Source organism: Dermacentor variabilis, chromosome 6 (genome assembly GCF_050947875.1).
Source record: "Dermacentor variabilis isolate Ectoservices chromosome 6, ASM5094787v1, whole genome shotgun sequence".
Lineage (NCBI taxonomy): Eukaryota > Metazoa > Arthropoda > Arachnida > Ixodida > Ixodidae > Dermacentor > Dermacentor variabilis.
Window position 1 is genome coordinate 121,634,571 of NC_134573.1, and position 130,921 is coordinate 121,765,491.

The 130,921-nt window shown below is 45.5% G+C and overlaps 2 protein-coding genes, 2 long non-coding RNA genes and 1 pseudogene across 5 annotated transcripts; 3 read left to right on the plus strand and 2 right to left on the minus strand.

Moving 5' to 3' along the window:
* Positions 1–21,395: 21,395 nt before the first annotated feature.
* On the minus strand, positions 21,396–27,784 carry LOC142585142 (uncharacterized). Its single transcript, XM_075695668.1, has 4 exons — positions 27,630–27,784; positions 22,216–27,058; positions 21,644–21,710; positions 21,396–21,527 (listed from the first exon to the last, which is right to left on the minus strand). The coding sequence occupies exons 1-3, from the start codon at positions 27,673–27,675 to the stop codon at positions 21,689–21,691; spliced, it is 4,911 nt and encodes a 1,636-aa protein (XP_075551783.1). The 5' UTR covers positions 27,676–27,784; the 3' UTR covers positions 21,396–21,527; positions 21,644–21,688.
* A 569-nt stretch (positions 27,785–28,353) lies between these two features.
* Positions 28,354–101,503, plus strand: LOC142585147 (uncharacterized). The gene is made up of 3 exons (XR_012829039.1): positions 28,354–28,553; positions 41,762–41,902; positions 100,016–101,503. It is a non-coding gene; the product is annotated as an uncharacterized LOC142585147 (long non-coding RNA).
* On the minus strand, positions 39,768–67,420 carry LOC142585145 (uncharacterized). Of its 2 annotated transcripts, none has more exons than XM_075695670.1 (4): positions 67,263–67,420; positions 46,935–47,203; positions 41,800–41,881; positions 39,768–39,868 (listed from the first exon to the last, which is right to left on the minus strand). In XM_075695670.1, the coding sequence occupies exons 1-4, from the start codon at positions 67,300–67,302 to the stop codon at positions 39,858–39,860; spliced, it is 402 nt and encodes a 133-aa protein (XP_075551785.1). In that variant the 5' UTR covers positions 67,303–67,420; the 3' UTR covers positions 39,768–39,857. The 2 variants fall into 2 exon arrangements, with proteins under 2 accessions (XP_075551785.1, XP_075551784.1); XM_075695669.1 differs by lacking the exon at positions 67,263–67,420 and adding an exon at positions 51,347–51,486.
* On the plus strand, positions 51,163–60,806 carry LOC142585146 (uncharacterized). The gene is made up of 3 exons (XR_012829038.1): positions 51,163–51,443; positions 51,943–52,128; positions 60,504–60,806. It is a non-coding gene; the product is annotated as an uncharacterized LOC142585146 (long non-coding RNA).
* Positions 94,152–96,145, plus strand: LOC142585144 (hexokinase-2 pseudogene; annotated as a pseudogene).
* Positions 101,504–130,921: the final 29,418 nt, after the last annotated feature.

A 130,921-nucleotide genomic window follows, 5' to 3' on the forward strand; every position in this document is an offset into this window, starting at 1 on the left:
GGTTCTCCTGCATTTTACAGACCGTAGTTTTTCTTTGGCCCAACTTTTAGGGATTAAGATAATATGAGTCTTGGTAAATGATCGTGGTAGGAAATTTTCATCAAAACTAGCAGCAAATACTTTAAGTAAAACAGGCCTAAATATAAACTTAATGGCTTCGTAAAATTTTCCGCGCTTTCCATCAGAGCCTGGTGTTTTCGAAAGCGGTAACTAATCAAAGGCAAGTTATATTTCTCGTTAGGCAAATGGTCCATTAATAGCAGTATCATCATCCTCTGAGAAAGGGTTCACTAGGGAGACAGAAAGTGTCAGAACATCAGGAATTCGCGTCTAAGTAGAACTGAACAGTGTCGTATAATATCTTAGAAATTCGATGTTTCTGACACGCGCACCATTAGAATAGGTCCCTGTGATATGCTTTGAACTTGCATTTCGATGCTCGTCAAGTAGCGCCTCTAGCGTTTTTTCTTCAGAGTGCAAGGCACGGGTGCTACATGAGCAAATACGAGCACCTCTGTAGCTTTCAGCATCGTGCTTTCGAAGATGGCTTTTAACAAGGGTGATTGCGTTTATATTGTCACGTGGTAGTGACGGTTAAGAACGCGGCAGAACTGTGGTTAACGAAACGAGCGTTTTATTGGGCGAACTTGTGCCCTAAAAAACAGGCTACACTCAAACAACTACGGTAGCGGTGAACACGCTCGGCGATCGTCGAAAATCTGATCAGCGGCTCAAGCGCGTCGGCTTTTATACAGCAGTCGTCGAATGTTCCAGACTAATCGTTGAGACCCACGTGCCTTCCACAAAATTTTACACCATTCGCGCCAGGCGATGAAATCAGAGAACACAAGGTTCGGCGAGAACAGACAGCGGATAGAAGCATCAATAACTTTCCAGAAACTTCGGATACATGCAGGCGCGTCCCGCGCTGTGCGATAACATTTGTTAGGCGACAAAACATGGTCGCCCGATAAAGATAAGTACACGTGTCAATATATATACCAGGCGTTTCTGATTCGAGCTCATGAAGGTTATAAATACTTTCCTGCAAAATGTTTTCTTCGCACTGCTTGAAATACGACCGTATTGCACTAATATCCATTGCTATGTCTCGAATTCGAGTTTCAGCTATTCGCAACTTGCAAGTGAGTGTAAATTTTAGAAACGCTAGATGCTAGCAATGAACGCACTCAAGATAATAATCCTTTATCACTAGTTAGATTTACATTATGCAAACACAGTGGACATGTGCATAGTGCATAGTGCCACCTAAGCGGACTATCACCATGCAGTGATGAGAGAATGAAATAGGCTTTACTTCCCATGCAATCTGGCTATTTAAGACTGCTGAATAAACATATATACGATCCAGACGATCATGGCAACATACCTAAATATGTGCGTAGGAATACTAAACCATAGCACACGACGAGGCATCAATAAGGCCAGGGTTATCAGTGAGGCCCCCCTCTCCTGTCATCCATAGCTTCAAATAACTTAATTCGGTTAGCTTCATCATTGAAATAATAAACATTAACTACACAACGCAGTACACCATGCAACTGAAAATCGCAAGTTATGAAGCCGCCTTGGCTGTCGACATTATATGATCAGAAAAAGGGACATTTCTCTTCACAAATAAAAGAACAGCCTTCGGAAAGGCCAATTGAGTGCGATACGCTGTCAAAATAATTTGTGAGGAAAGGCTGCAGGGCATTGTCGGTCATCTCATCGCTGTCTAACTTTGTCTCTTGAATGGCCACAAAGTCAAAGCGGCCACTAGATTTTAATCCGCGCAGCTGTACTGGCCTTTTGTTGAGATCTCAGCCCTCGTACATTAAAATTGAAAAGCTTAGTTGCTTTTACAGTGCTATAGTGACCTGCAATTATTTTAAGCATGTTGCGTTGAGGTTGGTGAGGCCTCTCAAGAGGTGACACCTGGGCTTCTTCACCTTCATCGTCGACATTCTACCGTCTTCTCAGATGCTTTACGATGACATCCTCGCAAGTAAGGGTCACTGTCTTCCGTCTTCTCCCCAGACCTTGCCTAGCACAATTGCACGGAACTTTGCTACCGCACCAGCACCAGGCGCACCTGCAGCAGGCTGCTCGCTAGGCTGTCGCCCAGTGCCATGCAGAACAAGCGCTGGCAAGCTAGAGGTACGCAAATTGCAAGTTTGATGTGGCGCGAGCGATGACATGGTTGAAGCATTCATTGCCTACATCTTGCTGAGGACGATGGGGAGGCTCCGGTGGTTCTTGCAGTTGACAAGACTCCTATTGCATCCATGGCTTGCGTCGCGACCATGAGATGTGCTTGGATCATCTCATCAGGGGGACGCGTGCCGTGCGAGAACTTGTCAGCATATGTCAGAGCACATTCACCAGCTGAGTGTCCAAATCGTCGACAGTGAACGCAAGGAGGCGTACGATGTTGACGGAGTATGTCCCACTTTATTACACCGAAAACAAAGTTGTGGTCTTCCAGGGATTAAAAGAAGACATTGTAAGCCATGTAATGTCAAAAGATGTGGGACATCGCTGACAGAGACATCATCATTCAATGACAGCACGACGTCCCGCATTGAAGTCCGTATGGGGCTATACTAATCCAGGCACAGCCTAATTGGGAAGACCCGCTAAGCTTCAAGAAAAGACACTCCCTCCCCAGAACAGGAATTGACCTCCCTGGTGCAGTATTCGGCCACTCGCTCCCAAATGACTCATTCGATCAACCAATCGCCCTCAGTCCCCAGCAGCTGTGGAGCACCTGACCAAGGTGGCGGTGGGAGCCGTAACGTAGTAGAGGGTGGTAAGATTCTCTGGAACCAGACGGGCCACCAATGGAAGCTAACCCTTGCGACGTTTCGCACCCAAGCTCTCTCGAGGAAAGCTAGCTTAGCACAACTCTTTGAGGAATTATTAGGCATTTTGGGGGATATGATTGGCCTTATTCAAGGTAGAAGAACAGTGATGACTAACGGCCACGTCCTCTGCTATAGAAGACTCCTAGAAATGAAGCAATACGAGGTAGGATTTCTAATCCATAAGAACATAGCGGCCAACATTAATGAATTCTACAGCATCAATGAGAGGGTAGCAGAAGTCGGAATAAAAATTAATCAGATGTATAAAATCAAGGTAGTACAAGTCAAAGCGCCAACGTCCACTCATGATGATGATCAAACAAATCAGTTTTATGACGCTGTTGAATTAGCGATGAGAAAACTGCAAACTCAGCATGCTGTTGTAATGGGCCACTTCAATGCAAAAGTGGGGAAAACGCAGGCTGGCGAACAAACCTTTCGCAACTATGGCGTCGATTCTAAAAACGCCAAGAGGAGAGTTGCTGGTAAAATTCGCGCAAAGGATTAAGCTGTGAATAATGAACATCAGCTTAAGGAAGCGTCGCAAAAGGAAGTAGACCTGGAAAAGCCCTAATGGTGGTACAATAAATTAAGTAGATTTCATGCTTTCTGTCGATCCCAGCATAGTGCAGGGCGTAGAAGTGTTAGGTAGGGTAAAGTGCAGTGATCATAAGTTAGTGAGGTCTAGGATTCACCTCAATTTGGAGACAGAAAGAATTAATTGGTCAGGGAGAAAGAGACCAATCTAGACGCAGCAAGGGTAAAAGCAGACCAATTCTGGCTGGTACTTCCAAACAAATATGCAGATTTAGAGCAGAGAGTTGAATATGACATACAGGTAATGAATGAAACGGTATCTATGCTGGCTTCAGAAGCAGCAATTGAAGCGCGAGGAAAGGCAACAAGGCAACCAGTAGGTAAGAGAGAGAGAGAGAGAAGCTTAGTATGAAATGCAGAGGGGTCGGCCTTAGGTATATTCCTCTAGCCAGCTACTCGGCGTTGGTAGAAGGACCAGAGGGAAAGCAAGAGAGAAGAAAGAAGCACATGATTGGTGACGATGACGAGAGAAGCAGGATGTAAAGCATATGGTAAGCAATTTGGCATGCTCAAAGCCTACAGTCCAGGCCCCTACTTCTTAAAAAAGTGAAGTAACGTCTGGATGGCCTTCGAACTCGATTGAGCGCCTGGCCAAGCGCCTAAAATAACGTCATCCGACAACGGTGGGCTGTCGAGACGCGTAAGGTCATTGTTCAGCTTTTGACGCTCTTCCACGTACTTAAGGCAGTCGCAAAGCACATGACCTATAGTCTCATTCACATTGCGCAACTCCCAGTCTGGAGACTCGGTGTGTCGCATGGGGTGCACGTATCCGCGCGTAAACGCTACCCCCAGCGTTTGTCTGTGCAGAAGACTGGCACAGCTGAGTTGAATTTTCGGTGGTAGCCTAAATTTCGTGGTAGGGTCCAATGTCTGGAGTCATCTGTGGCGATTATCCGGATTGACCCAATGCTTTTCTGTGGATTTTCGGATGACACTGGAAAGGAGGCAGTTGACGTCCGCTCTTGAAAAAGGAATTGCAAGCAGTGACTCTGTTTCTTCGAGTGCTTTCTTCACTTCGGCATCAGCTAGTTTGTTGCCGTGTATACCACAGTGACTGGGAATCCAGTGAAATGTGATGTGGTGGCCGTTGTCTTGCGCTAAAGTGTAGAGCTCGGCAGTTTGAAGAGCGAACACTCGTAAGCGCTTTCATTCAACACCACTCTAAGTATTTGCAGAGCCGATTTTGCGTCACTGAAGACTGTCCATACTTGAGGAGGCTGTCGCGAAATGTATTGACTGGCCTCTCTGATTGCCACTAGTTTCGAAGATGTAGTAGTCGTCTTGTTAAATAGACAAACCATCGAACGCCTTGATGCGCAGGGACGATGAAAGCCGCACCAGACGCATACGACGAGACCGATCCGTCTGTATACACACTCACCGAGGTGTCATATTCTTGCGACATATGTTAAAATGGTAAATGTCTGAGGCCGACGGTAGGTATTCGCGATTTTTTATAATTTCCGGGAATAGATAGACGTACCCCGTATCTTGGACATTACCCATGGAGGCGTAAGCGGAAGGTCACCAGGTGCAAAGTATGATGGTGTGGCCTATTCTTGGCATTTAATGGCTCTTGAAAAAGTGGAGTCCGGCCGTATGTCGGGAAGTGTCGATAAGGAATGGCGACCATGACGGCACAGCAGTCGCATGAATACTCGAAGAGATTCGCATTGTAGATAGACAGGTAAAGGGGTGACGCGAGCCTCCTCAATTGTTCCGTAGGTTGGGGTGCAACGTGGAACACCGAGACATGTTTTCAGCATCTGTGCCTGGGCACTTTCCAGCGTACGCAAACATGACCGGCTGGTACTAGATAAAATCGGCAGGCTATACCGACTGCAGCCGACGTAGAGAGCCTGGTACAGCCGGAGTAGCGAATGCTCAGATGGACCCCAAGTAACAAAGGACATAATAAAGAAACGACAAAGAATGAAAGTCTCCGACTCAATAGATGAGATATAATTCGCGGAACTTTCAGAACTGATCAGCAAGGAGAAAATAAGGGAAATTCAAAAATATAAAGTGAGATGGCTGAGGAAGCAGTAAAAAATGGAGGCAACATGAAATCATGGTGAAGGAAATTTGGCATACAATAAACCAAGATCTGGGCACTGAAAGATAAGCAGGGTAATTCGATAAGCAATCTCGAAGATACAGTAAAATGAGCGGAAGAATTCGATACTGACCTGTACAGTACCCAGAGGAGCCACGATACCTCCGTTCGAAGTAGTAATGAACATGTTACAGAGGCTCCTTCTTTAAATATCGATGAAAAAGGCATTGCAATACATGAAATGGGGAAAAACGGCAGGAGCAGATAGAATAACAGTCGATTTTATCAAAGATGGAGGAGACTTATGCGTGAAAAACTACCGGCTCTTTACACGAACTGTCTCATTACTTCAAGGGTCCCAGAGAACTGGAAGAATGCCAACATCATGCTAACGTCAACCAATTGCAAAATTGCAGGACCATAAGCTTACTTCCAGTATTATATAAAATATTCACCAAGATAATTTCCAATAGAATAGGGCCAACACTGGACTTCAATCAATGAACAGAACAGGCTGGCTTCATGAAGGGATGCTCTATAATAGATCACATCCATGTCATCAATCAGGTAATCCAGAAATCTTCAAAGTACAATCAACCTCTCTATATGGCTCTCATAGATTACCGAAAGGCATTTGATTTAGTAGAGATACCAGCATTCATAACTGGATTACGTAATTAAAGAGTATAGGATGCTTATGTATATACCTTGTGAAATAGCGACAGAGATTACACAGCTACCCTAATTATTCACAGGAAAAGTAGGAAGATACCTATAAAGAAAGGGGTCCAAGGAGGAGACACAATCTCTGTAAGGCTATTCCCTGCATATTTGAAAGAAGTATTCAGGTTATTAAACTTGGAAGGCTCAGGAGCAGGGATCTACAGCGAATATCTCAGCAACTTTCGGTTTGCAGATGACATTGTTTTCTTCAGCAACATTGGGGACGAGTTACAATGCATGATTGAGGACATTAACAAAGAGAGTGTAAGAGTAGGGTTGAAGATTAACATGCAGATGACAAAGATAATTATCAATAACCAGGTAAGGGAACAGGAACAAATACGTTTACCTAGGTCAATTACGCACAGGGGACGATGATCATGAGAAGAAAACTTACAGAAGAATAAAAATGGGTTGGAGCACATACAGCAGTCATTCTCAGACCCTGAATGGAAGCTTACCATCATCAATGAAAAGAAAGACGACGATGACGATGATGAAATCTTACATATCTGGGATTACAATTTTCAACATTGATGGACGTAACTTTCTCATAACGCTGAAGAGCTTCTCTTACATAGCCATCTTGTGTCTAAGACGCCGAAGGGCTTCATTTTCGTGGCTTTTCCGCCGATGTTTAACTAAGAGCTATCTAGAGCTTCCAAGATGTGTTTTTGCCATAGTTGTTTTGCATGGCACCGTCCAAACATGTGACATTTGAAACTGCCCGATAGAGCTGATCTCTTTAAGGTCAGTGGTGTTACGTAGAGCGTGTCCGAAATCTTAGACAAGGTACGAACGTCCAGCAAGGCCGACATGAAGAAATACGGAATTTAGAACAAGCTTACCTCCTAGGTAGGCGGGGGAGAACGTTCCAACATATTATAGAAATATGTTATTATTATTATCATCATTATTATTACGCTATTATAACATTATCATAACCTTCATATGGTTCAGATATATTCATCTGCAAACGTGGGTGCTTAGCTGCCAGCTACCGATCGATGCAACCGATCTCTGAGGGCTTATGCGCTTCCCGTCAAGCAACATACACAGGTAAGCAGTCAATGAGTTCATGAAAAGGATAAGGAGTGATGAGGGGTTAGTGAGTCTCACCACGGTTGATAATTGTTCGACACGGATTGATAAGGTTCTAAGGAGCGGTAAAGGCTTCTAATGGTCGGAACAATTCTTATAAGATTAATAAGCACCGATAAAGGTTCATAAGGGTCAGGTCAAGTCCGATAATGTTGATAAGGACAGATACGGGTTGATAATCATTGGATAGATTGCGATAATGTTGATACTGACTTATAAGGGTTGATAATGCCCGAATCGAGTCCGATGACGTTGATAACAACCGATAAGGGCTGATAAAGGACGGATCTGATCCGATAAGGTTGTTAATGACCAATAATGATTCATAATTCTTTATACTAGTCGGATCAAATTTCATATGATTGATAATGACACCGGGGCAGCATGTATATGAACAAGAGGCAGAACGCTTACCCACACACAACTCCCAGAGAAGTTCCTGCCTGATTTTTTTCATAAATTTGGAAGTATACCCCCACAATGTGTCCGAAATGCCTTGGATTACAGTCGGCTGAGCCAATCATATGTGAAAGATTGCCTCATTACGTAAGCATAAGGCAGCGCGAAGAATGGAGAATGGAATGCACCGGAGACAGAGACGCACTCCACGCGGGCACTCCCACAGCGGACGCTAGGAACGAAGGACCAGAGTAAAAATCTTTCTAGCGTACGGCGTGCTCTCTGTTTGTCTACAGTGACGCACTCTACAAAAAGGCAGCTGAAGGCGGCCCAGCCGTAAGCACAGTCCTCGTGGGACACCGCTATCGTGGGTACGTCCTGCAGACAGCGAATGCCATCCATACTTCCCTTACCATGGATCGCTGCCCCAGAACAGCATCCACCTCTGGGATGTCAAGAGAGGCCGTACACGCTTCTTTGGCCATAGATATCGCTAACGTGAATAGCGGATCTGCCGTATTCTCCGCGTACGCCGGCTGGGGCTCTTCGTGAGGCTCACAGGCAGCCTCAGGGATGACATGCGAACCGCCTCGTTTTTCCTGCCGTGCTTTGCCAAGTCCAACTCGACATCGTCTCGTTAACTTCAGGGTTCTAGCCTGCAGTTTTACCATTGTCAGCTGTTCGGAGATTGCCGCAGTTCCATGGCTCCCAGGGTGGTGCCATAGTTCGGGTGGAAACAGTGAACGCGCTCGGCGCTTGCCATTCTTGGCTGGATAACGACAAATGGGTGGTTGCAGTAAACCGACTTTTGCGGTGGCGCCAAGGCATGACACGAGTACTGAGGCATCAGGTACTGGCAGTCGCCTGAATGGAGCGGAGCTTTGGTGCATGCTTTCGGCCCACTCCCCTATTCCTGCGATGACTGCAACCAGCAATGTTCAGTGGTTGCGGCTCGCGAAATTGACCGCCTTGACGCGCCCGATTTCCATCCACAGCAGTGAGCGACACCGCCTACAAGCTCTCCATCAGCCGCTTGTGCACATGGAAGCGCCGATTCATCAGGTGACACGGTAGGCTTCAATCCAGCCGGTGGGAATTACCCGGGAAACCGCTGCTCCTGCTGTGAGCGACCGTCAGGCGGAGTCCGAGCTCAGGCTTTCCGGAAGCTTTGCTCAGCCCATAACAACAGTTTGTAGAAACAAAGTCTGACTTCACGAGCGAGGGCCGTCTATGCCTTTGAACATTGTGGGTTCGTCGATTTGCGATGACGGATAGCTGCCGCTCCGCAACCATGATCTGTCTACAGATTTCGCAAACGATATACTTCTGAGCCCGTCGGAGCAAAGGTCGGGATTTCGACGCAGTGATTAGAAGAACGGGCAGCCATTCGCCCTGCATTGACTGAGGTAGCACTAAAGGAAGCCAAGACGGCTAGCATAGCTGAGGCCGTCATTATCGAAGACCTTATCGTACCGCCCAACGCTCCTTATCACACGGACAAGAGTCCACATACTCAGGCGCATATCCAGCTGTTCACTGGTTCGATCCCGGAAAGTATCGCGGCTTCTGACCAGGCATCGCTTTTGACTGCACCATTGGATATAGACGACTCGACAGCAGTCGGCATTTTGTCAAGCTCGGCGGAATCAAGAGCACGGCGAGCCTTGATTTGTCACCGGCAACGTTGCGAAAAGGCACGCTATTGTCGAGGAGAAGATTTCGCTGTTTGCACGACTCGTAAGTGCGGCCAGCTGCTGTTCAGTGCACAAGATTTCCTGCCGTGCTTTGCCAAGTCCAACGAGATAATCGTCTGCAACCATTCGAACCTTCCCGAACCAGATAATCCCGTCCGCCAGAGCCTTCTTCGGAGACAGCACTGGCCATGAAGTCACAGCAGAAAGTAAACTTGCAGTGTGGCCAAGCGTAAGAATTGGCATGATTAGGCAAGCAGTACGCAGCGCGAGCTATGGAGAATGAAGGGTACCGAAGGTAAAAAGACGCGATCGGCCGTGGGCGCTAAGAAGGTGGAACCAGGGCAAAGCAGACGTTCTGGCATATGGTTGGCTCTCTGTTTCTCTACATAGCAAATGTCGGCATTTCGAGATATTCAGAGCTGCTCCTAAGGTGTCATTATACTAAACGAAAAGACGACGTCTGTGCGACGAGCTATCTTCATGGGTGAGATATAATGTGACATCGTCGGCGAAGGCTGTTACTTTCACAACGTTGCTGCCAGGCCGCGCATGTCCCCGCACGCTAAGCTGTTCTTCTAAAACGCACAAGAACGACTCAAGACGGAGTGCTGCTGGTGCTGTCTTGCCGATTCGTGCAAACAGAAGACAGCGATCCTATGAAGAATTGGCTTACATTTGCTCCAGCGGCACTGCTACATATGTGCTGGTAGCAGGTCGCCTTCTCTACAATATTAACCAATGAAACTAAATCAGTGCCTATATATCCTCACTGTAACAAACTTACGCCTTCAAGCGCGCAATTACATTATTGAAGAGCTTTCTATGCCTGCTTTCTCGTGGTTTGGCATGCCTTCTATTCCAGCGCCCGTTTCTCACCCAATAAAGTCGAGCGACCCTGGAGACAGTGGACAGATAGTAAAGTGCGCTTATCCAGGAGTAAATTTAATCCACGGTCGCTTCCATGGTGTGGTGGGGTCGCTACTTCGTGCCGCCATAACTTGGCACGTAACTGGTATGCTACAAGATGCTGTGGAAAAGACTAAAATTTATATAGGATTTGATTATCTGGTTCACGAAAGCTTCGTTTGACATAGATTCGAATACTTGTGTTGGATTTGCCACAGTAAAAGCGTTGGATTGCTAAAGTGTGCCGCATTTTAAGCTTCCTGTTCCCGTACATGTGTTCAGACGTAGCCTGCAGACTTCATCGGCCGAATGAAACAATGTATCTAATGTCGTCATAACTGCGCGTCCTCGTAGTCCTCGTTATCTTATTGAAAAAAAAAGGCGCAAAGCTCAAGTTATACGCGAGTTGCAAAACATTCGTCACTTATGATCAGAAAACACGTATCGCTGCAAAACAACGAAGATGGCAAGTCCCTAAAGCTATTTGGCAGCATATGAAAACCAGTAAGAACTTTAGGAAGGCCCTCTAATCTTCAAGAAAGACAATTCGTTACTGCAACAAGAACTGACCTCCCCGGTACGGTATTCGGCCACTACCTCCGTCATTACTTTTGCGCTTGACCCGTGGCCCTCACTTTCCAGCGGCTGCAGAGCACCTGAATAGGCAGATGGTGGTCAGACCTGCGATGTCGTGGAGGGTGCTAAGAATTTCTTGATCTGAGCAGACGCTACTGGAAACTGAACCTGGCAACATTTGACACGCGGACCTCCGCGAGTGAGACTAGCTTGGCTAGCTTTGAAGCATTGTTAGGCACAGGCTGGGACGACATTGGCCTCAGTGGGTTTAAAACGGGGGACGCTTATACAGTGACCACGTCTTCTGCTACAGAAGTCTTCCAAATAGGAAACAATGCGCTGTAGGATTTCTAATTCATAAATACATAACTGGCAACATTGATTAATTCTACAGCAATAATGAGAGGGTAGAGCACGCCATAATAAAGCTAAGCCGGAGACATAAATTAATGGTGGTAAAAGTCTACGCCGCAACCGCTATTCATGATTATGTGATATGCAATAGCTTTATGAACTCCATCTCGTACGGGTTACCAATCTGTGGGAGACGGCCCGAAGACGTAGTCACCGTAGCCACGGTTTATTAAGACCGGCCAGCCATGGTGCAGCGGGATCTCGGGAGCGGCCGACGACGTGGCCGCTCAAGTCGTGTGCGTTAGCATGCTCTATTCTCCTGCTACCTGCACGGGAGCCCATCGTCTTCGCCTGCTTTGGAGGTGATAGTCGCGCCGTTACCCTATCAATTGGATGACACAACGAGAAAAATTAATTAAGAATAAATAGGCCAAGCTAGATGTTGTAAGGGTAAAAGCAGAACAATTCAGGCTGGTACTCGCAAGGATATATGCAGCTTTAGAACAGAAAGATAAAGAAAACACAGAGGTAATGAATGAAACCCTGACTACACGGATTTCAGATGCAGCAACTAAAGTGGGAGGTAGCGAACCAAGGCAACCAGTACTTCAGTTCACCCAAGTAACAAAGGACCTAAAAAGAAACGAGATATCATGAAAGTGTCCTACTCCAGAAATCAGATAATATTAGCTGAACTCTCAAAACTGATCAACAAGAAGAAAGTAAGGCATATTAGAAATTGTAATGTAGGAAAGATTGAGGATGCAATAAAAATGCAGGTAGCATAAAATCAGTGAGAAGAATACTTGGCCTGGGACAGAGCAAGATGTACGCCGTGAAATATAAGTAGAGAAATATCAGTAATTTCGATGACATGATGAAATTGGCAAAATTCTATACTGGCCTTTCCAGTACCCAGATAAACCACGCAACCTTCATTAGAAGTTGTTATGAACAGGATAGAGAGGTTCCTTCTATAGCTTGCCGATAGGTTAGAAAGGTCTTGCAAGAAATGACCCCGGGAAAAGCGACAGGACCAGATGTAATGAAAGTAGATTTGATCAAAGATGGGAAGTATATTATCCTTGAAATATTATGGCGCGTTAAACGTAATGCCTCAGGACTTTAAGTGTACCAGAAAAATGTGAAAGTGTAAATATTATGTTAATCAGTAATAAGGGATTGGTTGAAGAATTCAGGAATTACGAGCCCATTAGCTTTCTTTCAATACTATATTAAGTATTTACCATTATAATTTCCAATAGAATCAGGGCAACACTTCATTCAATTAATAGAACAGGCTGCCTTAGGCTACGTTCACACTTGCTCTCGGAGCTGGCGTAAGCGCAAAAAACTTGAAAAAATCCGCCCGCCTAGGCGGAAAAGCGGGCGGAAAACCGGGCGGCGAAAAAATCGGTCTCGGACCGATGTTTTCGCCACGGCGAAGCGAAAAGCAGTTCCGCTTCACCGGAAGCTGCATTAGCATGTAAACATCCAGTCGTAAAATTTAGCACTTTCCGTTGTTCATTGTCTCTATTTAGGAAAAGCAACTGGTCAAAACTATCGAAACTACGTCCTGTTTATCTTCCATGGTAGACGAAAGTTAAAAACGACAGGCGCAGTTGCGTGAAATGATAGCTTTCAGTACCTGATGGATCAATGAATGAACGTATGTCTTGAAATAGTGTGATGAATAGCGCCACCACGTGGACAAACGTACGCAAAGTAGATGGATGTGGGCGAAAGCGGCAGTGGTTTCCGCTGCAGTGGCGAAACAAATGGGAACGTCTTGTACATGCGCGGAAACATTTTCCGGCCGCTTCGGCTTTTCCGCCCGCTTGCCGTTTCCCACGTGTGAACGTAGCCTTAAGGAGGCCATATTGTACAATGGACCACATTCATGCCATCAAACAGGTAATTAAGAAAGCTGCCGAGTACAATCACACTCTCTATGTGGCATCCACAGAAGAGGAAAAGGCAATTGATCAGTGTAAAGATGTCAGCACTCATAGAGGCCGTGCATAATCAAGGAGTACAGGAGGCATGAGTGAATAGCCCATCAAGCTATATATCTATTAAGGCTCCACAGCTACCTTAATTATACGCAAGAAAAGCGGAAAAATTTCAATCCAGAAAGGGCTCATGCAAGGAGACACAATCACTCTAATGCTATTTACTGCATGCCTTAGGGTTGGTAATATGGATGCACGATTAATCGGAATAAAAGTATCCTGCAAAGCGATGATACGTCATCGTTTTGCTCCTTTAATTTATTCGACTTATTCTATTAGGGTGTTCGATTAATCGTTTACTAGAGTTTCACAGGAGTGGCGTGAAAATTTTGAAATCGCACTAGAATGGCGGATCATAAGCCGTGAATGTGCCGCTGTGGCAAACCGACTGTCGACTGTTTTTCTGACTTTCTAGTGATGCCTAGTCGAGCGCTTCTTCTCTCTTCCCTTACACGTCACCACGCCGCCTGTAGCCGGAAGCTTGAAAAGTCCTCTCAATTCATGGCATACTATAGAAATCGAAATCGAAATGTGGTGCAGCATTCACTCCCGTTTGGAGCATGTGTTCGACATAACGATAGCGTTCATGTCGATTCCGAGCGTCAATTCTCGCATGCTGATTCTGTGGTCATTCAAAGAAGGTGTCGATTTTGCCCAAAGTGCGCAGACAATTGACATTCCTTCGCTCTATTGAGAAGAGCGTGCGGCTTAAAATTCTAAATCAGCAATTTTGTTTTCACCGTGTGAACATTGCAATTTCTTGCATGTTTTAGGTGGAGTTCAGCTTTCACTTTTGCCGTTTCTATTATTTCTTCTTTAACTGTACACTACAGGTATGCACTATTGCCATCTCTCTTGTTTAATTCTGCTCTAAATTCCAGTCTATCAAATCTATTTTTTCTCTTCTGAAACGCCACTTGTGCCAACTCCATTTAGTCTTTAAGAAATTAAATGTTGTTTATCAAGCTTTATACACGTGTATTCCCAATTTGGTTCCACCTCAGAAACATTAAAGTTGGTTCCTACAAAAGTACATAACCATGTTTCAACCTTTTTAATGTGCCCGGCAAAAATTTTGATTAATTAATTATTTGATGAGAAACCCTACATCGAAAGCGATTAATATAATAAAGGCTGAAACGATGAATGATTAATGGTTAATCGAATAAAAAATTATGCAATCATCTCTAGCTTGCTTACAAGAAGTACTCATGCTATTATACTGGGAAGGCTTAGCAGGGACGATCAACGGCAAATACCTCAGCAACGTTCGGTTTGCAGATGACACTGTCCTGGTCAGCAACACCGGGGCCGAATTACAACAAATCACTGAAGGCCTTAACCGAGAATGTGTAAGAGTTAAGTTAAACATTAATATGCAGAAGCCAAATATGATGTAAGGGAACAAGAATTCAGGATCGCCGCTCAGCTTCTAGAGTGTGTAAAGGAGTAACATTATCTTAGTCACTTACTGAAAGGGTACCCTGATGATGAGGAGGAAATTTCCTGATTAATAAAAAGGGGTCGGAGTGCATACTGCAGACATGAAGAAATCCTGAGTGGGAGCTTACCAGATGGAAGAAAAAGAAGCCTAGTGCGGTCGTGCAAACATCGGCTTCCACTTCGATCAATGTTTTTGCGCCGAATTTTTGTGCCACCCCTGAGAACCTGGTGTCGATCGACGCGTCCTGTCACAAGGATTACGTGGATGCCCATTTTTGCCGGTGGGTCTATTTTTCGTCTCTTTGCAAACTGCTTTCTGCGTGCCACGCAGAAAAGGTGTCAGACCCTAACTCGCGCTGTAGGCCTACGCCTCAAGCGCACGACGGAGTGTATGCATGACCTCCGGCTTAGCTGTTGAAGACATGGAGATCACCTCGGAGGAAGATATCGGATGGATGACAGCCATCACTCGCCGAAGGAGACATGCATTAGCCGCTGGCGGAAAATCCGTGGCTATAAAGGATACCAACCATGGTGGGAAAGGTAGTCGCCGCACGGCCACCTTGCAGAACGTGCTTAAGCGCGTCGCTACAGCCTCTAGGATCCCGATGCTACCGAGGGATCACATCAAGATAATTGCCCGCCCACGTGGCGGCCTCAACGTTAAAAAGTTCAGCCTGGTACATTTCTCCAGAACGGTGGCCATGGCGGCAGCCTTAGCGCCGGAAGACACGACGTAGGACACGTACTGTCCGAACGGCTGTCAAAACATTTTGGTGGTATCGACTCCGCGGGAAGAAAACGCGAGAGCTTACGCCAAGGTACGCAAGATCCATACGAGGGGTGGACCCTTCGAAGTGACGGCCTTTACCGCAGCAGGAGAAGATACATGCAAGGGTGTTGGTTGCGGTATCGACCTGGACATTAGTGACGCGGTACTGAAAACCCTTTTCGTCAATCAGCGAAATCCGGGCCACGTCGAGGTACGTCAGATCAAGCAAACTACAACGGTGGTGGTACTTTTTGAAGGACAAAGAGTGCTAAACCACGTTATTTGTGGTAACGTACTCATGTCCTGTAATCTATGCCGACGCAGATAGATGTGTGCTACGGCTGTGGTGTAATCGGACATAGATCCCACGTGTGTCCCAATCCGGCAAGTGTTAGAAAGTGTAGGGGCTGTGGAATCACTTCCCCCACATGAAGATCATTACTGTGATCCCAAGTGCGCTATTTGCGGTGGCGCACACCCAACTGGGGACTCAAAATGCAGTCGAAGGCTCCAGATGCCTCATATTGTGAGACAAAGGCGTCGAAGGCGCCAACGACATCAAGCGCACTATACACAGGTGGCCTACGACATTGAAGACAGCGACGATTCTCAGCGCAAAGGGGTCATGCAAGAAAATGACGCCAACTTGCGCTCTCGCACGAGAGGGCGCTCCAGCTCACGAGGGCACTCCCGCTCCAGGGGGTGTTCTCGATCCAGAGGACAACCCGGCTCCAGAGAATCTTCTGGTGTCGACCCGCAACCCCGAGGACCTGGGGCGAGATCGAGGTCCCGTTCACAGTCGACCCGAAGAGCAACCTGGGCCGATCGAGTAAAGAACGGAGGCTTTGGGAAACCAGGACAACCGACAAGGGCAAGGTCTAGGAGTACTAATGGTAGGGCACAGCTGGAACGTGAGTCAAATCCCCGAATATTGGCATTAGAATAAGAAAATCGGAAATTAAGGTAAGAACTGTCTGAGCTCAGGGAGGCTTTCAAATCCTTTAAAGAAGGGTCCGAAACACCCCGTAGTCAGGTGGAGACAACGGCTCCAAAACCCTTGGCCGGCAAACTTAAACGTAAAACCCCCCAGCCCGTTCCCATTAGCGAAACAGAGGAGGAAGATTTAGAAACCTCTGAGGCAGAGGAGATGGGAGAGAGTGAGGCACCCCCCAAACACAAGAAAGTCAGAATAGCCGCAAGGTTAGCAACAATAGACAGGACTCTGGCAAAAATCATGGAGGTCATCACTAATCTAGATGCTCGAGTGGGTCAACTAGAATGGCCCAAAGTCAAGGCAAAGGCAAGTGCAGCGGTTGTATCGGCAGTCCACGGAGGCACAAACTGTAGCCCGAGCGCAGACTCTATGGGTTTGGGTAGTCAACCAATGGTATCATAATGGCTTCAAACGCCAACAATAACATTAAAATATGGCAGTGGAATTGCGCGAGTTTCAGAAGGCGCAAGGCTCCCCTGCAGCAGCTCATTAGATCGACCAAAGTTAAGCCGCACGTTATTTTTTTACAGGAAACAATAGCTAAGGAGGATATCTCTCTACCGGGTTACGACTCCGAAACCTTGACCATTCCAGGGGGTCGGGGAATAGCGACTTCGGTTCGAAAGGGTACCTCCTATGAAACTCACGAGCTTCCCAAGTACAAGGTTGGTCTAGAAGCACAAATGATGGAACTCATCCTGAAGAACAAAAAAGCAGCTAACGTGTATATAGCTAACGTTTATAGCTCTCCGCAAGATAGGAAAAGGGATATTAAGACCCGCTTGGGCCGCATTTCCAGTAAGGCAGATACAGCCCCACTCGTAGTGGCTGGTGACTTCAACGCTCCGAACAAAGAATGGGGCTATGGTCATCAGAGCGTCAAATGTACTAATTTAGCAACCACGGCAAGTGAATTTAAATTTGCTCTTATTACAGATGCTAACTTCCCCACAAGAACTGGTACCTCCACTACTAGACATACAACCCCGGATCTAAAATTCCTTCGTGGAATTGAAGGCTCGTGGGACAAACTGCAGGACAATTTAGGAAGCGATAATTACATAATTGAAGTCATCTTACAGACGCAAGCACCACCACTGAGGAAATATGAGTACGTGGACTGGGATCTCTTTCGTAAGTTGCGTAAGGAAACCAGCATAGATGACGAGTCTTATGAGGAGCTTTTAGATCAATTAAAGGCAACGATTAAGAAAGCTACTAAAGCAGTTTCAACAGAAATCGAAGTCCCAAAAATGGACTCCAAGCTAGCTCACATGCTGGAAGCGAAAACTTTCCTTCTAACCAGATGGAAGAGTCACAGACTTAATAGAAGACTTAGAGGCAAGATCGGCAAAATTAATAATAATATCGAAACATACGTGGCTCAACTTTCACGTCAACAATTGGACGAAACTTGCTCAGAAACAGACGGCAGATTGTGCAGAGGAGGCAAATGGAATCTATTGAAGAGCCTACTTAATGACAAGCTCTCCAGAGGTACTACAAACCTCGCCATAAACAGACTCGTCAATAAACAGATAACTATACGGCGGACAGCAAGAGAGGTCACAAACGGCCTCGCATACATGTACCTGTCACTTAAAACTGAATATGAAAACGAAGAACAAATAAGCGAACCTTACTCCGGAATACCTTAACCGGACTTGGACAGTGACTTCACTGCAGCTGAGATAAGGCATGCACTCTTTAATTTAAATGGGAGATCTGCCCCGGGTCCGGATGGTATCACAAATAAACTTTTGCGAAACCTGGACGATGATGTCATAGACATAATGATGGTCAAAATTAATAGTCACTGGAGATCCGGCACTGTCCCACCGCAATGGAGGCAGGCCAAGATGACGTTTATACCGAAACCCGGCAAACCACTAACAAAGGAGAACCTCAGACCCATATCACTTACATCCTGTATTGGCAAAGTAGCCGAACATGCTATTCATAACAGGATAATAGAACACATAGAAAACCAGGAGCTTTTCAGGCACAATCTCATAGGCTTTCGGAAGGCATTATCCACACAGGACGCCATGCTCATGATCAAACGGGCTATTATTGACGACCCTAGCAGGGACGTAAAGGGCCTGCTAGGTCTGGATCTTATCAAAGCATTTGATACGGTTGCACATAAACATATCCTACATGAAATCTCAACCTTGAACCTGGGAAGCAATTTTTACAATTATGTGAGGTCCTTTCTAGCTAATCGGACAGCTCGGGTCAAACTCGGATGGTCACAGGCGGTCCATACAATTTAGGCAACAACGACGCACCACAAGCTTAAGTATTGTCCCCACTCCTCTTTAACATTGCCATGCACAGGCTCTCGGAGGAATTGTCCAAAATCCCGAGCTTGGGGCACGTCGTAAATGGGGACGATATACCAGTGTGGGTCCCAAAGGGGTCACTCGCAGCACTAGAGCAGACACTACAGGCAGCGGTAGACACCACAGAATTCTTCTTTAAGGGCACCGGACTCAGGCTATCACCTAGTAAATCTGAGCTACTGCTCTTTAGACAGGGGAGACAAGGTGTTAGAAACCTTCCGCCTTTAGAAACTCTGCCAATTAAAATCACGGAAACACAGGACGGGTCATACCCAGAGTAGAGAAAATTAAAATTCTGGGTCTTCTCATTGACGCAAGGAGCTGTAAATGCTACGGCCTTGAACCGTCTCACAGGTCAGGCCAACAGTACTTTAAAGCTCCTGGGCAGGGTCTCAAACCACAATGAAAGCCTCAAGGAGGACAACCTCATCATAGCATATCATGCATTTTTCATTAGTCATGTGACGTACATTGAATTGCATCATACCTGAACTGGGCGAAAGGAGAGAAGGCTAAGCTAAACGCACTTATACGCTCCGGACTCAAAAGGGCTCTAGGACTCCCGCACGGACCGAGTACCGAACTCCTCAACAAGTTAGGACTTCATAACACTATAGACGAGCTCATTGAGGCACATTCAATGTCACAAATTGCAAGACTCTCCAACACTAAGCCAGGGTGCAAAATTCTAGATGATGTCGGAATACTGCCTCGAGGAGGAGACGTCTCTAAGTTCAAAATACCCAAAGAACTGGAGACACAATTACTTGTAGACCCCATACCTAGAAATATTCATCCTGTGTACAAGGGCAGAAGGGACGCCAGGACGAAATGCATTCTGGGTACACTGCACCAACAACAAAGCTCAGCTCTTTTTGTCGATGCAACTAGTTATGGATCGGGCAACCGCTACGCTATTGCCGTGGTCGATGAGAACAGTAAATTAATAAGCGCAGCGTCACTAAGAACGAGCTCCATTCATGCCGCCGAAGAAGCAAGCATAGCACTTGCAATTACAATGAGGTGAGATTCCACGATTTTCTCCGATTTCCGTATAGCTATTAGGAATTACTCAGCCGGCTTCGTCTCAATGGAAGCACACAAGTTACTTATACACAATATTAATACTCATAATTACGACCAACTGGATAGCTCACACCAAATCTGGTTTCCGGCTCATCAGGGCCACTCGGTCAGCCCCAATGGCTGCAATCCTAACGAGCAAGCTCAATCTGCTGCGCGAGATCTCACATGCCGCGCATCAGATCAGGAACTGCTCCAGAATGGATGCGGCTCCTACAAAGACCCACTTACTACTTTTGACGAGATCACCTCACACTATAGGGACGGCAGGAGGTTTTTTCCTCCCCCTCATCAGAAGCTCAACCGACCTCAGACAGTCACGTTAAGAATGATTCAAACTAAATCTTATCCCACGCTTCTTGTGCTTAACAAAATTGACCATGATTTTCCCGCGGAATGTAAAAGTTGTGGACACACTCCGTGTATAGTAGATCATATGTTCTGGCGGTGCCCCAACCAAAGGGCTTCAGATCTCAACAGTTAGGAGGACTGGACATCGGGAAAGCCTTTGGCCTACCGGTGCCAGCGTCGGCGGAGCCACCGACTTAGCCTGGGGGCTTGTGCCCTCGGACCCTAGTTTCTCTGGACTAAAAATAAAGTTCTTGCCATGCCATGCCATGGGAGCTTACCACTGTTGAAAAGAAAATCGTACAGTCATTCCATTCTACCAGTGCTACCATATGGTGCATAAACTTGGAGGTTAACAAAGAAGCTCGAGACCAGCTTCAGGACCGCGTAAAGAGCGATGGAACGAAAAATGTTAGACGGAACGTTAAGAGACAGGAAGAGAGCCTTGTGGATTTGTGAACAAACTGGGGCAGCCGACAGTCTAGTGGACATTTAGAGAAAAAAACTGGAGCTGGGTCGCTCATGTAATGCGTAGGTTAGATAACCGGTGGGTGGTTAGGGTTACCGAAAGGGTGCCATGCGAATGGAAGCGCCATCTTTGAGAGCAGAAAATGAGGTGGGCTGATGAAATGAGGAAATTTTTAGTTGCAAGTTAGAATCAGCTAGCACAAGACATGAGTAATTAGAGATAGCGAGAGAGTTTCGTCCTGCAGATTGCCTAAACTGGGCTGAAGAAGAAGAAGAACAAGAAGAAAATCAACAGGTTTAATGAGTTTTCTAATAAGCACATGTTCCGCAGACATTTTTCAGGCGTCATTGACTTCTGTGAGCATGAAAATGACTGCGGATAGCGTTGGGAAAGTTTTGAGCTCATAATGGTTCGGTTGCGTACCTATTTAAGTATACCTAAATATCCTTAAGTAGTGAATTTTCATCTGGAGTACAATTGACATGAAGACCGAAAACCAGCGAGGCTAGATAATCGTTTCGGGTTCCACGCCTGCTTTTAACAGGTGGGATGGGATGAACATTATCATTCATCCGTCCGCAACCAAGCCTAATCAATATGACTACGCGAAAGAAAGATACAAATGCAGTAATAGGAATCATTAGACGACGATGTGCGATATGAGCTGTTTATTTTTTAAAAACAACCTAGGAAGTCTTTACACCATCATTGCTGCGCTGGAGGCGCCCGTATATATTCGAGAGCGTCCACTGTATTTGATAATTGCGCGAAGTGTAACTTGGGATCTGAAAAAGAAAAAAAAAGATTTATGTAGCGTTTAAGTATGTTATTTACGGTGTCATGTTCTTAACGAAACAGAACAAATATAGTAACTTGTTATGAATGAATATATGCAACGTACGTGATTGCGACATCGCCAACAGTTTTTGTTGCGCTTGCCGAGATTTCAGCCTGCTAGGGTCTTGATCCTGCGAAGAATATAAAGCCGTTCAAATTCCACATTTGGTTGAAATAATTATCTTGATATTCTCGACCCCATACTTGTCAATTCTAGTCTTAATCCCCACAGTAGATTCTGCAAGTATACAAAGCGGCAAGAAAGCAAGTAGTTCTTGCATATTGGACACAAATAAGATGCTCTTGTGAAGAAGCCCATCGGGTACATCGGCCTTCATCCTAATACGGGCCTTTAACTCAGCTTCTTGTTATCAAGAGCACCGTATGAGGCCTTTATGCTGATTCAATTTCAACAACTTTAACAATAGTGGCTGGACAAATAGCCACGTAGTATGCTGTTAAGTTTCGTAGCTTAGAGGCCACTGAGGTATTTTGATAATAAACTAAAATTTAGGTGTATGCTCACGCATACATAAACTGCAGTGGCATTTCTATATAATTTTTCTGCCAGTTCACGTGATACACCTAGTGTGCATTTTCAAGGCTACATAAAAGCGCGGGAATTGCAGTACATACCCCTTTGAACCAGTTGCAACACTAACGGGTAGTGTAGGGAGGCCTTCAGGTGTGACTAGAGTTGTAGCTGGTTTGACAGTCTCAGGCACAACAGTGTTGATGACAGATGGTCCTTGGGAAGTAGGGACGACAGTTGAAGTGGTCGTTCCTAAGGGGCCGGGAAACGTTTGGCCTAAGGAACCAAACGTTTTTCCGTAGGGACCATACGGGCCGTAATAGCCGCCGAAGGGTCCACCATAACCGAAAGGACCAAATGGACCGAATCCACTACTGTATGCTCCAGGGTACCCAAGGGAGCTGCCAAAAGGACCATACCCTCCGAATGGACCATAGCCGTATGCACCTAAAGGACCCACTCCGTTACCGTAGAATCCAGGGTAGCCCCAAGAAGACCCATATGGACCATAATTCCCGAATGCACCAAAGCCTCGTGCATAAAGGCCAGGATATCCGAATGGGCCAACTGAACTTCCATAGCCGTATGGGCTTAGGCCGCTACCGTATGGATATCCCCACACGCCGTTCACACCTCCATAGGTAGATGGGTACCTCCAGGAAGGGTAACCACTAAGGAGTGCAGACAAACTTCCGAGGCCTGGGTAACTTCCGTAGAGGCCTGACAGACCAGGGTAGCTTCCGTACAATCCAGACAGACCGGGATAACGTCCAAGAACTCCTAGAGGGCCTCTAAATCCACCATAAGGTCCTCCCAAATAACTTGGGTAGCCATAAGATCCAAGGGTTCTCCCATATGAGGTTCCCCATGGGCTGGTAAGTCCAAGAAGTCCCGAGGAACGGCTCAAATAGCTACCGTAGCTTGGGTAGCCTCCGTATGAACTAGCGAGGCCGTAGTATCCCGAATCGCCTCCAAGCAAGCCTGAAAGACCTGTGAGGCGTGAATATCCTCCATACAACCCAGAAAGTCCGTTTAGACCCGAGTAGCCTCCTAGCAAACCAGAAAGACCAGGGTAACGTCCGAACAGTCCCAGTGGTCCTGTAAGGCCACTAAGACCTCCCAGAGCGCTTGGGTATCCACCGTATAAACCCGATAGTCCTGTCAAGCCAGGGTAACCAAGAAGTCCCGACAGACCAAGGGAACTACCGTACAGCCCGGAGAGCCCTGGATAACGTCCAAGAAGCCCTCCATAACGTCCTGTCAGATAACTTGGGTACCCATAAGCTGCAAGGGTGCTGCCATATGAAGTTCCCCATGGGCTGTCGAGTCCGAAAAGTCCGGATGAGTGGCTCAAATAGCTGCCATATCCTGGGTAGCCTCCATACAATCTAGAAAGGCCGGAGTAACCTGAATAGCCCCCGAGCAAACCTGGTAGACCAGTGAGACTCGAATATCCTCCATACAATCCAGATAGACCATTAAGACCTGACAAGCCTCCGAGCAATCCTGAGAGTCCTGGGTAACGTGCAAGACGACCTAGTGGTCCTCCAAGAACTCCTCCTACAGATCCTGGGTAGCCTAGTGAACCAAAGCCGCTTGCGTGAGAATATCCCCATGGGCTAGAAAGGCCAAGAAGACCCGAGGAGCGGGAAAAGTAACTGCTGGAGCCGGGATAGCTTCCGTATGCTGCCGAAAGGGTGGAGTAACCAGGGAAACCTCCAAGCACACCTGAGAGGCCAGTAAGACCTGGGTATCCTCCATACAGTCCAGACAAGCCACTAAGTCCAGGATACAATCCTGAAAGCCCTGGGTAACGCCCAAGTAGTCCTAGAGGTCCGGAAAGCCCGCTTAGGCTTCCCAAGGAACCTGGATATCCACTATACAAGCCAGAAAGTCCTGCCAAACCAGGGTATCCTCCCAGAAGTCCAGACAAGCGTCCGAGGCCTGGGTAACTGCCAGAGAGACCCGAAAGAGCAAGTGAGCTTCCGTAAAGGCCAGAAAGTCCTGGGTAACGTCCAAGAAGACCTAGGGGTCCTCCAAGTCCTCCGAGAACTCCTACAGAACCTGGGTAGCCTAGTGAACCAAAACCACTTGTGTGAGAGTATCCCCATGGGCTAGAAAGGCCTAGAAGACCCGAGGAGCGGGAAAAGTAACTGCTGGAGCCAGGATAGCTTCCGTATGCGGCCGAAAGGGCGGAGTAACCAGGGAAACCTCCAAGCACACCAGTGAGGCCGGTAAGACCTGGGTATCCTCCATACAATCCGGACAAGCCACTAAGTCCAGGATACAATCCTGAAAGCCCTGGGTAACGCCCAAGTAGTCCTAGAGGTCCGGAAAGCCCACTCAGGCTTCCCAAGGAACCTGGGTATCCACTATACAAGCCAGAAAGTCCTGTCAAACCAGGGTATCCTCCGAGAAGTCCTGACAGGCGTCCGAAGCCTGGGTAACTTCCAGAGAGACCTGAAAGAGCAAGTGAGCTTCCGTAAAGGCCGGAAAGTCCTGGGTAACGTCCAAGAAGTCCTAGGGGTCCTCCAAGTCCTCCGAGAGCTCCTACAGATCCTGGGTAGCCTAGTGAACCAAAACCACTTGTGTGGGAGTATCCCCATGGGCTAGAAAGGCCAAGAAGACCCGAGGAGCGGGAAAAGTAACTGCTAGAGCCGGGATAGCTTCCGTATGCGGCCGAAAGGGCGGAGTAACCAGGGAAACCTCCAAGCACACCAGTGAGGCCGGTAAGACCTGGGTATCCTCCATACAATCCGGACAAGCCACTAAGTCCAGGATACAATCCTGAAAGCCCTGGGTAACGCCCAAGTAGTCCTAGAGGTCCGGAAAGCCCACTCAGGCTTCCCAAGGAACCTGGGTATCCACTATACAAGCCAGAAAGTCCTGTCAAACCAGGGTATCCTCCGAGAAGTCCAGACAGGCGTCCGAAGCCTGGGTAACTTCCAGAGAGACCTGAAAGAGCAAGTGAGCTTCCGTAAAGGCCGGAAAGTCCTGGGTAACGTCCAAGAAGTCCTAGGGGTCCTCCAAGTCCTCCGAGAGCTCCTACAGATCCTGGGTAGCCTAGTGAACCAAAACCACTTGTGTGGGAGTATCCCCATGGGCTAGTAAGGCCAAGAAGACTCGAGCGGGAAAAGTAACTGCTGGAGCCGGGATAGCTTCCGTATGCAGCAGAAAGGGCGGAGTAACCAGGGAAACCTCCAAGCACACTTGAGAGGCCGGTAAGACCTGGGTATCCTCCATACAATCCGGACAAGCCACTAAGTCCAGGGTACAAACCTGAAAGCCCTGGGTAACGCGCAAGAAGTCCTAGAGGTCCGGAAAGCCCACTCAGGCTTCCCAAGGAACCTGGGTATCCATTATACAAGCCAGAAAGTCCTGTCAAACCAGGGTATCCTCCGAGAAGTCCAGACAGGCGTCCGAGGCCTGGGTAACTTCCAGAGAGACCTGAAAGAGCAAGTGAGCTTCCGTAAAGGCCGGAAAGTCCTGGGTAACGTCCAAGAAGTCCTAGAGGTCCTCCAAGTCCTCCGAGAGCTCCTACAGATCCTGGGTAGCCTAGTGAACCAAAACCACTTGAGTGGGAGTATCCCCATGGGCTGGAAAGGCCAAGAAGACCCGAGCGGGAAAAGTAACTGCTGGAGCCGGGATAGCTTCCGTATGCAGCCGAAAGGGCGGAGTAACCAGGGAAACCTCCAAGCACACCTGAGAGGCCGGTAAGACCTGGGTATCCTCCATACAATCCGGACAAGCCACTAAGTCCAGGATACAATCCTGAAAGCCCTGGGTAACGCCCAAGTAGTCCTAGAGGTCCGGAAAGCCCACTCAGGCTTCCCAAGTAACCTGGGTGTCCATTATACAAGCCAGAAAGTCCGGTCAAACCAGGGTACCCTCCTAGAAGTCCAGACAAGCGTCCGAGGCCTGGGTAACTTCCGGAGAGACCTGAAAGAGCAAGCGAGCTTCCGTAAAGGCCGGAAAGTCCTGGGTAACGTCCAAGAAGGCCTAGGGGTCCTCCAAGTCCTCCGAGAACACCTCCTAGAGATCCTGGGTAGCCATGTGAACCGAAACTGCTTCCATATGAATATCCCCATGGGCTAGAAGCTCCAAGAACACCCGATGAGCGGGAGAAGTAACTGCTGTAACCGGGATAGCTTCCGTACAGTGTCGAGAGGCCCGAGTAGCCGGGGTAACCGGCAAGCACTCCGGAAAGACCTGTGAGACCTGGGTATCCTCCATACAAGCTAGAGAGACCATTAAGGCCAGGATAGCTTCCTAACAATCCTGAAAGCCCTGGATAACGTCCGAGTAGTCCTAGTGGTCCGGAAAACCCGCTCAGGGTTCCCAAGTAACCTGGGTATCCGCCATAGAAACTTGAAAGTCCCGTCAGACCTGGGTAACTTCCCAGAACTCCAGACAGGCGTCCCCATCCTGGGTATGTTCCGTACAGGCCTGAAAGACCGAGTGGGCTTCCATACACTCCCGAAAGGCCTGGATAACCTCCCAAAACTCCAAGATTTCCGCGATATCCTCCGAGAAGTCCATTTAGAGCACCAGGGTAGCCTAGAGAACTATAACTGCTACCATACGGGTATCCCCATGGGTTGGAAGGACCGAAAAGCCCGGATGAACGAGACAGATAACTTCCAAAAGCAGGGTAGCCTCCGTAGTAGCCCCCATGAAGGTTTGAAAAACCACCAAAACCTGGATAGCCACTCCAAGAACTATACGGGAAGCCAGCAGCTCCCCATGGTGTTCCTATAGCACCGGTGGTGACGTAACCTCCAGCCACACCAGGAGCAACGCTTGATGTGGCGCTGGTGACGCCGCCTAATGCTCCGCCTGAAAGGCTAGTGACATCATTTGCCGTAACCCCTGCGACTGTTGCTGGTTCCAAGGTGAGACTGACATGCTCTTGTTGCTGCCCTAATTCAACAGCTCTGGCTGAAATGGCTGTAAATAGAAAAACGAAAATATTCATAAGTCGTCTTGTTGAATCTTCTCATTTGTATCTTAAACTTGAATTGCAATTTTGTACACACCGAAAACGTATGACCGGTGCTGTTATCTCATTACATTAAACTCATGATCATATTCTAAACTGAGTTCTACAAATAATAAATGGAATTCGTGCATAAATGCAATTGCTTGCATATTTCACTGAGAACGGTTATTTGATGCTCCTAGTGGCAACATTATTGCTAGACATGGCACGAACTTCTCTTGAGGTAGCCATCTATCTACGGACTAACTTTTGCAGGAATCTTCAGTGCTTGCCGCAATGCGTACTGAGTAAGGTATAACTTTTTTAAAAAGCGTCGTATTCTTTTACGATACATTTTTCAAAGCCATATGCAGCCATACGAGGGTATTCACGCTGTAAACTATACTATGCTCAATAGTGCGTATTCGGCAGGCTAAGTTGAGTTTTGGGCCATTTATGAGCCTCCTCGTAGTGACAACATAGAGAAAAATGAGAGTGCGGTTCATCTTGAGAGATATTTTCCAAGCGTGAAACACTCACCAGAGCCTAGGATGCAGAACACGATGGCCAGAACTTTTCCCCGCATGGTGGAAAAGCCTGTTCAGCCCCTTCTCAACGCTAACCAGCTGAGCGCAGTGCGTAAGTGGTCGTTTCGCGCAATATATATCCTACTCTTGGCTGCTAACGCAGAGCTCCTTTCTAGTCACGTGACGCTTTCCGTAGGAGTTCTCATTGTTCATGCGTGCGCTTACGAAGTGCTTTTTTTCTGCTGGTAAAATAAAGAAAAAATCTCACTTATCATTTGAGATCTGACATTGCTCTGCAGCCTAGTAACAGTCATTCCGCAGATAGGCATTGTCTATTATGCGCTTTGTTTTTGTTTCCCACATTATGAACTCGGCGATTCAGAAATAACTAAAAGCGAGAAGTGTCTCACCATGGAAGCAAGCAACAATTCTGAAGGAAATTTTACCCAATTCATTGCAACTTCTCCGTTCTCCTTTTTTTCTTACCCGTATTCGACAATATGAGCCCGCCCCTCCACGCTTGAGAAAGGGTCCGTTTTGAAATAGGTCGGCAAATTTTGTTGTTTAAGCGAAGCATGTGACAGGGTGAGATTCGATTCGACGCAAGAGCGAACACAGTGACGCTGTTAGTTTTCTTGTCATTCTCTGATAGAATATTTTGAGTTTTATTTTGTACAATAGACCATTGTTTCGGTTCGCGCTGCTGAAACTTCTGCACTTATCTACGTGTAGACAGAAATGTGCTGTGTGAAAAATTCAGGCTCGGTGAAACCAACGGATATTTGTTCTATACTGGAACAGTTTCCTTTTATTGTTATTGCGGGAGGTTAGTTGCGTAACCAAATAAACTGCTACAGCGGGTCTCTGATGAGAGTGCCAACAGTGTGGCCGTGCTGAAAGTCGGTGTACCTCTCACCCACATCCGAATGATGAGACGGTAAATACTTCTCCTCTTACTGAACACTTATGACTTGCGTCTCTGGGCATCCTATCCTCCTCCCTGAAAGAAAGCGAGATGTTGAGACAAAAAAATGCAATCTCCCGTTGTTGCTATGGCCCTGAATTTGTTTACTTCGGCAACAGTAAGCTCTCGCGACGGGGACCGCCATCTTCTCAACAAATAATATGTTTATCACGATACACTCAATGTCGTTCTCATTCTCTATAGCGTTACGCATCGTAGACTCCCAAATACATGTGAATACGCAACTGCATGTGCGACGCAAAGGTCGGCGCAGTTACCCGCCATGGTATCTCAGCGGCTATAGCATTCTGCTTGTGATCTCGAGGGTTTGGCTTATGACTGCTGTGGACCTATATCGGTGGAGGCGTAACGCAAAAAACGCTCGTGTAGGCGGATTTAGGTGAGGCGACAGATCGCCATGTGGTCAAGAATTAATCCGGATGCCTTGCCATGGCGCTTCTCAAACCCCGAGTTACTTAGCCCCATTATTCAATCGACCACTCAATAAATTCATCAAACCTTGGAGAAAGTGCCAGGCGCCGAGGCACGGGTTTGCACACGCCGACCAGAGAACGCACATTGCCGCAGCAACATCGGAAGGAATCTCAGCAGCGCGGCAAAGTTTCGTTTTATTTTTTCCGCCCTGTGTCGAGCATGCAAGTGGGGATGAGGACGACGACGACACGACAACTGCGACTTCCTTACAATGGCCACGATGGCCATCGTCAGCGTAACAGAAAGCACGGAATGACTGACACAGCGAACCCAGTTTCGATTGCTTTGCCGTTATCACAGTTTAATAAGAGACCTGTGCCTGATCGGCGGAATAGTCGGAACCGTTCGGCCACCGCTTGCGCGAAACGCTGTCGACTGGCACACACTTTGTAGCGTCATTATTGTAGCACCTTTTATTCCTGTTTTCCCTCGTTATGTCGTAGGTACAGCACGTTTATTTGTTCTAATCTAATATCCACAAGGCGCGCATTACTCTGTTGAGGTGAACTTTATTTGACAAATAAGTTTCTAAAGCAGCAGTGACTGTTGCCAGTCACTGCGTATAAAAACGTTATTAACTAAGGGCTGTTATTTTTCCTGAACCTACGTAGGCGTTGGAGTTAAGTGTTTCTTACCAGCTCAGCGTTGCCGCACACGTTGTTCAACGCCATTCGATGGCCTAATTAGTGACTGTGGTGTAATAAATATTTTTATTGAGGTAGCCGATTTGTGTCCGAACTACAGAATGAAGCAACCACGACATAAACACGAAAAATACACGTACAACACAGTCTTGTGGCTTCGTTTACTGTTCAATACCGGTTTATTAGGTCTATTGTCTTGTAGTTCTTCTATTGCGCAGACAAGATCCGAAGAGCAATTTCAATTTCATTCTATAACCAGTTAAATGATGCACCATTTCATACTCTCCAAAAATAAACGCGAAAAAAAGTCAACTGAAGTTTGCAGCCAATGAAAACATGCTCCCTAACTTAGCCGGGGAAGACGACGCTACAGTGCTTGAGCAGCATACCATAACTTTCGCTGTGCCATTCCTTATATTGTGGTGGGCAGTTCGTTTTTGCCGTAAAGGCAATTATAGGGGCAATTCAGGCACTATTCCGCGGGTATAGTTACCGTCGCCATGATGTTCCGTATAACATCTTTGCTATCAGTGTCCACATTTGTGGGCACCTTTTCTGAAGCCAAGTGCTCCTGAGGGAGAAGTCCCAAGGCACCACATTTACGCGGGTTTGTCAGTCTGGATCTTCGTTTACTCAAACTTGAAAGGAAAAGAACTATATCTTGACTGATGCGGTTATTAAAAAATAAGATGACTGAGAGCGTTTTCGTAAATCTTCCTGTTTGCAATTTACGAAAACAACCTCAGCCTGTGGACACTTTTTCTAAAGCCAGGTAGGCGTCCGCGAAACGTTCTGAGGCATCGAAATCAGGCGAATTTGTCAGCCTGCATCATCCTTTACCCTGCCTCCAAAGGAGAGCATACATCAGCTAAGGCATCAGTAAAAAAAGGAAAGAGAGAGATAGATAGAGAGAGAAAATACCTGCGTGCAGCTCATGTAATGCTTTCACAACGTGTGTCCACATGTGCGGACATGGTTTTTTTTTAGAAAATGTTTTTACGTCACCATTCTTTTGTCCCGTAACCTCCTTAAGTAGTTTGAAATGAAGTTCTAAAGACAGTTTTTCAGTTTTCTGCCAATGTTACATGTGGTAGTGAACATAATTATTTTAGTTCTTGGGCTTTACGTTCGAAAGCCACCCTATTATAAGAGGCACACCGCGAGGGGGGACTCCTCGCGAGGAGGGACTCCGGGTTAATTCGGACCACCTAGGCTTAACATGCGCCCGATGCATGGTACACTGACGTTTTTGCATTTAGCCCCCATCGATATGCGGCCGCCCCGGCCCGGATTCCATCCATCAACCTAGGGCTTGGCAACGCAACGCCAAAGCCAATACGCCACCAGTGCGGTTTAGTCAAGAGGATAACGTCCAAGTGTGGTTAGATTCACTCGAGCCCCGTGAGCCGTATACTGTAGATGAGGGTGAACCGAAAATAATAGTGTCTTGATGCACGTTTCCTTCCCCTTCCTCCAGTGCCGTTCACGCAAGTTGTGGGGGAAGAGGTGACAGAATGCTAAGGGGTAGAGAAAGGGGTAGAAATCAGCCCGATCGTTGCAGTGCATGAAGCGACTAACCCTCTTCCCCCACTCCCTTCATCTTGGGGGTAATCTGCGTGGTCTCAAAGTCGAGGAGAGCCAAGATGGCTGCTGTCTACGTAGGCGGTGTGTTCTCGCACGTCTAGTTTTAGAGATCGAGTAATTTAATGTTTCGCAGAGGTCTTCAAGCTATACAGGCGGCACGAAGTGTTCTATCATCGCTGCTGCCGCTCTTCATCATGCCAGAGCTGTGATAGCCAGTGTCTAAGTTCATCCAGTCCGATATGCTCCTTTTTGGCTGGCCGCGTGAGACACCATTCTTGTTTATTTAAGTGATAAACGAATGTTTGTTGCAATTTGTACTTGACACACACACACACACACGCACGCACGCACGCACGCACACGCACACACACACACACACACACACACACACACACACACACACACACACACACACACACACACACACACACACACACACACACACATGCACGCACTAAAGTTCTGTACATATGTACACTCGAATTTGAATACCGGTCACAGCACAAAAATTTATTTCCTTCGCATCTGTTTGCTATAATATAGCGCTGTATTAACAGAGAAACATGGGCTAATTGATTACCTTCGACATTAAACAAACTCGCAAAATCAGACGAGGACTATGTAAGGCACATGCACTAGCGTTGATTCTCAACTTGTTTAGTGGTAATAAAACACATATATTGAAATTGAAATCGAATGAAGGAAATAAATGAAATATATGATTCGGGCTTCTCATTTTTCGTTGCCAAGCTACAGGTTTGGTATCTTTCTGGAATGGTACTGAAAGTTCGTACGTGCACATAACTTTTTGTAGTGTGTTTACGTTGTGTTGGTATTTGTTGTTCATTTTTGCACCCATAAACTGGTATCTGTGCGCTAAAGTTCTTCTGTACACCTTACCTGGTACTCGTCGGACCTTTTCCAACGTGTAGAACTGTATTCAATGAAATTTGAGAGGAAACTAAGGAGCACGCAACAAAGCACGAATGTGATAATGATGCATTTAACGTGACAAGACATGGCTTTTTTTAGTCATTAACAACATCCGGTGCAACTCAGGCCCAGTAACCCGTGGGTGTATAAGGGCGAGTTTGTTATACTATTAGATTAGGTGGGGAGTCAGAGGCAACCTAAAATAGTGTGTTGGGATGATGACATCCGCAAACCTATCAGCATAGAGTGGGCTCTTTTTAAGAACTAGGGCAGTTGAAGATTTCCTGAAAGCCAACTTCGTCTCGCGGCGGACTTAATTATTCTTATGTTAATGATGAGGCCATGTTCTAGAAGGCCGTTTAGCTATTGTATTACAGTATAAGCTGTTATGGGTTTATTCCAACAGCCGTTTCTGGTGGTGATGATGTCCCCCGCCGGTGTCCAGTGCCCATAGCAGCTATCGCCGGGAATGAGGGAAAAAAAAAAAGACCCAGTTCCCGCGGGCATTGTACCCGCGTGCGCTGCGTGAAACTCAGGTACTCTACCACTGAGCCACACCAGATTTCTTTTTTTTTTCGTTATAGGCTCGCTTGACACAGAGTATATGAGCTCAGAAGAAGAGCATAGCAAGATCATAGTATGGAGAAGCGTCAGCTGTTTGCTGACTACAAGTCAACAGTATTTCGGCATGTGCAACAACATTTACAATCTTGGAACCCACTCCGGTACATACGTCTGCACATTGTGCACTTCGACCAAATGGGGCATAGATTTGCAAAAATATTCGCGAACGGGTCTGCGTTGTGTATGACAGTCCGAGTTTGCCATATACTGTGCAGGCCCAGGAGCATATTAAAATCAAAACGCACACCACCGTCGTTTTCGACCGTGAGATGACGGATTCCACGCGGACTTAATGGCAGCTCTTTCTTCAAAGTTCTTAGTAAGGTATCCCAGGAAAAACACCCAACCCCAGCAATCTAAGTACACGTGCTCAGTTGTTTCTCTTTTCTTTTGCATAATAAACAATAAGTACCCCTTAAAACGTGCTTAGAAGATAGGGGTTTATTTGTTCACTGATCCACGTTAGCGATTGCTAGCATGTAGCAGAAAAATGCCCTAGAAACGCGTCATAATGTGCGACGAGACACGCAATGTCGCATGCGCGCCGTGTAGCGTCGATACGTGCACATTTTGCAGTGCACTTGCATGTTATTACAGCAGGTAGAATACCATGCAGCATGATGCACATGTAGCGGTACAAGGCAATTAAAGAAGGGTTGAGGAAAAGGAAGTTAAGGGGGACGTATACAAGAAGGCTAGAAAAATATGCATTGTGTCCTTTATTAATTCAAACTAGCTAGGTGGCTATGTCACCGCCGCTTTTCAAAGGGGATGCCAATAAATCATGATCATCTTTAGCATCGTACCGTGCCACTTGCCTTGCAATGTGAGATTTGCGCCGCTTAGCGTCTGTACATGCGCCCTTGGTATTGCAGTTGTATATTATTGCACCAGGTGGCACGCCACGTAGCAGCTGCATAGGTAGCAATGGAGATAGAAAGGTCTTGAGGAGGGAAAAGAAGGTTATGGAGATGTATAAATATTGACGTAATGAAAAACATGTACGGTATACTTGATAATTTCAAGCACTCTAGGTGACGGTTTATCACCGTCCCGTTTCGAATGAAATGTAATTACCTCACCATCATCATCATTACCATTGTAATGTGCGATTTTACATGCGCGCTGCGTAGCTACAATACGTAAAAACTTTGCATCATTGCAGTTCCGTTATATTCCACAACGTGTCCTGACATGTAACAGCTGCATATAGCAGTCGCATGCTGCATGTAGCTGACCATGGATGTAGCAGGCTATGTAACAATTTGTCGCCATAACGTTTCGAAAGGGACGCCACCACTATCATCACCATCCTCAAGAAAAACCTAGTGTTCCAGGGGTCAAATCATGTGACATGTGCGCCACATAGTCTCGATACCTGTGTTTACTCTTCGGCACACGTTATGGCGCCTCCTCGCAAGAGACAAACCTGAAGAAGTGATTCGTAGAGCTACATGCGCCGTTGCAACCAGCCAACGTTGCGTTCAGCCAGCCACTGTACAGAGAACAGGACAAGCCGCAGCTAGCCGTTAACTTCGGGTGAACAGTTAAGATCGTTCTCGCAAAAAACGACGCGAAGATACTTCGCCGCGAAGACCTGTAGTGCGTGGTGCCGAAAATGGAGCTCCAATGTAGCCGCTCCTCCAGTTTGCGCTGTCACTGCGCTGTGTGTGCCGCACGGGTTTGTGACTTTTTTGTGAACAGAAATTTTCGTTCGGGTTTTCTTTTCTGAAAATGTTCATTAAGTTAACTTTTTTATATATAGTCGAATGTGTGTCCTATCATGCACCAAGGTTTAAATAAATTGGTAGACACTTAAGCTTCTCTTTCAAGAGTGGAACGTGATAGCATTCAAAGATCCGTGACTGCAATTTGCGCCTAGGTAACCGTAATGTTCACCGGGAAACGCTGGCCGCGAACGCTGTACACGAAGGCGGGCTTTCTGGTAGAAACGCGGCCTCTTGGATGGGCCGCGGTGCGGTGGAGGCGAGCGCCGTCTGGAGGTATTGCAAGGAACCGGGCGCGCCGCTGTGTGGCCTCCAAGATCCTCGTATGCCGGCACGCAAATGACGGACGCCGTGACTGGTCTATGGATGGTAGAAACGATGGAAAACGGCTTCTTTGAGTTTTCGCTTAACAAAATGTTTTCTCGTATAGTCAAACTACAGCCCGACGCTATCATGTCTGTAGGTCGTGTGCAAGTCGTACTTTACGATTTCTCTACGTATTTTAGCTTGAGAAATTCCACTAGTCTACTAACATGCTTGTGCCACATGGAAGGCCTGGGCATGGGTGGTTCAAGATAGCTTTAGCCGGAATGACGTGCGACGCTGGACGCCAGATGCCTATGCGGGACGCCTACACCGAATTTTTTGCAGCACGGAACACTTAACGCTACCGCGTTAATATGCAAATGCTATGTAGCTGAACAGAACCAAGGTAATGTTATTTGCCGTCACTTGGATAGGCTCAGATTATTTTTTTGCATTTCGCCTGATTAAATAATTCGTCTTAATTGTTGAAACTGCCTATGTGGCTTTCTGTTGTTCAATACCTGCCAACTAAAAGAGTTTTTCCGAGCGCGAGAAAAAAAAAAACGCCATACGCGCAAAGTGCCTCGAGCGGCCAGTCGCGGCGCAGAGAAGTTTTTTTGTAGCGCGTATTGAGCGACAGAACGCTGTATCGGGAGTTTTTCATGTGGCTCTACTATTTTCTTACCTACACTATTCAAGTAACTATAGTATTTTAGAAGTTGAATAATTAACTATTACTAATTATCTAGTTAGACGATATGTAAAGTAATATTTTGAGCATTTTGAAGCGGCGGGAAACAACATTAAGTTGGTTCTGTGCAGCTACGTGGCATTCGCATATTTTGAAATCTTGGTGCATGATAGTTGGGACACCCTCTATGGGAATTTAGGCCATGGACCATCGCACAAATTATTTGGGGGTGTTGTACTAAATTTCTGCAGATGCATTCGTACCTCTTATCAAACTAAGTTTGCAGTGTGTTTAAGCCTTTAGCGTTCTTCATTCCTTGCTTCAGGATAGCACCGAGGTCGGCACCTATTTCTGCTAAAATCGTGGAAGTACCAAAAATGATACCTAAGTAAAGTGCGCTTTCGACGGAATTTTGCGTACTGTGAAATCTCGTTTTGTTCCATTTTTTTGTATACACTCCATTCAATTGACGCCAAGAAATAACTGGGCCCCGCGTCCCTTGAAGTATGTACAATGAACGTAATTTCTCGGATATGCTCATAGTTTCTTTGAAAGAGCCTCGAAAATATGTTGATATCATAACGCACAGAACGCCTGAAGTCTGTGCCGCCGTCATTTCTTTTCTTTCACGAAGTAAATTAAATGGCATCATTGTGTTCTTCGTAGGACGCGATTTAGGCTAAGGTATACTTGTAATCGTTTTTTAGAACGTCTGAAATCTAAAAAAATTGGGCTAGAGCTTTGTTTTTCTTTGTCTGGCTATGAGCACAATGACTGCAAAAAATTCAATACGCTCCCTATGAACCTCGCACTGGAAGGGTAGTTAGATGTGGTTAGTATTAAAAAAATACAAGTTTCCTAGAAAATCAATGGAGCTGTCGACATCTGCTGAATATGCAGTCAACTAACAACACCTGGAAGCTAACCACTTTTCTTGCTGCCTTTTTTTGTCAGCCTCGCAGCTGCGCTTTGCGAAAACAACGCACCGGCAGCTTTTTTCTGTCCTAACATTGTTTTGCTTCTGACCTTACTACTAGTAAGTTAGCTATTTTCAGATAGTGCTGAACGATAGTTTTTTCGTTGATTACTGCTGTAACCTGAGCGAAAATTTCAATAGCGAGTTTAAGTTGGCGTTTCCTTACTACCAACATTATTCTCATTGTACTCCTGAGAAGTGACAGATGTCCTTGTATAAAGGCTTGCACACGGTACCATGTGCGGCCGGCTTACAAAAACCATAGGCCGTTACCGCGTGGAGGGTTCAGCGAGAGGTAATTGTAACCTATTAAACCTTTTCCAATTTCTGAGTGAAATACTTCGGAAATGAGAACGTGATGCACCATAAAACTTACGCTATAACAAATTTATCATTATCATCCCAGTTATGCCCACTGCAGGACGAAGGCCCCTAATGTTAACCTTCAATCTCTAACTTTCAATAGGGTTTGTTAGCCGCACTACTAATCACAAACGCTACAGCGCCATTGCTGACAATTTTTTCTTTATGAAATGTAGCATGTGCGTTAGTGCGTTTGGTGTGGGCACAAACTGACTTTAGAGATACGAAAATTTCTATAAAAGCATCTCAAGTGACCAAGGTGATTGGAGAATACATGACCACGTATGTCCCATTGCAAAAGTGACTTGTTTCAATAATGTTTCAATAATAAAGGTGTGCTTTAGACAGACGGTGGCACAGAACACAACGAATTACACTGTTCATAGAAAACTGGCTTTGAGCTGTTGTACCCTGGCGTGTGTCTGGCCATACTCTCCTTGTGTTTCGCTTGAAATTTATGTTTCTCTTTATTTCACTCCGGCCTTCGTTATTGTAGCGAAATATGGGGGTCGACGTACATTGCTTACCTAACACCTTTACACTAGTCTCACCAGTCTGCCTTAGCAATAATTACGTTTGCCTATGTTCATCACTAGAGCAATATTCCCTTCAACGATCTTTGCACACTCTTTTGCAGTTTTGATAAATAATAAACAATAAACAATATAAACAACAAAAAACTAATCTACACATATTTCTGCTTTCGCAACATCGTATTCCCACGCGCAAACCTAAGGCAAGCAAGTAACGGTAACTTCCGTCCTTTTTATTGCAACACGCTATACGCTGAATGATTATTAGAGTTCTTTGGCAAGGAAATCTCGAACGCTGTGCCTGTGTAAATAAATGCCCATAGAAACTTCCACCTTTCTCATGAGCGCTTTTATTTGTCCAATCAAGTGACATAACTCATTTCGAGCCAGTTAATACTTGTTCATTTAAACGATGTTCTCTTTCATAGAGCGAATACGTGCAAGGTTATTCAATGTGTAATTTACTGTATTGAACCGCGTACTAGCCACACAGACTATTTGTTCCAACTTTCTTGCAGGAATTCCTGGGGCTGTGTAAATTAAACCCAGTCTTGATTGATTGATTGATTGACTGATCGAATAATTAATTCATTGATTCATTCTGCAATGTACGATAACTCAGAGTGCAGGGACCACTGATTGTATGTGCGGGGCACCTCTCGAAACCTTGCCAAAACGCACCGCTTGAGTAAAAAAGTTGCAGTTTTGTCCAAAAGGCGAAACATCAATTGAGATAGCAAATTAGTAGACAACAATACAAAGAATAACAGTTTTACTGCTCGTATGACGTAGTAAACACTCGTTTCCAAACTAAATTAACTAGCATAGTGAACCTGAACACATCTCACTCGATGACCGCGGAAACTCTCCGTCAAAACGGCAGCGTGCGGAAGCACGGCAGCAGCGGAGAGGGAATTGACCTTCGTGATGCATCTCGCTTCAACACGAACTAAGAGTCGAGAACACAGCGCATACGAAGATTTGAGCGGCGACATGTTATCGCCGTTGGATTTTATGCAGAACGTCACGGCGACGGCGACGGAAGAAATGTGCCTGGAGTGTAGATATACTTTCTATCTTAATAGGAAGCATGTCCTTGTGCTGTATTTCATAGTAACTATAAGTGGCGTCATGTTACAATCTGAATGGTCATATTTCTTTTCAACCTGATAGTGCCAAAGAAATGTGCCTTGTATTATGCGAGAACACCCTGCTTCGAGACTTAAAATTGTCATCGTTAGTTTGCGAAGGTCTCCGGGCTGAGAAACTAGCGTAGCGACGCCGCCTCAAGAATTTACACTTTCGAACTCCCGGTTTCCTGCTATTTGTACTTCCTAGCAAGTAGCTCTTTTTTTTAGCGACAGAAATTTCCCGATCCACTCTTCCTGTAAGGCATTCAACTGCCGCATTCTAATGTGACTGCGTGATTATGTGGTGCAATTTAGCACTTATTCGAGCAAAAAGCAGCGTGGAAGATTTCTTTCTTGTCAAATTGGGATAATCTTGAAAGAAAGGGGTGTATACCCGCTGTGAGCTTGCACTAGGAACCTAGCTAGTGTTCGGACAGAGTGCTAGTTTCATGCACTAAATGCACTTTTTAAGAGGCACCTTCACGACAGTTATTGTCGTGGGAGGCAAGGCTTGGAGCTGACACTATGCAGATTATTGATTTTTCTTCAACGTCAATGCTCCGATTCACGATGAATACATGGCTGCAAACAATCAGAATTCTTCAAGAAAAAAACTGAGAGATAATAACTTGGATCCCCGTGGGGGGGGGGGGGGCACTTTCGAAATCTCTTGTTACATTGGCAATGTCAAGTGAAATTGATTCCACTGTTAATGGTGCTTGCGTAAATACACGAAAGAAAACCGAAAGCGCAACGAGAACAAATTTATTATGCTTTCTTCGGCCAGCCCCAAATTCCTTTCTTTCTAAAGCTGCTTTGGAGGGAAATCCTTACGAAAAGCAGATGCATATGCCTTGATGAACAAATCGATTATTGGCAATAACTGTGTCACCTTGCATCTATATACCAATTAGCGTACGACACTCAATCAGGCTTGTGGTCTTAGAGTACAGATTCAGGCGCTTGCGGCACCAATCAGTGCTCGATCAACTCCGGATTCGCTACCAGAAGTCTGCCAGCGGCTACTCTATTCACCTAGCGTTATATGGCCAACAGTCAGAATAAACCACACTTCAGGTGAACAAAGAAACGTTACCTTCAGCCGTTTACTGCATGCCAACCTGACGTCGTCGGAAGTCAAATGAACAGTTCAGCATAAGGTGTAATTACGAGTCGAACCGTAGCCAGAACTTCCTTTTATTTAACATGTTTCGGGAATTGTTTGTAGATATCAGGTTTCTGGAGTCTTGACGTGCATAATGGTGCATCTCCTAGGAGACACCTGAAAAGGAATGACGACGAGTTACTTCTGGGGGTCAGTGCGCACTGTTCAAGAATTATCACATAGAAATTCGGAAAAAAATGTAATACTACTCAGTGCGGCGCTCGCGACTGCATTCTTGTTTTCTTCTGCCATACAAATGATAGACAACAAACACTTCAGCATGCTATACTTGGTACGAAATTCACACTCGTACCTGTAAGTAACAAATGATTGCTACACTTACAGGTAATGCTTATAAAAACTAGTTGCTTTGCGATTTTCGAAATTGCGTGATGATGACGGTTTCTTATTTTCATGGCCATGAGAGACAGTCCACATTAACAACGTGTTACGAATTCCATGCCTATAACGCCGCATAAAACATACCCCTTACTGCAATCATCATGAAGCTACTTTCCAGCGCTTGACGCGGCTTCGGTGCGACTAAGTGAGCTCTATAATAGAAATTATTTTGCGTATCTTTCATGTGAGTATCAAAGCAATCCCACGACTTTTACATTGTCTACAACAGCAATCTTACATTCATTAAATAATCAAAGTGCCTTAGAAAGCGCGAAACAGCCTAAAACCAATTACATTTTTTGTATGACAAAGAAAGTCAGTGCGCTCTTGATTACAGAAAACCTTCAGTGCAAGGAAGCCAGGGTTCCAGATTTGAAAATCATGCTAGAGAAAAAATGGAATCAAAGGACACTATTTCGTTGATAACCACGGAAAGAATTACTTGGACAGCGAAATGCCATAAGTCGGATCGTTAGGAATTTTTTATCTTAGATGTATTTCTTCGGCAGAAAGACAAAGCACAATTCTAGCCCGAATAACTAGAGGCGCTCGTACATAAAATTCCGAATACGAATCTAATACGAATGAAATACAACGGTATGTATTCGATATCCAATCGAATAGACAAATTTAGACGCATATATTCATTGCATAAATACTTATTTTGCTTTGATTAGGTACCATGCTTTTACTGACTAGTGAAAAAGAAAGCAAGCCGAATATCATGCTATATTAGAATCAGTTTTAAACACAAGATCAATGATTATCACTAAAACAACTGCAGGAATAGCCTCTCAACATCTATGGAGGCTGATTGCAAAGAAGCTTTGCAAACAAAGAATGAATGGATGCTGTATGACGAGTTTTGCAGAAACGCAAAGTAATAGCTTTTAAAATATCATAAGTTGTTTCAAAAGAAAAGAAATAAAAAGCTTCTGAAGGACTTGTGTGCCGTAGACAAAACACAATTCTAGAGGCACTCGTACATAAAATTTCTCGAATACGAATGAAATACGAAGGTATGTACTGAATATCGTATCGAATAGTCAAATTTAGACGCATATATCAGAGGTTGTAATGTAAAAAAGAAAACTGCTACACGACAGCACTGCATGAAGCACTGAATTACGGACTACAAGCAAGATAATCGGAGGTTTTCATGTAAGCGTCCACCGCGAAAGCGAAAACAAAGATTTGATTAGCCATTTTGTTTCTGAATTGTTTCAAAAACATTTGTCCTCGTTTTACTTCGGATAATTTTTGACTTGTTTAACCTTGTGTAACTGACGAAGAACAGTACCCGACTTTACCTGGCGGTTGCTGTCAAATAATTGGTTAGTTTCGATGTTTGAAAATACCGAATGATTAATTTTTAATGAAAATACTGTTGTGTAATATTCGATTCATATTGGAAACTTCGAATATTCAACCACCCCTACCAATAAATTCATATAAATTAGTCGCTTGTTGTCCTTCGCGAAATTCAATTCAAGGAGGGGTGACTACTTTTGTTAACTGAATCTTTTTTTCACCATAAGCAAATACAGTTGTGTCTTTTTCTATCTACTGCGCAGAAGCTGTGTTGGTATAGCTCTCTTGTGTTTTCAGTATAAGCAGAAGTAACAGTAAACAGAGCATCCCCTCACAAGTTCGGATAGGCTTGCACGGCTGTCGCACACAACCAGCTTGGTGCACCACGCAACGAGTTCCAATGGGGCAGATGCGATCCTGAAAGGCAACGTAACAAAAGTAAGTTGTTTGGCTTTCCCATCAAGAGGGCACTGAGGCATTTTAATATGGCCTATAAGCTACATGTGGCACCTTCAAATCTCGCTTCGTAATTTCCACATGCAAGGAAACTCAGCTAACGCATTACACAGACTATTCAAAGTTAGGATACTCTAACATTAATTTTATCAAACCATATAAACCAGTTATCAAAAATTGGCTTGCACGAACAGTTTGGGCGCTTTGGTGGACACAAGTTTTGCGAAAAATTAATTTCACTAAATACATCATTACCAAAAACATATTTATATTTTGAATTCGCAAGATTAAAGTAGTGTTCATCTTTGAAAAGGAAAGACAATTGTATTTGAAGGCAGCTGCAATTCGATTCTATTGTAGTGCTTTGTTCCGGGTTAATAACAAATTTAACGGTCAATCAGCTAGCTAGTTTCGCTTTCACGGGCGTGCAAGGATATTTAATGTTTTTGTTAATCATGTGTTTGATGACTCTAATATTGTTCGCGAAAAGTGTGTAAAGCAAAGCGCATAAACGACCTCTGAAAGTAGACTATGAAAGCAGCAGAAGCAATTCGCAGCCAGCAACGTAGCAACTATTCCTACTGCAGCAATCAATAACACAGTGTATATACGCAAAGAGTATTGCATGCCAATTCAGACACCTTAACCTATGTCCGTTGCCCTCAAAGGTTGCCACTTCTTTTTCAGACTGATGAGCTATGTATTTGAAGCGCCTGTTCCCTCCTATTGTGGTGGTTCTGCACTCTTTGTACTTTAGCATGCCTCACTTCGGCTTCAGTTCGGTTAGCCCTCACAATTAACATCACTTCCTCGCGCTTACTGCTCAAATGCAGCAGCTACTCAAAAAAATATTATGACACTACTTTCTTGCATTTTTAGTTCTTCTGGCTTTAAAATTAAACATTGTTTCACAACTATTTGTGCTTTGGAGTGGCTGCATCTTGGGTGGGTGACTAACTTGGCAGCTATATTTGTTGATATAAGTACAAAAGTTATGTGGCATGATTGTGGATTGTAGATTGATATGATTAAGCGGATCGTGTAACCCTTGTATTCTGACAGAGTATGCACCCCCTCTGCTCGTTGTAAAAGAAAGTAACTTCGTACATGAAACTTGGACACCTAATGTCGCTTCCCAGATATCTATAAAGCCATCCAATTTGTTATATAATGGGGAATTTTAGCAGACAGCGTTATTAATTTACTTCACTTTCTTTGATGTTGCCATTCGGAATGTGCCACTGAATGTATGTCCGTTCTTGCCCATTTGGCATGTCATATTGCGACACAAAAGGTACAGAATCCCCAAGCATTGGTTGATACGTATTGTACTTATATGTGCATACAGCTGTCATCACCTTTCTTCGCTCGACAAGCATCATAAATTGCCTTCGTCTTTATGACGTTGCTGCGTATACATCTCACTATTTCTCTGCGTATACATCTCACAGCTGATTTGGAATTTGCATTAGGGCATAGCTTGTGAAACATGCAGTGCATAGACTTAAAAATACGTGACAACAAAGTTGTGACCTTTGTCGGGGATAAACATTGACGTTCGATGAAATTACACGCTGCATAAGACGAAGGTAAAAAAAATTGTATGCATGACCATTAGTTTTGAAACGTTTAATTAACCACTTTACTTAAGCTTGGCTTCACGTAGAATCCACCATGGTCGTGGAATCGGCATATTTGTTTTTCATAATGGTGCATAACACCGCAATATCACTCAAGGGCCGTGAAAAAAAGCCGGGGTATGGAACTTGTTACGCCACTTAAGTTTCTCTAACGTGCAGAAAAAACACAGTACACTGACGTTTTTTTTTTGCATTTTGCCCCGTTAATTCAAGAACGTTTAATCAACCGTTGTACACAAGTTTCGATTCACGTATATTTCACCACGTGCGTTGGGTATGGTCCCCGACAGGGTCCTGCCTTTCTCAAGGTAAGGGAGAGGTTTTATTTGGCATGTTACGAAATATCCTTGTAGAATGATGTCAGTGTTGCAATAACGTCGAAAATGTCGAGACCAGGCAAGACCAGATCTATCAGTGCTTATTCTAGTTTTTCGCACTTTCATTACAGCGTAGAACTCGAACAAAGTAGCCCAAATCGATGCACACTTGCAGATTACGTGGTGAGCACTGTGTCATAATGCAGTGTATTTTTTTCAGTATTGCTTTGGAAAGAAAATCCTCCGCCATAAAATGTTGGCCATCGAGGAAAACCTCAGGCCGTAGCCTACGCTTCGACAAATGAACTGGTCTTCATCCGGTAGAAGTCACCTTGCCGAAACGTACGCTACTGTATGTGGCTTCGCGTGTTCCCACAATAATGATCACTTCATGTTTTGGAGATGCTGAACTTTTTCATTGTTTTGCTTTATTTTTCATTCTTCTTAACGAGTGAATCCGAACCACCGCAAAAGGCTATCATTTTTGGAGCAATTCCTTTCGCGAAACAAGCGTATATGTGCGACTAACTTAATTTCGTGGTTTTTCTTTGCCTGTTGAGTTGTTTGCTCAAAATTATGAAAACTCCATTATATTTCGCCAACTTTGGCTTGAATGCTTCAAATTTCTGGGGGGTGGGGGGGGGGGGCTAAACCAAGCACATTTCTGCAACAGCTTATGCCTAGCACGGGCAGTAAGATTTCAACTTCAAAGAGCTGCATCTGCGACACGCTCACACTGCATGCAGCAAAAGGCACTCAAAGAAGGGCCTTTGTCAAGCGTTATTCTTCAGCAGAAAGAACGGCTTTCGGATTCTGCTCTCAAATCAGTGAGCTAGTTGATGAACGAAGGCTCACTACATGAAGCAAGAGAAGGATGACTTCCTCATGCTGCGCTTATATGCGAAGACACGCTTAAGACTAACACAGAAAAGAAGATAAAGCAGGTTCCGTGTTTTGCGAAGTAAGTGTACAGGCGTCCACATATCTTTCCAGAGCGCCGTAGCACTGCAGATGAAATAGGGTAAGGCAAAATGAGCGCTGAGGTGACGATTACCGGGCTGAGTTGCTTGTTTCTCCAGTAATCAGTAATTCTGAGGCTGCCGCTACAGGCAACAGTTACCTATTGAGCCAACCGGCAACCTAAACAGTTTTCTTCGTTTCGGTGCGCGCAGGTCAGCTGGGCTGATCAAGAAACATTGGTTCTTTTACATCATGCTTTGTGGTCACTGCTTTATGACTATTTTAGTTTGTTGTTTTTTTTTCTCCTCTATCTCTTAGATGATCTGTTTAGCGCAGCTACTCATGTGCTTGCCTAGACGCTTTTGACTGATACTTCATGTAGCACGTGCACACGCTGCTCTGTGGTGAAGGAAGACGTGTTTTTTTTCATTATGTTCAACTATCAAAAAGAAGGTCATGACTGGCACTGCTGCGCGCGTGGCATACAAGAAGCGGTTCAACACTGTAAAAAGAAAGAAGCTCTTGAAATTTCTATTCGCCTTCCACGGTGCGTAGCGAAATTGCATGCTCGATGTTATACTTCTCTATGTTTTTATTTAAAGAGAGATAGCCGATTCTTATAACTTCCTGAGATGAAAAAAGAAAGCTTAGCGACACAATGTCTATTAAAGTCTGTTCTTACTGTCAAGGGATCACTAAGGAACCTAAAAATGCCTATTGCACGATGAAATGGTACCGGCGTATAAATGCATAGGCACCTCCATATGCGCGGGTAAAGTGACCGCATCTCAAATTTGTACATGTGAAAAAAAAACTTGTTGAGTTCAAGAAGTCGGCAAGGCTAATTGTATGACGTGTCATTCTGTTGATTCAGTGGGCGACGAACGCACTGTAGCTGTAGCAGTGCGTTCGTCGCTCTCTGCTGCAATGGCTTATGAGATCACTAATTATCGCATAAGCCTTCCATCACGCTTCTCTGCCATACCTGAGGCATCAATTGTTGATTGATATCTGGTTCGACACAGAGCACACGTTACCTTACCAGGAATTCGAAAGAAAATCTGAACAGTCAACACATAGCTGATTAAATCATTGATATACGGCGTCACATGCATGCGTTTAGCATGAAGTTTGACCTCAGTCTTTAAAGTAACCCTTAAGGCTCAGTTTCGAAAAAATTAAACAGCAATTCCGTCTGGATGAACATGAGGTCTCAGGTGCTTAAATGAGAGCAAAGAATACACAGTAATGCAACACAGCTTCTGCCTAAGTATAGGCAACATGTCTTTAGTCCTACGTGAAAGAATTTTTAGTGAAGATACACGGATAATCATTCGGGCGCTCCGCCGCTGATGCAAGGAGCGAGAAAAGCGTCGTTTGTTCAAGAGAAATCATAAAGCCAGTGCAAATCTGAATATAAAAGCCATAGCTTTGTGTAGCTGTGAATTTGCAGCGCAGGTGATAGCGGTGACGGCCAAAGCCTTTTAGAAGATCCACTCGGCCTCTGCTTGTGCTAGGGCTTAAGTGGGTTGCAAAGCGTTGTGAAAAGGTTGTCCCAGTTACGGCTTTATATTCATCTGCGGTTCTCGTCGAAGAACGTGTGTTAAACATTTGGGAAAGAGACTTCACTTTATTGAATGAGAGAGACTATACCAAAAGACAAAAAACGTCTGCGCTGCTATAGGCAGGGCTCGATACTTCAGATACTGGTAATTGACCAATACCATCTATATAAAAAATCAAATTTGAAACTGACGTTAGTAAGGGAATTAAACGGAGGCGTAAGAGAATAACAACCCTCTTTAACGTAAAGGGGATTTTTCCAGTACATCGTTGAATTCATGGGCGATAAAATGTAGAAATTTTGAATCGACGTCGACAAAAGGCTACACGTTACTTTAGGTAGCCGCGCCTTATCCTCAAAACCATCGCAGACGGTTTACTGACAGTCGATCTAACACCAGCGGTGCTGGTGCATTCATAATTCCTGTATGTAAGCAATAAAGCACTAGCACGCGTTGCTCTAAACTTCGTTGGCTCTCTTGCACACTTTCTCTATCTTTAAATGCTTTCCCTTGAAATTATTCGATCACTCACTCCGCAAAGTGTCGGGTTAGTTCCTCCCGGGAAGCCTCCTGGGTAGACATCCCGACCTGGAAATCTTCCCGGCCTCCTGCCGGGATAGCTTCCCGATACGGCTTCTGGAAACCTTTCAGGACCTCGCTCGGGATAGCCGCCCGGAAAGCCACCGGCTACCTCTCCGCCGAAGCCGCCTCCAGGTAGCAGTCCACCGGGCCGACCCTCCGAGAAGTCTCCGGGTACCCGTCGAATGCCCCCTCCGTACGACTGGGCGTTGACTGCGAATGCTGCGCAGACAGCAGGCAAGTGAGTAGGAGCGGACGGCTACTAAATGCACATTTTGTTGCATTGCAGCCAGCCTAGATAGAGCAAAAACCTTGGCCAGCATATTTAAGGCTTCTTTTCTTCCTTTACCCTTCATTCGTTCATCATTACTCCAGCCAACTGGTTGATCATCGCGATAAGGGGTGCACTGCTCTACTCGAATCAGTAAGAAATGGCAAAAACGGAGAACGGACAATAGAAATAATCGCTGTAAAGCACGACACTCAATTCCTGTTACCGTTACGGGAACCGTAAGAGGTGTCAGAATGTGCGAAAGAGAAGCATCGAGAGTTCGTCATCTACTTACACTATCGCAGCACGCCTGATTTCTGCTATAAATCTTTATACCATAATGCCTCTTTAAATTAGCTTTGTGCAATATTTATTTGATATATTATCGAGGTACGTATAAAAGGTCTTTGTACGCTTTGCGTACCCGCTAATCACAGAAGCTGTGGAAAAGAGGGATTAAGGGGAGGTCCTTGACTATCCGGAGGCAGTGTCCACCTGCAGATGTATGACCATCAGTGCAACCTTTGCTGGGCCAGTCTTATCATCATCGTCAATTATCCATCTTACGTGCACTACAGGACTGCAGGGAAAAAGCACCTTGTAGTAATTCGCAATTATCCTGTTTGGAATAAAATAGCGTTAAGATATGCTGGCAAAGTTTCTGATCTGATAAACCGCCTTTTCGTTCGCTCTCCTTCACGCCATTTTCTGTCCTTTACTGGCACCATTTCTATAGCTCTAATATATCATTCGTTATTTTTACTTTTTTTTTTAACTCCGAAGGATTAGCCAATGCACAAAGAAAAAATACCTTCGGGTTATACAACGTCTCCTGCAACATTTATTCCTCTGAATTGCAACTACAGAAATTAGTTACAACGTCTTCTCTCTTCATCCCCAACGGCCATCTTCCTGTCGCTTGAGTTGCGCCACGAAACCACCAAGATATATCACTCGCATCAAACAATGTAACTGAATTTAAAAGTAAATAACGAAGTATTATTGTTGTTATTATTATTATGTTGCGCTGTTTACTAAACTGACTCTCATTTAGCTTTAGAACAGACAGTATACTACAGAAATACTAATGAGTGACAACATTAAAGCAGTGACAATGCACGAATGCAAACAAGTGCCTAAATGCGTGGCACAAAACAGCAACCTTTCGTCTTATTTTCCAGAATAGCAAACCTTATATTTCCAGTTATCTATAACTGTTCTTGACAGGGGAAACACCATTGAGAAATATTTTGATGCAGATTTTTCGAAAAATGACTTGAAGGCTACTAACACAGAACCTTTTACGTATATCTGTACCTATTGAAGCGAATGCATTGGAATGATGGAGAGTTCTTTAGTTAGTATATTTTTTCGATTAAATATCCTCCGTCTTCAGGGAGTTGGGAGCTACAGATCACATGCTTGTGTATTCAGCCGAATACACACCAAATCACTTGTGCTTCAGAGAAAATGTATTGTAGTCTGAAAAATAACAAACATAGTATCCCTACCTATGTCCGTATTCCCCGGGTTCAGGGACTCGTAGGCCCTAACGAGTGACTTATTTATTTTTATTTGTTTAAGCAAATACCATGAAACCCTTAATGATGGACATGATGATGAGGGGTGAAGCAGAGAATACATTTCAAGAAAGTATGTGCATATACGTACATGGACAAACTAATTGTAGGAAAGGCAGAATAAACATGCAAAGACAGGCTGAAGAAGGCTGAAAAAGTTGAATGAAATAAAACCTAAAAAGTAATAGTAAATGAAAAGTTTTTTTCTGGCTGACACGTTTCGACGCCCTTGGGCAGCTTGTTGCATACTTTATTGGATCTCCGCAATTTTAAATCCTTGCTCGACAGTTTCGTGTAAAGACGGAGCTAAGAAATGGCTCGTTTCGTAATTAATAATAATAATATTTGGGGTTTTACGTGCCAAAACCACTTTCTGATTATGAGGCACGCCGTAGTGGAGGACTCCGGAAATTTTGACCACCTGGGGTTCTTTAACGTGCACCTAAATCTAAGCACACGGGTGTTTTCGCATTTCGCCCCCATCGAAATGCGGCCGCCGTGGCCGGGATTCGATCCCGCGACCTCGTGCTCAGCAGCCCAACACCATAGCCACTGAGCAACCACGGCGGGTTATTTCGTAATTCTAGACTGAGTACAGAAAATTCACTAGAGTGACAGTATTTATACATTTTCTCTTGTTTTCTAAAGTCACACCCTCTTATAGCTAGTTGTAATTTCCTACAGAAGGGCACGAAGTGGCTCTACTCTACTTATGCTGTAAAGCGACAGATAAAGTACTTGAACGGGGGATCCTACACTACAAAAACGTTACTCGAGTACGGGTCTATATGTAAGGTATGAAAGATTTCTCAGTCTTCGCTTGGCGTGTTGTTAAAATTGCGCCTCGCCAAAGTGTAGAGTTGTAGGTGCTATGGAAGTTTCATGATCCATATGCTTACACAATGTCATATTCTAGATGGGAAACACATATACCAAGGCACTTTGGGTGGGTAGGCTTTCCTTATAGGAACATCTTTACTAAAGTACGTGGGCGTGATGCCGGATGAACCAAAGAATCTGTGTCTACGAAAGAAGTGGACACTTGTTGCAATTCAGACACATTTTTCACTTTGAACACAAACTATGTATACCTCAAGCTCATTGTCGCAGGGAAGAGAAATTAAATACATCTCTGGCAGTCACATTTATCACGACACGGTCACCTGCGTTCAATTGCAAAGTGTCTTGGATGCCGCAAATAATATCATAATAATATCAGAACAACGGACTGTAAAGAGATGACCCCTGCGGAATATCAGAATATAAGTTTACGCTATAAGATCTAGCACCATGGGTTGTGTTCATCCCAGGAGGTAGTCCCATACAGCCTACTGCTGTGGAGAGTATTCCAGGAAAAGATGTCTTATGCAGTAAGCTGTTGGCGTGAACGGCGTGAATTTTTTTTTCAAATCAAGAAATACCCCGTAAGCTTGTTCACTAATGTTGAATAAGTGAAAAAGACCAGTTTAAACTCGACTAGTCGTGTGAGGCAGGATACACTAACTCTGAAATCGTGTATAATATCGCAAAATACTCATTTTCTTCTAAGTTTGTCACTACCGCACTATAATTCCATGGTAGTCATCGACAAAAATTACGAGGAGAGTTAAAAAATGCCAGCTCACCAAAAAAAGAAAATTGTTACGAGCCATCATCATCACCATCGTAATATTTTATACCGACTGTTGAACTGAAGGCCTACCTTTCTCGGCACTCTCCAATTACCCATTCCTTGTGCCGGCAGGCACCATCCCATATGGACGGAAACTTTTCTGACTTCATCGCACCATCTAGTTTTCTGCTATCTTAGACTGTGCATTCATGTGATGCAAGACGACGATAAAACAGAATCCGCTTCCTTCGCATGCGTTCCTGAAGAGCTAGACAAATAGCGCCTAGCTTGTTCGTAGCAGTTGAAACAGCACCAAAGTTATATCTGGAGACTACTCTGTTTACATGATGCGAAAGCCGCTGAATATGCGTTATTACCGCATACTTATTTTAATTCTCGACTCTGGTGCGCACTCCGCTCCTACCTTGATGGCCTTGAGGCACTTCAAGCTGGCTGTTGTGATAACAGCCTGAGGGTAGCGTGAGGCTGTTATCAGCCAGCTTGAAGTGCCTCAAGGCCATCAAGGTAGGAGGGGAGTGCGCACCAACGGAAAGTGTTGGGAGCGTGCTTGCGCAGTGCTGTATTGTGCTTATGATCAGTGTCGGCAAATCAATACGCGTGATTTTCTGAGAGTAATCTTTAGCTTGAAGATGGCGCTCGTCCTGTCAGGTCTTCCTTTCATCTGTCCCCGTGTTTCTTCTTTTTTGCGTTTCAAGTATGAAGAATCACCTCGGAAAGGAACACATGACTCCTGTCGCTGAGTAATTCGCGTGGTGCACCATGTCGAAGAACGAAGTTCAGCGAAATGAAAAGTGTGACTTCGCGCGCTGTGGTGGCTGGAAGTTCTGCAGTCTCGGCGTACGCCGTGAAGCGACCGACAAGAACAATTGTCCTCCATTTACCCGTGGAGCGGCAGAGAAGCTCTCCGAAGAGGCCAGCGCTGACGCGATCAAAGGGGCGAGTTGGGCCGGACAGCCGCTGCAGTTCGCCAGCAGGACGGTAACGGATTTTGCGTCGTTGGCATGCCAGTGCAAGCATGGACCTACGGGCAAACGAAGTGATACATTCCGCGTCAGCAGAAATGCTGGCGTAGGTGGGTACACGTTTTCAGCACGGCGGCATGAAATCTTTGAGGAGCTATGCGAAAATATGTGCAGATGTCAGAACACATGTGGCGTGGTTTCACAAGGAGCCCGTTATTACCGCCGGGCATATATTTCCTACGGTAAAGTATGTGGTGGCGCACAGCGAAGTAGGCGGCTTCACGGCGAAGTATTTCAGAAGAGGCAGTGACGGATAGACCGTCGGGGAAATTCATGGTTGAAAGTGAGGCATCCTTATTGTACTCGCCAGCATATAGGCAATTCTGATAGGTGACGTAATGGTGGAGAGCGTCGATAGGTAAGTTACGTCGGGAGGCATCGGCGATCTGGAAAGCGCATCGGTGTCAGTTCCTGCGGCGGATCGATAGATAACGTATATGTCGTTTTCTTTTCAGCGAATCGCTCAACGGCCGAGGCCACGTCACGGATTTTTCAACGGAGACACTCAGCAAAGTGCATGGTGGTTCATGACAACATCGAAAGGGAGAACATAGGGGTATGGAAGAAACTTGTCAAGAACCCAAATGATGGCTAAACACTATTGCTCTGTGGAGCAATAGTATGCCTCTGCCTTAATCACGGTACGACTCGCCTACACGACGGCGTATTCATCGTAACCGGCTTTATACCAGAACAGCACCAAGTACGATACCGCTAAAGCGCCTTGTGCAACACTGCTCGCACAGTGGAGTTGAAATGCAAAAACATCGGTGGGGAAGTCGGTAGGCGTCGTAGTTGTGCGAGCGCTTCTTCTCACGCGGACCACCAGGGGGAGATGCCGCTTCTGGTGGTAAGCAAGTTGGTCAGTAGTGCGGTAATGGTTGAAAATTAAGTACAAGAGGGTGCAAATGACAGCAGGGGTAAATGAAGCTGCGCAGAGCGTTAGGAGATGTGGGCTATGGAAACTCTGCTACCGCACGAAGATTAACGGGGCTACGAAGCAAGCGTCCTTCGATACAGCGTACCTTTATATTCCTAGCTTGTGGGCAACAAACCATTGCGTATTAATGTTGAGTTCAAGGTTGGCCCAGGTGAGGTAGGTCATAATATCGCGCAAGCGAACGAGGTGTGTTGGTAGATTCGACGAACATATGACAATGTCCTCAAGGTTGCACAGAAAGGTGCTCCCCTTGTAGGAATGAAGAATTATGCACATCATGCACTGAAAAGTAGCGGGCACCTTATATAGCACGAATGGCATTGCGGCAAATTGCGGCAATCCAACGGGCGTGACGAAAGCGGTTTTCTCGAAGATATCCTCAGCTATCTGTGCTTTCTAGTGGCCGGAGCCGACGTCCACGGAAGCGAAGTACTGTGCGCCTTACGATAACTCTTTCAATGAGCGAATTCGATGACACAGACGACGGCGTCAATGACCACCCTGGCTCTGCACGCAGCCAGCGGTGCTATGTATCGCGTACTCTTTAGAATATCAGACCATGGATTTTGACCTTGTGAAGTTTACTAGCCTAGTCCATGACAGAAACGGCAGCCCAGTATCAATAAAAACGTGCGGCGGTTCCTTCAATGGTAGCGCCCAAATAATTGTTTGGGGACTGTGCAGTCGTTGTAGAGATCGCGAGCAGTTCGTGCCTGCCGGCCTGCAGCAACTAGTTTCCCGGGATAGGTAAGGGCCGACGACGTCAGGGAGAAAGCGAGCTACTACCTCGTGACGGGGAACGATGGTTGCTGAGATGACGGCGAGGAGTGTATATATATATATATATATATATATATATATACACATATATGTCGACATCCTTCCAGGGGAAGGATATTCGTTCCGGTGTTTTCTACTCAGCGGACTTTAACTGAGCTTTACATCTTTAGTAACTTTCATAAAAAGAGCTCATTGAAAAACCGTTTACTCTCTCTGGCTTAACAAATTCACAACGAAAGGGTATAGATGTTTCGCCACCTACGCAGGGGGCATCTTCAGTATGGACTGACACGAATGAGGGGACGTCCAGTCTACTCGTCCCACACGCCCTTGTAAACCTCCGGCTAACCTCCGGTTAGTGTTGCACGCCGAGTTGTCACGACAGATGGACCAGGATTTCAGGAGCTTTACCGCAGTTTGGCTCTCGGGCTAGCGTCGTCGCATTGTCAAAGGCGAAGCTATGCCACGTCGTGCAGTAGTGTCTGACAAGTTCAGTTTTATAACGAGTTGCATTGGTGCCTTGGAAACATCTCCCTTCTGTTCATTCAATCTCGTTGCCCTTTTTCTGGCCGTTTCACCAATATAAGTCGCGTCACAATCCCCGCATTGGATTGTAGATGACGCCCCCCCCCCCCCTTATCGTCCACTGCGGTGCGATCGAGAGTGTATACCGTCATTTGTTGAGGGTTCATCCCGTCATGAGGGGGGTGTTAAAACAAATTGATTCGGTCTGTTTCTGCTCAACGTCACCGATATTGGCAAGCCTAATTTGGCCGCGTTTTCGGTGCAGTGGTGCATCGTCAGCTGTACACTGCATCCTGAAAGCTCAGACGCCTAGTTATTCTTTGCACTCGATCAGTGTCATTTCATAATGAACGCCAGATCGCTTTTTCGTGCGTGACCTCGGCGAAAACAGTACTCAAATGCTCCGACATCGTGCGGTCTTCAAGTAATCAGGCCCAAATCATCCCGAGAAATTGTGCGATACAATCGTGACTAAGAATGTTGGCCCTTTCCTAAATAACCTTTCCTTGAAGGTAACGGACAAGACCGACATCGCCAGAATGTGCATTAAAGCCACTCTCGCGGATGGGGTACAAGCTGCACCTGAAGATAACAGCATTACTTGTGTTTGTGGGGCACTTTTAAAACTTTATATTGCTCTTTGTTGTGGCTAGCGTGCAATATAGCTTCAATAGGTGCGAAGAAGCATCTTACACTATATGAGGCTATTCTCGTAGGCGCGCTCGTTTCTTGTACTCATTTTCATGCGAGTGTCTGTTTGTACCAGTGTATGTGTTACTAGGGCTTGGAGGTTCCGTAATGTTATATTAGCTGCGTAGAAAAAAGACGTGCTTTTGCGGGCGCCGCGCTACAGCATCGTTTTCTGTATTCTGGGCTTGTGTCGCTGACTGGCGGCGAGCGCCGGAACCGGATGCGACAGCAGGCGCTCTGCCATCTGCCCTTTTGGCGCCCATGGATCGGCAGTAAAGTATACAGGACGCTATCGGCGAGCACTTTCTATATATCACAAAACGCCGGCCCCTCGAATTACAACGTCACAAATGATTTACTTACTTCTTGGTAACTTTGGCAAGAGGGAAGAAGGTTAGGATGTCATAAGTTCTCGTAAGCATAAGGTTTGCCTGAGTGTCGTCACAACTCTTACTTTGCTGAGTCCTGCGCTGCCAATGTTCTTGCACCCACCAGGAGCCAATATAACATAGACTTTCTAAGGCTTCATCGCTTCCATTCGCTACGCCACATAGGCGAACTGGTTGTGTGATTGCAAAGCGACGTAAGGTAAAACCAATGACAAAACGACACTGCTCGCACTTCTCAATTCAATTTAATTTCGTGCGCTGTTAGTCCATCATGCGAAGTAATAAATGTGAAAATACAAAGACCTCGTTATCCTCGATACTATTCACAAACGTAACCTAGCGCGCTTGCTGTGATGACTGGAGATAATGTGCATTTGCAGTTCTGACCATGCATGATACAACGTGATTTTCGTGGGCCGGCAGCAAAAGGTGAAATAGCATGCGCCTGACTGGCCTACTAGAGCAACTAGTACAACGACCAAGAGCAAAAAAACATGCAGTTTACACGAAATTTTAGCGTTCTGTGTAAGGACGATTTCGGTCAGAAAATATTGGGCAAGGGAAGGAAAATGAAATCTACAAGTAAACAAATAAAGAAACTAAAATGGCGCAATACGTGGAATTGCAAACTTCGACAAAAGAAGCAAATGTAAAGAAAACGAATGTAAAATAAATAGAAAGGAAAATAAGCCAATAAAGAGGAGTGGCCGCTTGGCGAACGTGCCCTTAGCCTGTTTTAAGCTGTTCCAGACGCGTCGAATTGCAGTGCTTTCTTCCCCGAGAGCCATTGTGCGAAATTCTCCCCTCCTGCGTGCGGGTCACAGCTGCGGTTCTTCTGCGGCAGCCTAGTCCCGGCATGGACTTGCGCACAGGAATAAGCGGTGTGATCAGCAAAAAGCAATGTGAAAAGAATCGCGGGGCACGTTGTTTGTTCAGCGCAGAACGGGAGTGGTACACAATGCTGTGCTCGGTCATCAAAAAACCTGCGTCACCGAAGTAGACAAGTACTGCGCGAAAGCTAGATTGTGGCAGCACCTCACAGCACTGCAGCTACGCGCGGCATTGCAGGCATTTAGAAGATTCTGGAAACTGCCAGCAGACAGCTTTCAACGACACATGAATTAATACCTCCTCCGTAGGTCAGTGGAAAAGAGAATGCCTCGAAGCTTTTCTCACCATGTCTGGCATAATGATTAGTACCCTCAAAGAAAATTGCTACAATGATGAGCGAGCGTTCTGGTATTTCCATGAGAAGTACATAAACGCCGACTATGGATCAAATAGGAGGAGCGCATGAAGTTGCTGTGACGCCTGCTCACGCAAATTTTAAAGTGACGTCTCAGCTACACATTTAGACTTTTGGAGCTCAATAAACGGAAGTTTTACCAAGGCTGCAACTGGCACAAGAGCCATGCATCTAGTTGATTTGATTAAGGGTTCGTATATACAGAACGTGTACGCGGTCGATTCCCGTTAACTTGTCCTCGATTGATTCTTCGTTTAGATATTTTAGAATGCAACGGATAATCCACGCGAGAAACTACGCGTCGCTATGGCAGAAACAGCCATTTAGTTCAAACACTAAAGCATGACACATCGGTTAATTCAACCTCCACCGGCGCCTCGTAATGCGCGCGGCGGTTACCAAGAGCTTCAAAACACAATTAATTCAGCATACAGTACTTTGGCTTCCCTTAGGTATGAAGATGATGTCATTTTACCTTTTCGTGACCGTATATTCTTCTAAGCCTGCCCAGCCATCTGTATCCACGTGCTTTGTGTGTGGTCGCGCCGGGGCAGCGTTTAAACATGTCGACCCTCTTCGCCGAGTGATGGTTGAGTCGCGCTTCTAGAGCTAGGGCCAAAAAGACATTACAGATAACTTCAAGCATTAAAATATATTTGAATTCGTTTATATTTACGCCTAATAAAGTGAAAGTGTCAGCTAGGTGGTTGAACATGTTGAATTATGGTAAAGCGCTAAAGACGAGGACGCAGAAGAGGCAAGTAACAACCACACGTGTGTTTTTTCGGGATGGTCCCTAATTCAAGATATTCACGCGGTTTGCTAATTCGAACTTTTGGATGATTCGACCAAACTTTTTGGTTCTGCAAGTGTCAAATTGACGAGAGTCGACTGTATACCTATATTTGATGCCTAACGAAATGTAATCTGTTTGTATGAGATGTGATGCCGCACTTGTATGTACATGAAGGCACATCGCTCCGTGCCTTTAGTTTGCGCCTACCCGTGAAACTTAAATACTTCCAAGGAAAGAAAAGTCATTTCAGGTCAATCAGACATACCGTCATATCGACAACGTGATAGGCCACGCGGAGCAAAGGGGTTCCTCTGTGGAAGAGCCTGCCCTGTCTGGTTGCCTGTAAATAGCCTAGCTTACCCGGGCTAGCACGCAGCATAAGTAAATAGACCACATTTTCAAGAACCTTCGCCTTCCTTTCCTAAGAACTTGCAACCCATTGCAAGATCCCCATCTCCCTCGTGGGGCACGGAGAAACTTCAAGTGCTCCTCTAAATTTGAGAGACTACAAAGAAGGTCCAAATGCCAACAACAGTTCTGAAGCGGTTTTAAATTTCTTGCACAACGTGTCTGCAGGGCGCGTTCATATTTACATGGGGGGTTCTATATCTTCTACTAGTTCCATGGCCACCATCGCCGTTGGGGCCTGTCTAGTCAAGAGCAAGTTGCGAACGCCGCATATATGACCACGTCCGCATAATCAGAACTATTCGTCCTGTGTGTCGCCTTTGAGAATGTTGGCAGAAATCACGGCGTAGAATGCCTGTGTTCGGCGATTCCTAATTATAGCTCTTCAAAGGCTGCCACCGGCATTTTGCCAAACAAGAATTAATTATTGGCAGTTCAGTTCAGACATAACGAAAATGTAACACTGCTCTGTCATTAAGGAACGCAGCATTTTTTATCAGTGGCTTCCGGCTCACAGTAGTATTTTCGGCAACTATATCGCAGGTGAAGCTGCTGGATCCACCTATGATGGTGAACAGTCCACGCTCATCCAGGGTGGACAAAGCTAAGGAGTTTATCTGAATTGCGCGTGACATTATGCTGGCTCTTTGGAGGACTCTGAAGAGTTCCAAAAATCGCTTATTCATATTTGATTCGTCACTGTGGCGGCGAGGAAACCTTTCCAAGTGTACACTAAAATGCTGCGTAGCTAAGGCTGAAGTGTGGCCTTAACCGTTAATACTCATTCCTGATCGGGATTACTTGGCTCCACCGTGTGCGGTCACTGCAATTGTGAAGAGACCACCGAGTGCCACCACTGCCACTGCGCCTGCTTGACTTCCGACGTCAGTGACTTCTGAGTGCGCTCAGCCGACGGTTTGGTCCGCCCTTTACAGAGGCAACCGGGTCACGAGTCCCCTTTCATCCTTAATCCGGAAACCTACGCAGGCTTTATTGAATTTAATGACAATGTTTAAGATCAATGCACTTGGGAAGACGCTTATAGATAGCTAGTTTCTGCTACTTTTTGCTTCTGCCTTTTGCTTCTTTTTCTTTCGATCTCTATTCCATTTTCCCGCGTGCAGGGCAGTCAACAGGATACCCAGCTTGTTAACCTACCCACCCTTTCCTTGGCGTGTCTCTCTCTCACAAACCAACATAGAGACCTACCAAATTTATGAAGGATAGAGGATGTGCTGGAGGGGTATTGATTGCAAAACCGTGATTATGTGGGCCAAAATAGGCTATTTCTAGTGGTTCTTCAAATATTTAGACGCTTTAACACAGACAACGCCAAGGTAGCACAGGTGTAGCCCATGTATTCGACCACCTTTTAAGAATTTTCTGGCGCTGGCGCACACTATAAAAGAAGCTTGTGCTGCGTTGCAGCGCATTGATAAGATGTGTTTCGGGCTTTACGCTGCTTAACTAATTGAGTTATAGGCAACATAATACATAACCTGGCAACATTAGCCAATATTACACTTAGACTGCAGTGATGTTATGTGAGCGTACATTGCCAAGCTGTTTTATTGTATTCAGTGCTGTGTGACGGCGCTAAAGTGGTCTGGTTGTAAGGCAACGATCCTCTTCTATCCACCAAGGCTCAAGGCAACCGGCCTACTTTAGACCAAGTTTTTTCAAAATTTTCCGAACAAGTATTTGCAACTAGAGTTGAGGATTGCGCGAGTTGGTATTGCATTCTAAATGTGGTACAGCGCAACATGGAAAGGAAGAAACAAACCGACCCGGCCAGCACAATAGGAGCGGCTTGGCTTGTTTCTTCTATTTGTTGAGCTCCACCAGTTTTAGAAGATTTGCAACCAAATGACGTAAACCTTCATGTATATCTTGACGTGTATTGTGAGGTATATTTTCACGTTTGTTTTCATGTTTATCTTCACCGTCACTCTTTGCGTAAGTATTGACGTAAGTTTTGATGTATGTATTAACGTGTGTCTTGACGTAAGCAATATCGCGCCAGACTTCCCTATGAGATCAGAAATTGGCTGCGCAATGCACTTTGTCAGAGCGCAATGTAGTAGCCGTGCCTAGTTTGCGTTACTCGTGCTGCCATCTGGCATCAAACGGCAAAACAAGAGTGCCCTTCGTGCGGTCGCCTTTTCTACATTGTTCTTGTCGGTGCTCGCGCAGGCGTCGTAAAACAGACAGAGAAAAGCATTTCAATTTCACGAAACCGAAATCGTAGATACTGTAACTTGCTTGGGAAATGCACCATTTCACATTGCCTCGTTTGTCGTTTTATGGTGTTGATAGTTAGTAAGCGTATTCATGCAGTAAACGATGGAAGGGCTAGCCTACATTTACAAGACCCACAACTACACTACCATACCTTAGCAACACGCCATCTCAGTAACACCCGCGCACGCAAAGAGACAACGTAGCTTGATACACCACTACTAAACGCCAGCTAAATTTTCCAGGTGCTTGGCTGCTTTTTCTATAACTGCCTGATTTGTTATTCTCTGACTGGAACGTGGATACATTTATTTGGCTTGCGTCAACGTTGGCTTGGTTGCTCAGCTGCATCTTTCAATCCAGCACTTTTTTTGTATTCAGTTTTATTTAGTCCACGTCAATGCAGTAAAAATACGGAATCTTCGATCACACAGTCACAAGAATAACCAAGGCCGAAATTCACAGTAATGTCCTCGTGCTAGAATTATTTTTAAGAATCGGCACCAACCGAACGTGATGCGGGACTTCTGAGCGAAGGAGGCTTACCTGTGGCGGATGGACACCAAGAACAAGAAAGTTTGCGAATTCGGCGGTATGGTAGATGCCATATTGCGTAATTTACAACTGCGAGAGTTATGCTGCCGGAACATGCCGTACTCTAAATACATGACTTGTAGTTCATGCATGTATGTGCAATAAGAACTGAACATCGCTAGTCGTAGCTAAACCACATTTCCAGGTGATCAAAAGGCTGGTAAGCAATTAAATGTACTAAGAAACATTAGAATGACTTTTTCTTGGCTTAGACACCATTTTTCAATACAATCTGAGCACTAGCAGATTTAAAGATTAACCAGAATTCTGCATTCAGTCAAAGATTTTTTAAGAAAGTGATTATAAAGCTTCTTCGCACCAAAACTAGTACAGGAGGTATTCTGACATTCCTCTTATATTAATTTTTCCGGTGGATTGCAGCTAACGAACATTTGCGGCTTTTCTTTCAGAACCATAATACAGGAGGCTTAGAGGCTTAATTTCCTGAGGGCCATGGAACACAAGACGAACCAGGCCCGTGCCGAAAGTTGTGTTTAAATTCTGAACATACTGCAAATCGTCTGCTTCTTGGCCAATTCTCCATAGTGTGTATGCGTCAGAACTTGGAAAGCAAGCTTTAATATTGTCACACTCTGTAATGTGAGAAGACGATGCTAATGGCGGCCTTGGAGACGACGAAGAAGAGTTTAGGTTTTTTTTTTTCGCTGCTCTATGCATGTTGGGTCCGTTATTAAAAGCCATCTGTATGCTTCTTCCCTTCCTTCCCGAAACAATAAGCAAACATGGTCGTGTGCCAGACAATCTGCTTTTTGTCATACAGGAAAGCCCGAGTGCACACTACATGGAACATCATTATGAACATTCTGATGGCAGTTCAATTCATGGATTTTAGATATGACGAACCAGAAAGAGCTATATACTACTTCTTTGCACACGTGATAATTTAGCTTCCAAAATGCCAGTTCCACTGAGGGGCACCTCCAGCTTTGAATCTCCTACCTGTTAACATATCGCTAGTGCGCTTTCTCGACAACCGCTCTTCATATACTGCGCTAGTGCGCCTAACTGAAGCCTGCGACCTGCGTTGTAGTTGTTGGCTGGTCGTTGAAAGAAGAGGACGTCTGTCAATGATCACGTCAGTTCTCCTGTATGGCGTAGTCTGCCTGTGTGACTAAGCAACGTATTATTCTTTTATTGAACCTCCCTGTTGTACCATGACTTGTGCGTGAGTCAGCGAGGGGAATGCAACATATTTAAATGGATGAAAACAGACAAATATTTTTCTCAGCAGCCGCTGATCCAATTTTCAAGAAATTTGTTTAATTGCACATAAATGGTCTTTTTTATTTTTATAGGCTAAGCAATCCAGCTTGCAACTGTGCAACTTAGCAATAAAGAACGATTCTACAGTTCTGTAAACCTGCCCTAATAATTCCATTAAAGCGTACAAATTCACGTTTTATACACCGCTGTAAAATATACACTAAATTGTGAGTAAGAACACTACAATCTATCGCACAGATTTTAAGAACTATGGGCAGCCAGTATATTTATATTTCAAATTTGAGCGCTCTATACGCCCGAACGGACGAACTTACAGAACCACGATATCTGCCTTTAGTGCAGAGTTACGGATTACTTTTACATACCAATTTTCCAAATCTTTTGTATAGCTATTCACTTCCCAAGTCGAAATCCTAGTCAATATAGTTGCTGGAATTGAGCTTTCTCTCTTGAATGCAATCAATACCATTAAAATCAGTTGAGCGGTTGCCTAACGAAATCGTTTCTGTGCCTTACATGTGTTTGATTTGAAAAAACTAAGTTGGATTCGAGCTGAAACTTCCTCTGAAGCCCAGTGTTTACTTCTCTGAAGACATAATTTAGGATATAATTTATTTCCTCTCGTCACACTTATATATATTCAGATTCTTGTGAACCATGGAGCTATTTCACCGAATGGTCAGGGACTGGACACAGCTGACTGCTCGCTCTATAATATTTTAGCTCGGAGAGGCTGAGCCAAGAATGTTGCTCCGTGACCGTAGCAGTGGGCGATGCTGTCTATAATTGTTTTGATTAATTTATGTTTATTACTTTCCTTTGTATTTCAATACAAGCTTGTGATCGGCGACCAAACAACCTGTTCACGCCGCTTACGCTAATAAAGGATAACACTGTTAGAAACTTTCATAGGTTCACACCATCGCTCGCTCAAGAAATAAGCCATTTCAGCACTTATTTCATTATGGGAAGCGCGCTCTGGTCTCGCAAGATGGTTTAACCGTTCCAAACACTAAATTTCTAAAGTGCTTTCTAATAAGATCTCTAATTAAGCTCTCTAATAATAAAGCTCTCTAATAGTTAAACAATATCTTATCCTCAGCTTCTCTTACATAGGCCTCTAACGCGCGCTTGCTAACCTCGGTACAGACGTAGTACTTTCCGCTACAGACACAGTGGCAGCTATAAAAAGCGACGGTTTTCTTTCCGAACATCGCTGGGTCTCGTGACCCTGGGCGCTGTGGCCTCGCTGCTCCTTGTTTTTTCCCTGTGGTTCACTATCAATTAATAACCACTTGTGATCCACAGGATGACAATCATTTCGCCAACCAACTTGCATCGGAGGTTTCTTCCAACCGCACCTAACAGGGTACCCGTCGAGTGCGTCAGTACGGCCTATTCGACAACTACTTTTTTCTGTCCGGAAAAATGACACAAAAAAGGTCACCAGCTATCATTGCATTGCAAGAAGCCGGAACAAACCCAAAATTACAGGGATACGAAACCTTCAATACCGAAGGTGAAAACTGGAAGGTCGCAACATTGGTCGACAAGAAAATCACAGCAATATGTCACAAATCCATAGAAGGAACGGACATTCCGCATATCATAACAGAAATCACATATAAAGGCACCAGAGGAAAGAGTGCCTTCATAATTAATGTCTACAGCCCGCCGAGTCAGAAAAGAGCAACGTTCGACAAATTATTTCAAGAGACAGCAAAAATGGCGAAGGGGAGACCTCTAGTGATAGTTGGGGATTTTAATGCGAGGCACTCAAGCTGGGGGTATCCAACCCAGAACAATAAAGGCAAAAATATTATGGGACAAATAGAAGCACGCGGAATGACACTTCTAACAGACCCTGCAATGCCAACAAGAACAGGGAATAGTATCTCCGCAGACACAAGTCCGGACCTAACAATAACCAAAAATTGTCCAAATGCGGAGGGGTGCACCACCCTCGAAAATCTAGGAAGTGACCATTGCATTATAAGTACCACAATCCGCACAGCTCAAATCCGCAAACAAATAGGTACAGCTAAAATAACAGACTGGCGGGCGTACAGAGAATCGCTGAAAGAACAAACCACGGACATAAATGATTTAGATAATTGGTGCGAACGCATACGAAATATAAAGCAGAAACATACCAAAACGATCACCAGGACGGACAAAACACCTGAAGTGGACCCTCACCTATTGCATCTGTGGGATGCAAGACGAAGCCTGACCAAAAGATGGAAGCGACAGAAATGCAACCGCAAACTCAAAATGAAAATCAAAGAAATAACCCAGAAGGCCCAGGAATACGCTCATCAACTCACAACGGCCAACTGGGAACGCTTCTGCGGATCACTTAATGGAACCCTAGGGACGGCAAAAACGTGGAACATCCTCAGAGGAATGATTGACCCGCTCAAAACCAGACGCGAAGGACAAAAGAACTTGGAGAGATTGCTACACTCGTACCCAGGCACAAAAGAAGAACTCCTTCAGGCAGTCCATAGAAAATGCTTCGGTAACAAAGCCCCGATACCCCCATACCAAGCTGATTACACCGGACACCCAAACCCAGAAATGGATGAACTCTTCACGGTGGCAGAAGTTAGAGCAGCGATCGCCAGTACAAAACGGAACACAGCGGCAGGGGCGGACCAAATATCAAATACCATGATTAGAAACATGAATGATGAAGCCATAACAGCCCTTACGAACTTTATAAATGACCATTGGGTCAAAGGAACGATACCACAGCAATGGAAACACGCTGTGATAATCATGATTCCGAAACCAGGGAAGAAATTTACTTTAGACAACCTTAGGCCCATCTCTCTTACATCATGTCTAGGAAAGGTGTTCGAAAGATTAGTAAACACTAGACTCCAACGCCATCTTGAAGAAAACAACTTAATGCCTGACACCATGTTTGGCTTCAGACCACATCTATCAACACAGGACATACTCCTGCTTTTAAAAGAGGAAGTATTGACGAACGTCCCCAAGGCAGGAGAACACATTGTCATGGCTGTCGACATAAAAGGGGCCTTCGACAACGTAAGTCACAAAGGGATACTGGATGGACTTGCAGAGACCAGCTGCGGTCAAAGGAAGTACCAATACATCCGAAGCTTCCTCAACCAGAGAACAGCTGTTATCAAAGTAGGAAATGATCAATCTGAAGTCATCCATCCTCCTAACAAAGGAACGCCACAAGGTGCGGTGATTTCGCCTACACTCTTCAACATAGCCATGATTGGACTAGCTAAAAAACTCCAAGAAATCCCCGACGTCCGTCATTCCCTGTACGCGGATGATATAACGATATGGATAACCAAAGGCAACTTGGGAGAGAAGGAGGAAAAGCTCCAACGGGCAGCCAATATAATAGAAAACTATACGCAACAAAGAGGACTGCAGTGCTCTGCGGAGAAGTCAGAACTCATTCGCCTAACAAAAACCAAAAAACAAAGAACTGACCCGAGACTTAAAATCGAGATCAGGCTTGAAGGGAAAATTATTCCTGAGAGGTCAATAGTAAGAGTGTTGGGGATGTGGCTGCAGTCTAATGTCAGATGTTTACACACTTTAAACACGATCAGAAAAACAACGCAACAAATTAACCGGATGATAGCCCGTGTGGCTCATAATCGGACAGGAATGGGGGAACAAGACACCCTCAGACTTGTGAAAAGCCTGGTCATTAGCAGACTAATGTACTCCCTACCTTACCATACCATGAACAGGGAGGAAGAAGAAAAGGCTGATAAAATAATAAGGATGGCATATAAGACAGCCCTGAGGTTGCCACGCAACACTTCAAATGAGAAACTTCTAGCCCTCGGCCTCCACAATACATTTGATGAGCTGGCTGAAGCCCAACTCATAGCGCAGAGGAGTCGATTGGCGCAAACGACAGTTGGCAGAGCTCTTCTTCAAAGAATCGGCCTTGGAGAATGCATACAAATATATCAAAACGCCAAAGGTCTACCCTGCCAGATTAGAGCTTTATATGGGGTATCACCAATACCACAAAACATGGATCCGACATTACACGCAGGAAGGAGAAAAGCTAGAGCAGAATACGTAGACAAAACTACAAAATACTTGGACACTGCACGATTCACGGATGCTTCACCATATCAGGCCAACGCAAAGAACATGGTGGCAGTTGTCGTAAACCGTAAAGGGAAAATCACGGCCTGTGCTTCGGTTTCCCGAGCAACCATTTTAGAAGCCGAAGAGATAGCCATCGCCTTAGCTATAAGAGAAGGCATAGAGCGCAATGCTCCACTAACAATAGTCACGGATTCTCAGGCCGCATGTAGGAACTATCAGAGGGGACAAATCGGCGCGAAGGCACGCCGGATACTTACCGAAATCAACAGAGACCTTGACATCAGGTATACCCAAACGATAACATGGGCCCCGGGACACGAGGGTGTTACTGGGAACCTCCATGCAGATGAGGCGGCTCGAGGTTTCACTAATTGCCGAGCTGCCCATGGCAACATCGTAGAGGACCCGACACCCATCGATCCAAATTATAAAGCGATCTTGCAACACTACAGGGAATTCAGAAGGCTCTACCCAGCCCCGCATAGGAACCTTTCAGCCGTGGACTCAGCGACGTTACGCAGGCTCCAAACGGACACATACATAAACCTACATAAATTGCACATATACTACCCAACAGCATACAAGGACATATGCCCGTGGTGTGGGAGCACACCAACGCTCTACCACATCACATGGGAGTGCACAGCTCACACAGAAGAACAAGAAGATAATAACACGAGAGCAAGGTGGGAGGCATTGCTATCCAGCTCCGCCCTCGGGGATCAGCTCAGGCTCGTCCGGAGGGCAGAAAGGATGGCGAGGGCCAGCGGTGCCTTGGAATAGGGGCCCGACCACACGGCGTTACCCCGTTTTAGGGGCAACGAAATTCTTTCTACTAATAAAGTTTTGTTCTTCTTCTTCGTTTTGCTATTACTTTGTTGCGATACACGATACTACATTTCCCTTGACCTTCCGCAGTAATTGAGTTCTTTAGAAGTGCGCACTGCAATGAAATTTAAACCTTGCATTGAATAGGCGTTCGTGTTCGTGTCGGCGTTGTTAAGGAGATCACATATACAGGGTGTCCAAGCTATCATGCACCAAGATTCAAAGAAAACATGCTAATGCCATGTAGCTGGAGAGAACCAAGGTAATGTTGTTTGCCGTCGGTTGTAGATACTCAGATTATGTATTGCTTTCCACCTAATTACTTCATTATTCTTAATTAATTAATCAGTTTCTCAAATACTGTCATCAGATGAAACGTGTCAATGAGAAATGGTTAAGCAACATGAGAAACACTCTATACCTACGAGACACCGGCAGCTGTTCATGTGCGTTGATGTTGAGTGTAGAACAGTGTAATAGTTTAGCAGTGTCATTATTTCCTAGATCTGCTGACGATATCACGTAACAGCCTCTTGGCCCCCTGGAGGACTGTGAAAATGTGAACTAAGTTGCTAACATTGTCGCACTCGTGACACGTGAGGTAAGGCCAAGTAGATAGCGCAGCGAGACCTATCTTACAGACCAATTTTCGAAGCCAGTGATGCGGCACAGCCACGTATATTTACGTTGAACTTGGTGCCACAACATTACCTTAAACTTTCGCAAGCTGGCTGGGCCTGTGAATACTGCTGCCGATTTGGTTCCAATGTCCATTGTTCTACGTTCGTCAATTCGTGTGCTATAAGGTCGTCAAATTGTTGCAGTTGTACATTACATAAGTGCGAGAAATTGCAGTGGTTTCACCTTGTGTCATACTTAAACCGGCTAATAAAAGCGCAGGTACGAGATAAAGTTTTGTCGATTGAGAAAGCCTACTCGCGTTGAGCATTACTAGATAGGTACGGCATTGAACTCACCTGTGCACAGCAACACGAAAGCCACCGACTTAGCGTCCATGTCGCGGTCTTCTAGGCGCTTGCTTGAAACTTTGTAGGAGCGCACGCTTTTAAGGGCGGAATCGTGTATCGCTGCAGGTACCGGCAGTCATGCGGCCGCCACGGGAAAACACTCAGCTTCCCGGAAGCTGCACCATCTCCGGCAACGGTGGCTCAATGCCGGTGCCGGCATCGCCTTGTTGCAACCAGTTAGAAAAAAATGCAGAACAATAAAGGCAAATACTGAATAAGAGACCCCGTCCGTGCGAAAGTGCCGCTGCCTGGCGTATAGTGTGTAAGCTGTCCGACGCCGAATGCAATCGGAAACATTTTCCTGTGCTTCTTGGCACTATTTTCCGTGTTGCAGTAGCGCTAAATTAAGGAGTTGGCAGAGGTCTTCAGTCGGTCATTGCGCTTTTGGCGGCACTGAAGTTCTGTTTTTTTTTTTTTTTTGAGGGGGGAGGGAGGGGAGGAGAAAGCGGATGGGCGGCTGTAGAATCTCAATAGGATGACTGACGTCCAACCCCTGGAAAGACTATAAATAACAATGCCTTGTTCGTTCGTCCCATACATTGCCTGCTGAGCCTTACGTGTTAATGGCTTGCTCACAAAAGCCAGACAATCCAACTCACGATATTTAATCCCAAGCACCACAACAGTCGTGGATAAGCGACTGAAACTGCGTTCATTGTAACCACTCAGTAGTTAAAGCGAGACAGCTCTCGCTTGTTTACAATGACAAACATGCTTGCGATACATATAAAAATACTTCTCCATGAGTGCAGCATCAACATTGCTTAAGCGGGCTGCATGATTAGTAGCAGCTTTGTGAGCCTTTGTGAAATCCAAGCATTCTATGTGTCAGCGCTGCCACTTGCACTCAGTGGAGTCATCTTTCCGACAGTATTACCAACATCGGCTATTAGGTTCGGTATGAAAACGCCACATTAAACCCCATAAACCCACTATGGTGACTTAGTGGCTATGGCATTGCGCTGCTAAGCACGAGGTCGCAGGATCAAATCGCGATCGGCAGCCGTGTTTGTATGGGGGCGGAATGCAAGAACGCCCCTGTGCGGTGCATTGGGCCGTGAAAGAACTCCAGGGCGTAAAATTTAATCAGGAGTCCTCGACTGCAATATGCCTCATAATCATATCGTAGTTTTGGCACTTAAAACCCCAAAATCAATCAAATCAACCACCGTAATACTATTCAGTGATTGGCAATAACAATTTCATTGGGTCGTGTCACATTTTTATTATCGTGCTACCTTTTCTACGTCGGCGCAAGTTGTGTAGTATCTAACTTAACTCCTTGGTTATTGCATTGAATCTTTGCTTAACGTCTGTTTTGTTAGTGTTCTTGCTTCGTTGATTTTTTATATGCTTTACATTTTAACAATGTGCCGTTCCTCCTCACAAAATGCTACATATAGCGACCTGTGAGAAATATGCGAATGAAAGATATCTTTGCATGGGGTGACGTTGACTATTTGGTTGAATTACGTCTAATTTTATAAAGTAGCAATTCAGAGGGCCATTTGGCTCGTCAGTCAGAACCACATTTCATTTGTCCGAGGAACCACAAGCAGTGCACTGGGGGGCCTGTTATCAGGCTGAATGCTAGCTTGGGGTGCCATAACATCCGGCAATCGAGACTTGTTTTTTTCCACCGTCTGCCCTCCAGTCGGTCTTCGAGTTTGCAGTAGTGCTCGAGTTGAAGGACAACACGTTTTTGTGCTTGTCTGTGTCGCCCCCCTTACCTTCCATCCCCTTAACTCAAACATAAACCCAAAGATATTGCGTGCAAGCACCCATAGTACAGGAACGAGAGACCCACATTTCGTTTTTAACGGCAGAGATAAACGTTCTCAACACAATGTTTCATTATGTCTTTTATTTGGCGCTTCTATTCTGCTCTACCTGATGATGCACGTTCTCTCTTCCCTTAGCTTTTAGCCTCCCTTTCTTTTCTCCTTCCCCAGTGAAGGGTAGTAAACCGGACGTTCCCACCTCGTTAACCTGCCTGCCTTTCCCTTTATTGCTGTCCCTCTCTGCATCAGAATCTTTTGCGACTACGCGATTCTAGGCGTGCGTGTGTGTGCGCGCGCGCTTTTTTATTTCTTTTTTTTCAAATAGTGGTCAAATAGTGGTCATGCGCTTCTTAAGTCCGCGGCCGTTTTTTTTTTCTGTGTCATCGCAGGAGAAGCTAACTGTTCCAAACTGCCTTTGCTTTACCCATCTGTCCATCCTTACCAATACGCATATGCCGCAGTGCCACCAACTAACCATCCGTCCTACCATCATTTGAGGATGAATAAAAACATACGATTTCCCACTTCAGGTGCTACAGAATAAAATTCCGCCATCGCGCCCATGGACAGCTTGAAGCCGGACGCATTAACGACTCTTTAAGCTACTCTTCAACGTCCTCCTACCACTCTCTCAACTGTAAGTTTCCAGGCTTTATAATTTGTGGATAACGTGGATAAATGACTTGGTTCGTCAATGGGAAGGGAGGTTCAGCAGTTTGAGGGGTGGAATCCGTTCCCCAATTGTCTTTATCTGAACAATCCGGCTTCGCCATTTCTAAAATTTGCTTCTGTAACGAAGGAGCAACTGATGATATTTTTTTCTTTCTTGCCCCCACTTCACCTCTGTGGGCAAATGTTTTCTCGTATTTGCCCTCTAGGCCGCCTTGCATTTTCTGAGTCTACACTTTATCATCGTTTGTGGCTGTTCAGTTTCGTTATATCCAGAAGGCAGCGCTTTGCGCTCTGCGCTTTATCTGAACCTTTCAGTAGACTGCGTTGCAAGCTGTGCCGTCTCTGTCGTTTCCTTAAAAATTATTTTCTGTGCCGTATTCTTCTAATTTTCTTGTTAATCTATGCAAAGCCTTCTCCCTTATGTATTCTGTGGTATAAATGTTATAAACAGGCATAAGGTGGCTCAGAAAGGCTGGCCAACGTTTCGATAGGAGGACCTATTTTCGTCAAAGGTGGCCTCGTTATCCTCGGCATGTTAGTTTTAAAGGGTTAGTAAAGTGACGTCACGTGCGGTTGTTGTCGGTGGCGCAGGTTGTAAAGGGAGAGAATTCAAGAAGAATAAGCGCTGTCGCCTAACGTCTGTGAGCGTGGTTCCTAAGACGAGGTATCACGGTCACAGACATCAGCCCTTCTTTTTCTTTTCCTCTTCTTTTTCATTCCTCTTGGTGTTTTTTTTCTTCTTTTGTGTCTTTTCTTTTCTCCCCGCCTTCCCACTCTCCCACTCTTGTCCCCTCATATTAGGAACTACGCTCACAGACGTCAGGCGACAGCGCTCATTCTTATTCAAGTCTCTCCCTTTTCAACCAGCCGCCACCGACAACAACCGCACGTGATGTCACTGTACTAACCCTTTAAAACTAACATGCCGAGGATGACGAGGTCGCCTTTGACAAAGAGAGGTCCTTCTGTCGAACCGTTGGCCAGACTTTTTGAGGCACCTTATCCCTGTTTATAACCTTTATACCACATTGTGCTATTCCATCTGTCAGCCCCTTTTTTGCCTTATGTATTGTTTTTCGTGTCCATTTCGCAAGACTGGCAATATTTCAAGATTTCATGTAATTTCTGATTGTGTAGCACATGCCCCTTCAACAACAACTGTCTTGCTGCTGCCGCACCTGTCACTTCCCATGGGGCTTGTAGCGTGCGCGACGCACAGACTGGGATATTTGTGACGTCAGCGCACGTGTTTCAGAGGATGAAACTTCATCTATCTGATTTTGGCAGCAGAAACCCTATCGTATGGACAACTTGACAAGGATGCATACCTCTTGTCAAGTTTGGTGCAGCGCCGCTTCCTCTCAAACTGCCTCGAGCGGCCAGTCGCGCGGCAATTTTTCGCGCATTTGCGGGATTATTTCACGCCCGGAAAAACACTGTTATAAAGCACGTATTGAGCAGCAGAAAGCTGTATCGGGACTTTGTCATGTCGCTCTACAATTTTCTCATTGACACTTCTCCTGTAGTTTTAATATTTGAGAAGTTGAATAATTAATTAAGACTAAATGTTTAATTAGGCGGAATGAAAAAAAGTAATTTCAGTATCTTCAAGCGACGACGAACACCATTATCCTGTTTCTGTCCAGCTACGTGGCATTTGCATATTTTTAAACTCTGGCTAAACTTTGCTGGGGCGCCCTGTAGAATGGCAATGCAAGACATGAAATTATAGCTGTCGAAGTGGGTGGAAAAAATTATGTGCTGCGCGAACTTCAAAAGGGGTTAAGATATAGGTAGATGCTTAAAAGATGATATTTTGTACTTACTCTCTGCGTGGAGATTTTAGTGGCTCAGGATATACCTTTATGGATAGCATTTCTTGATATTGAAGGAGACTACGAAAACGTAGAGTGAGAATTGTTATCAGACATGCTTAAGCCCTAAGGCTTGGATGACGATTTTGGGGAGTTGCTGAAGGAGCCATTTCCAGACAACCGAGTAAAAATTGTATTGGAAGGTCGAAAATCTAATGAAGTGTTGGAAATTCAGCAAGAAGTGTAGCAAGTATGTCCTCTTTCTGCATTGTTCTTCACGATTTATCTTAAGGTTATAGAATGGCGACTGGAAAACACTGAATGATGGTTGGATCTATCTTACATGCGTAATGGACAAATGGTACAACATAGGGTTCCGGGACTGATGTACGCCGACGACTTAGTGCTACTAGCGGTGAATTCAAGAGATTTATGGAGCCCTGGAATGATATCTGCGAACTTAGCCTAGACGACGCAGTCGCATACATAACAGCGTTCATTATTGATGCTGCATCAGTATGTATCCTCCAAACAAAAGGCTCGCCCTCGAAACGACGTATTCCATGGTGGAATGAGGAGTGTAAGGAAGCCAGGAAAAAGCAAAACAAGGCTTGGAATCTCCTCCGTAACTCCCCAACCACAGAGAATCTAATTAACTTCAAGGCGATCATGTCCAAGGGTAGAAGAACGCGCCGCCGCGCTAAACGGGAAAGTTGGAAAAACTACACAAGCAGCGTCAATTCATATACAGACGAACGAAAAGCCTGGAACAGGGTGAACAAAATAAAAGGCCGCGAAACTCATCCCTTACCTTTATTAAATACACAAGGAGACATTCTTGAGGATCAGGCAGATTAACTAGGAGCACATTTCGAGCATATTTCCAGTACATCTCAATATACAGATACATTGCTAAAATACCAGCGACTAGCAGAACAGATGAATTTCGGTCGGAAAAGTACATCGAACGAAGTATACAAACCTCCATTTAAGATGGCTGAGTTCCAGGCCTCACTGGACTGCTGCAACAAGTCTGCTCCAGGAAGTGACAGTATAGTGTATGAGATGATCAGAAACTTACACCCCGAAACCCAAAAAACACTACTGTCACTCTTCAACTCTATGTTCTCCGCCGGCTACATTCCTTCTGTCTGGAAATAAACAATCGTAATCCCTATTCTCAAAGAGGGCAAGGACCCTTCCTCACCCAGCAGTTATAGGCCTATAGCTCTGACAAGTTGTCTATGCAAATTATTTGAGAAAATGATTAACCGTCGCCTCATCCATTTTCTTGAAAGCAACAAGATACTCAATCCCTTACAGTGCGGTTTTAGGGAGGGTAGATCCACAGCAGATCTCCTTGTCCGCATCGAGACAAATATCCGTAATGCCTTTGTCCACAAACAGTCTTTTTCTGCCCGTATTTTTAGATATGGAGAAGGCATACGACACAACCTGGCGCTTTGGTATCCTCCGTGACCTGTCTGAAATGGTAGTTCGAGGCAACTTGCTGTACGTGATTCAGAGTTCCGCACGTTCCATGCTAGAGTTGATAACGTTCTGTCTCGTCCATTTACGCAAGAGGCTGGTGCTACGCAAGTAGGTGTGCTGAGCTGCACTCTTTTCATTGTCAAAATGAACTCGCTCCAGACTGCCATACCACGTAGTACGTTTTATTCTGTATATGTGGATGACATCCAGATAAGTTTTAAATTATGTAATCTAAGTATCTGTGAACGACAAGGACAGCTCTGCATAAATAAATTGTCTAAGTGGGCGGCCGAAAATGGTTTTAAGCTAAACCCGCAAAAAAGTACGTGCGTCCTGTTCTCTAACAAGAGAGGTATACTGGCGGATCCCGTAATCAATCTCAATGGAGAACGGTTATTTGTGAGCTCTGAACACAAGTTCTTAGGGATACTTCTGGACAGTAAGCTAACTTTTGTGCCACACCTGAAGTATCCTAAGGCAAAGTGCCTCAAGACTATGAATCTGCTGAAGCTGTTGTCACGCACAGCTTGGGGAAGCGACAGGAGATGCCTAATGAAGTTGTACAAAGTCTAATATTAACACGCCTTGACTATGGGGCTATAGTCTATAATTCTGCTAGACCTAGTACTCTGAAAATGCTAGATCCTGTCCACCACTTAGCCATCCGCCTAGCAACAGGCGCCTTTAGAACTAGTCCTGTGCAAAGCCTTTACGTCGAATCTAATGAATGGTCTCTATACTACCAAAGGACATATTTAAGTCTTTCGTATGCCTTGAAGGTAAAATCAGCTGTGGATCATCCATCTCACTCAATTATTCACGACTCCTCCATGGCCAGGCTGTTCCGTAATCGCCCAGGTGTCCGGCCTCCTCTGTCCCTCCGGTCGGAAGCACTCTCAGAAAAAACAGGGGTCCCTCTATTAGAGAACGTCTTAATAGCCCCCACACGGCTTTCACCGCCTTGGGAGTGGCAAACTATCCAATGTGACATCTCTTTCTTAGGATTATCGAAACAAGCAGCTGAGGCTCACATACAATCATATTTTCTTAAACCTAAAGAAAGTATTCCTGTGACGAATATTACACAGATGCTTCGAAGTCTTCTGCTGGTGTTGCTTACGCCGCTCTCGGACCCTCATTTTCAACATCTGGGGCACTAAACCCACACACCAGTATCTTTACGGCAGAAGCATACGCTATACTTTCGGCTATAAACACATAAGGCGCAGAAATGTCGCTAAGGATGTCGTCTTTACAGACTCATAAAGTGCCGTGAGAGCCCTAATTAGCTTACGAAAGCATAAGAATCCCGTTTTGAATGAGCTGTATAGCTTGTTATGCACCGCACATATGTGCAACCAAGCGATTTTCCTATGCTGGGTACCTGGCCATAAAGGTATAAATGGCAACGTAGCTGCTGACGAAAACGCTACGTCAGTGAGTTTTAGCGACACAGATGGAAATATCCCCATTCCTGCCACAGACCTAAAGCCCTTTCTGCGCCGTAAATTGAAGAATCATTGGCAAGCAGAGTGTGATACAGAAATATTGAATAAGTTACACATTATAAAACCAAAACTCCGGAATTGGATAAGTGAGATAAAAGCACGGTACAAGGAAGTATTTCTTTGCCGATTAAGAATAGGACACACTTACAGTACTCACTCCTACCTCTTGACTGGCGGGGATTCTCCTACTTGTAGTAGGTGCGTCAATAGCCTGACGGTCCTCCATGTTCTGATCCAGTGCCCTGCAATAGAAACAGAGAGCAAAACGTATTTCTCCTCTGCATATCGTGAAAATATACCTCTTCACCCTGCATTTTTTCTCAGTGATGAACCGATTTTGAAACTGAAAATAGTCTTAGATTTCTTAGCCGAAACCGACACTCTGAAAATAATTTGACCAGGTAATTTTAACACATTATTACCAGCCCTTGTATTCGAGGGCCGTCTTGATGCTCTAGTGTAACTGTTGTTTCGTTTTCGTATCTTTTTTTATCAAAACACAATTGCCATCATCCACGTCCATAACTAATCAGTGTCATTATTTTAGTAGCTATATATTTACGCCATTTAAAGCGAAAATTTTTAGGCTCTTATTCAGCCATGTCACACCTACCATAATGAATTCACTGTCCACGCCATTCACAATAAATCTCTCTTTTTTAGTTTCAGTTTTAGTTTATTGATGCGCTTGAAATGCTTTACAGAAAAAGTAACTCTAGGAGGTCCCATAGTCAAAGACTGGGGAGGGACCTCCAACAGTAGATACATAGAAAAAGTGCACTTGATACGGCTAATAACAGCAGTAGCAATCCTAGGAACAGAAAGTATTAACAAACAAAGTCGACTCATAGTAATAACAATAAAGTATAAACACAAAAAGCAGATCCTAGGAGTATTATTAGACATACAGAAGCGTAAAAAATATACAACACAATCACTTTCCCATCAAGTGGTGACGAATTTTCCTCTTAAGTAAATGAATAGAAGGAGATGATTTAATGGAGGGTGGTAGTGAATTCCATATTGGATGTTGCCGAAAAGTTCGCAGTAAGTTTGCCGTAGTTAGTCCTTGGTTTCGGTAGGAGGTAGTTATTATGGTGTGACAATTGAGTGCCAGTGAAAAGACGGGTTTTGTCTTTTGATATCAACGAAACTGGTAATTCTCCTCGACAAAATTTATACGCCAGGACACTAAGAGAACATTTATTTAAATCCACTACTGTCAAAATATTATATGTGCGCAGTAATGGCAGAGCACTACATGAAAAATGGCTGTAACTGATTATTCTCAAAGCTTAGTTTTGTGTGTGTTGCAGGGGGACCAAGTGAGTTCCGTAAGTATAGCTCCAAGAAGAAATGTAGTAAGAGATGTGGCTGTGAAGAAATGCGTGGCAGAGTGAAATTAATATACGCATAGGAAAATAGGGGCGGACTTTGAGAGAGAGAGAGAAGGGAAGACGGAAAGGGAGGAAGGTTAACCTGACTGAGTCCAGTTTGCTACCCTACACGTGGGGAGGGGAATGGGGAGTGAAAGACGGAGAGAGAGAACTTAGGTGTAGGATGTCTATAGTCGGGCACTCAAGTCTGTTGCCCTCAGGTAGTGAAAAAGCGCTCTAACTGCTTTCTGGGCCAATGAGCTGTGAGGCCAGGCTCCCAAGAACTTCGCTTCCGTAAATAGCCTGTCATCCAGTCTATTCAAGGCACACTGGAGAGTCGCACGTTGATTATGGAAGCGAGAACAGTGGCACAGAAGGTGACTGATGGTCTCTTCACACTTGCACTTAGCGCACATTGGTGAATCCGCCATTCCAATATGATAGCTGTAGGAGTTGGTGAATGCTACTCCTACCCACAGCCGACACAGCAGTGTTGCGTCACGTCGTGGAAGGTTCGCTTTGATTAGTATTCTGATACCATATGCTGCTTTACGGGTTTAAGGATATGTGAGTTGCAAATTTCAAATGATTGTCGAGTTCAACTCCAAGAAATCTTGCATGGTCAACAGCCTGAAGCCAAGTCGGACCAATGTTAATGCATGGCTTCTCCTGTACACTTTTTCGCGGGGATGAAAAAATTACAAATTTCGATTTAGTAGCATTAATATTGAGCATAGTACATCGGCACCAATTAACGATTTTAGCCACGTCAGCATTAAGGTAAGATATTAGCGATTCCAAGGAAGTATTAGAAGGATAAATTGTTGTGTCGTCAGCACATAAAATACAACTTGAATGTGTAATGTATTCTGGAAGGTCATTGATGTACACGATGAATAAAATTGGTCCTAGTATTGAGCCTTGTGGAACCCCTATGTTAGTTATTTTGGTACGTGAATGAGTATCAGAAATAGAGACGATATGTTTTCGATCATGTAAATAACTGCGAACCACACACGCCAACAGCGTTTAGTTTAGCAATAAGTATGCCATGATTTAATGAATCGAATGCTTAAGAAAAATCATTAAACAAGGTACCAGCCAATTTACCTGTGTGAATGGCTGTTTTAAGATGATCAGTTAAAGTAATGAGCGCTAATTCAGTTGAGTAACAAGATCGAAAGCCAAATTGATTAGATGACAAAATACTGAACTTTGTGAATTAGCTTGTTAAACGTACTAAGAATAATTTTTCAATTACCTTGCTGAAAAATGATAAAATAGATATAGGGCGGTAGTTACCCTTTGTCATGGCGCTCTTTGGCCATAACTGGCCCTCGCGCCATTAAAAACCAGATATCATCAAGAGATTTATGGACAATTGCGAATATCCGTAGCAACGCAGCGAAAAATCAAAGGTTTTAAATTTATCATAGAGAAATCAGAAAATATGATCTTTAATGAAGAAACTAGTAATTACGCAGTGTCAATTTAACAGCAAGTCATAAGTATAGTCAAGCTATATAGATACCTCAGCGCATGCATAAACGAAGGAAAGGAGTACAGAAGCACCCACCAAGATAATCTGTAAATGAAGGTGAAACGGTATACAGCAATAACACAACACAGGGCACTGTGGGGCTAAAGTAAGTATGACGTGGTTCGTGGAATCTGGGAAGGAATATTGATAACAACGCTAATGTTCGCAAATGCCACTCTCTCCTTAAGATCGGATATCTTGTCGCGGTTGGAAGTTAACGAAAGATAGTTAGGCTGGTTGGCTTTGGGAGCCCACGGTAAAAAAAATCACAAATGACGTATTGCAGGGGGACATGGATTGGACCTCTTGTCAAGTCAGAGGAGCGCAGAGAAAAATCTGTTTTGAAGAAAGATTCAGAAACATGGAAGAAAATAAATTGTCAGCTAAAGTGCACAAGTATCTGTGCGTTATGTGCGCGCACACAGAATGCAGGAAGAGGTCAAGAAAGCTGGCAAGGAACTGCAGGGCAATTTAAAGTGTAAATAGACAAGAATGGGTCATCAGAAAGAAAGTGAGAGAAACAGAGACAGCGAATTGAATGCAAAAAAAAATATAAACGAGAAGGGCAATAGAGAATCACAAGGATGGGAAGAAAAAAAAATAGAAGGGAAAATCTATACGATAACGCAAAAGCAGTGCCTTTCTGTTTGAGGCTCTAGCTGGCTGCCTAAGGAAAAAAAGCATACCGGAGCAAATATTCGCGACAAGATGAGGCATTTGTATGCTGCAGCACAAGTCCCGAGACCACTAAGCACATCCTAATGGAATGCGAAGGGATCCAACCAGCGAGACCAGTATGCAACGTACACCTTCAAGAAGCGCTTGGATTTAAAGTGGAGGGAAGCATCAACTGGTCAACAGTCTGGATAAGCAAGATACATGTAGAGTATTGGTGGGAAAAAAGAAACGAACAGATTGATAAGACCGCATCTGCTTCAGGCATAGGTAGCGGTACAAGGTGATAGAGAAGTTTTGAGGAAGAAAAAAAAAGATTGAGGAAATCTATGCAAAAATGCTATAATTAAAAACTTAAATTAAAGATTAACACCTCTCTAAACTTTAAACTTTAACTTTAAACTTTAAAACATTAAACTTTAAATTAAAAATTAGGCATGCTGTAGCTTGCCTAATTAAGTCATGCACGCTAGGTGAATATCCCCTTCAGTCACTGTTTCCACATTTGGGGGCACGACCTATCTTTGCCATTTCTGCGCAGTGGCAGCAAGAAATAGAGCCCAAACATTATGTTTAGCGAAAATTTAACATTTGCTACCTTAGAAGGGTTTGGGAGCGAGCTAGTTGGTACGGATCATTTATTTTGAACAGCGCCAATAAACACACGAACAAGGAAGAGCACAGGACAAGTGCTCACTGCCAACAACACGTTTATTGAAGCGAGTACAAACATATACTATTCGAAAAAGGCTGAAAGAGCGAAACGAAGAAAGGGTAAGCGGGTCATCTTCAGTCAACTCTTGTTGCGCATGAGTCACAAACGTAAAACTATACAAATGTAAAATACACAATATGGGCACAATCAAAACTGATTAACTTCTAAGGAACTTAAGTTCCTTAATTATCGCAAAGAGCTACAGAAAGGGTGCTTACGCAAGTGGCTCCTAATTGACAAATTGAAAAGGTTTCAAAGATTTCCCCCGGTTGTACCTTCTCAACACACATGTGTCTTGTAGGGGGGGTGCATAGCCACACTATGCACAATGAACAGCTAGATTACTAGCAGTCTTAATGTTCACACTGTGCGCATGCTCACGTAAACGTTCACTAAGACAGCGTCTCGTTTGCCTAACCTAGTTTGCCGGTCACCTAATCTAATTTTGCTAACCTAAATTACGTCCATTACAATTCTGAATGATGTGTTATTACAGAGTACCGCTTTGGTGAAGGCACTGCTTTGTTTTACGTGAACTTTGACGCGTGGCATGTCGGTAGCAACCTCGAAATATTTTTTTCTTGAAATACTTGCCGCCAATAAATAACTTCTGCCTGAAATACGAGCGGGTGATCCAATTATTTAATGAGGAAACGTATCATGACTGACTTTACAATACATAAATATTTAGTTACTCTGCAAGTGTGATGCACCAAAATAAAATGCACACTCAATCATTCTACCACGTTGACTTCCTTTCAGTAAAGTCTCAAGCGCCCTGGCACAATATTATGTCTGTTTCACGCAGGTGTCGACAATCGATCGTGATTCGGGACTGAAGGGGCTATTTATCGCCGCCCCATTTCAAGGGTGATGCCAGTAAATCGTCATCATCAACACCATCAAACTCCGGTTCTGGTTAATCATTGGTAACAGTCGCTTGGAATCAGACTAAATGGCACTAATCACATAGGCTGTGACAGGATTGTGACTACTGTACTCATCAAGTAGGCTGCCGTTTTTTATGGCAACAGTTAACAGATACAAGGACCTGCATATGAAGCTCGAGCTGTACGATTAAGCATCTCCTCAGTTTTTTATTTGTGCGAACGCTTTCATTTGACTTAAAAAGGTGTGCATGCGAACTAGTTGGTACGAATCCATGGGTGAAAACGGCGGAAAATAAACACGGACAAAGACAGGGCTGTGCAGGACAGCACTCGTCCTGTGTACGTCCCTTGTCTATGTTTATTCAGCGCTGTTTTCACCCATGCTTCCATATGCCCTGAGAGAAGCCTTAAAAGAAGATCTCGAACGTCTGACACGCCAAAACGTGGTCCAGCACAGGCAACGTGCTACTTGGGTAACCGCAGTAGTTATTGTCATAAAAGCGACGGCACAATCCGATTTAGCCGTGTCTACCGCAGCCCGGCAAATGCAACCTCTATGAAGCTTTTCCATCCGTTGCCGACATTGGCCGAGGTCCTCACTTATCAGCAAGGTAAAAAAAAATTCTCAAAACTCCACCTGACTCCGGCTTTTCAGCATCTGAAGGTGACTGATCAGACGACAGAGGTCTAACAATTAACACATATAAACGCCTCTGTTATGTTTCAGGCTCCCATTTCAGAATTTCCGCAGCACCAGCAATCTTTCAAAGGTGCATGAAAACAAGTCTTGGTGGCATCACAGGCGTATGTGCCTATCTGCATGACATAATAGTGAGCGGAGCTAACTAGGAAGGACACTATTTACGTCTCCACACCGCCCTTTCACGGCAAGAAGCTCGACAGAATTTGAAAGTCGCTAACGTAAGAGCGACCCAACTGTCTAAAAGTGACGAGACCCCGCTCTCGGCCCATCCACACGAGACTCGGCGAGATAAGATGTCACATGAATCACTTCCGGCATAGATCCGCCAGGAAATACGAGCCACCATCGTCACCCAGGGAACCCTTGACGATAATGATGAGCACCAAAGCTCACGGAGACGTTCTCACGCACCAAGACTCTAACCAGAGCAGCAGCTGCGCCTATCCGGAGTTATATTACTACAGCAGAGTGACACACATGTCCAGACAGTCAACGGTGCCTTACAAAGATTTATGAAGTTCTCGACTTACAGGACGGAAGGATGCCACGTCTCGCCTGGCAACCGCGTCGGTATTGGTTTATACAACCGCTGCGGCGCCGTGCACCATCCGTCGCTTGCTCCTGCGACCACAACTCAAGCGACCCTATCTGCTGACCTGAGCCATGCACGAACCCAGGCAAAGCCGCAGACTGCGGCTCAGGACTCAAGCATGCATAACGCACGTAACCACCAAGCAGTACGCATCGTAGCCTAGATAAGTGCCCTAAAGAGATAGCAACCCCTTACAATGATACTTTACTCAACGTGATCGTCAAAAACGCGAAAAGGATATCTTGGTATTGCTGTTTAGAATTGTTTCTTTTTCGCATGAACGTTTTTCCTACAGTGTAGTTAGCGCCATCACAAGCACGAAGCAAGCGACAGTATCTATTTTATCCAAGCTGTTTTGTGAAGTTGGGCAGTAATTGCGGAAACTTGGACAGAAATAGGCAATAACCTTATTTTTCATACTGTGAGGCAAAAAAACAAAGCGTTGAGACAGAACGACTGCTGCTCTTATCCAGTGCCTAATTACATGTAAACTTAGCAATACATGTCGTTATGTTTGTATTAATGTTTTTGATATATTGTTGCAACATATGTATGCAGGTCATGATGGCCAACGTGGTTTGCGAGGCGCAGGGTGTGAGCGCTGCTCTCTGTCGATTTAGCGAAGGCCGATTTTTCTACTATGTGCTTCTTGCAAGCAGCGATATACGACAAAAGTCTTGATATACAGGCTCAGGAGTACAACAGTTTGATGTAAAATGACGTAAGCAGGTGCAAGTGCGTCACCTGCGTGACGCGGCCGATTAAAATGGCAGCGAGCATCGTCGTTGACAGCGACACGCCCCCTGCAGATCGACTGCATTCGTCACCGCGTCTGATGTTCCTGATGTTCCCGGAGAAGATTGTGCAGTGGCTTGAATCGATGGCTGCTTAACTTATTACGTTGGTGTCCAAAGTGTGCGAGCTTCGTGCTGAATATGTATCCCTTCGTCAAGTGGCGGTTGCCCTACATGGCAGCGTCTCGACCGGTACTGATTTCCCACCGTTACGCGGGCGCGCGCTTCAGGAGGCCTCCCTTGCCAAAACAGTCTTTCGCTAACGTTGCCGGCAGGTGTCACGGTCATTGAGGCACTGGCAGCAGCGGCAGTTCCTTTGGTCGACCGCACTCAGCCGTGCGACGAAAGGCTGCAGCAGCAAACGGGTGGACACGCCGTCCGGCCACGTTCGATAGTGCTGAACACTGCTCTCTCATTGCCGCGCCCAAACCTTCACCAGCAACAGGTCTTTTTGTGTCCAGTTTGGCTCCCACTACAACGGCATCCGACATCGAGGGACTTTTGCAGGTCTCGTCGGCGACAATGCAGTTTAGCGCACGCGGATGAGAACCAGGTAACCCACCTACAATTCCTTTCATATATGTTTGGACGAGGAATCTCTCAAACTTGCAACAAACCTGATAGCTTACCAAATGGTTTCACGTTTCACCCTTTCTTTGGAAGGCTGTTTCCCTTTCGGAAATTTCTGCCAATGTTAGAACACTCTGAGGAGTCGTTAATGTTTATTACCAAAATACGAGCGGCTTCAGAACAAAAGTTTGGTTTTTGACCAGATATACTTCGTTCTAATTATCACTTTTGCACAACGGAGAGATGGTTAAACGAGTCAAGCAAAAGCGAGTCTTATTTCACGAATGACTGCGCTGTATTCAGAGCAGGCAGAAAGTACGTTGATACGGTTAGACTTGGTGGCGGTGTTTTAATAGCGTGCAAGTCAGAGCTTCATCACTTAAGCATTTGTCTCACTTTCTTTTGCCTGTGTCTTTTAGTGCGTTAATCTGTCTGTTCATACCTTGAAACATACGCCGAATGTGCGTGGCTGGAAGTACCATCGTCTGATACTCCAGGCCATTTACTTAGTTGTGATTATTTTCTTCTTAGCCCTATTAGCAATGTCTTTATAAGGCACTTAAGAAAGCTACAAGATCGGATTGACTTTTCAAAATACGAAGTACATATTTATGGAGATTTTAATCTGTAAAGGTTGACTGGCGTGCAGGTTTAATTGGAAGTAAGTATGCCCTACTTCGTGCATGGGAAAGGGAGCTTATTGATAGACTTTGTAAACTACCACGTGTTCTGTCAACACAATGCGACGACTAATTGCTCTGGAAATGTTTTATAGTTGTTTTTTATCAAACGTTTCAAATTTCAACAGGTGTGACGCGTTTGACGTTCTTCTGCTGGTTGACATATTTCATCCTTCATTCACGCTTTCCTTTTATTTGTCTTTTATTGAGAGTCGAGATCCCACAATCCTTATACACATGTACCGTCGCGGAGACTACTGTGGTCTGTACAATCGCCTTCGCAGCTGGGATTTGTCTAACTTGCTAGATAACAATGTCGTTTATTCATGGGTGGACCAGATTACATCAACTTTACAAAGCGCTATGAAAGAATGTCTACGAAAATGTTGCAGAGTAAATAGGAAATTCCCTGGCTGATTTTTAGACCCGATAGATGATGTCACGCTGGCAGATGATTCAAATCTTTTATCTTTTATTTTTTTATGCCACTCAGCTCTAGGTTTTCGGTTGCATAAGAAAGCTGGAGGCGAAATTTTCGACAGTGCATGACCTGCATTCCTTGCTTTATAATCGAAAGTTGCGCAAAAACCTTTCATCCTATATTGATAAACATGCTTAATTGCTGTTTACGAAGTGGGCTTTTTCCGTCCGAATGGGAATCAACAGTTGCAGTCTCTGTGTTCTATGAACTACAGCAATTCTCACGTTTCTTGTAACGTGAACAACTTCCGGCCTGTTTGTCTTTTTTGATAGTTTTCAAAGGTTTTTGAAATGATAATAGATGGACGATTGTACGCGTTTTTTAAGGCCAATATTTCTCTGCTTCAACAGGGATTTGTGCAAGGCATATTAATAGAAACCAACATTAGCGTGCTCCTCGGTTATACCTCCCCGGCCGTATTTAACCGCAGTCAAGTGGACACAGTGTACATTGATTTGACGAAAGGTTTTGGCAGTCTGTCAACAGCAACTGCTGCTTAAACTGCGCAAAAATGATATGTGCGATTTCTACTGTAAGTAGTTAGAAATCTACCTTTCCAATCAAGTAAACGTGATCAGTTTCTAAAATAATGTTTAATAAGTTTCCATAAATTTCTCATAATTACCCATTTGCAGCTTTGTCGGCAGTACCTTAATACTGAAACTTATGACCAGTTTTGCTTTTGTGGTAATGATTTGCTCTATTCTTAAACTGAGCCACCCACTTTGATGTTTGCCGATGATTTAAAATTGTTTCGAAGAATATGGTGCTTAAATGAGGGCTATAAATTGCAGGAGGAGACTCGATTTATTTATGAGTGGCGTTTTAGTAACAGACTTGAAATTAACGGGAAGAAAGAGAGTGGGGTGTCTTTTACCAGAGTGCATGTGGAGACGAACTTCAAATACAATTTTCGGGTGACAGTATTTGTCATGTGCTTGATGTCTTTGACCTTGGGGTTTTTGCAGATTCAAGGCTGAGTTTTCACTTTCATGTATTCTGTATTGTGAGTCATGCCATGAGGAATTTAAGCATAATATCTAGACTTAGTCGTTCCGGCGTACTGGTTGTTTTAGAACATTGTTCGGCTCAATAGTCTGACCACGATTACAGTTTCCTTCTATTGTGTGGAATCCTATTAGTACCCATCAAATAAACTAATGGGAGCCGTTGATTGCTAAATCATTCGCATTTACTACGATAGATATGTTCGTCGACGCCTATACTGTCGCTACTCAAGCCTTTTGGTTAACTCAAGGAGGCTTTCTTTGCGTGACCATAAGGCTCACGCGCGACATAAAGTTCTTGCGAGGAGTGGCGCGTGGGCTGATTGATTGTCATGTGTTGCTAGCATCGTTGCACTTTTGGGTTGCGTCACTGAAAGCCAGCTGGTGGTTTGACGTGTTCCACCCTAAAATTTCTCTAACCTACCCCATAACACCTCTGCGTAAGGTTTACAATGCCAATTCATCTGACATAGACATCTTGAAATGAGTGTCTGTGTTAAACTGCGCACAGGACGCTTGACGTAACTGAGTTCAGCAAGCAAGTCTTTCAAGCTTTTTTACAGAACTGATGCCGTGTATTTTTACATTAACATTCAATAGTGACGGAAACGCGGTTGTGTTTTCATATTTTATTACGCACATGCTCTTGTGTGTACTAGTGGCATGTCACTAAGGCTTTCAGCTGTTAACAAGTACAGAAATAAACAATAAACAAGCTCGAGAAATACGCTCTCCTGCCTTCGTGATATAAAAAAATTTGAAAGCACTATTGAATCTGTCACGTACCCAAATTGTTCGCTCGATTGTGAACCAATAGAAAAGCATGCTAAACGTAAGCCATAATTCGTAACAGGGGGAGCGTGTATTTTTCTATGCACGCAGAGAGATGACTGAAGTGAGAGGTTCAATAAAGACGCAAATTAGTGATAACTATCATTAACTTCAAACGAGAGTAGTTTAAGAAATTAAACATGAATGTAAAACCAGGACTGATTGTGTTCACATAACTGGCGACACTTCCAAACTACACGGCTGCTTTTTGGTCGATGGTTGGTTTTGAATCCTGTTAATTCCCTTGCTACAGCAGCCCGATGCGCTACCAAATGGATCATTGACTATCCAGTGATCCAGGTAGGGTGGAAAATGATTACGTAGAAACATAATGCAAGCACATGTAGTTAGCCCCTGGGAAGTGCCTGAAGTAACCTAAGAGTACTAACGCGTTAGAAGGACCTTTTAAATTTATCCGATGCTGGGCAAAAGTTAATCCAGGTAACAAGAGTTTCTCAAGGACAGCAACCTGATTCCTTAACAGGCTACGCTACAAGCACACTGGACATGTTCCGCTTTCAGTGAACGCCTTTCACGTCAACGCTTCAGCAAGCGGCTCCATGAATTCCTTGCGTATTTTTCGCTCTTCAATGAACCTCTCACCAACTTGGGTCACAGAGTAGGTGCCACTGAGTCTGTGGGAAGTGAGGGAACAATTCTCACCGTTCACAGGCACCGGCTCTCCACGCTTGTCGTCTCGGAGGCCACGAATTGACTTCTCGGCAGCGCCACTAGTGGCACGCACCGGCGTGCTAAGCATTTCGGAGGCCACGCTCAGATTTCGCAGCGGTGCCGCTAGATGGCACCGAGTGTTCGACGGCGAGCGGGAAAGACGAGCCCCACTGCAGAGCACGCCTTATGCATAATCATTTCGACGGTGACAATATGTTGTGTCGCTACATTGATTCATTGCAAAGCGCCTTACCTCGAGAGTCATCGTGCGATTGGTACTGTCTATTTTTTTCTCTATTTTTTATTCCTTATCTCTTTGTACAACCTTTTATGACCTTTACCTCTTTCCGTAGGGCACAGTAGGCAGCTGCTGGTACTTACGCCGACCAACCTCCTTGTCTTTCCCTCTATTTTTTTCTCTCTCCTTTTTTGGCCATCACATATGCTTGGGTAGTCATCGCGGGTAAGTTCTACCGGAATTGTTCGTAAGCTTTGTCAACGCGTGTAGAGATGCATAACAAATGTTACAAATATGTTATGACTGAAGCTTGCGCTTTTTTCTTTCTTTTTAGAAATGTAGGGGAGACTCTATTCGATAACTTCTTCCTGTCACTCACGTATTTTAAAAAGCGGGACCTAATGTCTGGAGCACTTGACTGCATTTACCATGGACTCTTTCCTGCAGTTTCTTAGCCGCTTCTGCGTATATGGTGGAAACGACAGATTTTATTTATGTAGGCGCCTCAATTCAAAAGAAAAGTGACTTAATTACATGCATTGTTTGTTGCAACATCGGCATAAAATAACCTTTAAGACATCGCAAATCATTTTATTACGGTTAACATGCATTCGGCACATAAATAAGCATTTGAAATGACATCAATCACCGACAACGCCAACTTTTCCGCTAGAAAAGTTTGTATTTCCTATTTTGTCGCTCGAAAAATTCACAGGCGTACAGAATATGAATAATACAAGAAAAAATATAGCAGAATTGTGGCATGCGGATTGAGACGTGTTGTGTTACTGGAGTTCGAAGTGCCGTTTCTTAGGTCATATTCTTTTCCTTGTGCGTGTTTCTAGATGTTGATAAACAAAGCTAAATTTTCAGCTTCACATGCCGGTCGTTTTAGTTCTATTTTCTTTTTTCATGAAGCAGCCAGAACTGAATTCTTGTGTACAAAAACTGTCCATATGTTCTAGAGCTCGCTTTTCCTTTTAAGATGACTCCAACTAACACTTCGCAAGCTTCATTTCCGAATTGTTGCCACTTTTTGAAAATTTCTCATTCGCAATTCTTCTGCATCATCCGCTTGCGAAGTACCTTGATCACGCTTCATTAAAGCTTTGAGGAAAAAGTTCAACTGTGAAGTGTGGCCATTTGAAAGTCGCTTTACTCAAACCTACTAAAGAATGTGAGTTTTCGACGGTTGCCATGCCTTGTGACGTGAAATGGCGATGCTCGAATCAACCTAGCTGACAAAGCGAATGATCACTGGTTTCGAAGCACGCATAAAAAAAAGTGTCGCCGACGGCCACGTGGTCGAATTATGCAAGCCAGAAAGGACATGCCGTATGTATGTGCGATACTTTAGATAAATGTGCTTCTTTTCCTACAGCAGGAGTAGCTTATCGATCGCTCTTGGGCAAGTATCTCTTGGGCGCCATTAACTCGTCCTGCAAAGCGTCAGCTACACTTGCATCAGCTACAAACGGCACTTGACCTTTGCATCTCTCTGATTTGTTTTTTTTTCTTCATAGTGAGCGCGTGGCTAACTTCATAGCGCTTCACACCCGCTCAGAGGGGCTCAACGGAGAAGTCTAGTTTTATCATGAGAGGTCGGCGACACCCTTATGGCAGTGTCGGGCCGGCTGATAGCGGAGTGATGAATGTGAGGTCACTGTGCAGTTCTCCGAACCAGTTAGCAGCTTATGTATCATACGCTCTCTTCTTCCGTTCTTGACATCAACGACACGTGAACCATGGCTTTCTTCTTTTTTTCGTTTCATGCAGCACTGTTGCGCTCGTCAAACCATCCATGTATTGCTACCTCGCAAACACGTTACGCCGTTTCATCCCCGTACAGCATTGCATTTTTGCAGCATTGCAGAATATATTTATCTCTTTCTCGCTCTACCTCTATCACTCTTTTTCTTTAGGACATTCCAGTGTATTCATGCTCCATACCAGAAATTGAACTTCAGAATCGCAACCATCTCTAGTTTGAGGAATCAGGCCATTACTATCACGTCCCAAATCACATGCTTTTTGTTTCCTTTCCTGTGCTTAACGACGCAGTTGTGCTTAGAATTATCTCTGAAAAAGATGGAATACAATTTATTATTGTACATCCAACGATTTCCAAAACATGTAGAAGCCGTGAGTGCTCAATGCCAAAACTGTGCACCGAAGTTAACACATCGACATTTCTGCAGACAGTGCTAAAAAGGGTTTCAAATCTACCGCTTTTCTTGCAAAAGTATACAAAGGAAACTAGAAACGGGCCTTCGCGGGAGTACAAACCAATGTACAAGTGATCAGAGAAAGCATCCATTGTACTTTATAAGGCAGTGTAAGCACATAAAATTTGATAAATAAGTTGGATCTTTGCTTAGCTGCATGTGTACCTTGTGCACAAGCTAGGTTTCCTAGAACATTAACAGGTAAACGGTCTTTAAGTTTTTTCGGCCATCAGCCACTCTATATATAATAAAGCTGTATTATTAAAGATGGAAGCCCTAAAAGAAAACGCTTATAGTGACATTGAAATGCTTCTTCCGAATGCAGCTACGTGTTTCTAGATCTTGCGCTGCAATGTGCGCACAAGGAGCTTTTTTGATCCGCACTCTTTATAACAGCAAAGTTCTGGCGAAGACGGACGTGAGCGCTCTCACAGGTCACAAGTCTGCCTGTAATATGTTGCGCAGTGTCGGCTACCCGAAACGCCAGTTATCAGCGTTGCCCAAAGAGTCTCACCGCGGCTCATGCTTTCGGCATCGCTACTTTGTTTGTGGCAAGAACGTACGAGTGTCGTCGCAAGAAATTTTCTATTTGCTATCCCCTGCGGACTGTGCATGTGCTCGTGGCAATATTACGGTGACCTTGCACACTCAAAAGGATAACTTTACGATGCTCTGTTGTGTTTGCCACCGACTCTTCGCAGATGACACCTGGCATGTTGATAATACTTGGGTGGTTTAGTTAATGCGACAGCAACAGGGTTTTCCTATATAGTCTCTTTGAATACTCGATAAATGAAGAAAGTCACACAGCTATGTGACATGCTTCGACTGCATTTTTGGAATAATGCTTGTAATAATATAAATTAAATCGATTGTTGCAAATACCATTAACCTGCCGCGTTGGGCTGCTCATTCATAAAATGAAGCCAGTTCAATCAGTTTTCTCATCATATTGAGGGCCGGAATCATACAGGATAGCGATTTCTTACGTAGACATTTGCTTCGACAAGCAAAGGTTTAAATGTCAAATGCTCGTGCCCAACAAACGACAATAGATCATTGTCGTGCTCGATCTTCACTATTTCAGGCAAATATTCAAATAGCAATTTTTCTAAAGCTTCGTATGTAGAAAATACCCAAATGAATAATAATAATATTTGGGGTTTTACGTGCCAGAACCACTTTCTGATTACGACGCACGCCGTAGTGGAGGACTCCGGAAATTTTGACCACCTGGGGTTCTTTAACGTGCACCTAAATCTAAGCACACGGGTGTTTTCGCATTTCGCCCCCATCGAAATGCGGCCGCCGTGGCCGGGATTCGGTCCCGCGACCTCGTGCTCAGCAGCCCAACACCATAGACCCAAATGAATGTGTCTGTCAATGAGTGAAGCACTCGCAAATGATTTCAGCAGCAAGAACACATACTTTGTATAAAGCACGAGCAATTTATCAGCTACCTGCCATCCTCTCTACTCGTTGAGTTGCAGTGCCACGCCATTGCTTCTTCAAGGAGTCAAGTATTATGATACCGATAAAGTTAAGGAAAATTATTTACGTATATTGTCGCGGTTCACTGTGAACGGCAGCTTCAATTGCGAGAAGTTGCCCAGTCGCACTGTATCGCGGCATTGGCCTTCCTCCGGAGGTTATTATTGGCCTTGCTCCAGGTTGAGGTTATAACGACGGATAGCATCGGCATTGTTGTATGCTAGAAGCATTGTTTGGGGCATGGTTCGGGAAGTGCAAAGGCTTGTCGGAGTTCTTGGCGCACGTCTCCAGCAACGGCGGCGCCTGTGAACCCGAGCATTGTCGCTGTTTTCATTGCAACTTCCTCGCCCAGTATCATCCTTATCAACTGGCGCAGAGAATTTTCGTCAGTGGTGGCCAGTACTGTGGCTCCTGCAGACGTTCCGCCAGCGTGTCAGTCACATTGCCGATGACGTTGCTGCAGCGCCCGCTTGATTGCTCTGGCCTTTCTAATAAATTCATCCACTGTTGTCGGTGGGTTGCGTACAAGGCCAGCAAAGAGCTGTGCCTTTACACTCCAGATAAGATAACTCAGCTAATTTGACTTGGTCATGCTGTGATTCGCGCGGCGAAATAAACGGACCAAGTCTTGGGCAAACATCCCCGGCTCAAGAAGGCGTTTATCCCGTCGATTTATATTTCAGAAGGTCTCAAGTAACCGACGGCAAAACTCGTCCCAGATTGACAAGATTCCTTCGCGCTTAATGAACCATGTTCTTACGCTCCTTGCGAGGGCGAAGTACAAATTTCGCAGCTTCTGGTCAAGACACCACTGATCAGAGTTGACCATGCGTTCAAACTGGTCCAGCCAGTCTTCAATATCTTCCATGACCTGTTTTGGACTTGCCAACGCCATTTCTTTGGCACACATGGTCATTGACCGGACTGGTTCTTGCAGAAGACCACTTCAGGGCTTAGACCTTGCAGGTGGCGGTTTGCGTGGTGTACAGGCGTTGCCAGAGGGGAAATTTCTTGCTGGGCTTGATGTAGGGCTTCTCAAAGGAGTCCAGATCATGAGGCGAGGAGTGCACTACCCAGAACCTCCACCAGTGTTGCGGTCCACCTGAGAACGGGAGTTTTAGTTGCGAGAAGTCGTCCTGTCGCATTCTATCAGCACACCCGAAAATAGGGAACGCAGCCTTCTATTGAGCCTGCGCGCACTCTCGAGCAGATCGTCTTTGTCGTCACCATCGTAGCTCGATGAAGACAGGGGCGCGGCATGGGCCTCCCTCCGCAGTAATATAGCGCTCAGTATATATGGGCCCGCCAATATAGCGGTAAAGCAGTACAGAACTTTAAGCTGACACAAGGCTTGTAACGTAGATATTCTTTTACGTGGTAATAGCTTGTAGCAAATACGTATTATCGCTAATCGCTGCACTTACTGTGTGGACCGTTATGAAATGTTTAGCTTCAAACATTAGTGCGCTGTCGCTATAGGCGCCGTCAGCTATGCTTCGGCACCTTGATTCAAGTATGCGACCGTTGGCTTATTATTGATACGTTATCGACAGAATGGGTGTAAGCTTGCGTATGAGTTATTTATTTATTTGTTTTGATCTCAGGAATATGCAAGCATTACAGAAGGGACTGGGTAGAAAGAAAGGTAAAGCAGACAATGTGAGAAATGCAGGTACATAAATGCTTGCTCCTATCTATACAATCTTAGCCAAGAAACAAAAAATGACATCATTAGTAAATACGAATTCTAAGCAATGCGAGGGACTTACTACATGCCAAGAAACAGCGCTACTCCTTTTTTCACATTATAACGAGCGGTACTCACTCGTGCATACGCTCCGAGATTGCAGTCCTTTCCATGGAGGTTAGGGCGACAAGGCTGAGGGATGAGTGCATCTTTTTTTATCGTCAATGGAAGCCGCGAGCTGGCAACACAGGCCTTCCTCTCGTAGCAGCAGTGCGTGAGCTTGGACACACAGATTCATTCTATTATTTAAAATGCCAGTCACATTTTTTGCAGCCAACTACTCCACATGTCTTAACTCAACCTTTCCGTATTTTGCAGTATGGCTGTAGCATAGTGCATTAGCGAAAGCTCAGTTGCCATTTCGGACAGTTTATTGCACAGAAGCAGGGCAGACGAGGTAATGGTTTCCTATTTGTGCGCGTTCGCTGAGGGAATGTGCCAGCGAAAGCGGCATCCCGTTTCTCTAGAGCAAACAGCTTCCCGAAAAGGGTGAACATGTTGCTGCAGCTTCTCAACCTTGGTAAGAAACGAGCAACATAATAAAGTAGGTATCCATAGAAAAAGGGAGAAACAATAATAGTTTAGCACAAGTTTTGATTAACGTGGTGACTGGTAGGTAGATATTACCTTGCCTTCTGTAATAAAATGAGCCACTTTAGCAGCAGTAGCCAGTTATAACCGAAAAACTTGCATCGCCAATGGCTTACAATAAAAATAAAAAGTTTTATTCCAGTTCGCGTTTGTAATACTATCTTTTGGCGTTCTTTGGCTGTCCCTGGCTCTTGCGCCAAAAAAGCCTACATATCATCATCAACATTATTTTCTTAATGTTTCGACCGCTTCCTAGGTCAGGTTGGTATGGCTGCAGGCTTTACTGGGCCGTGAGGTCTTATCAGTCAGCGATCACCACATGTGCCTTTCATGACATCATTAGTCATCGAGATACCAGTGCAGACGGCGCATAACTTGATTAATTAGAGCAACCAAGGTGGTCACATTTAGATAGAGCTTAATGTATGCGGCAAAACAATTGCATCGCAATTTGCTTTGTTGGCGATCGAAGCTTTACGCTGGCCATTCGGTGAAGGATATCGTCCACCTTTTCCCAGAATGCATTCGTTTCACTAAGGACGGCTTGTGTGTCAGGAAAATATTCTTCCGTCACGATCTCTTCTACCTCTTTAAAAACCTCATGATTTGCATGTAACAGCAACAATCCAAGTAAAGATTCGCGCTGTCGGTGGAATGAAAATGTGTTGGTTATCTACAGTTACTTTCGGAGACGTCAGTTTTGCACCATCGAAGTGGCGTATGTTCACTTAACGGTTGCATAAGGGTGAAATAGGTCTGTAGTTAATGTAGTTCATTTGCAGTTCATCCACGAAAAATATAATGTATGTGAAGAAAGAGAATTGCCTTTGGTTACGTATAACGTATATAGGCAGCTTTATTTGTGTCCATATTTAGATACGTTTCTTTTTTTTTCCAATGCCCTCTTTAGTTCCCCAAAATAACTATTTTGCTATTACGGCGTAAAGCGTTTCAGAGTAACTGCTGACAGTAAAAAAAAGTGCGCCTATACTTTTCAAAGATAGCCTTTTGCTCTCTGATGTGTAATTATCGTACTGCCCGCGTCAGTGTCTTGCGTATATAGGTACATAGATTCTGATCACAATCGCCGCATATTGTAGCGCGTAGTTGAGGGAGAAGGAAGTCACCTGACGCGGCGGCTTGCCGTTTCCATTTTGATGTTCTGTCACGCCACGCTCCAAGCCAAGCTTTAATCTATGTTCGCTTCCCGATTGCTTCCTCGAACGAGCACAATCAACGCGGCGCCGTTACCGGCAACGGCCATACATAGTGCCTCGTTATCAGGTGCCTGGACCGGATGAATTATTTCTGCACACTCTCGACATCGTGCCTCTTCCGCTGTCCTCCGGCGTCCCCAAGTGTACACTGAAGGGAGTAAAATATAGTTGGAGATCACTGTAGTTAAGGGTAATGGACGCGCTGGGCCCGCGTCATCAGCTTCTAAGAAAGCGGTGATCCTTTTTTGAGCAAAAGCAAACGTTACATAAATGGCCAAGGTTGCGCGTAGTTTGACATAGCAAGTCTGTCATAGGGTCGTGGGTTCTATCACAATTTGTTTCTCCTTTCAGCCCTATAAGTTCTTTTATAGGCGAATATATTTAGTGTCGTGTCGAGCCTATCTTGTCTGAAAGAGTAATTCTTCTCAGTTACGCCAGATAGCGCCAGGGCACCCGCTCCGCCGTTAGTGTAGGCGCGCAGCAGATCCGCGCGCGTTTACGTCACTCATACATCCTCTCCTCTCCTTCGCGTACGAGCCGACTCCGACGCCCTAGCTAGTTTACCATCGCGCGCCACGTAGAGCGGCGGCTGTTCAGTTGGCTCGGGCCATCATTTTCCGCCGGTGAGGGACGACAACAAGCCAACGCAGCAGGCCGCTCGTGTCTAATTCCCGGAGCCCTCTGCTCCAAGTGGCGAGCGCGAAAAGGAAAGCCGGTTTGTGAGGTTCTCCGAGTGCTACAGCCGGCCACGTATAGAATAGTCGGCGCGCAGGAAACAGGGGCTTGGGAAAGCAGAGGAGCACGACGGCCTTGAGTCATTTTGTTGTTAGCAACGCCGCGAACTTCCATCATGCAGTACTCCGCGCTCACCGAGGCCAACTTCCATTACCCGCAACTACACATCGAGGATGACCCCAAGAAGCAGGCTACGGTGGAGAACATCGTGCACCCTCTCGTGCTCAACGTGCACACCATCAACAAGATTCGGGACGTGTTTAACAGCGAGATCGAGTTGGGCTTGATGAAGAATCCGCGCCGACCGTCATCTCTGCAGATGGAGAACACCTACCTACCCGAGCTTCCCGACGGCACCGAGAAGGGCGAGTTCCTCGCCTTGGACTTGGGTGGCACCAACTTCCGCGTGCTGCACCTCCAACTCGACCCGGAAGGTGAGAAGCAGTTTCATGTCAAATACTACTCTGTTCCGGAACCCGTAAGACTCGGACATGGCGAGAAGTTGTTCGACTTTTTGGCTGACTGCATTCACGACTTCATGGAGACCAATAACTTGATGGGAAAGCGGATGCCCTTGGGTTTCTGCTTCTCATTCCCCATGGTACAGAAGGCGCTCAACGTGGGTATTCTGGTCACTTGGACCAAGAGCTTCAACTGCTGCGGAGTCGTTGGCCAAGACGCTGTTCAGATGCTGAAAGACGCCATCGACCGGAGAGGCGACATGGACATCGATATCGTAGCTGTCGTCAATGACACGACAGGTACCCTGGTCAAAGGAGCTTTCCTGGATCACGAATGTGCCATCGGTCTCATCTTGGGAACCGGAAGCAATGCCTGTTACCTCGAGAAGATCGAGAATATCGAGAAGTGGGAAGGCGACAAAACGGGTGTCCGTGAAGTGGTCATCGATGTTGAGTGGGGTGCCTTCGGCGACAACGGTGTGCTTAACTTTATCAAGACGGAGTTCGACCGGAACGTCGACGATAACTCGTTGCTGGTCAACTCGTTCACTTTCGAGAAGCTCTTCTCGGGCAAATTCCTTGGCGAGTTGGTGCGACATGTCCTGGTTAAGCTCATTCGAGAACGAGCCCTCTTCGATGGCAGGGCTTCCGAGACAATCCTTACGAAGGGCACGTTCACGACGGCAGACGTCTCGGAACTTGAAGGAGATGACGGTGAAGGTCGGGCGCGCGAGGTTTTAGCCAGAATTGGCTACATACGGGTAACCAACGATGATATCGCCGTGGTGCGCTACGTCTGCGGCGTAGCTTCGGCAAGGGCGGCGCTACTTGTGTCTATCTGCCTCGCGGAGCTACTTAATCGCATGAAGAAGCCGACAGTGACAATAGCCATCGACGGTTCACTCTACAAGCACCACCCTAGATTCCATCGACTCATGATCGAATTCATCACAGTGCTGGCGCCAAACCGACCTTTCAAGCTGATGCTTGCAGAAGACGGTAGCGGAAAAGGAGCAGGTCTGGTAGCCGCTGTGGCAGATAGGCTGCGACGTGCGAAGCAAAATGGCTACCTTAAGTGATGACAGTGCATCGATCGGTGTACGGCACGATGTGTGTGAAAAATGTAATGAAGGTTATACACATTTTCAAGAAGTGTACAATATATTTTGTAAATATAACGCCGCGCTCATTATTGTGCCGTTTGTGCGTCGTCTGTTCAGGCTGGAAGAATTTGGCATTGTTTTTCATGCTGAGAAAACTTGTAGCACCTTCGTACTTTACTGTTGATGACACCATATATTGTTGCACTACATAAATGCATCACATTAATTCATACTGAATGTGTCGTGCAGTCGTTTACGTGATATATGCTATCTACCGTGATAGAATTCCACCTAAGTGTTTCCTTCTCTAATGATGTTTGGTTGAAGTTACTACCGATGGAAGCCTGAAGTTTTGTGAAACTTTGAGAACCGGATGGAGGGAGTCGTGTGATCTCTGGGATAATGTTGTAAGCTTAACAATAGTGGACTTCAGGGTTGCACATTATACTGAGAATGGCACTGGTTTCGAGGCATGCACTGTCAAAGTTGCGCTAAAAAAGCAATGTTCCTCCAGTCATCGCTTAAGTAAACTGGTTTACGCATTGAAGCACAAAAGTTACTGGAACGCCAAAGCATTTCGTCAGACAATTTGGAAATTCATATCTGGAAACTGCTGGAGTCCTAAGAATCCGTTCCATTTGCGAACTTACCGGCTACAATTCGTAGATGGAAATATGTGCTGTAAAGTCATTACTTAAAACGTCAATTAGCGTAGCTCTGTTAATTATTCAACTAAACTTTTTGATTTCTCGTAGAAGTAATGGCCGCCTCATCGAGTAATTTAATTTAGATACAGGGCTAGAATTGTGTTGTCACAAGCAATTTTTCAAAATTTGATGCAGCTGAAAAAAACACCCTCTATTTAATAATACGACCTGTACACTTCAACCAGCGTACGTAAATTTGTTTACTTGAGCCCTCTCCGCACTCGTAGAGTTTGAGAACGATAAAGTTTCATGGCGCATTATATGGAGGAATCGCAACCTAATTAGTCTGTAATTGCGGGCGGTGTTCCTCAAACAGCCGATGTACAAGGTCGATAGAAATGAAAGACTGAACTTCCCTTGACTAGGTATAGAGGATGAATTGCGTGAACTGCGGACGGATTGCATTGTGACAAACCACACTATGAAACGTGAACAGGAAGACCTTCCTGTCAGCGTTTCCTTCTGCTATGTTTGTTTACCCGCACTATTAACTTTGCAAGCAGAAATACACTAAATGGCCCACCAAGTGTACCTAAACAAAGTTATGTCGCGGCTCAGTAACATTTTGCCTGCTAGAAAGAACATTGAAAGGGAACACTGCACAATACCTCAAAAGGACCGAGTGAAGTACGACTTCGTCAATCGACCAGATAACTAAGCCGGGATAATTTAATCATTTTATTCCAGTTCTATTGCTTTTCATTCTTATTAAGTGGTCACATCACCAAGGTCAATAGGTCGTGAGCGCTGGATGATAAAGAATAGAATCGAGTGAAAGGAATTGTGAGAGTATACCGGTCTACTTCCTTGGCACTTAGGGTCTTGCCACATCCTAATGTTTCTGTATTCGATGGCGTCAACTATATCTTGTTTTGTTCCTAATTATTTTCGTGAGTATCTCAGTAAGCCGTGAAAAGTGAGCGACAAATCTCGAGGGCCACATGTGCTGAACACTTAGTGCACATCTCCTCGCACATAATGGTAGGGAACAGCTGTTCATGCAGACGGTAAACCATGAAGTAAATAAACCGGTGAGATCGCACCTGCGGAGGAGCAGCTGGGTTTCTAGGCTTCGATATAAGTGCAGGGGCAAAGAAAGTTTCAAATGGGGAATCCGCTGCAGAGCATTTGACTGAGGAAATTATCTGAATGTTACCTTAGGGTTTCTTCTTTAAGTGTTGTGCCGTCACACTAGCCTTTATTCAACTGCCGTATTTTCCGGACTATAGTCTGCGGAGTGTACAAGCTTAAAAGCTGAGATTTCGTGGGGTGCGGGCTACTTATGGGGGAGGTCTATACATAACTTCATTTAAAATCTGAGGCGTTCTTAAAAAAACAAGAAAAAGGGGCCAGATTGCGCCTGCAACCTTTCCCCCAGGGAAAATAATACATGTAACGAGATCCGCTCAACAATAATTGTTGCTGCGCACGAACGACAGTTCCCGCTCACACTGGAAGCTCCCGATATGCTAGTGAATGCTGCTCACGGTACTTGGAATGTTGTGCTTTTCAATGCTTGCACAAAACCTTATTGAAATATGCGCGAGACCTTGCTACATGATGCGCAACGCGTTTTACGCTACTCCATATACGTGCAAAAGGCAAGAACAGTTGCGATGGCATTGAAAAAAATGAAGAGCCTTGACGGCATAGTTCAAGCTCAATGAAGTCGAGCGTGCGCATGAAGTAACGATTCCAGGGGCGATGAAGAAATTCAGGAGCCGTTCACGAAATCCAACGAGCTTGGGTATTATTGTTTTGACAGCACCGACAAGAGTGATCGCGATCAATTTTACAATTGACTCCTTTATGCAGTCTATTAAGGAACCCAGGCTATTACTAGGTGACCCAAAAAAATATTACCTTACCCAGTGTTCACTTGTTGCTGACTAGATAAAAAAAAAACTATTTTCAGTCGAAGCTCGTCCCTGCGGACTATACCGCTGGTGCGCATTAAAGTCTGGAAAATACAGTATATGCGCCGTTGCGGGATTTCATCAGCAGCAGCATCATCAACCTATTTTATGTCCACTGCAGGACGAAGGCTTCTCCCTGCGATCTCTGATTACCCCGGTCCTGTGCCACCGATTCGGGATTGACGAGGCAATAATTAGTGTTTCTTTCATGGCCTTCGTACGCAAAATTCTGTTTCAGAACGTGTTTCTTTTGAGCATCAATATTGAACTTAGTTTTCTGGTTCTACTGGGCGTACCTAAGATATACCATGAAATATAGCTAAGTGAACATAACATACACCGTAAAAAAACGTACTTATTATGTGTAAGAGCTGCTCAAATGACCAGCATAAATGTTGCCTTCAGTTCAAGTTATATTATGTCTGATGGAGGTAGCGTATGAGACATCGGTAAAAAACAAAATGTTTATTTCTGCATTGTGCTTTATTTCTTCTTGAGTGATGGGTTACGTTTCGTTTGTAGGGTACATCTTCGACTGGTCTAACTTAAAGGCCGTCATAGGTAACACCAGAGAAAATGTTTAAACATAACAAAACTCGTTGCTGAGCTAAATGGCTTATGACTTAAAAACAAAGGCTACGACGCTGAGCAGACAAGGACGAAGTGAGGCACAAACGACACATACGGGCTCCTGTATGTGTCGTTTGCTTATCACTTCGTCCTCGTCTGCAAAAGGCCGTAAGCTTTGTTTTTAAATATAACACCTGACTGAAATACAACATCTGACAGTGACGTGATTTTTTTCGGCACCCCGGGAAGGCTGTTTGTGTACGTGTTCTGTCGCACTTCGTGGATATCGAAGCGAAGAAGCGAACGCGTGCAAGCGAGCTCTTCAGCGCGTCTGCTCGGACGTCTGTAGGTTTTAGGCACGCAACCGACGCCGACGAGAGCAAATTGCTAGGCAAGCCTGGAATGCAACCGAGCGAGACGCTTCGGAGGAGGCCTGTCTCTCTGCCTCTGCTGCTTGCCCTCGCTTTGCACAAGCGCTGTCGGCGGCACACATCGGACGCCAGATGGCGCCAATGCATACGCAACATCGGTAACTGAGCCGAGCCCGCATCGCGGCGTCTTCTATCTATGTGCCACAGCCACGCACGCGTAGAAAAAAAATGCAATTATGGCCAGGCAGACGCACTACAGATAGCGGGCGAGGAGAATCTGGCACTCGTCCAACAGCTTCCACAGCGAAGCGCTGTGTAGCCTTTCGCAAGCGACTTGGAAAGACCTTGGTGGCCCTTATTATGGTGTTATTCCGCATTCAGTGGCCGAGAGAAGACTGTTTTCGCGTATTGTTTATCGAAACTGTCCTCAGCCTTCGGCAACAGTAATCTTAATAGCAATGTTGATCGAATCACGTGATCTCTATACGTGCCTCATTTCATCTATTTATTCTGGCTTCACGCATCTATTGTCTTCCAGAGTGGGCAGCAAGAGTGACAGAAGATACGGGGACCAAGCACTCGAACCGGTAGATCGGTCTGGACATGTTACAAATAATACGATGTGGTGGGGTGATGTCAATGTTATTTGGATGCCTGTTATTGAAACGGGCGTGTTAAACATTGCGCCTTTCTCTCCTCTTGCGCCGCGACACTTGACCTCAAGTTACGCATTTCGTACATTAAGTCGCCGGCGTTAAACTAACCCAGTCACCATAGAGTGTAAGTTTCTGAAGGACATTTTAAATCGCAAACATTTCTTTTTTGTGTTGATCGCAGGTGTAGGACAGAAAATCAGATGCATCCGGACTAGCCCGCAATAAAAAGAAGAAAGAAATACAGAAAATCCTTTCTCGCAGTGCGAGTGAAATTCCTCAAGAAAATAGTTTGGCGCGACTAAAGAGGACAAGAATCCTGAACGTTTCAGCAGACAGCAGACAAATTTCTTTTCATTTGGGGCCCTCAGCGGGAAACATCACATTATGGGTGGTTTGAGGGCACGCTAAAATCGGGAGTTCTGCGTTTCAAAAACGCTTTGCATATAAAGTAGACTTCTTATGGCGAAGCAAGACTCGCTATCCTGCAGTGTGAAACCAACAATGAACTTAGAATCCAATACTATCTCGGGTCCGACATGGCGTTACACTAGGTTTAGTAGGCAGATACCGTCCTTTGTCTTGCTATTGAGCTTTCAAGAATTACAAGCGTTCTAGCTTTGCGTGGTGCACGAGACGTTACTTTGACACGTGATACGTTAGGCTTTCTGCCGTGGAAACTTTTGAGGAACCGTGTTTGAAATGCGGAAGAACAAACCATCTCGCATACCATGATGGCTTGTCGTGCTAGAGTGTAGAATTAAGTTAATTGAGCTGTGAAGAAGTAGACCTTCAGTTTTTTCAACACCGCCAACGCATCCTAAAGGCTATTGCTTTAACGCTATCTCTAAGGTAAAAATGAAAGACCTTTTCTCGGCTAGTTGCCGTGTCTCTAGGCTTTGTGACAAATTTAGCAAATTGTCTCAATGATAACGGCACAGCAATGATTTACCATCAGCGAGAAATAATAGTAAGCGATGCTCATGCTACCACTTATTTCTTGCTCTTATGACGGAAGTGGTGGTGGTAAAAACTTTAATTCGTCAACAGAAAATGATTTATGAGATTAGATGTGGGATGTCATAATGGCTTCGTGAGGTGGCCAAATAGCAAGAATAGCAAATAGCAAGAGCAAGAAAGCAAATAGCAAGAATGAAATCAGATAAAATCAGTAAAATCAGCTTGTGCATCGCGCAAACACCATCCCATGGTAAGGTATTATGGTATACCGTATCAATTAAGACGCAAAGCGCAAACTGTCAATTACTAAGCGCTACGACGTTTGTACCTATTTGCTTGCGCTACTGTCACCACATTTTTGCTACGATAGGCTTCAAGGAGCCGCGCGATATTTTAATGGGCCCGCATGAGGAGTGTCCAAGTAAAAAACAGTGTGTGTGAAATGTGGGAAACGGGTCGTGTGTGTGTGTGTGTGTGTTTTGTGCGTGTGTGTGGGGGGGGGGTGCACACACACACATTGCAGAATTAGATTGCAGAATTAGAAAAGTTTGGAATAGCTCTACGTTATAGCTCACAATATTACAGATATCGGTTGTCATCCTCACTGATGGTTACCCAAAGAGCACACCAGCCAAACGTAGGTCAGCATACCCGAAGCGGTTATAGATTAAGCGCGGGCCTAATTAGGCCCTTTTTGCCTTGATCGCTCATGTGGAGGATTCACAAGCGTTTTCATGCGCAGAAACGGACAAATAAATAAAAATATATTAAATATCACCGCCTAAGCACTCTGTCCAGATGGTTAACCAGCGACGCTGAAACGTGCGGCCCCGGCGTTTATCACTGGGTTAATCCCGATGTTTCGTTAAACGACGGCTGTGTAGGCTGCTGGGCCCTCGGTACGCAGTTGCTGCTGGCGTTCGGCTGAACGAGCCTGTCCTTGTGCCCGGGCTGCAGCATCGGCATGGCATAGACGAGCTCGTTCTCGGTTCTGCTCGCGGCATTGTTTATCGAAAGATTCCTGCTCATCGGGAGTACGTATGACGCGTTGCCTACAGATTTCGGAGCCGGAGAGCAACAGCTGCGGGGGCGCTCGGCTGCGACGGAGGGCAACGACGTCACTACTGGCGCAGCTAATCCAATACCACCTAGATGGCACAAGGCTTTTTCACTACGGCCCATTACGTCATGTTACCTGGCCCGACTGCTATATAATACTCTACGAACAGTTTACACCCTTTGGCTTGCCCCTTCTGCCACACAAGAATAATCGTCATCTGCCTTGATGCGTTTCCTTTCTTTATCGCTGCAAGCCCGGAACTTTCCAGTGACGAACGGCACGCGCGTTATCAGAAGGGGCACTCCAAAAGGTGTAAACTGTTCTATGCTGATAACGCGCGTGCCATTCGTTACTGGAAAGTTCTGGGCTCGCAGCGATAAAGAAAGGAAACGCATCAAGGCAGATGACGATTATTTTTGCGTGGCAGAAGGGGCAAGCCAAAGGGTGTAAACTGTTCTTAGAGTGTATAATGGGGATGCTTCCGAGTAAGCAACAGTGATTTCGACGTCAGCGCTTTCATCATGCCAGCCTTGTCAATGAAAATTTCCGGCCAGGATGCCTGACGCCATGAATCGGAGTAAACAGGCCTTGTGCTACCTAGGTTGTGTTGGCTAATAGCGCACCACTATTTCTGTCTTTTTTTTTTGCGCATGCGCATGGGGTTGTGCCGGAGGTGTTTTTGGTGTACAGGCTACCGGCAGACGGACGAACGGATGAAACGGATAGCCATATACATCTTCACTGTTAAAAGCTGCAGTTTAGGCGCTTGTTTCTTTACGAAGAACCGAAGTACTTAGTAACTAAGGGCCAAGAGGGCTATGCAGGGCATTCAGTGTAATACTGATAAGATTATGTGTTCAAAAGAGACTCTCTCTTATGATAAGCTTTCCTTATATTCTGACCAGCTGCTAGCAATATTTCGTTATCAGTAAAAGTAGAGGGTGTTGCAGTTGTTTACAAGTGTGGCTTTGGCGAATGAGTTTATTTAGACATCTCGCCAGTGTGTAAGCGAAGGAATTATATCGATAGAACAAGAACGCCGATTGGCGGGAATAATATTTATATTTATTATATAACCATCACACCAATGAATTGATAATATCCGTGAAAACATGATCGACTTTGTTGCTGCTGCAAGACACTTGCACTGCTTGTCAATGCCTTTGATAGATTGCAGATTATTGGCAAAGTCCTCTTTCACAAAAGCTTTGCAAGCTAAGCTTGGCGTGTTTTCAAAATTGCAACTTTAATTCTTCACGTTTTTGTAATGCTAGATTTATACATTCGCACGCAATCATTGCACGTGTCAGCATGAAATGGGAAAGCTGCTGCCCAGTTACTTTAACAAAAAAAAACATTGAATAAATAGCCACGACATGCCTGTCAATATAAATGGGGTATAGATTTCATTCGCTTATAGTTGCCAGGACATTGCAAAATAATGGTTAAGAGTGTGAAGCAGGGATGGCTGCGTTAGAAGTAGATGTCATAGCGGTCATTGCGTGATCGTCATTGAGTCACTGTCATGCAATCGTTGTCATACCGTCGTCGTGATAGCGCCGTGGTCAGTCTAGCTTCGTCATCCGATTCTCGTCGCTTCGCCGTCATCGTTACGTCATCGTCATCTTCCCATTGTAATCGTTCCATCGTCGTCACGGTGTCACCGTCATACTATATATCTTCATCATTTGAGAATCATCATCGCATTGCCATACCATCGTCGTCATGGCACCTTCGGCTGCACCAGTGTATACTTGTGTATGCTTAGAAAGCTGGCGAGTGCTCGATCATTGGAGAAAAAAAAAACATTTACACTTCGGGACCTCCAAACCCCTGAGCAATTTGGCAAGCTTGGCATCGCGAGTGAGAACGCCTGGCCCATTTATGGCTAAATATTTGAGTTACTTTCGTCGTCATCCGGTGATATTACTTTTATACAGATTCTTAGAAGCTTCTCACTCAGCAATACATTCTTCTCACTGAGCTTCTATAGCCGTGAGGAGGTGCGTCTTGAAGTTCTCAAATGTTCCTTAAGCGACGTTTAGGTTGTTCCCCTTCTTTATATTTAAACAAAATATGATGTGCAGAAATTATTGGTTTGAGCGATTATTTTGAATATTTTGTACCGAAACTTCCAGACACATCAAAATAATAAAGGATTCTTTTCAGTAAGTATGTGTATGTGCATTAACGGCGCAGCTATAACTTGAGCAATGTTACTTGTTTACGTAAATATAAAAGCTGTCAGTGCTCCGGGGCGTTTATTAATTCCTTCTTATACATTTCACTTACCTTTCCAGCGTTTTAAAACACTCGGTATTATTTGCGTAGAGTCTTTCTTGCTTCCTTTGGCCATTAATTCTCATTACTTACGATACAATTCTTGAAAGGAATAACGGCCTTCATCGGAGAACGGCACTGCTCTTTATGATGCCCCCTCGAGACCTCCGTAATCTCGTGTAAAGAAGCGCTGAAGGGTTCGAAAAAGTTGTCCGTAATCGTATGCGAGTTTCGTTTCTTTTTTATTGTATATGAAAATATGGCACTGCATGTGGTAGCGTGGATGGTAAACAGTGCAGAGCAAACTCCTGTGGCGGCCTTCTCATACACCTGCAAAGAAAAAATCGGCCAAATGTCAGCATCTCGCTGAAATATCAGCATGAGCCCGTCATGAACCAAATTCTCATGCAGATTATTCTAGATCAGTTGCATATCGACGTTAGAATGTAGGCGTAGAAGAATAGGACGCCTATCATTTTTTATGCGAAGCATATTACTAGAGCTCAACCCAGCTCCTCAGGCGCGGCGGTGTCGCCTTCAAGGCTGTCCACGTGACACCGTGACGTCACGACAGAGGAGAAACGGGGCTCCAACTCGCACCGTCGCTTGCGGCGTCGCGGCGGTATATAAGCAGCTGCGCTTGTTTCTAGGTGGCTTAACTCTTGCAAGATGGGCTGGGTGGGAATCGAACCAGGGTCTCCGGAGTGCGAGACGGAGACGCTACCACTGAGCCACGAGTACGATGCTTCAAAGCGGTACAAAAGCGCCTCTAGTGAATGCGGTGTTGCCTTAGAAACGAGCTGTTTCTAAGGCTCAGGCGTGCGTCGCTTGCTCAGGCGCACATTTCGTTGCCGCGCCGAACGCTGCGTTGCTCGACGCTCATCGCGTCCAATGCGGGGCGCGTAGTCGCTGCGCCGTAGCCCATTGTCTTACACCCCTTGGCGGGTCGACGGGAACGCTGTCGCGTTCCACTCTTGAAGGCGAAGCAGAGTAACGCATGAGTTGTTTCTTCGTCTAGCCGAACCAAATATAGCCAAGCAACAGCAGTTCACCAGGCTAAACAGTGGTTCAACAACTAAAATAAAGGCTAGTATGCTTCGCATCCTGGGCTTAACCTTAGCTAAGCCACAGCCATTTTTTATTTCTTTCTGAAAAACATATCTTGCTGGTCTGTCACCGACCGCGGTAGCTCAGTGGCTACGGCATTGCGCGGCTGAGGACACGGATTCGATGCCGGCAGCGGCATCCTCATTTTGATGGAGGCGAAAGCAAAAGCGGTTGTGTTCTTACATTTAGGTGTGCATTAAAAAAACCCGAGTGGTAAAAATAATCTAAGTCCCCTTTATAATCAGACAGTGCTTTTGGGGCGTAAAGCAGCGACGGTAACTCAATTATTTAACTAGTTTTTTTACTTTCCTACGCTATCTGATAGCGCTAGTTGCATGGTCAGGGGCTGTAGCAGTGTTTTTCATCGTCGAAACATCGATAAAACTGGCACTTTTGTTAATCGCTATGGGCACAACGAAATACAACTTGTGAGCAAACGGAGAGCGCATATAGGAAATCATAAAAAAGCTGCGCTACTTCCCTTCGTTACCTTAACGAGCATCTCCACTCTCGTTTAAAAGTTTGGCCTAAGTTCGTCCCAAAATAACGTGTCGCTGCAATACGTGGTGCACTCACATTGAGGAATTGCTGGGCATGGTGACCTTATGCAAACAACTTTTTCATAGATGCAGCGTTGTCCAGGGCGGCAAAATACGTTCTGTGATAAAAACAAAGAGAGCAAGAGAGAGTGAGGAGTAGATATAAGCTTAAAGAAGCACGGAATGACTACCTTTCTTTTTTTCTTCTTCTTACCTACGAATAAAATTCCGACCACTAAAGAGATTTTGTTTGTTTGTTTGAGAGAAAGCTTCAAGAAACAAAACAATAGTCTTTGCTGTATAGTTGGCCACGCTATGCAAACGCAGATGGTTGATTGAGCAGACCGGGATCGCCAACGCAAGCAGGTGACACCCTCACCTGCTAAAATACCTATTATGATACAATACGTCGCATACGCAGGCCAAGCCACTGCTGCGTAATGGACAGTTATACAACTGAAGATTAAATTTGAAACACAACACGCGCACTTACTTCAAGCTTAACGCTAATGTCCACGTGAGCCTGAAGCGGAAGCTTCAGTTGGAAGAAAAACATTGTTGTTTAACGCAGAATACTCGGAGTCGCTGTCGAAAAAAAAGAGAAAGAAAAAACAAGCTGCGATTTCTGAGAAAGCAGTACAATTTTGAATCGTGTTCAGGATTCGTGGTCGACAGGCTATGGTTCACCGCACATCGTTAAGCATGTAAGCGAAATAGTTGTAAGATGTAACTCCGCGCTTGTATACATCGATAATGATGCCCTTATTTGCACATAGACAAAAATTTATGGGAGTTTAATAAAAAAAAAACATGATACATAACGAAAGAATCGAGCACTTACGCCACATCTCGGCCTTGCACCAGGCCGTGGAAATCCTACCTGCCCCGGGTATCTCTGGGCCTCCGTGAGCAATGCTGCAACATGGATAATGTTAGGAAACTGTCCCTTTGAAATCCTTCTGTTCCGTATGCGAGTGCGACAGGAGCCATTCCATGTCTCTGGTTGTCTGCTCAATATATCTGCAGCCTCTCGAAGTTTCCGAAACGCGACACACATTCACTCAAAAGTTATCACCTAGTTTCCTTCTTTGATATTACAAATACGTTGATTCTTCCTTAAGCATCGCATGAGATTGTTCTAGAGCACGTTTCTTATAAATGGAGAGAAAATAAATAATGCAGGATTACACTCGGCGAGCGTTATCCGGCAGGAGATGTAGTTATGATTTATTACCCTATATCTCATTATTCCCGTTGTCTCTACTGGGGTGAAACTAAAGAAGAGTACGCCGGAAGAATTTGGCCATAACTGCTGTTCGCAGCGAAATCACCGGTGGCGTTTGAGCAAATTCCTACCGCGGGTTTCTTGGGGGAGCCGATACATGCAGTGAGCAGGCATAGTGAATAAAACTGACAACTCGGCAAGCGGGTAAGGACTCATATTAGGTACGGCAGCACAAGGCACGACAAAGACGCCCGTCTTGTTTATTGCTCTTTGTTGTTGTGTTATGCGCCACTGTATACTGATAATGACGTGTAGCGAATCCCTTCTTTGTTTCAAGGTTACTATTATCACATTTGCCTCTAAGAAACTATGCAACAATCCTACATGCAAACTATGCCTAGCATAGTTTGCATAGCACGCCCGAGTTGCTCAAACAGCAATTACGTGGACAGAAAAAACATTTCCAAACTAGTTATAATGGTAACTCGTCATCAGCGCAAATGCAGAACCAGCTGAGTTTATCAGACAAAGACACCTGCTATGTTAGCAGAAACAAATGTGTCTCATGTTTAAAAGCTTTGACGACAGTACACCGAAAATGTTTGGGTAAAACTCACCTGCCGACAGCAGTGTCAGGGCTAATACCAAAGCCAAGTTCTTCATAACGGTGGTCGTGGTTCCAGAGAAACTGGCGGAGTAGGAACCGAAGCGTTCGCTTTATATTGGTCGTATCGCCCGTTTAAACTACGCAGAAAATGACAGCTCGGAGAGTCATGCGGTACTTCAGCAGCTCAAAACAGGCTTGTACTAAATGCTGCGTAGCGCCCAGGGCTTTCTTTTTTGCCATTTTGCTTAGGAAAGAAAGATTACAGGACCGGATCTCTCGAAGTTCTCCCGATGGCATGTTCGTTTACTGCAAGAGTTGTCCGCACCTGTAAGGGTATACTGGCGTAGATACACAACGTGACATTGAACCTAAAGACTGAAACACGTTCGTGCGGCACGTGTCGCAAGGAAATAAACTGCGACCGCTCAGCCGAAGTTTTCAACCTTCGGGTCGGCATCGCTGTCTCGTTCTAGCTATCAAATACGTCCAGGGTTGTTTGTGTCAGTGTTTTATTGTTGTCGTTTTCTTTATTGCTGCTGAAATATTAGTATATCTTGCGCGCCTTTTTCATACGTTCGCCCGCGAGTGTACTGTTTTAATGCGAAAGCATTTTATTCCCCATGGAGAGAGAAATCCGGCGTCCGGCGTTAACATACGATGGCACCAAAACCAACGTGACCAAGCGAAGACGTCACCTCACCGGGGCTGGACCTACTGCAGCTCGCACTGCAAAATCCTGCGGTGAACCAGCATGCCGTAGCACGGACGCTATGGCCCACACCCAAAAAAATTTGACTTTGCGCAAGACAAAAATTAAGTTGATCCATGCTCGAAAGCTACCTGGCCCACTCCAAAAATTCACTTGGTCCACCCCCAAATAATTTTCTCGTCTTTCATCTGCCCTCTCCCTACTACTTTCTTTTCGTTTTAGCAAAATGTTTATCAGGATAACCTCTTCATCTTTCATCCTCCTTAAGTGCTGAAGAGCGTGTTTGTGCCATATAATAGCACATCTTTTATAGCTTTCAGAAAATAGATATAGTGTGCACGTCGGAACCATTTGACATTTTGCAGGTTAGTTTCATTCAACAACAGGGCTAGCTGCAGTAACATTGACGCTCACTGATCATGCACAGCAACGCACACCTGGTCCCTTGCAAAAAAATTTATATCTTTTTCTGACTGCTTTTCTCCTCCTCTGTTGTATCACCGAGAGATTGGAGTGATCGTTAACCTTGTTCCGAAACCGGTTAAAATAATGAAAAACCGTCCGTTTGTAACCATTTCTACAGCGAAAAAGCGCGTCTTCATTCTTGGTCTTGACACGGGGTAACGCCTAAGTATATTGTCTCAATGAAAGGATATAACTAGGGGCGTGCACTTATTCGAAAATTTCGAATAGCAAATCGAATGGTATCTAATCGGACTCGGTCTTCCAATCGAATAGACACTGTTTGTAAATACGAATATTTTTCTAATCATTTTGAAATATTTCAAAGCGTCAACAGCGCCCAATTAAACATTGAAGTTGAGCAAAAGCGTGGTAAACTTTCACCCCCGCGGGCATAGCGCAGACATGAAACATGAGAACCTTCGGGAAGCGAAGCAGTATACGCCACTTAGGTAGCAATATTTTACTGGCAATGAAGCGATTATTCGCACACTCTGGAGAGTCCCATGCATGCGAAGAAACCACTTGTTTGCTCCTGATGCTCTATTTGTGCTTTTAATCAACAACGCTTCATAATCTACCATGTAATGACAAATACTCGCTCACTTCCAGAATTCGATGATGTGAACATCGTTTTATAGTATTTGTGGAAACGGTTGTTCATTATTCGAAAGATATACAAAGATGATTCGATATTCGATTAGATTCGTTTGAGGCCCCATTCGATTTCTATTCTATTCTGTCTCAAAAATCACTATTCGCACACTCTTAAAAATAACATTTCCATTGCGCTTTCTTTTTCGTTCATTTGGTCCTGTGTGTGAGTCACAACAGCTTTCGAGGTGTCGTAAGGAGTCGTACCCATCGTAGCTGAAATATTTTGTACGTTTGGAGATAAGACTGGCCTGCCTAGCGTGAATTTTTCGCTTCGTGCATGGTTTAAAACCCGTGTAAACACTTCCTGCACTGTATGTGTCATGCGTTAAGCCCCATGTTTCGGCCTTTCATTTGTTATTTTCTTGGTTGAATCACATAGAGCTTACATTACCCTTCGAGGATTTTCTTGAGCACTTAGTAAGACAAGGAAACACAGGTGACATTAATATGCCAAGGCTTTCAGCCCTTCGCTTCAGCTAATGGAGCCAATGACGCTTTTCAGCAAGACCTTGCCTTGTTGCGCTAGCTACGTATCTGTGAACTTTGAGTTCACAGATACACCTGTTGACTGCTTACTTGGCACTGACGCTATTCCATATCTTTGTTTACGTGCGTGTACATGACACCGCTGCAGTTTCTCAAGTGCTGTCTGACGTCGCGATCTGACATTGCGTCAGATTTTGCATCCATCAAGCTTATGTGCAAGCGTTCCATGATAACGCTTTAAAAATTAGGGATCTTGTACATATGTGATTATTCTGAGATTTCTGTGCCACCTTCTCGCTGGATGCAGCTGCTACAGTGTTGTCAACTGCTTTCTTTAAAAACGCCTACGCCCGATGTCTCAGAAACCCTACATTACGCGGTGCGGCCTTCTCCTGGACCCTACGTTTTAACCTACACACAAACATTTCGTCCAACTGCTTAAGTACGCGAATAAAAAAAACAGGACTTTTGTTAGTAACTAACACGCTGTCGAAAGAAATTACCCCAACCGTTACATGTACACATGTACAATTAAGACGTGTGTTGTGTATAAAATTCGCCCGTTTGAGGACTTCCATTGCGTTTTGCTTCCGCGGCAAGAAAACGAGAATATGAAAACCGGGAACATCTTTTAGGTTCAAATTTTGAGAATTGCAATGGAAGCAATACACACGGTGACTTTTAAGCATGAAATGCTTTTAGCCCCCGTTGTCGTCGACCTTCAAGTGACCTTGAGCCAAAAGACCGAGTTGTTAATCGCGCACTTCAAGCGAGAACATCCGGGCAAGTTGACAAGGAAATTTATTCACTCGTACTCACGCTTACAACTGTGGTATGAACGTAAAGTACAGTATAAGGTATAGCCCATGTAATACATCATACTTGGTATAAACAAAACAGCTCAGCAAATGAAATAGTAAGTGGTGTATGCTTGCCACTGGCTTTGCCACGCACAACAACAAAACATCATTACAGTGTCCATGCAAAAGCATCATTGTCGACCGCGAATTGATGTTTGACATCCGGGACACGCACAAATACAAAGCCTCAACTCAGGCAAACAGAATTTGAGCATTATTCTGGCTGTAGGAAGGCTTTTCCTCGGGAGACGGTTGGGCACAGCGTAGATCAGCGGCGAAGAAACTCGGCTTCACCGAGTTTGAACAACTGTTCTTCAAGATGACCCCATACTATCACCCGTAGTTTGCGCATTCTGAGGTACGTTGCTCTATTTGACTGCCGAGATTGTTCTGCAATGTTGTGGAAGCACTAGACAACGCAGCTAGAGCTGTAGTAGACAAGACTCGCAAACCGATCTCGGCACTGTGGTGACCGCACTATGGATATTACAAACATCCTTGAAACCAGCTTCCAGAAGGTGCGTGCTACAACATATTCCTTTAGTACATGGGTGTTCGTCTCTGTTTGTGCGCAATGCACGCATTTATCATTCGCTACCATATGCAAAGGTTCAAGCCTGTCTCTCCTCGGTAGAATGCCCCACTGATATTGCCAATGAAAATCCTTCACTTCAGAGGGCAAATCAGGTGAAAGCACGGCTGTCCATGTTCGTGTAGTAGCTGTCCATGGAGGTTCAGCTGTCGCACACAACGTTTCACAAAGCCTGGAAAGTGATGTCGCACGCCACTTTGTAACTCTTAGTGGTACAAGCTGGCTTTACAAGCACGCAGCCGCCGCATAGTGCTGTGCTGGCGTTACCGCTCTCGGAAGCAAGTTGACTGTACTCTGCCGCATAAGCGTTCGACGGTAATGGCCCAGCCAATAAAGGAGCAGTGCTACTGGGTACCTGGGTACCTACCTGCGTACTCATCATCATCAAGTAGATCACAGGTACTGTTAGTGCACAGCAGCCTAGGAAATGTAACTATGCACGGCAAGCTCCATTCTCCGCTGGATTTCAGCACACGCGAAAACTGCTGCGCTACGTATTGCGACTTGTTTAGCCAGAACCATGAGAAAATAAGCGGGTTTACTACGCGTACTGTTGGTGATGGTGGGAGAGCTACCCTTGCAGCAAACCAGTTTTCTGCGCAATACCTTTCTAATAAAGAAAACCTTTTCTGCCACCGGTAGCGGCGACGCAGTCAGTGCTTTCGACTGTTCTTCAACAGAGCTGACAATGTCTCGCCAGTGCGAGGTAAAACAGCACTTGTACAAAATTTCGTGCCTAGTATTTGCGTTTGCTCGGTCTGTTTAAAGTCTCCCGGTAAGGTTAGCGCAGCGCGACCTAAATTTAATGCTTCACATTTCCTCATCCCCATAACCTTGAAGCCTATTGATTATAAATACTAAATACCTCTACAAGACTGTCCCCACACCGTAAGAATGAAGTGATGTCATCTGCATACGCTGATACCTTTATGCACCTTGTTCCCGGCATAGGAAGACCTCTTACGAGCGTTCTCTCGCTAAAACGCATTAACAAAGGGTCAATCGAAAGCACATACAATATAAGTGACAAAGGACAGCTCTGCCGCACTCCCCTTGTCACATCACACATAGGTGTCAAAATGCTGTTAAGTAGTAGTTCAGCTGTTGCTCCGGAATTCAACATTCGCAAGATGTCTACAAACTCCTCAGGGAAGTTATAGCATTGTAAAACCTCAAATAAGTACTGGTGTTCTAAGCGGTCGAACGCGTTGCCTTGGTCCAAGCTTACCAATACTCCTGAAGCCTCAGGCACTGTTGTGTATTGTATAATATCGCATGTTAAGTTGAGAGGCCGAAATATACTCCTACCAGGCACGGGACACTGTTGTTATACAGTATTTTCGGCAATAATATCTTAATGCGATTTACAAGGGTTGTCAATTTAATATAGTTTGTGTTCAGCAGCGTTATAGGCCTGCAGAATGAGGGTTCTGCAAGGTTGAAGTCTAGCTTCGGCAAAAGCATTACGCGGCCCCGATTAAACGATATAGGAATACCTTCCTATGTAAGAATTCTGTTAAGGAGTGATACTAAGGCAGTGCCTACTTCTTCGCTGCAAGTCTGGTAAAATTCTACTGGTAAGCCATCTGGACCGGGTGTCGATCCGGTGTTCATAGATTGCATAATCTTGCAGATTTGTTGGAGACAATGAATGCTTGACTTCTGTATCTTCCACTTTAGGTAGGTTATCGAAAAAATAAAAAAAAATTCTTCTCCTAGGAGTTGTGCATTGTAAATTTGTTTTTCATGAGAATGCGTCTGAGAATCAGTTACGAAAATTATTTCGATATCTCGCCTCGCACCGCTCTCTATGCCATCTTTTATTATAACCTTCTCAATAAAATAGTTGCAATTTTGCCTCTTGCTGGACGTACAAGCCAGCCGCAGTACCTCAGATCAGAAATTGGCCTGTTTGTCATCCACGCCATTGCAGAGCTGGGACAATACCAGCTGATGAGTCTGTTCACGCAGCTGGCCCACGTACTCACGCATTAACCGTGTTTAGGAGCCCCCGTGTCATACTATTCTTATCTTTCTCGGGCACTCGCAAAGCTACTCAGTCTTTGTTTTTTTTTCGTTTCCTGCTAACTGCTATGCATGCTGACCTCCATCTTTCCTTTAATGTATCCCACGCTTTGATATTGCCACGGGTACAAAAATATTTACACAGTGTATTTACAAGGCGTATATAAAAAGCAGGGGAGAATCCCGAGAGGCTGTTGCCACTTCGTCGTCTTCACCGTCGACGACCTGTTCTCTTTTCTCACCGTAACACGACCTCCGGCAGAAAAAGCACCGTCCCGGTGCTTCAGACGGGGCCGTCGGTAGGGGCATAGTAAGGTTTAAGCCGAGAGAGGTGTACGACGCCAGATGATGTGGAACCAGGTGGCATGTCGGAGGTCTAGGGGATTATCTCGTAAGTGACATTGGTCACTTGACGTAGAACATGGTAAGGGCCTTTGTAGCACCGAAGGAGTTTCTCGGAAAGCCCTACTTGGCGGCAAGGTGACCAAAGTAGCACGAGAGAGCCTGGTGAAAAGTATGTGTCACGATGGCGGTGATTGTAAGCATGCCGTTGAGATTCCTGCTTTGCCAACAGACGAGTACGGGCAAGCTGACGCGCATGGTCAGCGTGGGCGATAGCTTTGCCGGCATACTCGGTCCTCGAATCCCGTGCCAAGGGGAGTGAAGTGTCCAATGGTAATATAGGGTCACGACCGAATAGTAAGTAAAAGGGGGAATACCGAGCAGTATCGTGGCGTCATGAATTATAGACGAACGGGACATAAGGGAGCGCCACATCCCAGTCCTTGTGGTCGGGTGAAATGTATTTCGATAGCATGTTAGTAATGAGCCGATTAAGTCGCTCAGTAAGGCCGTTGGACTGGGGATGATAGGAGGTAGCCAGTTTGTGCTTGGTAGAACATGAGCGTAGGATATCGGCGATGTCCTGGGAGAAGAAAGTGCGGCCGCGGTCACTAAGGAGCTGTCGCGGGACGCCTTGTACTAAAATGATGTCCCGGAGCAGGAAATCTGCGAAATCGGTTGCGCAGCTCGTGGGAAGTGCCCGAGTGATGGCATAGCACGTCGCGTAGCCAGTAGCGACCGCGATCCACCTGTTTCTGGAGCTGTTACCGGAGACAAGCGATAATCCACGCATCCATCGGCGACTCTACCGAGTTTCAGCTTCGGAGTGTTACGTCATAAAACTGAAGTAGACAAGATGCTAGCGAAAGACATTGTTTCAAGCCCCTGGGCGTCCCCTGTCTTGCTGGTCAAAAAGGACAGCTCATGGACATTCTGCGTTGATTACCCCGCACCTCCACTAAATTGTCACGGGTATAAAACTATTTATCCGGTGTATTTACAAGGCGTATATAAACAGCAGCCGAGAATCCCGAGAGGCTGTTGCCACATCGTCGTCTCCACCGTCGACAACCTTGTTCTCGTTTCCCACCGTAACAATACTGCATCCATAATCACATACTGTTGTACTATACTGACGCTTTTAGTTCGCTTAGGGTCGCCTGGTCACGCAAATCCACAAATCAGTGCGTCCACCTGGCTTTCCTTCGACGTTCAACACGACAGCGAAAGCTCGATAATCTGAAATGTGTCCGGCCGCTTGGGGGAGATCGAGGATGCTGCACTGGACACTTTGCTTTGTTAAATCAGGGGGGAAATACATTCGATCTCGACGACATTGCGATTGACTTTCCTACCATGTGGCGCCAAAACTTCCGCCACGCATATGTACCCCGGCATATAATAAATTGTATTCTTTCACTATACGACATAATTCAGCTGCATGCGCATTGGAAGCGTTTTGTTTTAGCCCTCGTGAGTCGCGCATGGGGTCGAGTACACAGTTAAAATCACCAACAATAAAGAATGGGTGGTAGTCCAACAAAAATGGGGAGGGTGTCGCAAAGAAGTGATTGCGGTCTGAACGTATGGCGGGTCCATAGACATTCAATGCCCGAACTTTTACCTCGCCCTAGAAAAAATCAAGTTATTACACGACCTTCCAAATCAAATAGCCGGTGACTTCCATGTAAAAGCACCCTAGAATAAACCCCCACTCCTACACCGCGACATTTTCCAGGGCTATATGAAAAATATACTTTACAGAAAATTAATGACGAAACCCTTTAACTTCCTGCTTGTTTCTCAAGTTACACTGCTGAAGAAAGAGGAGGATTTTTCTCGCGGCCGAAATTAATTACTTTTCTCTGGATCATCTCTGGAGATCATCTGGACAACCAGTAAAAAGTTAAAGGGACACTAAAGCGGAGCAACAAGTCAGTTTAGACTAATAAAGTATTGTTTCAGAACACTGCAGGCTGTCATTTCAAAATAGTAGTTTGATTATTAGATGAGAAAATGAAGGTTTAAGTATCGGTATTCGAATTTCGCGCCAAAACCCCGACGCTGGTACGTCAGTGTGACGTCAGGGATTCCAAATTGTTTTCGCATTTGGGCCATGTTGTCTGAGTAAAGGTTCAACAAACTTGCCATGTTTAATATTTTGTTCCTTTAAAACACAATGTAGTCCATCTGTACCGCTATATAATTAAATAGGCCCTACAAAATGCCATCAAAATCCATGACGTCACAGCGACCAGGTGTGGGAACTTCAAGGGGCGTCGCCACCCGTCTTTCGTTATTGCGCTTTTTCCGGCTTACCAAGCGTCTTATGGTTGTAAGAGTGGTGTTTTTGGGGTCCTAGAGAGGTAATTTACTGATGCAGACGAAACCATTTTTTACTCTAGTGTCCCTGTAAGAAAGTTCCGTCCCTAGTCCCCAACCCTTTGTGCAGGACCATATTACATGCGCTAGTTACTGCCCAAACAAGTTGCAAAAAAGGTTGCTTTGGAGTTCTTCCTAATGTTAGTTCACAATATCATTCAAGCTGTAACTTCTAACACGCTAAAGTTTTATTTCTCATTTCCAATAGGCCACGTTCAAAATGCAGATACAGGGCACCATACACTTTATTGTCATATTTTGGCGCTGAGACAGGGTTGCTTGTGGTCGTTCGATCGCCAGCGGTCCGTAAGCTCCGTGGCGCTGGTTTTTTGTCGCCTCGAGAGATGGAACCACGCTACGTGGAGCCTCCTTCAAATGCTTCAGTGCTCCTTCTAGCTGGGCAGTGCGATCTGTCTCCCTGGCGTCTTTCGCTGCCTATCGTGCGCCGCCTTCAGCCGGTTTTCTACTTCTAGCTGGGCAGCGTCCGTGTGAACCAGTGCGCAGTGTGAAGTGGTGCGGAAATGCAGAAATGTCTTTTTAAATTAGCTGCATTAGAAAGTTTTGTAGCGATGTGGGGAAGAATATCGGTCTTTATTTCGATTTGTATATACCTGCGAATTTAGGCTGTCTTTTAATTATATCGTTTGTAACACCCAATGTGACAGTAATCCAAGTAGTAGTCTGTGCTAGCTAGATCTTTCTGTCGGTCTTCTCTTCTGTGGTGACCTGTTTCCCAATTTTGTGCATTTGAGAATCAGTCATTAAACTTTGGGCCATTATGTTCCAAGCCAACAATCTTATTATGAGGTGGACGGCACTGGAGGACCCCGTTTATTTTTATCACCTTGGATTCTTTAACGCACCACTAAATATGATACACGAGTGATTTTTCATTTCGCCGTCGTTGGAATTGTGGCTGCCGCTGTCAAGATCAAACCCGCAACCTCGAGCAACGCCATTGTCACAAACCTACCGTGGGGGGGGGGGGGGGGACACAGACTTGTGAATTTGATGGGCACACGTTTCCTAGTGTCGTCTAGGCGCTACGGGGCTTGAATGCGTCTTTCCGTCCGACCGCACTATGTCAGCTCTCCGCTAGACAAATTTGCACGCTTTTTATTTTTCATGAATTGTAGAAACGTACCTTAGCGCACCTTGAATTTAAAGTTAACCGGTTTGTCCCAAACTGCTGCCTTGTAAGTATGCATATATATAGTGGCGTTTTCTTTTTATACTAGTAACGTTTTCTTGCCTTAATGTGTCGTGTTTTCCCTCTCCCCTCCTCCCCTCATGCATGCGAGGAACGAGCGAAAAGGAATAGGGTCCTTATTCACTCGTTTCATGTCTGCGTCGGTTCTACCCGCCTCCTCGCTTTACTTCCTAACATTTTATCTATGTGCCCTCTAGAATACTGCACATTGGTACAAAAGGTAAGCGTTACAGTTGCTGCATTTCGGTTGGGGGGGTCGGCGGTGGGAGGGTGACGGATAATTACAGGAGTCAAGAGGATATTGTGCCCATATCCAGGTAGCTCCAGAAGGCGTTGTGCCGACGCCCAAGAAAGGTCCAAACGAATTTCTCGCGTGGCCTTTCTCTCTGCCACGCTTCTACCAGTATACACACGCTTTCAATCACCTCTCGACGTGCCGTGCAAAACAGCGACAGCATCAGCAGAAGCAGCAGTGGAGAGTCGAAGGAAGAGGTAACGACATTGTCGCTTTTAAAAACGGGACTAAGTGCAGACGATAGCGCTGTGTCTGTAGTCTCCAGTTCATCCCAGCTTTTGCACTGTTCGATCCCGCTAGTGTGTGAATGCCTCCCAGATTACTTGTAAAAAAGGAAGCCGACACATCAGCCGTTATTACACACGTAAGGAAAATCGTAACCTGGTCACGCCAAGCCGGCGCTTTTCAGGTTGAAGTTTATTGTTGCTGTGCAGGCAGGGTGTCGGTTATCAAACAAAGCACTGACTCGGTACATTACGATAGATAACGACCACGTTAAGCAGCACTTCTTAGATTTCATTGTTCAACTTTCGAGAACAAGTTTAGCAGTGTCACAAGTATTTTGGTGAAAATTATTGTGGGATGCGCTTCAAAGCTGTATTACTGTTGTAAAGTATAGAGTTAAATCTCGATATAAAAACGCAAGGGGACCACGGTAAATTGTTCGTTATTCTGAAAGATCGTTATAGTGAAATCTCCAAAATTAATTCTACCGCCCATCAACCAATCAGTTCATAAGTTGCCACCATATGAGCTATCCACGAGAGCGTCGCTGTTGGCTCTCAGGACGCGCTGCTGCTATATTCCATAGATTCCGCCGCCACGCACCACCGAAGCACCGTATAATGGGCACCCTGCAAGGATGTTTGCCTGTGCATGTCGCGGCACCTAGCAGCGGTGGTGAGCACCCGCGGGTAGTCCCTCACCATCATTTCACCATTGCCTGTGCTGTGTTTAGGCCCGCCTGAAAGCCTGCTTTTTCCAATTTTCCAATGGATTCACCGCTGCTTCTTGGCAGCTCCTCCGTGAGAAGCGTGAACAAAAAGGACAGGTGCAGATACTGTTGCGTTAAGGATTGTCACAACTGCGAAAGGGATGTCTGCATCAAATTGTACCACTTCCTTTCAAAAAACCCGCCGTGGTTGCTCAATGGCTATGGTGTTGGGCTGCTGAGCACGAGGTCGCGGGATCGAATCCCGGCCACGGCGGCCGCATATCGATGGGGGCGAAATGCGAAAACACCCGTGTACTTAGATTTCGGTGCACGTTAAAGAACCCCAGGTGGTCGAAATTTCCGGAGTCCTCCACTACGGCGTGCCTCATAATCAGAAAGTGGTTTTGGCGCGTAAAACCCCATAATTACAATTATTATTCCTTTCAAAACAGAGGGAAGCAATCCGGTCGCTGAAGTGGATCATCGAGGTTCGTGTCGGTCTTCGTGTCGCAACCGCATTTCTGTTAAACTAACTAAGAGGTAAATGCAAAAAGAAAAATAATGAGCAGCGGCATCCATAAAAATACACAATAAAGCGTCAACTGCATAAAAATGCGTGAACTGATGCCCACCATTGTCAATTAGTTTAGATAGTTGTTTAGCTCATCTTACTCCAAACAAACACGCAGCGGTTGTTATGTGTCAAATCTAGCTTTGTAAGCGCTCCGTGCTGGAGCTCTGTACGCACTGTGCTTTTTCCTGCTTGCACCAAGATCAAGACGGACTGCTGTAACTGGGCGCATTCATGCCGATGTTTTATCGCGCTTTGAACAACAAAACTAAGGTTGGAGTACACCGCAGCACACATAGAGAATTCGAAAATTAGCATTTGTCTCGCGCACGCTAGCGGATATTTGTTCAGTCTTCACGTTGTTTAGTCTCATTATGCTTAAGCCGTAATGCCTTCTCACATTCGAGCACGAACGACAATACTAAAATATGCTCGAGACAGTTTGTCAATTGAGAAAAAAGCACTTACCTGCCAACTCGCCAAAACGTCCACATTTGTGAAGTCCAAGGTGCGCTCCAAATAATGAAGCTACAAATGACAGTTGAGAAACGCACACAGCCGTATTTGCTAACCTAAGTGGCATAAAATAATGATTTGTTAACTTACTTTCAGTTCGACGTCGTAAGCATGCTTGTTTTGTTGTGACAAACGCTTCGCCACATGCGGTGTTTGCTTAGTAGCTATGGTGCTGGGGTGCTAAGCACGAGGTCGCGGGACCAAATCCCGGCCACGGCGGCCGAATTTCGATGAGGGGGGGGGAGGAAATGCGAAAACACCCGTGTACTTAGATTTAGGTACATGCTAAAGAACCCCAGGTGGTCCAAATTATTCCGCAGTCGCCCACTGCGGCAACCCTCGTAATCATATCGTGATTCTGGCACCTAGAACTCCATAATTTAAGTACCTCGCTGCGATATGTCCGTTCTGTTTACTTCTTTGCCACGATATACATTGTAGTCGTAAATTTGGCGTCCTTTCTCGAGCGTCACTAGCCCAAAATGGGCCGCGATGCCTTCGATTGCCTTAAAACCACAATTTAGAGCAACCGATACGTTTCAAATGAGCGCCGCAAAAACATGCCGCCGTAGCAGTGGCCGCCTCGGTGTTTCGCGGAACTGACACGGTGGCGCTGACGGCATAACCGCCGTAGTGTTCTTCTACATGCTCCCGCAGGGAGCAGAGTTGCGCATAGGTCCGGTTTATGATCGAGCTCTGCAGTAGAGCCGCCACACGCAAGCGCAGGAGGCAAATGCCGCGTGGCGTTCCATTTGCTTTTTTTTTTGTCTGCTGGTCGCGAGCTAGATGCGGCAACTGTACGCAAGCGCTGAGCAAGATGACGCTCATTTAATGCAGGCTAAGCTCGAACAATTGGCGCAGCCGGAGAGATGCAAACCCCCCGAAATTTTTCGCTTGTGTCTACATATATACACGCACACATACAAACACGCGCACGAATGTGCATATTAAGAATAGGATCCCCCTGGATCCCTCAAAATATAATCGTGACTGTGCCCGTGGCTGGAACAGCTCAAAAGATGCAACAAAAAGCGGTGCAATGTTTTTCAGCACGCATATGACGTTTTCTCGCGGAGGAGGAAGGCAAGAAATGTTTTAAAGGTTGTTTAAAGAAAACTTCAGACACGTGTGGTAGACAATTACGTGGGCACATTTGGGCTGCCTAAACTGGACGAATAATGAATATCGCCAACAGAACTATCGTTCCCGCAATTATGCCAGTGACCATTGACCGTCATTCATCACTAAACGTCGTACACAGCAGCTGCACGTTTTCGATATATGAGGTGCAGACACGTAAACTTAAACGCATTTCAAATGTTAACATTGTTGTGACTGAGACGTCTCAACGCTGCCACCCCTGTTGCGAAGGGGGATCCAGAGCGATGGTGAATAAACGAAACATTTATATGCAGTATGTACAAGGGCGTTACATGAACGGACATAATTGACTCGCACAAAAGCGTGCGGTGAGAAACGGGAGCACGCCTCTGGTTGCTGTCGTCGTCATCTCTCCGGCATCCCGTGGTTCGGGCTTTTATAACCCGAGGAGTCGTTGCAGATGCCATCGGTTCGAACTCCTTCCATGAGGACCCACCGCGGGTTGCTGTGCGAATTCCGACGAATAGACGAGAGGCACCTGCATCAGGCGATCCCGGTGAAGCAATTCATCGGCGCCGCCCCGGCGGCGCCACCGGATGTAACCCGAATATGACTCGCCATCGGACCCGGCCAATTCGCTCGGCGCCCGGCCTCAGCCGCATGCCGGCCAAGCGAACTTTTGTTGGGAGCTCTAGCACAACAGCACTCCCGCCGCCAGACGATGCGCCAGGAATACGATCTGCTCCCTCGTGGCTCGGATGCTGCGCGCGATTGTTCGCCAGGCCCATCCAGGTTCCGCTCCGTGTTCCGGGAAACAGGTGGCTCCACCCTCCCTCCCTTGAACAGGCCACACTCGCCAGGCCAGGGTCACTCGTTCACCGGCTGGTCGCCCAGGTGTCTCGACCAGCTTTATTTGGCAGCTCCGACAGGCTTTCTTCTCGGCACCGGTCAGAGATAGTTTTCCAGCATCTGAGAACCAACCGGCAACAGGCAACCCCTAACACGAGCAAGTGCCGTTTTTTCACCGGTCAGAATACGAGACTCAAACGTATCGAAATTCTTCTAGCTTTGTCTCTGTCGCAATTTAGTTCCCTCTTCGACAAGAGATACATGTGGTATACAGAACTCCCAAGCGCGGAACAAACAACATGGGCACGTCAGGAGACGCAATGATTACGATACAACATAAAAATTAGGTTTCTTGAAATCACTTGGTCAAGCTGAGGCTGCAGATGAGGTGTCCAAATTTTGCCCTCAGCTAATAACAACACAATTAGCGTTTCGTGAACTAACGAAATGCAAGTCACGAGGAGTTCGAAGGCAGCACTGTGTAGAACGCACAGGCCAATGTGCCTGCGTTCGCGTTCAACTTTCCTTTATTATAGCGAACGACAAGATTGTGCTGCTGGAGCGTCATACTCCAGCTTAAAAACCGGCCGATTTTAGACGACATATTATTCAACCAAGTCAGTGGGCCGTGAGTGGTCGGTCTCCACCACAAACTTGGAACCGGCAACGTAGCAGGCCAATTTCTCCACGGCCCACACGACGCACGCGCATTCCTTTCCAAAGGTACTGTAAGCCTCTTCTCTGCAAGTTAGTTTGCGGCTTAAGTACAAAACTGGCCGTTCATGGCCGTTATCATCCTCTTGGCACACCACCGCTCCCATACCACGGTCGCTCGCATCGCACTGGATTAAAAAAATCTTTCGAAAAGTCTGGCGCCATTAGAACTGGTTTCTCGCTCAAGGCTTGTTTCAGCATTTGAAACGCGTTCTCTTTTGCCGTGTCCCATTATACCTTCACTGGCTCAGACTTTCTGAGTGCGTTTGTTAGAGGACTAGCAAGCGCAGGGTAACCTTTCACGTAATGCTGGTAATATCCAGGCAAGCCTAAGAAGGCAATTTTCTCGGACTTGGTGGTCGGTCGGAGGTAGTTCACGACCGCGGCTACTTTGATTTCAGATGGTCTTCGTCGGCCGCGCCCCACCACATGCCCCAGATAAGTCACTTCGGCGCAACCAAGGTGAAACTTCGCCGGTTTTACCGTAAGACCTGCTTCTTTCAGCCTGCTCAGCACGACTCGTAAGGGCTCCATATGCTCGACCCAAGTGTTTGAAAAGATGGCGACATCGTCGAGATAAGGGAGTGCGTACTCAGACAGGCCACTAAGCACTTGATGCGTTAGACTGGAGAAACAATACGGCGCGTTTTTGAGCCCAAAACTCTACATGACTGGTCGGAACGTTCCGCTCGGGGAAACGAACGCAGCGTAGCGACTGGCCCGCTCTGTGAGGGGGACTTGCCAATAGCCTCGCACAAGGTCTAGCGTGGATATGTAATTCGACTTCGATACCCTCTCCACCCTTTCCTCGAGGTTCGGTATCGGATAGGTCTGATCTCGGGTTACCTCATTGAGACGTCTATAATCGATGCACGGCCTGGGATCCTTTCCCGGTACTTGGACTAGTATTAGAGGCGATGTGTAGTCGCTCTTTCTCGGCACAATGACTGCTAGGTCACACATGTGCTGAATCTCACCAGCAATAATCCGTTTCTGTACGGGAGAACAACGATACGGCTTACTACGTATCGGCTCTTCGCACGTTAGTTGAATGTCGTGCTCAATTAGCGTCGTCTTTCCGGGCCGATCGAAAAAGACATCTTCAAACTCAGAAACAATTCTTTTCAAGTCCTCCTTTTGGGATTCGCTTAGGCGTGGTTCGAACTTCACTTGTTCCAGCAGGACATTCGGACCACCTTCCTTAATGTCCGCTGTGGTCAGGATTTCCGTACGTTCGTCGTCCTGAACACTCAATACTACGTTAACCACTGCGTGACGCTGAATGTATGGTTTCATCAAATTGCTGTGGTAGATTTCGTTCGGTCGGTTTGCCTAGTTTCACTTCGTAGTTTGTATCAGAAAGCTTCGATATAACCTTCGCTGGCCCTTCCCAATGAACTTCGAGTTTATTTTTCTTAGAAGGCCGCAGCAACATCACTTGGCTACCAGTTTCGAAAGTACGCTTCCTTGCTGACCGGTCGTAGTACACCTTTGACAATACCTGTGCAGCTTTAAGGTGGCTCTCGACGAGGTCGTTAGTTCTTCCGAGCCTCTGAAGCAAGTTAAGAACGTACGAAACTAAATTTGGGTCCTTATAGTAGCCTTCCCAAGCCTCTCGTAGCATGCGCAACGGGGTTCTTAAACTCCGACCGTATACAAGATCCGCTGGGCTGAAGCCCGTACTCACGTGGGGAGCAGATCTCAAAGCGAACATTGCGGCTGGAACGCATGCTTTCCAATCACGTTTCCGCTCAAAGCATAGAGCTCTCAATATTCGCTTCAACACTGAATGCATTTGCTTTACTGGATTCGATTGCGGGTGATTGATCGAACTGTGGAACACTGATTCGGCACCTTTCCAGGAAAGTAGAGGTTAGGCAGCTAGTGAAGACGCAACCATTATCACATTGAATTTCCGGAAGAAATCCGACTCGAATGAATATAGAAAGGAGCGCATGAACGACCTGAGAAGAATTGAGCTCCTTGAGTGGCACCACTTCCTGAAACTTAGTTGCAACGCACAGGGCAGTTAAAATGTATCGACATCCGTTCTCGGACTCTGGCAGTGGCAATACTATGTCGATTACCAGCCGACAGAAAGGCTCAGTTATTTCAGGTACCAACTTCATCAGCGCCTTCCATTTGTCAGTACTCTTACCGACCCTTTGACATGTGTCGCAAGGGCGCACTAACTCAATGTCCTTCCAACAACGAGGCCAGTAGTGCTCTTGCGCAAGTCGAGCGTTCGTCTTGTTCAATCAGAGATGCCCTGCCCACGCGTTCTCGTGCGCGAGGTCCAGTAGTTGACGGCGATACTTGAGAGGGATTAAAGACTGCTCGTACTTACGACCCTGGACATCTGTATAACTCTGGTACCACAAGCCAGATTTTTCATGAAATGAAACATTCTTTCTCGTTGCTCCCAGTTTCACATTATCAAGCAAGTCCTTTATCGAGCTATCCCCTTGCTGTTCTCGAATGAACTTTGCTTGGTCAACGTTCAGTAGCTCATGCCAGCTGTCAGAAACTGGGGTCAACGTGGAGCTCACCTCGCCCAACGGCGCCGGTTCGGTTTCTCCGCCGGTGGGGATGATGCAACCCTCTTACGCAGCAGACGGCCCGACTCTCCATCCCGGTAGACTGACTGATCGGGATACGCTGCTGGGCCGCTGTTTTTGTCACACTCTCTGGTGCAGTATCAAGTTTCTGCGTGAGCTTCCGCGCTTGCGACTGCGTAAGGGCCATGCACGCCAAGCTTGCAAAGAACGATTTTCCTTGTTCTTTTAGGAGCTGCTCCGAGCTGTTAGAGAAGAGATAAGGAAAATGCTCTGGGAGGGCTGCAGACACGGCTGCTTCGGTATTAAGCTTACCAAAAGTGCCTTCAATGATCACCGTAGCGACCGGTAAGCAAGCATACTACTCCTCAGCAACTTGCTTTCGTCGTTTGGAGAAACTAGTGAAGAGTGGAACACGTCCATAGTGGCTGCTGAGTCCCGGAGTGCTCTGAATTTTTTTCCGTTAACGCTTATCTCCTGCATATTGGATTGAATAACTTTAATGAAAGGTCCTGCGAGCTACGGGACGCAAGGTCCCATAGAGCGGGCTACTCCCACGTTGGGACCGGGAGTTGTAACTCCCTGGCCGCATCGTGGGCTCGCTGGATGGCCCAGAGCTGCTCCGCCAGGTCCGTGCTATGTAATGCTTCCTGTAGCCTGGCAGAGTCTTGATCCTTGTTTGCGTGGGTCCGACCACACGGCCAGAGCAAATGATGTACGTCTAGTGTGCTATGGCAATTTTCGCAATATGATGTTTTGTATAGGTCAGTCATGTAGTGATGTAGTCTGTTCTGCGTGAGGTACGTGTTTGTTTGAAGCATTCTGAACGTGAGGGCTTGAGGCCTGGTGAGCTTATTGTGAGGTGTACTGTATATTCTTCGGTCTAGATAAAAGTGCTTTGTTATCTCGTTATATGTGGAGGGAGGGTCACGATTCTCGCTGGGATGGTCACGACCAGAATAGGTGGCGTCGCGGAGGGTTAGGTCTCGCGCGCTCCTGTCAGCCGTCTCATTGAGATTGCGAGGGGCGTCCTCGATATCTCCGAGGTGTGCCGGGAACCAGCAGATGGTGTGATGCTGCAGCGGTGCGGATCTATTGATTATTTGTAGAGCTTGGCTTGCAATTACTCCTTTCTGAAAGGCTTTGACGGCCGAGCGTGAATCGCTGTAGACGAGGTTGGTGGTCGGGTCTGTGAGCGCCAGTGCGATGGCAACCTGTTCTGCTACTTCGGACTTGTGGGTCTTGACGTGTGGACTTGTGGCCTCGCGTTTGTGACTTGACCCTGCTCATTGATCGTGGTGGCAACGAAAGCCTTCCTGGTCGTGTACTGTGCCGCGTCTACGAAACAGGCTAAGATCTTCTTATCACGTATTTCGCGCAGGATGAACGATCCGCGTGCCAGCCTTCTGGGTTGATGGTGCGCGGGATTTATGTTCCGCGGGAGTGGGCGAACCGTGTAGGAGTTGCGTGTGTCCGTCGGAACGCTTTGATATAGATTCTCCATTACTGTGGTGCCATGACCCAGTTTGGCTAGGATTTCTCTACCTGGTTTGGTTCCAGAGAGTCTTGTCCAATGAGCCTGTTCTTGAGCTTCGGCGATTTCTTCAAGTGTATTGTGCACCCCCAGCTGCAGCAGGAGCTCTGTCTCGGTGTTCTTGGGGATTCCCAGCGCTAGTTTGACTAGCTTCCTCAGTTGTACATTGAGTTTGTCCTTCTCTGCTACCTTCCATTTGTGCATGGCCGGCTCGTAGGGTTCCAACAACTCCATGTTCTTTTCTGTTTCTCGAATCACTGCAAAAGCAACCTTCTGTTTGCAGTTTGCCGCAATGTGTCCTTTCTTCTTGCAGTTGTAGCAGATTAGCGGCTTCCGCGACTCAAATGCACGTGCGGCATCCGCGCGCTGCTTGGCATCATTGTTTGATTTTTGCGATTAATTTAATTCTTTCCGCACAGTTTCTTTAGGAGGAGATGAGTGTTTCCGAAAACTGCGATACGCGAACAGTTCCCTTTCATCGGGCGTTGTAGAAGTGTCCTTCCTTCCCGCTTTTTCAACTCGCACAGCCCTATTATGCAAGCTTCGGCGGATGTAGTACTCCTCAGCTAGCTCTGCTGCCCTGTTCAGCTTTACTTCTTGGAGCTTATCCTGCAGCCAGAGCCTGACGTCATCTTCGATGCAGCGGTAGAATTGCTCCAATGCTACGCACCCTACCACTTTATCTCGATCGTCATAAACTTCTTAGCCCTTAATGCGAAGTCGATATGCGACTCACTGCCTTTTTTTGCGAACCGGAACCTTTGCCGGAAAGCCTCGGGTGACAATCTATACTTCCTCAATAGAGCCTCTTTGATATCATCGTAGCTCTCAAACGCCTCCTCTGACAAGCACGTTATTACGTCAGATGCATCCCCAGGAAGCATAGCTAACAGGTTCTGTGCCCAAAGAGACCTCTCGATGTCGTTGCGTTCACAAACGTGCTCGAACTTGAGGACATAATTTGCCATGTCTTCGCCAATTACGAACGGTGGCAGTATTCTTTGACCGCTCGCCTGAACCATCGTAGAAGCTACGCCAGACGCCGGTGAGGACTGCCCAAGCTCCAACCCTAACCTCTCTGTCGCGAGCCGCTCTTGTCTACCGGCTTCCTCTTTACGTATACGCTCCTGCCTCTCGGCCTCCTCGACCTCGCGCTCACGGCTCTCTTTGATCGCAGCCCAGGCCTCATTGGCCTCCTCAGCAGTTACATTCTCGTTCTTCATGATATCAAGAATGACTTGCTTTCGTTTCGCACGGCCTAGAGTAAGGCCTAGCTCCTCAGAAATTTCGATGAGTTCCTTTACCCGAAAGTTCTCCTTTGTTCACAGTGGCCTCTTGCCGTTTGCCCTTGTTAGAATTCTCTTGCCATTCACTACTATCGAGCTACTAGCGTGACATGCGCAAGCAATTCTTTACACTGTCTTGTTTACTCCCTCGGCACTAGCTTTGGTTTCAAAACTCTCACTAGGTCTGAAACACTCAAAGCTCTCCACAGTGCTTCACACAGCCCTACACTAAGCTACGATAACCTGTGCTAGAGAAGTCTGGTGAACTGAGGGGAAAACATCAGGCTCTCACCGCGCCGGGGTAGCTGACGCTGGTCGATCCCGCAGCTGCCAACCAACTGTTGTGACGGAGACGTCTCAACGCTGCCGCCACTGTTGCGAAGGAGCATCCAAGGCGACGGTGACTAAACAAAACATTTATATGCAGTATGTACAAGGGCCTTACATGAACGGTTCAGAGGCCGGGGCATAATTGACTTGCACAAAAGCGTGCGAGTCAAACTCTGCTTGCTGTCGTCGTCGTCTCTCCGGCATCCCGTGGTTAGGGCTTTTATAACTCCAGGAGTCGTTGCAGGTGCCATCGGTTCGAACTCCTGCAATCAGAACCCACTGCGGGTTGCTGTGCTAATTCCGACGAATGGACAAGAGGCACCTGCATCAGGCGATCCCGGTGAAGTGGTTCATCGGCGCCGCTCCGGCGGCGCCATCCGATGTAACCCGAACATGACTCGCCGTCGGGCCCGGCCAATTCGATCGGCGCCCGGCCTCAGCCGCATCCCGGCAAAGCGAAGTTTTGTTGGCAGCTCTAGCACAACAACATGCGCACATTTTATGCAAAGCTTACTTTTACGATTCATACCGCAAACTTACTAGCTGCTTCGTAGCAGCAAATCTGCAAGTGGAAAAAGATCCAAGATGCACTAGCTTCTAGATGAAATTTATTTCGTACAAGGGCTATTATAAGCAATGGCTGGTGGCAGCAGGGGATGAGTGCTAGTTCTTGGAGCCTTGGGGGGCTGAATTCAAAGCCACCGGAAAAGCAAGAAGTTATTAAGAGTAACAAATTATTTTTATTGGAGTAATCACATAAGATGACGAACTCGCGAAGTAATTACTCACGCATTGCCGACTGTAATATGACAGCACATTTTTCTTTCTCTTCGTACTACTCAGGTTAATTTACTATAACACAGCGCTTATTAAACGTACAAAAATAATTTCACAATCCTCACGTCGACTAAGGCTGATCGAACAAGCAACACATTGCGGGCGGTAAATGCTGAAGCTATCGCAGCTCTCTCATAAGTGGGAGAGCACGGTGTTTTCGCTTACTACAAAACAATGAATACCAGCACACCAATCGACTTTACATGAAAAATCAGAACGCCGACAAAACATTTAAAACGAACGGAGCAGAGAAAAGCCAGAGTGCAGCGGGAAAATGGTACTTGCTAGTATTTACTCAGTTCTGAACACAATTTTCTGGAGCCGCATAGTCAGAACAATCCTACAAGCAAGAAAGCGAGTTCGTAAGTTAACATTCTTCGCGTATATGTGCAGCGCGACACAGACGTGTCGTCCTTTATTTGTACCGCGTCTGTCTCGCGCTGCATATATACACCGAAAATTGCACAAGTGAACAACCTCCTATGCCAGGCATACGCATTTCAACGTGTTACTCGAGAGAAATGCCGCTTTAGTGTATGTAAACGAGGCGAACGGACCTCGCATTTCCCTTTCGGAGCCGGACGGTCTCGTCCGTCCGCACGGCACCACGTAAAAAGCTTTGCCACCTTCCGTGCGATTTGGTGCGCTGCAACCCGTCATACTGGAATACAAGTGTCAAAATGATCTGCTTCGTAGCAGTTCACCAAAGTCATTAACCTAATATCCTCGAATACCGTACCTGCAACCCGGAGCCGATCGTTGGTACGCACGCTCGACGGTCCGCTGATTGCAATTTTGATGGCCCTGATAGAAAGGAGTCGGCACCATTTCCGTAAAATTGGCTTCGGAGCGCGCAGTTGATCATTTGACGTCATTTTGCACCACGTGATCGCACTCGGTGAATAGCGGTGCGAGCGACGCCGGACAAGTTATGCGCAACTCTTCTCCCTGCGGGAACATATACAGGAACACATTCCTCCATGACAGGAACAGTAAGCCCCCGCTGCGGCACCTGACCATTGAAGCATCGGGAAAGAAAGGTAGCCCATTAGAGCGACGCGCGCAAAACAGAGGCTGACGTCGAGAAAACTACCATCAAAAAGGTAGCTCCCTGTCTCCTTCAAAGCGCAATGTTCGTGCTTTTTTTTTGCTTTTCACATTTGTTGCCGTGGACAGCGCAACTGTCTCGCTCGAGGTACACAGCTGAACTAAGTCAAAGCGCAAGCGCACCTAAACGACACCTCTGGAAAGTGCAAAGCGCGACCGCGTGGCATCCCCCAAGTACGGAGGTTACATTTCACGTACCGCGCACGTAGCTAGTATGGCCACAGAAAGAAGCGCGAAATAAGAGGCGCGCGCAGAAAGAAAGGTGAAAGAAGGAAGAGACGCGCCTCTGTTGCTAAGCGACACTTTTCTGGGAAGCGTGCGCTCGCAAAACCTGATGCGTCGTCGCCTCCACTCGCCCACATTCCTTTTTTCTCGGGTGGCATTTCTCAGTTTTTCCGAACAAATGCGCCGAAACGTCTACTCTCTTCACCTCGTCGTCCGCTGGCCGATTGGTTCGGCTGCCGTAAAGGAGACACTTAATTCTAAGAATCCCCAGATTTCGAAATAGTAGTTCGTAGAACTGACAAGTTCTGAAAAATTCGCTAATCTGAAAAGTTCGTTAATATGGTTTTCGTAGTAAAGAAGTTTCACTGCATATGCGAGATAGCCACACTAATTACGTGCGCATGCTCGTTTTTACTGAAACCCAGATAGGGACA

Bases quoted from the DNA above. Each gene is read 5' to 3' on its own strand.
- LOC142585142 (XM_075695668.1), bottom strand. From the start codon at position 27,675: ATGCGGGGAAAAGTTCTGGCCATCGTGTTCTGCATCCTAGGCTCTG. The intron at 27,059-27,629 runs GTGAGTGTTTCA...TTCTATTTACAG, and splicing joins GTTCTGCATCCTAGGCTCTG to CCATTTCAGCCAGAGCTGTT. The intron at 21,711-22,215 runs GTATGTACTGCA...TATTCTTCGCAG, and splicing joins GTTGCAACTGGTTCAAAGGG to GATCAAGACCCTAGCAGGCT.
- LOC142585145 (XM_075695669.1), bottom strand. From the start codon at position 51,482: ATGCTTGCACTGGCATGCCAACGACGCAAAATCCGTTACCGTCCTGCT. The intron at 47,204-51,346 runs GTAAATGGAGGA...CTGTCTGCGCAG, and splicing joins GCTTCTCTGCCGCTCCACGG to CATTCGCAGTCAACGCCCAG. The intron at 41,882-46,934 runs GTGAGTGATCGA...GTTGCCTTTCAG, and splicing joins CTAACCCGACACTTTGCGGA to GATCGCATCTGCCCCATTGG.